Below are 144,179 nucleotides of genomic sequence, written 5' to 3' on the forward strand. Positions count from 1 at the left end.
CTTTGTTGAGAATGAATAAATAAATCCTGGCAATTAGTGGTTAGGGGAGAAACTCAAAAATCATGAGACAAGGCAGATTCTATTTCAGCTAGGTGTGACTGGAACTGGAATCTAAGTCACCCAAGAGCTGCTGAACACACGTGTATGCACAATCTGTGGAAAATAGAGGGGGTTTTGCAGTTCACTCTTGGTTTTCTCTTCTAGTATTTATACCTGAAGGTGGGGTAAAATTGTGTTCAGGCAATTATATGATCACTGGCTCCAAAGCTACAGCAGGAATTCAGCCAAAACAGAGTTATGCAATCCAAAGTTAGAAGAGGATCTAGAAAAGTCCAAAGACTTTTTGGTCATTAGCATGATGATTGGGTGTTCACACCATTGTGTGATATGTGCCTCCCTCTAAACTGTTAGGATGTCAGCACATAACCCGTCTGAGTAAAAAGGAAAAAAAAAAACCCAAAACACAAACTTGGAACTTACAGTCCTTCCTTTTGCCAGTCTAAAATTACCCATATTCATAAAATGTCAACTATCTGCGCAGTATTTTAATATCTTGTCTTTTTGTGCCCAATAGAGATAACCAGCTTGACATCTTCCTTCATGCATACCTTTAAATGCATTGATAAGTCATAAAAATTATCAAACTTTCATTTGCTTAATCTACCTCTAAGGATTTTGATATGAATTGCTACTTTCAATTTGAAAACAATGATAATGATTTTGTCTTTGGCAAGCACTGAGGCTAGACTTGCATTACCTGTCCAAACAACAGCTCAAGACTGCCATCTAGGGTAACCAGACTGCTGTGACAGTAATGCTGAACTGAATGAAGTTCATAATTCCCACGCTTGACTTTTCTGGGGGACTGTCATTTTTTATTTTTGCATGCTTCTGCATTATTTGAATATGGATTGAATACTTCTTTTATAAATAAAAACGGTTTGCATTTTAAGAAAAATATTAACTAGATCCTAAGTAATATATGACAGTGTCTTGCCTAAAATAAAATGAATTCAAATTTTAGGGCTCTGGTTCTTTACAGTCACACCCTCAAACTATTGAGCTAGTACTATGCAATAACACCTTTTGAGTTGAGGGAACACAAACATAATTAATATTTAGTCTCTGCCACTTAAGAAATCACAGCCTAGATGAGAAGACAGACATGTTAGGAAACTGTTGCACTATATGATGAAACTTGCATGAGTTAAACTGCATCACAGGAGAGAACATGAACATGTGAACATTTGTGTGGGTGTGTGTGGGGGGGTGCTGGGGACTGTGCAAGCCTTGTGCATGCTAGGCAAGCACTCTACCAACCAAGAACATTTTTATTTGGAGAAGTGTGGGAGGGAGGGCAAGAGAAGGACAAATTCAGGTATAATAAACTTTACTTAAAATTTGTAACTAGAAGTAGGCCAATTAACCCCAAATAACACCTTGAATTAATTAAATTACAATACATTTTAAGGTAAATAAAACTTAAAAAATAAAATTCAAGAGACCTAAAAAAAGAGGCTTAAGAGTTACCTAGTGTATAGATTACTGCTGCCTGGTTGAAATGAGATACATGTGCAATTAATAATTTTATAATGGTCTCCTTCATCAAAGAAAAAAGATGAAATTAATTTTAATAATATATTTGAGTTATATAAAAATATTGTTTATTTTATCAAAACTAAAGTGAGATGTCAAGGACCTAAAATCACCTAATAGCTATGAGAATGGATGGAACTGGGTAAATCTGAGTGACATTTAGATGCAAAATAGGCAGGAATGATGATTAATTGGATGTAAAATCAGCGGAGTGAAAGTGACTTTAAACCCAAATAGGTGCATATTTGAGATATCATTAAGTGATGCATTCATGAAAATAGGGAACATAGATAGAGAACAGGCCCGGGGCAAGTGTGAGACTTTGAATATGGACTCATGAATTGAAGGCTTGATCCATAGCTGGAAGCACTATTGGAGGTGGTAGAAACTTTAAGAAGTGGGTTCAGTTGGAGTTAGTAGGTCATTGGAAACATGTGCATGAGGGTATATTAGGACACCCCACCCACCCACTCTGTTCCTTTCTCTCTTTACTTCGCAGCCACCATAGAGTGAGAAGTTTATTCTGCCATATACTCCCCACTATAATGTCCTACCTCCCACAGGCCCAAAGTGACAGGGCCAAACAACCATGGCCTCAAACCTCTGAAATGGTGAGTTTAAAATAATAGTTTCCTCCCTCTGTTGCAGACATTTTGTCACAGTGATAGAAATCTGACCAATACAGCAAGGAATAAAAGCTTGCTTTTAAAAGATGAGTTTGAAATTCCATGAAACCTGCAACTGATAATATGTTCAAGGGACAGTTAATTTATGAGCCTCATGCTCATGAGAGATTCTACATCAGAGGGGTAGATGGGAGTCATCAATTCATATGTAGCTTACCCCACGGGAAATTTTGAGATTGATGAGAGAGAATGAAGAAAGTAAGACAAGTGCTGAGGCAGAGACCAGAAGAAAATTACTACTTAAGGTATAAGGATCCTAACCAAAGACCAAGAGGGAACAGAGAGGCACAAGGAAACCCAGAAGAATATAATTGTCAACAACCAAAGAAAGAACTTCAAGAAGAGGTCAACTAAGTCTAATGCTTCCAGAAAATCAAGCAAAAAAAAAAAATACAGTGATGTTTTCATAAAATTTGACAGTAAGGAGGTCATGACTGGCTTTGAAAAGAACAATCTCTACAGAGGGTAAGGACAGAAATCGTATTGCAGCAGACTTAAAATTGACAGGGTGGGCTAGGTTGTAATTCAGTGATAGAATGTCTGCCTAGATACAATTTTTCAATTCCCAGCACCAAAATGGAAAAAAAAAAAAAAAGAAAAAAGAAAAGATGGGTTAATGTAGATAAATCCTCAAGAAGTTGTTTTTTGTTTTGTTTTGCTTTGTATTTTTTTTTTTTTTTTTTGAGGGAAGATAGCTAAGGTGGTGTCTAGCATGAAAAGGATAATATCTATTGGTATGAGGAAAGGTTTTATGATGTCAGAAGCTATTGAAAAGGAGCCATAGAAATTCTTCAATAAACAATTTCATTGATCTGAAAAGATGTTAATTGTGTATTAACTAAAAAGAGACATGATTTAAAAAAAAGAGAGACATGATTGAAAAAAGTGTTTTATGTAGAAGTATGAACATGTGAACACATAGATAACAGTCCGGAAGAACATACACTAAGATATTAACCACATTTATCTCTGAGTAGGTAGACTAATAGAAATTCTTTTTGTTTCTTATTATTTTTATTACTTAGTATTTTTTATTGCAAGAGGCTGTGTTTTATGATACAAAAATGAAAAAAAAACTAGAAATTTCATTTTCAGGGAGTCCATCACTTCCACATACTATGGTCTCCAACACGTGTTGAAAATGACTTCATTCCAGTTTGATGAAACATTTGTAAAAATTCCTAATCATGATTTTTCCATGAGTCTACAAATGGGAAGAATCCAGGCATCCAGATATCCAGGCTGGAGTAGGAGGCAGCTACTGACTCAGTCAGCCATCCACTGGGCCAAAATGAATCATCTAGGCTTCTAACTTTCCCAATGTGTGGGTCATCTCTCCCCACATCTCTTAAGAAACAAAAGCAGATGAGCGAACTGTCCCCAGAATTGAAACTTGTTTGACAAAACTTCAAAGTACTCAAAGCCAAGGAAACTACTCTCCTATGCATGACTTATGCACAGAGAGGACCCCTCCTATCCTCCCAGTCAGTAGTGGCAATGGATAGGCAAAAGTCACTATATCGTAGCCTTCACTCATCTTTCATTATATGTATGAAAAAGCATAATAATGTGTTAAGAAGGTCACATGGACATATCAGTCCAGAAAGGATGCAGGTATAGTCTATATAGAAATCAAAATTATTCCAATCAAGGTAGTTGCTATTTTAGTTTTATTGCACTATTTTCCCCTTAAGACTTTCCCTTTTCTCTCCTCCTTCTATTGTCTATATAAAGATATCTTACAGTAGCAGTCAATTACAATACTAGTTTAAGTAGTATATGTGGGAGATTTTCTTCTTCACAAAATGGAAAACCTAGTTGCACATGGGCATTTGAAGATCCAAGATAGAGACAAAGAATAAACAAGCTAAGTATTAGAGTTCCAGTCCATTTTTTGTGAGGGGTGGGGAGAATGGTGATAGAATATAGTCTTAAAAAGTTAAAATCTAGAGTATAAAGCTGACCTCAAGTACTCAGTCTTCATCCATGTATTCAAAATTGTAACCTACCCACTAAGATCTCATCATTCACAGGCACATTACACACTAAGTCAGACCCACTTCTAAAGAGAAATGGAGGTCCTGTGTGAGGAGCATGAGTTCTGCCATCAAAGTAAATGAATGACTCAGGCCCTCACCTTGCCAACATAACTGGAAGCTACAGAACTTTTCTATACTGCAATTTCCTCAAGCAGAAAGTAAAGAGAAAATTTATCTGTGATAGTTAATATTTAGTGTCAAACTGACTGAATTGAAAAATACTCAAATTCGAGCAAAGCATTACTTCTGGGGGTATCCATGCAGATGTTCCTGAAAGACATTGGCATTTGAGCCACTAGAAGTGGGGAGGATCTACCCTCACTCAATTTGAGTAGACACCATCCAATTGTTTGAGGCTCAGATGAGCAAAAAGGCAAATATCCTCTTCTCCCTCCCTCCCCGCAATCTCACTGGGACAGTTCTCTTCTCAAGCCCTTGGACATTAAAACTCCATGTTCATCAGTCTTTGAACTCAAAGACCTACACCTGCACTGTCTTCAACAGCCACAGGAAAAAAAAAAAAAAAACAGCCACAGGTTCTCATGCCTTTGGTCTTGGAGTATGAAGTTAGACCAGCAGCTTCTCTGGTTCTGAGACCTTTGGACTTGGCCTGAGCCACACTACTGACTTCCTTAGTTCTCTGGCTAACAGACAGTCCATCATGACACTTCTCAGCCTCTATAATCATATGAGCCAATTCCCCAAATATATCTATCTCCTATAGTTCACTCTCTATATCCTTTGGGTCCTGCCTCTCTGCAGAACCCTGAATAACACAAGGTTCTACTTCAGGGTAGAAAGGATTATTTGAGGTAATATATTAAAGCATTCAGGATAATACTTGGCATGGTAATTACCAGTTCTTGTTAAATGAAGACCATTAGACATGCTTACATAATTACTTCTAAAAGGAAGTAAATCTAAAGAATCACACCAATGACTTTTATTTAAGATGAATTGCGAGGTTGTCATGAAAGAAGAGTTGGTAAAGATGTGTGGGTAGCTCTTTAAAAATCTTCATTTGCATTTTCAGAAATTACTTTATTCTATTAAAATACCTTTTATTCTTTTATTCCCATGAAAAGGCAAGAAAGCAGATTACTCTCAAGCAAGATGCCAGAAGCAGTTGGAGGGTGACTCAAGTCGTCTTGAGGAGCCCCATTCCAACCGCCCACCTCTGTCACTCAGCATCTGGGATACCCTTTTGCAGCTGCCATTCTGCCCTCCTGGAATGGTGAACTGGGCCCAAAATAACCAGTGGTGCCTGTCATCACAACATAAAAATAAAGAACTATTCCGGCCCTTTTTCAACCAGGGAGGCCATGGATACTTCTCGGGGTTCTTCCTTGGCTGAGCTCCTTCCTTCTTCCACCTTCTTTCGGGATCTTATCTCCATCCTCAGACACTCTCTCTCATTTCTTTCCTTTCTGCTCTCAGGTCCCTGAAAGAGAAGGGTCAGGAAAGGGGAGAGATGCACCAGAATCTCTGTGCCTCCCATTGCTCCCAACCACCAGACATGAGGAAAGCCCTGCCCTGTAGCCAATGTCTAGTTCTTAGTTTCTAGTAATAAATCAGCATAACCCCAAATCATCATATTGCCAAAGGTTTTAGTCATAAAGAGAAGGAATCCAGGGTCCTGGGCATCACTGCTGGTCTGAAAAGGATGCCAACCTGCACATGACCATGACTCCTGTGCTCTAACATACCAAAGCTAAAGAATGTACAGTACAGTTAAATTAAGTCTCCTGGCGTTTTTTGATAAGGAAAACAAGATCACATATGGAATGACTCTAACTTCCCTGTGTTCATTACCTTATATTATGTAATATTAGAGTTTGCACTAAATTTTAATGTGAGAACTGTGTGAAAAAATGAAGTGTTGAGAAATAACTTCCAACCATGTTAGCATTCCCCAGTAAGTTGCCCAAATGGGACAGGTGGAGGCCGGGGGCGGGTGGTCCACATTTATTCACTGATTTATTGAACACACAGTGTTGTTGTAAGATTAGGAGATAAAGTACTAAATGAAGAGACTTTACCTTCTAGATATTCCACCTAGGGGATGGGGGGAGATAGACCATCAGTAAATAAGGCTAAAAGGAAGTAAACAATGATGATAAATAAAATTGTAACTACAACAGGCGACGGTGATATATGGTAGGGAACTATGAAGAAGGGGAGATTCTTTTTTAAAAAAGTTTTAGTTGTAGATAGACAATACCTCTATTATTTTCTTCATTATTTTTATGTGGTGCTGAGGATTGAACCCAGTGCCCAACATGTGCTAGACAAGTGCTTTACCACTGAGCTACAACCCTAGCCCCAAGAAGGGGAGATTCTTCAGTGTTGATGGTCAGGGAGTTTCTTTGAAAGGAATTACTGTGCAAAAATAACATGCATAAACATGGTAATGGTATCTATGTATGCTTCTATTTTTTAAAAAATAAACAGATAAAATCCCTTCTCCTCCCCCTTATTTGAACTGTAAACATTAGGGATCCAGTGATGAGTGGTGGTCATGTGGCAGAACTCAGCCCTACAAGCTAAACATTGTGGAGGTGTCTTATTACCACAATAGTGTCTGCTACTCCATGGTGTAAATTGTTTCTTGATACCTAGATTGTCTCATTCCATCCATAACCATTCATTGATTGAAGTCAGAAAGCAAAACAAAGACGCTTAGATAGAAGTTAAAAGAAACTTTAAAAACTGTACTAGTTCTGTACATGTGCTGCCAGATGATTTTCATAGACCCATCACTTGTATTTATCTGATCAAAATTCATGTTTAGCAGTTATAAATGTTTCTAATGCTGGTCAGAACAGTACAAAAACAGTATAGTGAATATTGTTTCAAATTTGGTCTTTACCTTTTTAAGAATAAACACTATGCAAGATATACTTATTAATAATGATTTGAAATTTACTTCCTCATTTCTTCACTTAGAAAATCAGAAAATTATAAGAAAAATAAGTCAATTGAATTTCTAAATACTGAGGTGAAAGAATTAATATTGTTTGTCATGATTAGGCCACAAAAGCAGTTTCTGGCTCTTTCAATGTTCAAATATGTGAAATTTAAACCAACACATTAGTATTCATTTGTTAGTAACAAAAATTAGTAACAAAAAATGATATAGCCATTCTTCCCTACCTGTGGGGCTAATGTCTATGGATTCAACCAACTGAAGATGAAAAATAACCAGGAAACAAAATGGTGTCTGTATTGAATATATAATATACACCTTCTATTTCTTGTCATTATTCCCTAATCAATATACTATAATAACTATTTATCTATTGTTTACATTGTATAAAGTATTATAAGAAAATTAGAGATAATTTAAAAGTAAATGGGAAAATGTAAAATATATGAATGTAAAGTATATGGAGGTTATATGCAAATAATACTCTACGTTGTATAAGGGACTTTAACATTCATAAATTTTGGTACCCTTTGTGTGGGATGCTAGAGATAATACCTTAGGGAATACTTTATATACATTTTAAAATTTGCTGACAAACCCCACTGTTTATTGTAGCTAGCTTTAGAAAAGTGTGTAGATTGTTATAGTGGAAAAATTTTAAAAGAATCTACGTTTTGAATTTTTAATTTTACGTTACAAAAATTTTATAATATGCTCCTTAAAATTGACATAAAATAAAATATTTAATTTTAGATTAGTTGTAATAAACTCAGTGTTGTTTTCATTGATCTTATTACCAAGCTGTAAATGGAGAAGTTAAATTTGTGCTCCTCAAACTTGAGGATGACAAAACCTCTGGGTTTTCTTTCCCAAGGGGCTCAAATGTGTACTAGCTCAGTTACATACCAGAGAGACAGAGTGTTTGGTTTTAAAGCACAGTTGCTGTTCAAAGGACTCTGAAAACTCCTGAATTTTGGAATGAGAGCTTCCTTTTGATTCCAGTGACTCCTTGAGTGACCCATCCACTGAGCATTTCCTGTAATATCGCATGTGAGCACAGTTTCGGAATTCCTGATCCTCATGAGAATGCCTTCGAGGTTGGTGGTCACATGATGTCATTCTGGGAAGCATAGGAAACTGGGGATATAAAATTAAAATTTTTGTAACATAAAGAGAATGTACAATATTAGCACAGACACAAGATGCCCATAAACTACTAATAAACATTTCTAATATTTAACTGAAATTTTATCTTCTTGATCGAATTAGATGGCATTAGAGCAGATCATGCTAAGTGAAGCTAGCCAATCCCTAAAAAACAAATGCCAAATGTCTTCTTTGATATAAGGAGGGCAACTAAGAACAGAGCAGGGAGGAAGAGCATGAGAAGAAGATTAACATTAAACAGGGATGAGAGGTGGGAGGGAAAGGGAGAGAGAAGGGAAATTGCATGGAAATAGAAGGAGACCCTCATTGCTATACAAAATTATACATTGTTATATTAAATTACATATAAGAGGAAGTGAGGGGAAAGGGAAAAAACAAGAGAGAGAAAAATTACAGTAGACGGGGTAGAGAGAGAAGATGGGAGGGGAAGGGAGGGGAGGAGAGGGGGGATAGTAGAGGATAGGAAAGGCAGCAGAATACAACAGACACTAGTATGGCAGTATGTAAAAACGTAGATGTGTAACCGATGTGATTCTGCAATCTGTATACAGGGTATAAATGGGAGTTCATAGCCCACTTGAATCAATTGTATGAAATATGATATGTCAAGAGCTTTGTAATGTTTTGAATAACTAATAATAAAAAAAGAGTTTCAGAAAAAAAAGATTTTTCTCTACAATGAAGGAGCAGAATCCATTGGTTAAAATATTAAATAGAACATCCGAGGACCAGTTTAATTGCTTGCTACTCTACCAATGATTTTTAAACATTTCTAGTTAAACCATAAACATTTGAGAAATAGCATAAAGATTAATGTGTATGTAATTTCAAAGTAAAAGTATAATGGGAGAGTCATAAGAAAAATATAATTTATATTAAAAAGCTAATGTGCACCAAAAGCAATATAAAATTAAGCTTTAGACAAAAACTAAAAAACAATGGCTACATATTATTGTTTAATAAATATCTTGCACATAAGTACATCTCATTTACATACAGACATAGAGATATAATAACACAATAAAAACAATGTTAAAATCACAATTGGAAAAGCAGCAGAGCATTGAAAGTTCCTATGTAACTTTTGCACCAAGATATTGGTCTTCAAATTGCCATATGCTGTGCACTTTTTGGTCTTTATCTTAATTATTGACTGGTGTTCAACTTAGTTGCCTGCAGGGGTCGCTGGAAACACGTTTTCCTTGCTTTCTATCACTGCACCCTCTGGTTTTCCCTTTGATCTTTTTGCTACAGTGATTTAAACATTTTTGTTTACTTCTTCCTTCTCCAAGGATAAAAAATTTATACATTCAGGAATGAGTAAAAGGCTTTTAATATGGAATGCACAGCATGGCAAGCCAAAGGTGTAACCAAAGAGGAAAAGGTAAGAAAATATTTTACTGGCAAAAAGGGAAAAAATCATGTAAGCTGCTCAGATACAAAGTCTATTGGTCTTCTTTCTAGACCAGTGGCAGGAGCTGAAGTCTTATTGGTAGAGATACCATTGCGGAGAAAGCATCTTGTCTGAATTGTAGTCTTAGAGAATGTTAAAGATTAAACTCTGTTACAGAAATGTGTGTCTCTGTGTGAGCTATGTCAAGCATGTTGTGTATGGAGGTTTTCTAGTGTTTTGGTTTTTTGGTTTTTTTCCTGAAGAAGTCCTTGAAATAGTTATTATCTCAGACTGGCTGAGCGAGCATGAGCTCCCAACTTTCCCAGCTCTGAATTTTGTCCAGGTGTGACAGAGGAACTTCGTCTTGGATCAACAATTTTCATAGAGATTAGAAAGGTGAGGGGATGATGGTACACGAAGCTGCAGCAGGGAGGACTGCCCATGTTAGTGCCTGTGCTGGGCAGTAGAGTGGACGCACTGACTAAAGACCAGGGAGGCCATGCCATTGAAAGGGTGAGGTGGTGCAAAATGAGGTACAAAATGAAAAAGTGACCAGGTATGAGTCTGGGAGGAAGGCAAGCCATGGGTGCATTCAGACAAAAATAAGGAGGAAGTAAACAAGCGATCCAACCAGCTCTCTGGTCCTAGCTTCTGGTGCTTCTTCTTACAAGACCATCAATCCCAGCAGATCAGGACCCAACCCTCATAATTTCATCTAACCTTAATTATCTCCCAAAGGCCCCATCTCTAATACCATCCATTGAGGATTAAGCTTCAACATGTTAATCTGGGAATCATGTACCAAATGGCAACCTTCAATAGAAAATCACAAATTATCTTCCCATTGTAATATGAGAAACATTAAAGACAGCTAAGGCCATGAGGTTGGATAGGAGGAGTAACTTATAGTGTTTCAGTAGCACAGTAGGGTAACTATTTTTGACAACAATTAATTGTATATTTCAAAATAGCTGGTAGAGAGGATCTTTAATGTTCCTAACAATGAAATTATAAATGTTTGAGGGACTGTGTATGCCAATTAATCTTATATGATCATCATACATTGTATACATATATTAAAATATCACACTCTACTCCATAAATTCATACAAATTTTTCTTCATGGTACTACAAATTGAACCCAGGATCTCATACATGTTGATATACTGTACCACTGAACTATACTCCCAAATGGTACAATTATTAAGTCAATTAAAATAAAAAATTATTTTAAAAACAATAATAAGGGAAAGGTGAAATTAAAAACTCTAGAACTTATGGTAGTAATTAACTAAAAGCATCTAGAAAAAAAAAACTTTCCAAGTTTAAACATCACTGACTAATAATAATAATAGGTACTTACTAGGTAGCAGGCACTGACCTAAGCACTGAACATACATTACTCATTGGATCTTCACAACAATCTAAGGAGGTGCTTGCTATTATCATCAATCCCACTTAAATATGGTATATTTGAGGCAGAGAGAAGTTAAGCAATTTGCTCAGAGTCAGGGTACTAATACATGAAAAATGAAGGAGGAAGCTCCACAGTCCTGCTCTTAACTCCTTCATTGTTCTATGATAGCTCCTCCACATTAGCACCTTGTATAAAAAAAAAAAAAGTATACAGAACATTAAGCTAAATGTTCCCCCCAGAGAAATATCACTGAAATCCTATTGTTAATTAAGGATTCTGGTAGTGCTTTGTCAAAATTAAACACAAATATCCAGGTGCAGTGGTGCATGCCTGTAGTCCCAGATACTCAGGAGGCTGAGGTGAGAATACTTGAGCCAAGGAGTTCAAGGTTAGCCTAGGCAACATAGGAAGACTCTGTCTTTTAAAAGCAAAAAGTTAAATACAAATCTAATCTGGAATACAAGAAGCCATTTACTATCAATTATAAAATGCTATAGTATACCTTTTCTCTCCAGGTTTGTGAGAAAACCTTTAAAGGAGCCAAGCCCCAACTCATCCATATAGTAAATAACTGCAAGAGAACTACCCCTATAGTGACATACTGCTGTAGAAATGATAGTATGTAGCTGGCTTAGGTCAATCAGGGATAAACATTAAAATTATCTTTCACAGCTTTAAATTTAAATAAATGATATGGAAATTTTTACTTCAGTTTTATAATTCTGTGATAATGGTCAGGGAAAGCAGATATATTCAATAGCCAAGAAAGATTTCACTTTTTTTTTTTCCACCAAAGACAACAGGACAGAAAAAGCAAGATTTCTTTATTTGCTTTTAACGAATAATCACAGGTTATAATGGGTTTGGACAAAAAGCAATGTTCTATGAGAAGAACTAAACTTTAATTCCTTGTTATACTTCATCCTGCCAATCTGTATATTATACTAGACCAAAAATTTACACAGGCATGGGGATCATGTATGTCTTCTTTTACCCTGTCATCCGATTGTGTCTGGCACATAGTGAGGGCTCAATAAATATGTTATATGAATTAATGCTGATCATAAGACTGATAAGATGCATTAGAAAGCACATGCAAAACAGGAAAGAAAGGAGAAGCTCTTTGTTTCCTATAAATGTGATATTAATAGGTAAATATCAATAGATTAATATTTAGAAAGGAAATGGCCTTAGATTGGAGCAATTAAGAGAGAAGAAAAATAAGGGTAACAGTAACTCTTTTAGAGTTATTTTCATTGAGTTCAAAGTAAAACACAAAAAATTGAAAAACTGAATTTTTTCAGATCTCCAAAATAAGAAAAATTTTAGTACATTTAGAGGTATGAAAAGTTAGTATACAATACAGATTCAATTTACAAATGTATAGCATTATGTAGATAGGGAAAGAAGAATCAGATTCCCTGTTTTCCAGCACTTTGTGTATAACTCCTCTGCATTTTATTTATGTTTATGCTTCTATGGTCTCTTTTCTATTTAGTCAGATTATAATTTTTATTCCATATTTTGTCTCCATAAGTAAATGCATGTGTGTTAGACTGATCATTATAAAATTCATTGTTGACTCAGATGCTCTAAACCTATTAATTCAGGTACTCTTAACCTATTGATTCAGATAAATAATATTTAATGGATGCTTCAGAAACATTATACAAATAAAATCTGCTATTTCCCAAGAGCATAAAGGCAAATAATACTGCAAACTAAAAGTGAATTCTCTAAATAGGGTGTATTATCTAAGTTAAAATTTGAGAGGTGCTAAAGTTTACTCAAAAAACTATATTTTGTAAACCATATTTTTTCCTTTGTTTTCATTTTTCCTGTGGCTATAGGCACTGTTGTGATAAAGAGTAAAGCAAAATATTTCCCTTTACTTATGCCTGTTCTCACACTAGAAACCGAAGTATCTCCATACTCCTATTATCATACATTATGGACACCTTGTTAGGTGTGGAACATTAATTATATTTAGATTAAATGAGAGCATGATAAGCAGGTCTATTGTTTTTTTTTTTTAATATTTGTTTAGTTGTAGATGAAGGTCTATTGTTTAAAACAGAATGAGAGAAAGTTAAAGCTGGAAGGTTTCTCGATCGCACCCTGTTAAATATTCTTCACTTAAGGAAACAGAAGCACCAAGAAGTGCTGACAGCCCTTTGTCCTTTAATATGCATTTGGTAAGAGGCCTATTGTGAAATATTTGGTCTTAAAAAGGTCTCATTTTCCAAGTTGCTGACCAATGGCACTAAAAGAGGTTCCCATGCACATATTAATATAATTCACAGTCATTATGCATCTTGGAACCCTAAAACTAAAAATTAAGTCAAGTCAATTTACCCCTAAGCTTTCTGGTTTTGGAGTTGGCAGAAACAGGGGTTAGAGAGCAGTGTCTGGAGCTGAAATTCTAAGTGACTTGGAAAGAGAGAAGCCATTTTACTGCTGTGTGACAGTGAAGCAGAGGACATGTATGTCTACTGTGGAGTCTTCCAGCATCACAGTAGGCAGACAAAAACACTCTGTTACCTGTTTTGAGCCCACACCTGGCAAGGCCACCCACTTTCCTCACCACAGCTTTCTGCTAACCCTTCATTCACCAGACACCTGGTGCTCTGCCTAGCCCTGGGAAAACAGGGCTGAGGATTGGGGAGTTTGGGTTCCTGCTCTTGTCAGAGAACCAAATGGAAACACCAGAAAAAGTATATCACATATATCAATAGTAGTGATTTGTTACATGGAATGTAACAAATGTATATGATATGTATATGATATAAACAAGACCTCAGAGGTCTTGGCACCAATAGGGGAATTATTTTCAGTATTTCAAAGTGACTAGTAGAAATTACACATTGATTGACAGTGTTACACAGACTAATTATAACATCAAGTTTCTTTTCTTTTGCCTTGAATTCTGCCATGCTGTGGGATTATGCCAGGCTTATAGGAGCTCTGAAGAGCAGTGAAAGATATTTTAGATTACTAAGATTAAGGAAATCATTACCAATAGATAAAAATCAGGTCACTTAAAGAACAAGATGAAATGATAAAAAGGATTTTTGTAGGTATGAATAAAGATTCAAAAAATTCTCTAAGAGAAATCCCCTCCCCATTCCACCTCTCCCTTGGTTCTATGATAACAACTCACTGGGCAGGGCAGGGAGGTTTTCCTGTAACTGGCGTCTTGTGGTCGGTGGTGTTCCCGGGGTCCTCTCTCCTCCTCCTCTCTCCAGCTGTGACCCCAGAAGCTGCTCATCCATTTGGCAAAAGATACATCATCATCATCATCATCTTTGTGCTCCATTTAAAGGTGATTCAAAACATTGAAGTCCTGTTCCTAAGTCTAACAGAGAGAAATATCACCTAACAGGGCTGACTTGAAACCCAGGATTCTCCCCGAAAAGACAAAACGAAGCTGATATTTTTAAATGGTCTCTGATAATGGCATCCTTAAAGGAGAAAGGTTTACTAACAACCACTTCATCATGAGGCAGCCTTGGGCAATGTCTATTTATAAATTGTGCAGCCCACACTACCCTCCCCCTTTTTTTAATTGAGAGGCTTTTAATCCTCCCATTGCTGGGGCTTGTGCCTCACAGCCTAAGGGTAGAAAGCACAGTCCACTGCCTGGTTTTCCCTGTGCTTTGCTGCCAATGGCATGTGATGGCATCTCCAGCTGTCAATGATGATGAAGCATGACTCTCATAATATGTCAGGCCAGCACTGAAATAAGGCCACATTTAAAGGACAGACTGACAGCAGCTTGCAAGATAGCCAGCTGTTGGCAACCTGTTTCTAGATCTGGATACTCTCCTAATAAATCAAATACATATTAACAGGAAATCTAGCTCTTGTGTCAAGGCAAGCAGTTTGTACTGAAGTATTATATATGTGTGTGTACCAATATAAATAATATACATGTACAATGTACAAATCTGAAGTACACCACTTGGGTGAATTTTTACTATGTATACCCTGTATTACCAACCATGACACAGGTTAAGACAGAACATTCCCAGTTCCCCATTAGGCTCCCTTTGTCCCATTTCCAATCCACATTACCTTTAAAAGGTTACTACTCCTGACTTCCACTCCCTTAGATTAATCTGCCTATACTTGAACTTTCTTTCAGTGGCACTGTACATTATTATTTTTTGTGTGTCATCCAACATTATCAAATCTGTGAGATTTGTCCACATTTTTTCAGTAACAGTACTTCATGTGGCATAGTAATGAATTGCATGAATATCCCACATTTTTTTAACTCAATAATGTATGGTCATTTAGGGCTGTAACATGGGTCATTTCCAGTAAGGGCTATTATTTTTTAAAACCTTCTGTGAACTTATCTTCCCTGTTTTCAGTCATTTTTTTCAAGGTAAGGAGGATATTAAATTTATGGAGCCTCTACTGTGTTGCATATGGAGCAGAGTATCTTACAAATGCTGTGTTCTTTATAACAGCACTGAGAGATATTGAGGAGTAAACTGATCAAATTATGTTCTATGCATGTACAAATATGCCACAATGAAACCCACTATTCTGTACTAATATTTTGCACCAAAATAAAATAAAAAACCTGTCACTGAGAGATTTGTGTCACAGTTTATAGATGAAGAATTTGAGATTTAAGTAGTTTATCACTTGTCCAAGGTGAAATTGTTGCTAAGCAGCACAGTCAGGTTTGAAGCAAGTCTCTCTACCATTCTGCCAGTATTCCACAGACCTTGGAGAAATCTTGCATTTTCATAAGGAGATTCTTGGTGATTTGTCAAATAAAAATCCTTTCTGGAGCTGAAAAAGAAAAGATAAGCTTGATAACTATGCACTAGTCCTAGAGCCTGGTACCATAATTTATACTTACATAAAAAGTAAAATAATCAAAACCTAAAATGGCTTGCAAAATTTTTACTTCTTGATTTAAAAGAGATTCATGCTTGCTGTTTTGTAATATTTTTATAATAATTGGAGGAAGGCTGCTTCTCAATGACTCAGGAAAAATTATAACTGTATGCCATCGCTGTTGGCTGTCTTTGTTACTACAAAAAGACATAAGATAACTCCCCTTGGATTTTATTCCCCAGTTCTTCCCCTCTCCCTCCTGCCCTCCTTCCCCTTTTCTACCTCTCCTCTACTGATCTTCAAAGGCATACTGTATTAGTCAGAGTCTTTCAGAAAACCAGAATCAATAGGAGTCAGGGTTCTCCAGAGAAACTGAATCAATATATTGACTCCCTTTGGGCATTCCTTCTAAAAACAAGGATTCAAGTGAATTATTTGAACTGAAAAGGAAATTCTCAGGTCAGAGAGTTCCAACACACATACACATACACATATGAGGGACAAGGAATGAAAAAGAGGAATTGATTCATGCAATTATGGAATTTGAGATATCCCAAGATCTGCCACTTGCAACCTGAGGGACCAAAACAGGTGTTGATATAGTTCAATCTGAATCCAAAGCTATGTCAACCAGGGGAGCCAATGGTGTAAATCCAAATCAAATACCAGGAGAAAATGAGATTAAATGTCCCAACTCTAGCAATGAAGCAAACAATTTGTTCAATTCAAGCTCTCAGAGTAGGATGATGCTTACTCACACTGGAGACAGCAACCCATGTTTCTGAGTTCACCAATTCAACTGATGACCTCATCATCATCTTCCCAGACACACCCAGAAATGATGTTTAATTTAATCTGGACATCCCATGGCCACACTAACATATAACATTAACATTACAGCTACTAATCCATTCTTGAGAATTCTATCTCAATTTGTGTTTCTCTCAAGTTGGGGGAGAGCACATCCCAAGGATGTGAGGTCACTCCAATCACCTCTGATAGATGGGCCTCTTGACTCCTTCTCAGGGTTGTCTCATGAGTTTTAATTTGTGTTCAGTTTTCCAGATTATTTGATTTTCAACATTAGATTGAGAGCCTGACCAATTTGCTCACTCTCTTTAGTTAGGCAGTTGATTATTAAATGCAGCTGTCCCCAGACAGAGATTAATCTTTTCCAGGCAGTTTTCTGGATAAATAACCAGAAAAAAAAAGGGGTGGAGGTTTTCTAAGCACATTCTGAACATTTTTGAAAATTCAGAATTTTGTCCTAACAAACTCCTGAAGTGTATGTCTGTCTGTGTGTGTGTGTATGTGTGTGTGTGTGTATGTATGTATATATACATATATATATATATATATATATATGATATATACATGATATATGTGTGTGTGTGTGTGTGTAAATTGCTTTGTTCCCTTTGTACCCAACCCATTCTAATAAAAGATCAAGATGAGAATAAATAAAATGATTAAGAAAAAAATGTAAAAGATTGATTTCAAAATGAAACACACTGATTTTATAATAATAGGAAAAACTAAACAAACAAACAAACAACAACCAAAAAAAAAAAAACAGTGCCTGGGGACATACAGTGGAAGGAAGCATTCATGATGTACTTTTTGTTTTTTTAATATTTTTTAGATGTATGGACCTTTATTTTATTCATATGTGGTTCTGAGAATCGAACCCAGTGCTTCACACATACTAGGCAAGTGCTCCACCACTGAGCCACAGCCTCAGCCCATCATGATGTGCTTTTCATGACTACTCTTGAGATGCTGTGAGGTCTGGTCTCTCTGACGGTTGTGTCTGTGATCATACCTAACAGAGCTGACTATGAGACAGCAGGGGTGGCCCCTACACTTTCCCAGAATACTCCCAGATTTTGTTCACAGTCATGAGGCAAATAAAATGATGTCATAGACAAGCAAAATTTATAATAACTGACTGCCTTTGGATAGTCCTTCTAAAACCAAGGACTCAACTGGACTGCATGAACCATACAGGAAGCCCTCAGACAAAACGCCCCACAGTGGGAAGCCACATTGGGACCCTATTAACTTGCATTGTTAGACTAACATAGGTCCTCACAGGTGACTTAACTGCAAACTATTTCTAAGTAAACTGTCTGGGATTGTATCCTTCAGTGTGTACTTAGATTATCATGGACTGCCTGGGCCCTAAAAGGCATGCAGGTCAGCTTTAACTCACTAAACAAAGTTATGATGGGCTTGAATTGCTACCTTATCAGGTTAAAAAAGGTTAATACAAAAACTTCAGGAGAAACCCAGATAACATTCTAAAAGCTAGCAGGCTTGAGAACCAAGAAAAGCCAATGTTTCAGTTCAAGTCCAAAGCAGAAAAGATCAATGTTCTATCTCAAGACAGCCAGACTCAGGGAAAGGTCAGGCTTTGTCTTATTCAGGTCTTCAACTGATTGGATGAGAGCCAACCGCATTTGGGATGGTGATCTCCTTTACTCAAACCATCAACTGAAATATTAATCTCATCCAAAATACCCTGACAAATACAACCAAAATTATGTTTTACCAAATATCTGGGTACCCCATGACCCAGTAAAATGACACATAAAATTATCCATCATACCAAATATTTGCTAGACCTTGGGAGGACAAGATGAACAAAGTTTCTGACCTCATGGAGCTTATATTTTAACATAAGGAGAATCATAAGTAATTTCAAACACATCTTACTATTAATAATATGGATCAAAAAGATAAAGGACACGGGTGAGGGGAGATACAGGAGAACAGAGACATTTAACATTATAGTGGAAATGCAAAGGTTATAAATGTCTTTGAACTTCAGAATGAAATTTTAATTATGCTGTACAAAAAGTAATCTGGTATCTAAATGCATGGGTGACACATAGAAGAGAGATACTAGGGACAGGGAAGGCATCTGAGGGCAAATATGGGGTTCAGAAAAGACAAGGGAAATAGATAAATGAGAAAAAAGGAGGTGTTATTGATTAAATGTTTGTGCCCCTAACCCCAATTAATATGTTGAAATAATTATCCCAATGTGATGGTATTAAGATGCAGGAACCGTGCTTGCTTCGGCAGCACATATACTAAAATTGGAACGATACAGAGAAGATTAGCATGGCCCCTGTGCAAGGATGACATGCAAATTCGTGAAGCGTTCCATATTTTTGAGATCTGACGCCACCGAAACGCGGTGGAGGAGATAACTTCATTGAAACCAGCAGCGACAGGTGTGTAATCCCCTAGCCTTCCCTCTCCACACAGCAGGGAAATGTTGGGGGCCCCTCCCAGCTCTCCCATGAGCGCTATAGCCAGACCAAGGGAATCAGGAGTGGCGCAGGACTCCCGGCACGGAACTCCTGGCTGCCGCTCCCACCAGTGCTGACAACTGAGGTCTCTGGCACCAGCAACCGGGAGCGTGGCTGCCGGAGGGCAAGCAAATTCTCTGGGGGTTCTCAGCCCCAAGCTCTACAGACTTGGGGTCTGAAGGAGTGGCAAACAGGGAGAGTGTGCCCAGGCGTTCATGAAAACAGGGCTCCCAGGAGCAGAGGACCTGGCGTGTGGCCAGTGTTGAGGTGAGCGTCACCGGTGAGCGGGGCCTGGCTTGAGGAAAAGTGGGGAAATGACTAGACACAAGAGAAGGCCCTAGGTACTCAGGACTGGAGACCCGCCCAGTCGGGGAGGAAGAGCTGCTGCACAGGGATTGGTTCCCGCCTATTGAGAGGAGAAGCTTGGCCCAGTGGGCACAGCTCCACCTACTGGAAGAGAAGTTGATCAAACTCTAAGACTGAATTTATTAAATTTTTTTTTAATTTGATTTTTTTTCTTTTCATTTTCATTTTTTGTTGTTGTAGTTTTTTAACTTTTTTTAATTTTTAAATTTTTTTTAATTTTTTAATTTTATTATTTTTTTATTTTAATTTTCATTTTTTTAATTATTTTTTTTAATTTTTCTTCTTTTTTTATTTTCTATTTTTTTCTTTTGTCTTTTCATTTCTTTTCAATTTTCTTATTCCCCCTTCCTTGAATTCTACCTGCTTGCTCTCATTCTCTTTAGTGACTTCTTCCTTTCCCTACTAATATCTTTCCTCCCAAGCATCAAATAAATTTATAAGAATAAACAGTAATTCAGCAGTCAAACAGAACAAGAAGTAACATGAGCAGCATGAAAAATGAAGGAAGAAAAGGAGTACAAACAATGCAGGACAGCCTAAATAATCAGGAGGACCTAGAGGCATCAGAAAAATGGTCATATAAAGAACTCAAGGAATACCTTAGACAGATGGAATGGAACCTTAAAGAGGATACAAGACAGCAAATTCAAACAGTGAAAGAACTCATTGAAAATGAATTAAATAAACAGATAAAAGAAGAAGTTAAGCATTTTTATCAGGAGATAGAGATTATAAAAAAAAATCAAACAATAATTCTAGAAATGAAGGAAACTATAAACCAAATTAAAAACTCAAATGAGAGTATCACTAACAGAGTGGAGCAAGTAGAAGCTAGAACGTCAGATAATGAAGACAAAATATATCATCTTGAAAAGAGTCTAGCCAACTCAGAAAGGCTGGTAAAAAATCACGAGAAAAGCATCCAAGAGATATGGGATAACATAAAAAAACCAAACTTACGAGTCATCAGGATAGAGGAAGGTATAGAGATTCAAACCAAGGGAATGAGTAACCTGCTGAATGAAATAAATACAAAAAACTTTCCAGAAATAAAAAAGGAAACGGATATACAAATTATAGATGCATACAGGACACCAAGCACACAAAATCACAGTAGACCAACACCAAGACACATTGTTATGAAGATATCCAATATACAGAACAAAGAGAAAGGAGGCAGATTACATTCAGGGGTAAACCAATAAGGTTAACAACGGATTTTTCATCACAGACGCTGAAAGCGAGAAGATCCTGGAACAACGTATTTCAAATACTGAAAGACAATGGATGCCAACCAAGAATTCTGTATCCAGCAAAATAAAGCTTCAGGTACGACAACGAAATAAAAACCTTTCATGATAAACAAAAGCTAAAAGAATTTGCAGCCAGAAAACCAGCATTGCAAAGCGTCTTGAGCAAAACACTACACGAGGAAGAAATGAAAAACAATGACGAAAACCATCAGTGGGATGTGCCTCGGTAAAGACAGAGGGCAGGGGGAAAGGTAATCATGGAGAAACAAACTAAATTTAAAAAAAACGGTAAATAATCCAACATGGCTGGAAGTACAAAACATATATCAATAGTAACTCTAAACGTTAATGACTTAAACTCTCCAATAAAGCGACATAGGCTGGTAACATGGATTAAAAAAAAAACAAATCCAAGATTATGCTGCCTCCAGGAGACACATCTGATTGGAAAAGACATACACAGGCTGAAGGTGAAAGGTTGGGAAAAAAATATACCACGCACACAGTCCTCATAAGCAAGCAAGGGTGGCCATCCTCATATCGAATAAAATTGACTTCAAGACTAAGTTAATCAAAAGGGATAAGGAAGGACATTATATACTGTTAAAAGGAACCATTCACCAACAAGACATAACAATTATCAATATTTATGCACCAAATAATGGTGCTGCAACATTCATAAAACAAACTCTCCTCAAGTTCAAGAATCAAATAGACCACAACACAATAACTATGGGTGACTTCAACACTCCTCTCTCACCATTGGACAGATCCTCCAAACAAAAGTTGAATAAAGAAACTATAGAACTCAATATCACAATCAATAACCTAGACTTAACTGACATATATAGAATATATCAACCATCATCAAGTGGATATACTTTTTTATCAGCAGCACATGGATCCTTCTCAAAAATAGACCATATATTATGCCATAGGGCAAACCTCAGTAAATATAAAGGGGTAGAGATAATACCATGCATTTTATCTGATCGTATTGGAATGAAACTTGAAATCAATGATAGAAGAAGGAAGTAAAAATCCTACATCACATGGAAAATGAACAATATGTTACTGAATGATCAATGGGTTACAGAAGACATAAAGGAGGAAATCAAAAAATTCTTAGAGATAAATGAAAATACAGACACAACATATTGGAATCTATGGGACACAATGAAAGCAGTTTTAAGAGGGAAATTCATCGCCTGGAGGTCATTCCTCAAAAAAAGGAAAAACCAACAAATAAATGAGCTCACACTTCATCTCAAAGCCCTAGAAAAAGAAGAGCAAAACAACAGCAAATGTAGCAGAAGGCAAGAAATAATTAAAATCAGAGCGGAAATCAACAAAATTGAAACAAAAGAAACTATTGAAAAAATTAACAAAACTAAAAGTTGGTTCTTCGAAAAAATAAACAAGATCGACAGACCCTTAGCCATGCTAACAAAGAGAAGAAGAGAGAGAACTCAAATTACTAACATATGGGATGAAAAAGGCAATATCACAACAGATGCTACAGAAATACAGAAGACAATTAGAAATTATTTTGAAAACCTATATTCCAATAAAATAGAAGATAGTGAGGACATCGATAAATTTCTTAAGTCATATGATCTGCCCAGACTGAGTCAGGAGGATACACACAATTTGAACAGACCAATATCAATGGATGAAATAGAAGAAGCAATCAAAAGACTACCAACCAAGAAAAACCCAGGACCGGATGGGTATACAGTGGAGTTTTACAAAACCTTTAAAGAAGAATTAATACCAATACTTTTCAAGTTATTTCAGGAAATAGAAAAAGAGGGAGCTCTTCCAAATTCATTCTATGAGGCCAACATCACCCTGATTCTGACACCAGACAAAGACATCTCAAAGAAAGAAAACTACAGACCAATATCTCTGATGAACCTAGATGCAAAAATCCTCAATAAAATTCTGGCGAATCGGATACAAAGGTACAACAAAAAATTGTGCACCATGATCAAGTAGGATTCATCCCTGGGATGCAAGGATGGTTCAATATACGGAAATCAATAAATGTTATTCACCACATCAATAGACTTAAAGATAAGAACCATATGATCATCTCGATAGATGCAGAAAAAGCATTCGACAAAGTACAGCATCCCTTTATGTTCAAAACATTAGAAAAACTAGGGATAACAGGAACTTACCACAACATTGTAAAAGCTATCTATGCTAAGCCTCAGGCTAGCATCATTCTGAATGGAGAAAAATTGAAGGCATTCCCTCTAAAATCTGGAACAAGACAGGGATGCCCTCTATCACCACTTCTATTCAATATAGTTCTCGAAACACTGGCCAGAGCAATTAGACAGATGAAAGAAATTAAAGGCATAAAAATAGGAAAAGAAGAACTTAAATTATCACTATTTGCAGATGACATGATTCTATACCTAGAAGACCCAAAAGGGTCTATAAAAAACTACCAGAACTAATAAATGAATTCAGCAAAATGGCAGGATATAAAATCAACACGCATAAATCAAAGGCATTTCTGTACATCAGCGACAAAACTTCTGAAACGGAAATGAGGAAAAACACTCCATTCACAATATCCTCAAAAAAAATAAAATACTTGGGAATCAACCTAACAAAAGAGGTGAAAGATTTATAGAATGAAAACTACAGAACCCTAAAAAGAGAAGTAGAAGAAGATCTTAGAAGATGGAAAAATATACCCTGTTCATGGATAGGCAGAACTAACATCATCAAAATGGCGATATTACCAAAAGTTCTCTATAGGTTTAATGCAATGCCAATCAAAATCCCAACGGCATTTCTTGTAGAAATAGATAAAGCAATCATGAAATTCATATGGAAAAATAAAAGACCCAGAATAGCAAAAGCAATTCTAAGCAGGAAGTGTGAATCAGGCAGTATAGCGATACCAGATTTCAAACTATATTACAGAGCAATAGTAACAAAAACAGCATGGTACTGGTACCAAAACAGGCAGGTGGACCAATGGTACAGAATAGAGGACACAGAGACTAATCCACAAAGTTACAACTATCTTATATTCGATAAAGGGGCTAAAAGCATGCAATGGAGGAAGGATAGCATCTTCAACAAATGGTGTTGGGAAAACTGTAAATCCATATGCAACAAAATGAAACTGAATCCCCTCCTCTCGCCATGCACAAAAGTTAACTCAAAGTGGATCAAGGAGCTTGATATCAAATCAGAGACTCTGCATCTGATAGAAGAAAAAGTTGGCTCCGATCTACATATTGTGGGGTCGGGCTCCAAATTCCTTAATAGGACACCCATAGCACAAAAGTTAATAACAAGAATCAACAAATGGGACTTACTTAAACTGAAAAGTTTTTTCTCAGCAAAAGAAACAATAAGAGAGGTAAATAGGGAGCCTACATCATGGGAACAAATTTTTACTCCCAACACTTCAGATAGAGCCCTAATATCCAGAGTATACAAAGAACTCAAAAAATTAAACAATAAGATAACAAATAACCCAATCAACAAATGGGCCAAGGACCTGAACAGACACTTCTCAGAGGAGGACATACAATCAATCAACAAGTACATGAAAAAATGCTCACCATCTCTAGCAGTCAGAGAAATGTAAATCAAAACCGCCCCAAGATACCATCTCACTCCAGTAAGATTGGCAGCCATTATGAAGTCAAACAACAAGTGCTGGCGAGGATGTGGGGAAAAGGGTACTCTTGTACATTGCTGGTGGGACTGCAAATTGGTGCAGCCAATTTGGAAAGCAGTATGGAGATTCCTGGGAAAGCTGGGAATGGAACCACCATTTGACCCAGCTATTGCCCTTCTCGGACTATTCCCTGAAGACCTTAAAAGAGCGTACTACAGGGATACTGCCACATCAATGTTCATAGCAGCACAATTTACAATAGCCAGACTGTGGAACCAACCCAGATACCCTTCAATAGATGAATGGATAAAAAAAATGTGGCATTTATACACCATGGAGTATTACGCAGCACTAAAAAATGACAAAATCATGGAATTTGGGAAATGGATGGCACTAGAGCAGATTATGCTTAGTGAAGCTAGCCAATCCCTAAAAAACAAATACCAAATGTCTTCTTTGATATAATGAGAGCAACTAAGAACAGAGCAGGGAGGAAGAGCAGGAAGAAAAGATTAACATTAAACAGAGACATGAGGTGGGAAAGGAGAGAAAAGGGAAATTGCATGGAAATGGAGGGAGACCCTCATTGTTATACTAAATTACATATAAGAGGTTGTGAGGGGAATGGGAAAATAAACAAGTAGAGAAATGAATTACAGTAGATGGGGTAGAGAGAGAAGATGGGAGGGGAGGGGAGGGGAGGGGGGATAGTAGAGGATAGGAAAGGTAGCAGAATACAACAGTTACTAATAGGGCATTATGTAAAAATGTGGATGTGTAACCGATGTGATTCTGCAATCTGTATTTGGGGTAAAAATGGGAGTTCATAACCCAATTGAATCTAATGTATGAAATATGATATGTCAAGAACTTTGTAATGTTTTGAACAACCAATAAAAAAAAGATGTAGGAACCTTAGGAGGTGGTTAGATCTTCTAAAAGACACTGCATATAGATCTCTTGCTTGTATCTACCATGTGACTGTACTATAAAAACTCAAGAGTCTGTACCTAGAAAAGGACCCTCACCAGAATGTGATCATACTGGCATTTTGATTGTAAATCCACACTCCAGAAATGTGAAAACCAAATTTCTACTGCTTATCACCCAACAAATCTGTTTTGTTATAGCTACCTGAATTAAGACAATAAGAAATGTGTCATGTTTCTAAGCATATGTTATGTTACAGACAATTAAGTATTTCATATTTCAACTAGGAATGAAAAGCAGAAAAACATAAAAATGTTACAATAAAGTTGGTCTTGTTGAAGGCTTCACAGTTGATTTTCTGTTTTCATGTGAATATATGTGTATAATCACTTTTGTTTGGGTGGGTAGGGTTATAAAAGTCCTAAAAAGGTTTAAGGCTTCAAGTGGGGTCACTAGCAATGTAATAAAGGTAATATAAGAACAAAAGGATTACACAAAATGAAAGAATGGGGAGGGCAAATGATTTATTTATTGATGCTTCTTGTTGTTGACAAAATGAAGCATCCAAGCAAAGCTTCTCTGTAAGTAGTAGAAAATATAAAGCCAGAAATCAGGGCAAGAAACATTTAGATAATGTATAAAAATGGCACCTGAAGCAATGAGATGTGCTTTGCTTACACATTGAAGAGATTACAAAACAAGATAAATTCTTATGAATTCCTGTATTTCAGGAAGCTCTAGAGCTGTTTTGTCCAGTAGAGTAGCCATTAGTCACATGCAACTATTTACATTAATTCTAGAGAATGGTTAGAGAATAGAATCAGGAAAATCTAGTCTGAATATCTTCTCTGAAACACCTTCAGTCAACCAGGAAGAATCATACATTTTTTTTGGTGGTGGTCTGGAGGAGTACCAGGGATTGAACTCAGGGGCGCTTGACCACTGAGCCACATGCCCAGACCTATTTTGCATTTTATTGAGAGACAGGATCTCACTGAGTTGTTAAGAACCTCATCTTTGCTGAGACTGGCTTTGAACTCGCAATCCTTCTGCCTAGGCCTCTGGAGCCACTGGGATTACAGATGTGTGCCACTGCACCCACCTAGAATCATACATTTTAAAAACAATAAGGAGACTTATAAATCGATCGTCTAAGTCACCATTCACATTACAAAGAAAGCAAAGTTTCTTCACAGTGACACAGTTCAGTGATATTGACATCTAAAATAAGAACTCAAGGCTTCCAAATGCCAATCCATTATAGAGTTTTCTGCCTCATTCAATTGCCTCCAAAGATACAGATCAAAGAGAGAGAAAACAGTTTCTTTTGAGTTCTGTTCATCTATCAAGAAAATGTTCACATATACAAAATTTCCATTTCTTTTAGAATCATGGGTTTGTTTTTGACTTTTATTCTTTAATATTTAGAAAAACAGAGAGCTAAGCATTGAATACTGGTTTGGAACAAATCAAAAGGACTAAATATTATCTAATTAAATCCTTACCATAAGCTGAAAGGAGTGTGTTTTCACCATTTCGCAGCTTAGAAAATCATGCATTCAGTCAGTAAGGTAAAAAAGCCTGTAATTGTGAATTCAGCTCTACACTACATGAAATTAGGAAATGGAAAAAAAGAGATGAATAAGCAAGGAGTGGAATTAAAATGTTTTCTAAAAGTATAAAAGCAACAAGTATGAATTCATTTGCAAAAATGCCTATTCTAAAAATTGAATCAATCCTTTAGGGGGATATTAGTTGATAAAAAAATGATTCAAGAAACTCTTCAACATTCATTCCCTTTTAAGAGGGGAATTGTGTGGCTGGGGGAAGGGAATGAGGCAGACTTTTTTCTTTTAATACTCTTTCTTAGTTGTTGATGGATCTTTATTTTCTTCATTTATTTATATATGGTGCTGAGAATTGAACCCAGTGCCTCACATGAGAGGCAAGCGCTCTACCACTCCATAACCCCAACCCCAAGGGAGACTTTTTTTATTCTAATTTGTTATATAGGATAGCAGAATGTATTACAATTCATATTACACATATAGAGCACATTTTTTCACATCTCTGGTTGTACACAAAGTAGAGTCACACCATTAGTGTCTTCATACACATAGTTAGGGTAATGATGTCCATCTCATTCCACCGTTTTGCCTTTCCTACCCCCATGACCCCTTCCTTCCCCTCCTACTATCTGGAGTTCCATCTAATTCACCCATGCTCCCCACCCAACCCCATTATGAACTAACATTCTTATGTCAGAGAAAACATTCAGCATTTGGTTTTTGAGGACTGGCGAACTTAGCATTATATTCTCCAACTCCATCCACTTACCTGCAAATGCCATAATTTTATTCTTTTTTAATGATAAATAGTACTTCATTGTGTATATATACCACATTTTCTTTATCTCTTCATTAACTGATGGGCATCTAGGTTGGTTCCACAGTTTAGCAACTGTGAACCATGTTGCTATAAACATTGATGTGGCTATGTCCCTTTAGTCCCAAGGTAGACTTTTAACACTAAACCTTTATAAACTTTGGATCTTAACCATAACAATATATTATTGACTATTCCAATAAATAAGCAATCCTTTTTGAAACCTTTGAATTTCAATGTTTTAGTTCCAACCAACAGTTTATAAATGCTTGCATTACACAATGCTCCAAGATGCCACAGAAAAACTGAAATTTCGGGAATATTTTCTTAAAAGGCAAGGTCAAGATCACATCAAGAGACAAGAGATCTACCTTTTGGGTGATGAATGGGGGGGGGGGAAGAAAGCAGTTCACCTCTAACAATCACTATCTGATCAAATTGATTCCACTCCCATATGTTTAGCCTATTTTCTTAGTTTGTGGCTAAGAAAACCTATTGCTTAAAAGCAATGTCCTGATAGGAATCTACATGAAGCAAGAGAAAAGCAATGATCCTGAAACTCTTTCAGTTTAGGCCATTTGATTTTAAATCAATTCGAGTGCCACTTAATAATTTTCTTTCTCTTTCCTTTAGCACTTCTGTGATGTTGAAAATCCTCCTGTACTCAAAAGTCAAATGATCATTTATAAAGTTTCAATGTAAGGGTCGGCAAACCACTATACCTGAAATGGGGAGCCAGTTATGCATTCTCATTCTCTGTTCTACTTGTCTTTTTTTTTTTTTTTCCTTGAAAATAGTGTTAACTCTAAATACTTTGCAACAGTTTCATATTTAAGTGGTCACGCACACAGCAAAGGAAAAACACTTAAGCTTTTGGAGATATAAAAGCTATGAATTGAAATCACATTTTGGGCATGACGGGATAGCTGAAGATATTGCAAAACAAGCACGAGGGTGGGCAGATCAGAGCACTGGGGCAGGCACATGACTTCAGGGAGCCTGGAGTGGGTTGGGTTGTCAGATGGGATCCAGCTCAAGATACCACTACACAAGGAAGACTGGAAGCAGGTGGGAAGCCTGGGGCCTCGCATTTCTACCTAGTCACTTAGAGAGTCTCTTAACGGTGTACACATCATTGCTTTCCTAACTGGTTCAGAATAAGAGTCGCAGGAACCCCGACCAACCCCTTTGGACTGGAATCACCCTGCCTTTGTCGGTTTCAACCTAGTTTTTTTTTGTCCCCTGCTATTGCCCCCATAACCTCAAATTAGTCTAAACTAAAATCTGGCTATGAGAGATTAAAAGACGGGCGATACACTAAGCTATCTTCACCTCTTCCCTCGCTCACTTTTAAAGTCCTTCCAATCAGTTGGTTTCCTCTACTTGTAGGCAGCTGAGTTAAAGGGCTGCCCACGTTCAAGAAAAGCCAAGGCGCGGAAAGGGGAAAACGGGATCCAAAACCTACCAATCAGCTGAGCAGCTCGGCCTACGCCCCGCCCACCATCCCTGCCAGCCTATAACTCCCACACTTTTTCCGTCTGTCCCGCCCAATCAGAGTGCCCCCCCCGGAGCGTTCCCGGTGATCTAATTGCCCGCCCACCCTTGCGCGCTGAGCGCCCTCCTCCGCCCCGCTAGGCAAGAGGACCTTTCATCCTAAAGGTGGACTGCAGGATATCTGCTACCACAGAAGGCCCCAGAAGTGATACTCCCAAACAGCAGCGAGGCGAAAGGAAAGAGAAAGGGCTTCTCTAGGAACGCCCACCGCACACGGTTTCCTCCAACCCGGAAGTGATCTCCCCTACCGTTGAGAGAGGAGGAAACCTAAGGCTAGGTCTTCCCGGCATGCCCTGGGCTTCCGCCGACCCTGCCCCTTTCCTGCCGTCTGCTCTGGCTTCCTAGCGTGTGCTATTGCTCATTGCTTTCCTTTACTCGGTGGGGACTTCCTTTTCACAATACCTTGTATCTCGGAGGCGGTGGCACAGGACGCTCAACATGGCCGCCTCCAAGCCGGTAAAGGCAGCAATGGTCGCAGCTGCTGCTCCAGTCTCCGGGAGTGGAGTGGGTCTTGGCGGTGGGACTCGGCTCAGGCACTAGGCTAGTAGAAGCGTTCCTGCTTCTGGGCGCGGGTGCCCTGTACCTGTGAACTGTCAGCGGTGGCGCCGCAAGGCCAGCCTAGGCTCAGGGGCGAACGGAAGACCCTGGAGGGCAGGGTCAGTCCTCCCTGGGGCAGCAGAATTCCCGAAGGTTCCGGTGCCCACTTGGAAATAGTGAGAAGCTGCCCCGGGCCGTAGAGGTAGAACCGAATGAATGCATCTTTACCTTCAAGGGCTGTCCGGGTGAGGGAGAAACAGCAAGGGGCTGCTCCTGAATTTAAAAACTCATTTCTGGCTGCCTCTGTACGGAATGGAGTTACACCAGGGTGCAGGTTACCGACTTCTTTGACATTTTCCTTTGGCTTTCCAAAAAAAATCTCGCTTTCCCCAATGACTCGGCATTTATTCCTACTGTTACACATAAGGGAAATATTTGCGAATGTCATGATTGCGTTTAGCTAAGAATCTAAGGAAGCCAAATTTCATTAATGATTGGTACATTATGATATGAATTGCTTTTGTAATTTCCAAAGTCTAGAACTTAATCGATAAGAACATTTTAATGAGAAAAAGCTGAATAACTTTATATGTATACAATATAACTTTATATATGTTTAAAGAGTAAAATAGTGTTGGCATTTTTATTTATTTATTTATTTATTTATTTTTTGATATGTTGGATGGGAGTAATGTCTTAAACTCTTTGCCTGGAAGCATCTTAAATATTTGTTTCACTGGAAATATACATACCCTTATACACATGGGAGACATTGGCACTCTATTCAAGGTGAAGATGCATTTTTAGTAAGTAGTTATATTAGTCTAACTTCTATATATTACTGCCTACAATGTGTGAGGTATGATACTAACCCATGAAAGAGCAGTAGGAGAGTAAAACATGTATTTTTTTGTTGTTTGGTACCGGTGATAGCCAGAGGTTATCAGGTTAGCCGCTGAGCCACGTACATCCCCTGCCTTTTTTTATATTTTATTTAGAGACTGGGTCTCGCTGAATTGTTTGGGCCCTAGCTAAGTTTCTGAGTTTGACTTTGAACTCTGCGATCCTTCTGCCTCAGCCTCCAGGATTATAGGCTTGTGCCACAGCTCCCAGTTATGGCTTGTTTTTAATCAAAGAAAATGCATTACAATATGGAAAAGAACCTGTGAACTGTTGAGAACTAGAGAAATGTCACTTAATATTGAACTCTTCACCACTGTTAGTTTGGGAAAGTCATTTTATCTCCCTGATGTTACTATTATCATCCCTGTAGAATAGGAGGATTAAAATATTGGATCTCTCAGGTTCATCCAGCACTAAAAATTGATGATCCAGAGGGCTGCCAGTGAGAGTTGTTATCAAGAGGATTCTCTGAATTAGCTGTCACATGTTATTTTCATAAGTATGAAATTCCATGCTTAATTAATATAATTTTAATCATTGAATAACAGAAGAAATAAATGTACATTAAAGTTCTCAGATTTATAATCATTAAAAATAAAGATATTTCTATAAATAAAATTGTGTTTTTAACATTTTGTTGTAGCTTCAGCCACCATACTTCATCCTGGGGATTCCATGCCATTGGTATTTGATAGAGTTTAGCAAATTCCCTTTTGGTGTTTAGATTTAAGTCTCCTTTTCAGTTTTTCAGCACTGTGAATTAACCTTGATGATTTTTGAATTTTATGTTCTGTAGTTTTTTAAGTTTTACAAAGAATTTTTCCCCCTGACTGCTGTTAAAAATTAGACTTTTAAGATCAAATTCTTCATGTAACCTGTGCTACTTTGAAATGTTTATTATCTTTGATCCCAAAAAAAAGGGAGCAAAACACTTATATACCATTGTTCATCTTGTGGAAGCATGTGAGCTCCTGCATGAAATCTTGCTTTGAATTTACTGAAGGAAGCAATACCCTTTATGGCAGATGTCTGTCAGATAAATTTGTAAGTGTAGTCAGGCACTTATCCAAAAGAGGAAAACTTATGACTACTACAACAAAGTCAAGTATTTAAAAGGGAGTGATGTGATAATTCCTATATACAATACTTGAACTAATTAATTTATATTTTGCCTTTTAAAAAGAAGCCTATTGTGTTGGATTGGAATTGGATTCATCATAAGCTCATAAGATTCATATATATATATATATATATGTAAATTAAAGATTCAAGTGTATATAAATTTGTGTATGTTTATAATATATACCACGCGTTCACACATATATTCTCTAGCTCTAGCTACTAAGCACATCTATTAATTTATAAACAGTTTTCCACTAAAAGGACCTTGGATCCTTGGGGAAATGTCTAATTTCAGACTGCAGCAGAGAATGTTGAAGGTTGACCAGGAATATTTTAACTCGGAAAGCAAAAGTTGAGTATATAATGAATGGACACAGAATCTAGGTCAGAGAGACTCCTTGGGAGTAAATGAAAAATATGAGCATCAAAATATTTGTAATAAAATTTTATTGAGTAACTGCAAAATAAGTATTACAAATGATATGAGAAATTTTAATTTACTACATAATCAGGAAACTACTGAATCTGCAATTCTAGGGCTGAGGACCACAATCTGATCTAACAACTCTTCCAAGTGATTAAACTGCTGCTTTGGAGTGATTAATCCAGAGGTAATCCAATCTGTAGCATATGGCAAGAGATTAACTGGGCTTTTTATTAGTAGGACATTCCTATTTGATTATAGACATTTTCATTTCCTTAAAAATTACCAGATATGGGGCTGGATTTACTGTACCTCGCGATAGCATGTGTGAGGCACTGGATTCAATACTCAGCACCACATATAAATAAGTAAATAAAGGTTTATCAACAACTAAAAAATATTTTTTTAAAAAAAAATCACAAATTATTCAGATAAACCTGCTAAAATTTATCAGAAGCCTGTTTTCTGTCATTTGTGAAATCACTCATTTTATTCATTAATCAAGGTTTGTAATGATTGTATACTCACTAGAAATGTCAAGAATCTGTGAAATCACCTTTATTTCTCTACCACATGTGCTGTAACCCAGTGAGGAGTTAAGAACACACAAATCTACTCACTGTGCTTCCTACAGCATTGATGAAGACCAAGCTCAACTTTCCCACCTGTTACACCTTAGTCAAAAGTCTCTGAATTTCTCCATTAGAAATGGCCCAGTGACATTTGCAACTCTTTCACTGATAAAACTGAGCTACTATTAACCCTTAAAGTCACCTATTTGAATATCTAAACAACCCTATTATCCTGTGTTCCTATCTGATGGTCAAGGGAGGGCAGGGGAGTAGGATTCAAAAAACTTTTCTAGGCCAAAAAGTAGCCACCAGGCCACTGACTCCTCTTTTTTTTAGTTTCAAGTTAACCTCCTCAGTTACTGCCTTTATTCATTAATCTTTCCATTTTCACTTTTTTGTTTCTTCCCTTTTATGTTTCCAAAATATGAGCCGATTGGCACAGGTGTACAGTCAAGATATAAAAGTCAAGGAAATAGCCATAGTTAGGTTGAGAGGAATAGTATAGGAAATGGTTGATTTTTCTTCTTTTCCTTCTAGATGAAAAGCAAACCCAGAATTTATACTGAAACAAGATCTTCAGTAGTGAAGTTGTCCTATTTAAATACTAGTCCTTCTGAAAATAGTAGTAACCTAACCTAAGAAAAGATGAGTTGATATTTTCAATGTCCTGTGTAAACTAGTACTTTGATGAGATGATATTCTGGATCCTAAACCTTTTTTTGTAAAATATTTTAGTGAAATCTCTGGCATAAATATCACTTAACTATTACTGCATGACACATACCCTCAAAACTTAGTGACACCAGTTTTGTGACTAATTTGAGCAGGACTCCAGAGAGGGCCTCTCACCAATCTTTTTTAGCTGAGTCATCTGGAGTCCTCAGAAACTGGAGGATCTAAGCTGGTTTGTCTCAGCTAAGATGACTGAGAAAGCCAAATTGTCTGGATCTGTCTCTACCTCAGGTTTTTCTCTTTTCTGAAGTCTCTTCCTCTTTGAAGGACCCCCAACAAAACTTGCTTCTTCAGATGGAGGCTGAGGTCCAAAAAAGCAATAGTAGAAAATAAGACCGCCTAAGGTCTTAAGAGGTCTTATTTATTCAGGTAACTTCTACCACATTCTGCTGCTCAAAGAAAGTTACAAGGCCACCCTGATTCAACGTTGGAGGAGGATGCAAAAAGGCATAAATTCAGGGAGGCAGAATTCATTTGGGACTGTGATGGCTACTCTTATGTGTCAGTTTGGTTAGGTTATGGTACCCAGATATTTGGTCAAATATTATTCAAATATCTCTAGGAAGTTATTTTCCAGGTGAGAATACCATTACATATTTAAATCTGTAGCCTTTCAGAAAGCAAATGACTGAAAATGAATGGACCTCTTTTGAGACTAAAATGTCTCAAAGGAAAAAGAATGTTTGCTCTCAAAGATGAGGAAATTCGGCCAGCAGACTACATTAGACGTTTATCATCAATTCTACCCAGCCTGCCAAACTATCTACCCTGCAGGTTTATACTCGCCAGTCTCCAAAATTGTGTGAACAAATTCCTTAAAATCCTCACTTGCTCTCCATAGATAAATAAAATAAATACGTATTTGTGTGTATATATATCTCTACTTTTAGTTCTGTTTCTCTGGAAAACTACTAAACTACTCTTGGGGCCATTTCACAACAAACGGCATGCATTTTCCAAGACAGGAAAGCCCATAATCCCCAGAAATCTTAATAATTAGTATATGACACTCAATAATACTTAAGGAAATGTTCTCTAGCTAGAGAACAAGTGTGTAAAACTTTAGTTGATGCTAAAGATAGCAAGGCAGAAGTCACTCATTGACAAATTGTTTATGCTAGAAGTGTGAGCCCTGCCTACCTCAGGAATGCAGGAATGACAAAAAGACTTATTGAGAAAACTTGCCAACCTGATTAAACAACATAAGTGTATGACCAAGCCAAAGTTTCCAATAGGCTTTGCAACAAAGATAAAACAGTTTATGGTTGGTAATAAAATGTGGGAGATAATCATTTCCTCCCTGACTTGCCAAAGTGCCTTAAGCAAACCATTTCCTAACTCAAGAAGATGCCTTATTTTGAAGTCTAAAAGATTAAGCTCAAAATTAATATTAAAGTAATGGGACTGTATTAGTTTAATACAGCTGCTATAACAAAGTACCACAAATTTTGTGGCTTAACAGAATTATTTATCTTCTCACAATTCTGTAGGCTAGAAATTCAAGACCATATGTAGAGCTATATTCCCTCTGAAGGTACTAGAGAAAAATCTGTGCCTGTCTTCCAGTTTCTGGTGGTTTTCTGCCAAGGTTTGGTGTTTTTAGATTTGTAGACTGATCACACTGATTTTGGCCCAGATGTTGATGTAGTGTATTCTGTATGTGTATGTATGCACACAAATGTATGCTTGTGTGTCTCAATTTAAATTTCCCCTTTAAATAAGGAGACATGAGGGGCTGGGGTTGTGGCTCAGTGGCAGAGTGCTCGCCTAGCACGTGAGAGGCCCCGGGTTTGATCCTCAGACCTACATAAAAATAAATAAAATCAAGGTATTGTGTCCAACTACAACTAAAAAATATTTTTTTAAAAAAATTAATAAGGACACATGATATTGGATTGGGGTTTACCCCCTTCCAGTATGGCCTCAACCTTAACAGATTACACTGGTATGACCATATTTCCAAATAAGCTCACATTCTGAGTTGCTGGGAGTCAGAAATGAATTTGGAGAGTGGGGAACACAATTGGACACATAAAAATGGATTATATTTCTAATAAAATATACTATTTTCTTTCAATAATCCAAACTCTATACTTATTTTGGGGATCTGATTTGTCATTTTGGTTGAAAAAGCTTTTTTAGGATATGAGGGATTATTTGTTTCTGAGTTGGGTTTTCACACTCTGCCACTAGAGGATAACATCATTGCTATTATCTTTCCTTTGATTAAGCTTATTTTACATTATTTTTAGTTAGTCAATTCATCCATATGTAGGCATATCCAATATGGAATAAATTTAAGGCACATTTCTTGAGTGGTGGGAAGTGGAGAAGGTGACACATACTAAGATACACTCGTGTGTCCCAGCTATTCCTCTCCTGGATTTCTGACCAGAATCAAATCACCAGAGAACTTTGCACGAAGCTGTTGTATCTTTCTCCAAGCAAAACATTTTGTGTCAGGGGTTGAGTAGATGATACTTAAAATATGGCAGGTCTATTTAGAAAGAACTGAGCCATTCACTATGCAGTAATAATCTCTGAAGTGGAAAGAGCCCTCACATCTGGCATCCTCAGCTTCATGGGCTTGACCCATTGCAGGATCTTGGACAAGCCAATAACTCTGATCTCAGGTTCCTTTTCTGCAGACAACCTCTTAGGACTAATTTTATCTAAATGATCTCTTCCTTTGATTTCCCTGTCTTCTTTCTGTACCTATAGCTCACTCTTCAATACTGCATGTTGAAAGGGATTCTTAAGTGTCACCACAGACAAAAGCAGTGCAGTCCCCTAGGGGATCATATTGTAGTTAGAAGGAAGAATTGTTGCCTAAAGATAATTAGAAGGGCTGGGGATGTGGCTCAAGCAGTAGCGTGCTGGCCTGGCATGCGTGCAGCCCCGGTTTGATCCTCAGCACCACATACAAACAAAGAGGTTGTGTCCGCCAAATACTAAAAAATAAATATTAAAATTAAAAAAAAAATTTAAAAAATAAAGATAATTAGAGGACTGAAAAGTATATGATCCATGCTGTCTTGGGCTCCCTATTATAGGAATGTATTAACAGAAGAGGGCTGTATGAAATGGTTGAAAAGAAATTTTCAACTGATCTCTAAAAGCTTCAGAGTTAAGCTGACAGGTCAGTGAGAAGGAGAATGGTTAATACAACATAGATACGTCAAAAAAATGTTCTGAGAAAAAGAACACACAGGAATGAGCTCACCCAAGTAATTGAGGGTCTTAGCGATTTCAAATGGAATAATTTATCTTCTGCTCAGGAGCACAAGTCAAGGACTGTGTTAGAAGCATAATATGAAAGCATAACCACACTCTGAATTACAAACAATAGGAATTGTTTTGTTTAACAGTCAAAGTTCTGGGTATAATGTTAACTAACTTGTACTTGATCTCAGAAGCAAAGGGAACCTGGCTGTGCTCCTGAGCAGAAGATAAGTTATTCCATTCGAAATCGCTAAGACCCTCAATTACTTGGGCGAGCTCATTCCTGTGTGTATGTACTTTGGCTTCAGTCACTTATCTGCAAATGGTGGGTTATTTGGGCTCTACCTACAGCTTCTTACTTAAAATCTCTACCCCACCTAACTCCCTTTAGGATATTTGATACCAGGCAAAAAAGCCGAAGTTCATGAGGATCCAGACAAGAGGCTTCCATTGTTAACAATACCCTAGTCACAGAATTACTTCCTCCCACAACTAAAACACACTCAACAAGCCTATGTGGTCTCTGCTTCAGGACAGTACAGATTGACAACTACTGATGTGCAGTCTCAGAGCTCCTGGGCGAATTACCTGTACAAGAGAGTGCCCTGAAATTCATTAGGATATCACCTTAATAGCTGTAAAAAATTAAATAATCCTGCAAGTTAGGAAATAAATGTGGAGAAAGGCATGATTACTTCAGGTTTAGGCTTTTCACTTCAAAGAAGATATTCTTAAATTTCTTAGGCACTGAAGAAACCCATCAAGCAACATGATGGCCTGGTGTGAGTTGCAGATTATCATGTGTAGGCAGAAAAGACAGGTAATTACAGGTAATTATAAGTATGACTCCATATCCAGAAGGTACACACCTGAGCAAGGAAGGCTGGGATGCACCTGTGTGGAGGAGTTAATGCATAACTATCAATAGGATCCAGGGGTGTCCTTAGGTCAGCTTTTGAGAATCCTGTCCTGTTCTTGTCTCTGGGTCTAAATCTCACAAGCACTCTTGGACATAAAATAGTGAACATATTTTAACATGAAAAGAATTTGAATTAAACACAAGAAATGTTTAAGAGAATCAAAAACATATCATCCCATATTTCATGTTAAGGAATGATGTATGAATAGCATTTTAGAAATGTATAATTTTAACATGCTTTCTATTCAGATTAGTTTTAAAAGGTCTGTTTATAAACGTTAATTGACCAAGTTAGGGTGACTTTATGAAATCTCACTAAGTTGATGCAGTATTGGAATATTTAAGAAAATTTTAATTTCCACAAATTTATGTTAAGTTTAATAATTAGATTCATAAGACTAAATTAAGAATTTAGGGAAACTTGACCAGTTCGTTAAAATATTTAAGAGAGATCTTAAAAACATTAAACTCAAACACAATTGGAAATGTTTAAAGGGAAATCTAAGTTTAAAATTATGTTCCCAGAATTAAAGTCCCCTTAAAACTAAGTATTAATCATTTGACCCATTTTTCCCACTTCTCTATATGTACCCAAAAGACTTAAAATCAGCATACTATAGTGACACGGCCACATCAATCTTTATAGCTGTTCAATTCACAATAGCTAAGCTATAGAACCAAACTAAAGGCCCTTCAACAGATAAATGATAAAGAAAATGTGGTATATATATACAGCCATAAAAAAATAAATGACTTTATGACTTTTGCAGGTAAATGGATGATCTGGAGACTATCATGCTAAGTGAACTAAGCCGGTTCCATAACACCAAAGGTCAAATATTCTCTCTGATATGCAGATGCTTATACACAACAAGGGGAAGGGGAGAATAGAAGTTCAGTGGAATAGACAAAAGGGAATGAAGAGAAGGGGGATGGGAATAGGAAAGACAGTAGAATGAATCAGATATAACTTTCCTTGGTTCATATATGAATACAGTAAAACTCCACATCATGTACAACCACAAAAATGGGATTCTAATTAGAATATGTTATACTCTATGTGTGTATAATATGTCAAAATACACTCTACTATGATGTATATCTAAAAAGAAAAATTTTAAAAAAGAAAATTAGGTAAATTTTTAGACTTCCAACTAGACTAGAGCTGGTGATATAGCTCAGTGTGTTGCCTTGCATGTGCAAGGCCTGGGCTCAATCCCCAGCAGCACAAAAAATAAAATAAAATGATAATATTTGAAATTTTAATTTAAAATGATAGGAAAGAATAAATATTTTTAACTTTTTAGTTGTTTGTCCAGAAATCCAATTTTCCTATCCACTACATGCCTCTTAAGAATACCCCATTGGGGGCTGGGACTGTAGCTCAGTGGTAGCACACTTGTCTAGCATGTGTGAGGCATTGGGTTCAATTCTCAGCACCACATATAAATAAATTTTTTTAAAAAAAGTCTATCAACAACTAAAATTTTTTTTTAATTAAAAAAAAGAACACTCTATCCAGGTTTAAAGCAAAGCTCTACCTTCACTGACATTTATTTAAGGGAAATTATATTATTTCATGCCTGTCTTTTATTCTCTAATTTCTCTCCATATAAATTTCACATTAGACAGATAAAGAACTTCTGGGTCTAGTCTCTGTGTGTATTCACTTTTCTTTCATTCAATTTATCAATCATTTCCTTATATTTGGGATGATTTTCTAACTTCTTGTCCTTTTCTGCATTGTTCCCATATCATCTGGTAATTCCTTCTTCGCCTTATTAATCCACATTCAAGATACAATCAGTACATCATCCTATAGTGATGAAATGATAAGAGAATGCCACTATGGTCACGTCCCAGCGTCCCATTTCAACAATGAGCTGCATTCAGAGCTTGCCAAGCAGGCCAAGCAGAGGAGATGAGAGACTATAGAAAACCCTGGGGAATTGTTATCATGACAACAGCCAAGGCTGATATTGCTGTATAGTCACCTCCGCCCCTCACTGCCATGTGTCATGTCATCACAGTGACTTTCCATCTGCAGGGTTTCATCTGCCTTGTAAAATGTCTCCCAGTTTTGCTGCATTGACAACAGCACTAGAAATCATGCCCTGACTTGCAAGGATTTCTTCTTCTGGTTATGGCAATGAAGCATGAGAGTCCCCTGAAGGAAGTGTAGCAAAACCTCAGGAATGAGGCCCCCAGGAGATTGGAAGAGTTGAGACAAATTGCAAAGTACAGGAGGAAACTCCCACCTGCTCTCTGATGAGGGCTTCCCAGGCAGAGCCAAAGGCTCTGAAAATAGAATTTCAGATAATGATGGAGAGGAATAGGCTGGGATGCTACTTTCCCAAGGGTAGTCAGAGAAATGCCTCTGAGAAAGGACCAGCCAAGGAAAAGTGTCATTACCCCAACTCAATCATTCTTGTTCCTCCTTCTCAACTTTATTGATCTAAAATTATTGCCTTAAATTATAGATTTTCTGACTTTATATTTTGTGTTTCTCCAGTAGGAATGTAAGTCTGATGAGGACAGTGACTTTGGCCTGAGTATCACTATGTCCCTAGCTTCTTGCACACTGCTGGGCACACAGAAATTGCTTTGAATGATCCCATCGTACATATGAGTTGATAAGCATTGCCTGAAGATTATTTTCCCCATCCCATGATCTAAAGTTGAAGACCCTTATATTTTTGTTATAAAATATTTGTCATGATTTCTGAAAATATGCTGAAATATAATTCTTTATAGATAAGAACCTTTATAGATTGTCTTTATTGACCCATGACTTCATGGAACAATGTAAAGAAAATGCAGACTTTCCTATTTGGGCTAATCTTACTATTTGCTAATTTGTGTCATTCCATAAAAATGGTATTTGTAAAATACAAAGTTGATAATACAATGATAAAGATATGATAAATTTTCCAATTTATTGATCATTTCAAGGGCTAGAGACAGTGCCAGACTGTGGCCTTTGAATTAAATCCTAGAATTCACTGTGTTACATCTTTCTTATATTCTCTGTGTCAGAGACTTGAGAAATGGACAATTCTGCTCTATCATAAAGGCTCTAGAATATTTACACGTATCAATGATGAGATCCCAGGTGCTCACGGTCTCTTCTCCTCTCTCTCCCCCCCACCCCCAGGGATTGAACCAAGGTGAACTTAACCACTAAGCCACATCCCAGACCTTCTTATTTTTTATTTTGAGACAGGATCTCGCTAAGTTGCTCAGGGCGTCTCTAAGTGGTTGAGGTTGGTTTTGAACTAGGGATCCTCCTGCCTCAGCCTCCCAAGCCACTGGGATTACAGGTGTGAACTACCATACCCACTTCATCTTAATCATTGTAGTTATTCCTAGAGTCCCTGCTCAGGCCTAGATACCAGTGATGCCAATTTTAAGTAACTGTGGCTGGCTGCTCATTCATTCTTTTGCCAGTCATAGAATCTTGCTGGACTAGAAGAGCATCCTAAGATCTAGGACACACTAGGTCAGAACAGATGATCCCCAGAGAACTATGGCATGTGGGCATTTTCAAATGCCAGAGTGAACTAAGAAAACCTTTAGGTACCTGTTCTTTTCGAACCTTGTGTAACAAAATGAATGTGTCTAGCTCTTGAGCCTGAGGAATCTCCTCACCTCTGTCTTCAGCGCCACTGTGATATGTCCCAGACAGGGCAGCTTCTGCACTTTTCATGCTCTGGAATGCCAGGGGAGGCCTCAGGATTCAGTTTGCCCACGTTTAGCTCCAGCTGCTCACATGGCTGCCTCCTTTCCTTCACATTTGGGTCAGTCCTCTCCTGGGGACTCCTGCAGTCCTCTTCTCTTCTCTCATGGCAGAGACTGGGCTTTCTGACTGACATTGTGTTAAGTTAGCTGTCCACATGCTTCCACTTTGAGATTCACGCAATGTGACAGCCAGAAAAAGGCCCATGATGCAGTCAATTGCATTTCCTCACTTTAAAGAGGACATGGCTGCCGCAGTCTGGCTGGGCACAAAATCACGAGCCACTCACAGCCTTGTAGATTCAAACAGCAATTCTTTATTCCCGAACTCACACCGGCACTCTACAAACATGTTCTGGGGAAATCCACGTTCTCTCCAAATCCACCTCCTCTGCCTCCCAAATACTCTCTGAATCCCAGGAGAACTTAACAGGAACTACAGGAGCGGGCATGCCTGAGGCAGCAGGATACGCCCTATTCCCAGCAGGGTACACCTTAAACCTGGAACCGCCCTAAACCCAAGGAGAGCCCTAAACTCTGATCCGCCCTAAACCTGGATCCGCCCTGGTCCTTGAGCAAGATCACCTTACATGCAGTGTCACTGCAAATGTCCAAGGCCCATTTCCACGAGTCCTTCCTCTAAGCAACATGGGGTACGCTGGAAAGGAAATTGTCATACCTACTTGGCTAATGGCTCTCAGCACATGGCAATTACTAGATACCTGGAGGCAGGTTAATGATTGAGAGGTATGAAGCCCACAACTGGGAAAGGACCCTGACTTCTGACCCAGGTATTCTATGAAACCTTTTCCTTGCTTTAAGTCCTCACCTACTTTAATCCAGGGGGTGCAGGGTGGCCTTTCTATGGTGTAATGACTTTTTACTCTTACAGCCAACACCACAACTCTCCTTTCCCAGTCTCTGGTGGTCTTGCAACCACGTGTACTGGGGACCATAGCTTTCATCTTGGGAAGATCACACAACTCAACAGGACATCTGATCTACATTTCCCAGGGGAGGACTCAGGTACTCCGGAGAGAGCTGTGTCACCAAAAGGAATTTCTGTGTCATTCAGCTTCTTGTGCATCACCTAAGGGTGAAATGTAGCTCAATAACAAAAACAAGGATTTGAGGTAACTGCATTTATTTATTTCTCATTGCAGAAACAAAATAAACATTTATAGTTCTGTGTTCAACGAGTTAGAAATGGTAGCAAGGCCAGGAACCTTGAGCATATCCACAGGCAAATAAAGCCAGTATGTTTCATATTATTGACATCAAATGATACATGATGTGAGAAAAGTCACTCTAGTCCCTGAATACCATGATGTGCATGATGTACAAATGAACTTACTACCCAAAGAATTCAAAGTTAAAGTACTAAAACTCCCATACTTTAACTAAATCAGAAATACAAACCGCAGTCATCTTCTGCCTGTTGATCTCCAATAAAAAGTCAAGAAACAAAACCATGAGCAAAGACAATGCAAAAGTGAATAGGTTTATCTAGATAGACTAGATTCCCATCAAAATCACATCTCCTCTTCTGATTCTTGTTCTTGTTCAACATTTTTTAGGAGTCCAACTTCTGAAGGACACTGTTTTTTAAGTCTAGATTTCACCAACCTGAGGAAACAGAAAACCATCTCTGTTAGATGATGTTGAAAATAAAAACTGAGGGTAGCATATATCTGTAATGCAATAACCACCAGATTTTTTTGTGTGTAAATAGGGTAAGCAACCCAAAAAGGAAGATTGTTTTTATTTGGCTTTAGAGTTACATGAACATGTTTGTAGATTAAATCAGGTTATAAGTAAAAAATGTGACTTTAAAATGTGGTATGTGATTGTTTAATTGGGCATCAGAAGATAACTTTGATCATTTCTAAAACAAACAAAAGAGAATCCCTGGCTTGCAGCAAACCCAGATGAAACTGCGATCAGTGGCGCTTCTCCATCAGTGATTGTAAAAGCTATCAGTGATTGCAAAAGAGATGTCCACTCCTGTAAAGGAAAAGCAGGAAGACACCTCCTTCCCTAGGGCTGGCACCCAAGGCAAGCCCCATGCCAAGTCTAGCCTAGAATTCAGCCCCCATGTCCCTCTTCAGAGACATATTTCTGTGTAGGGCAAAGGCCACTCAACTGCATGTGATGGCCCTGTCCATGATGAATTAAGTTCAGAGAAGTTCTCTTCACCCTATGACCATGTTCATAGGTTAAGAGAATCTAAACTGGGTTTGGGAGAAGTAGTGATGACAATGTTTGACACTTGAAGATCTGAAGCTTCTTAGTGGCAAAAGCCCCACAGGCTCTTCAGTATTCTGATGTTAAAGCAAAAGACTACTAATAAGATTATGCCGAGCTTTTCAGGTGCATCAATAAAAGATAGCTTCCAAAAACACACAGAGTTATGCAAACAAATTTAACAAATCAAGTCATCAAAATCATTTTCCTTTTATGAAAAACTTCACTAGCCTACTCACATATTTATCCTTATTTTCTGCCTTTCTTCTTCTGATGAAATTCTGGTCTTTCCTATCAATATGACATGGTTTTACCTGTGCTCTGGATCCCACTAAAGCTTTATATTAGAAGAAATGTTATCGTGTTTGCTCCCTAACCCCAGGCAGAGTCTGGACCACTGACTGGTACATAAAAGTGCCATGATACACATCTGGCAAGGTAATGCCCTTTGGGGTAATCTGCCAGGAATTCACATCTCCCACATATTCACAGTGGTTGATTTTTCAGTCACTTCCAACTTAGCAGTGACTCCTCCAGCAAATAACAATAACTGAGCAGAATCATAGCATCTGTTTGTTGAATTGAGAGCTAAGAAAACCTGCTCAAAATCACTTGCCTTGGTGGACTACTGCTGTTGCTCACTGTCCTCAACTCTTTTAAGTCATGGCACTCATGAAAGGTTAATTGCTGTAACAAGTCAAAGGCATTATTTCCACATTGTACAACTTCAATACATGTGAAATGAAATGGATTAATCCAATAGTTTAGTTTCTGAAGACTCTCCTAGAAAATAAAATAATTCATGGCTGATTTTTACAAATTATGTCAAGGTAGAGAGACTAATGGCTCCTCCTATTACCTATTCCTCCTCTTTGAGTTGTACAGGATGTTGCTAAAAGCCAACAAGCTGAGGCTGTTAGACACCTTTATCAGGTGCCTGTAGCAGATTGAGAGATGTAGAATAAGGAAGAAGTAAAAAAAAAATTGCTGGCAAATGATGCAAATCCCAGGAACTCATGTCAGTATATGTCTACATTTTTCCTCCCATATATTCTCTTTATTTAATATGAGAAAGATTAGAGCTGAGACAATGGGTGCATTTCCAGGAAACTCTCATATGAATGCATTCCAGCATCTCTATTTTCTTCTTCAAAAAGGCTCATGTGAATCACTGCTTTAAAACCTGTCTATAAATGCCAATACTTCCTTAGCCATAGAGAGGGACTCTGAATTGAGAGATGTTTAAATGTGAGATGCAGTTAAAGTTAAGTACAGAATAGGATTCCCAAACACATAGATGTCATCTCTGAGCTATGATAAAATTACAGGCATGGGATTGGGTCAGGCAAACTTTGAACTATTGCTCTGGAAAACTGGGAAGTACAAGTTCATCTTTCAGAAATTTTGAGGATCAGTTCCATAACATAGTCATGCTTCCATGGCAATCTTGGTGCTGTGTCAAATAGATTTTGATAAAATGTTCTGACACTTCATCACTTGTGCACAAGTTCCAAATCACTCCATAGTCAATTCCAGACCAGTAGACTTGCAAGACTCCTTAGCCTGAAATTTAGGACTGGATTATCCAACCTCACTGAAAGGAAGCACTAAATATTCATCATATTTTAAGCAATTGCTTTAGTTTATATCACAATAGTTCAGAAAAACTGAACCCTCCTGGTCTTATTTTTCCAGGAGCAATATGAGAACAAAAACTGAAACGCATATAAAACATGATTTCTGAGAAAATGAAGCTTATATTTAAGTAGTTCTGAAACAGATCTATTAAAACAGTAACAAGTGTTTATTGAGCACCTACTCTATGTTTGACAATGTGTCAAGAAGTGTGGGAATATGAAAATAGTCTTTGTCACAAGGAGATACAATCTAGCTAGCTAATAAGACTAACACATTAGCTAGTAGTCAACATCACCAGATAGGTCACAACTGTTAAAATATCTGGTGGAGATTAAAGTGATATAAAAACTCAGGAAAGAGAGATGAGCAAGGGCTCATCACCCATAAAAGAGATGGGTGTTTAACGTGGATATGCCAGGTGGTGAGAACTGCCTGGTCAAAAGGATTGTAATAGCATGCAGCAGGGAAAGGGAGAGGTGGAAAACTAAGAATGGAGATTCTGGTTTCCTGAGAACAGTAAGTGGATAAGAAGTTCATTAGACATCTGAAGGTTTCTGAAACAGAGAGAGACAGTGGACTTGCTCTGAAGGGGAGCTGATATGAAGTAGAGAATTTCCTTGAATTCTGGCACTATTCCAGAAAACTGCCCTGCCCCTAAGGAAATGAGGGACAGGTGTCAGCCTAGAATAACAATAATGGAAGAAGTCAAGTTTCACTCAGTGGCAGAGCCCACCTTAACAAAGAGCTCATCATATCTGGGGTAGTAAAATAGTAGCAGTAGAAAGCAGACAATGAGAAAGCAGAATCTCTGGGCACCTAAAGCATCTCAGATCTCTCACTGTAGATGTCTTCTCCTGGAAGCCCATCAGAGACATCTTGGAGCTAGGCAAAGGAAGTTTCATGAATCAGAACCCTAGCGCCAGAGCCACTTCAGCAATAAAGCACAAAGAATAACAGAGCAGGAGGGGTGGCCTAGGACCCATGTCTAAAGAGAGTGAAAAGCTGGTTCCAGCAGAGGCTGAGACCCCACCAAGCCTATAGGCAGCGACTGCATTCTAGAAATCTGGAGAAACTGCTAGATGTGTAGTATCTCAAAAGGTAGCACTATCCACATATGGATAATTGGATTAACTAAAATTAAATGTGGACCTAGCCCCAATTCACATGCTCAGTAACTAGTGGCTACCATATTGAGCACTGCATATATAGAGCTCTGAAGGGATAGAAGATTTCAATCAGCACTAAAGTCTGAAGGATGAGGTGATAGATAGAGCCTTCATAGCTGGTAACTGGGATCAACCAATTGTGACTTGGCACTAACTACCTTATAAAGAGGAACCTTAAACACCCCATCCTTATTCCTACCTATTTTCAAGCTGCAACTTAACTTCCAATGGTGAGAAGCCTTCCCTGAGCTCCAGCGGTGTTTTATTCTTCCACTATTTCCATTTGTTGTATTGCATTTCAATTGTCTCTCTCTCTCTCTAATTTAGTCCTAACTAGCGCACTAAAAATTTCTCATAGGCATCATCTATACCTCATTCTTTGTATACCAAACAGGAAGGAGAAGAAAGAGCAGGAAGAGGTGAGCAAAAACAACAAGAAAACAATAACACTTATTGAGTTCTTATTATGCCTTAAGCAGCTTAAATACATGATCTCATTTAGGTTATTGTCATTATCCCAATTTTGCAAACAAGATGACAGACATATTGTGATTAAATAATTGATCTGAAAGTTACATGATTATATTGTATGCATGTACAAATATGTAATAGCAAATCCCACCATTATGTACAACTATAGTGCACCAATGAAAAAATATGGAAAAAATAATTGGCCTGACTAATGAACTAATAGGCAGCAGAAATAGGAATATATATTCTGTTATATTGCTCCTTACCTGTTCATGGAATGTTGTATCAGGATTCTTATAAAATAAGTGTATCATTCACTGTTTAGAAATATTACAGTCAATGCCAAGTTAACCAGGCATTCAAATATAATGGAACTCATATGAGTTGGTCAAAAAATGGCTCCAAGCTTAAGAAATGCTATAATTTAAGGGTGTATGCATAGGTAAATGGAGGAATCACTGCAGGTGGGAAAGACATGGAGACTCAGAACAGTGGGCATGACACTGGTGCCCATGGGTCAAAGGCACAGCAGAGATACTCTTGAGCTATTCCAACTGTTAAACCAACACATATTCTTTCTATTGGCAATTTATACTTACAGACAATTTTCTGCAATGCTACCCTGTCTTATGGGATTGTAAGGAATAAAATACCCTTTGAATTTTAAGTTCAACACTATCAAGTCTTGATGGTCATATATCAAGGAATGGAACTTTCATAAACAAAATTCATTAACTTACCAGGTGATAAAAGCATAATTTGCTCCAATGACAATGAAAGCCAATGCGTAAAGCCAACAAAAGCCTACAGAGAGAAGCATGATGTTGTCATGATCTAGCAGATCCCATGCAGTACGTCCACCAGGGGGAAAGAGGACAAAACCAATCTGTAATTTAAAATAAAAAGCACACATTAAAATAATGAACCATATTCCCAAAGATTGTGCGCTTCACAATGCCTGACAACTAAGATAACTCCCATTATCTCCAATGTCACAGAGAAAACATTAGATGTTTCTGCCTGTCTTAATAATACTGACAATATCTACCAAGTCACAGTTTTGAAAAAAATTAAAAGGATATTTAATGATCAATTTTAAGAATATGAACAGAGATCATCTTTGAGGATGGGTGGTCTTTCAGAATGTCCTAGGCTTCTATATTGTACAGTTTCATAATGCTATTTCAAGATTAGAGTGCAAAAAGGCTTTAAAATAAATAAATGCCCACAGATTATACTCAATGGTGAAAAACCAAATACTTTCCACCTAAGATCAGGAATAATACAAAGTTGTCTGCTTTCATCACTTCTAGTCATCATTTTACTAAAAAATTCCAATCTGAGCAATTAGATAAGAAAAATAAACAGAAGATTTTTTTGGAAATGAAGAAGTAAAACTATCCATATTTACAAATGACATACTATCATGTATAGGAAATCCCAAAGAACCTACCCCCCCAAAAAAAACTATTAAAGCTAATAAATGAGTTTTGCAAACACAAAATCAACATACAAAAATAGTTGTATTTTTACACACAATGAACAACCCCAAAATGAAATTAAGAAAACTATTACCCTTACAATAGCATTGAAAAAGAGTAGGATGCTTAGGAATAACTTTAATCAAGGAGTCACATGCCTGGGGAAGTAATTCGGTGGTAGAGCACTTGCCTAGCATGCAAGAGGCCTTGGGATCAATCCCATCACCTCAAAAAAAAAATCAAAGAGGTTCAGGACTTGTGCATCAAAAATTATACACATCATTGAAAGAAATCAAAGATCTAAAGTAATGAAAGTTATCTCATATTCATGAACTGGAAGGCTTCATATTATTGAGATTGAAATGCCACCTAAAGCAATCTACAGATTCAATGCAATCCCTATCAAAATTCCAATGGCCTTTTTTGCATAAATAAAAAAGTTGATCTGAAAATTCATAAGGAATTGCAAGGAATCCAGGATAACTGAAAACAAAAAGAAAAACCAATCAAAACAAAAACCTTGATAAAAGAAAACCAAAGGGGGAAGACTCACCATTTTGATTTCAAAACTTCCTATAAAGCTACAGTAATCAAAACTCTGGTATTGCCATAATGATAGACTTAAAAATCAATGAAACTGAACTGAAAGTCCACAATTAAGTCCATGTATCAATTGACTTTTAAAAAATATTTATCTTTTAGTTTTAGGTGGACACAATATCTTTATACTTTTTTTAATGTGGTGCTGAGAATCGAACCCAGTGCCTCACACATGCCAGGCCAGCGAGCTATCACTTGAGCCACATCCTGAGCCCCTCAATTGGTTTTTGACAAGGTGTCAAAGCCATTCAACTTTTGTCTTTCTTAAAGGCAAGGCAAGTCTGCGTTTTAGTTTGGACTCAGAATCTGGGCAGTCATGGGAATAATCTCTGAGGGGAAGTGGGGTTAGTAGAGCTAAGAGAAGCAAAGGAAACCATTGTCCCAAGTAGAGAGAAGAGAGAAGTGAGGACAAGAGATGCAGCTTCCTCATCCCCAGATTGTCCCCCACGCTGTCAGGAGGATGAGAAGCTTGGAAGTGACAAAGTACTAAATGAGCTATTGATATATCCTCCCACACAGACACTGGGAAAATGTGACTCATGGAATTAAGGGTCATGAAAGATTTTCTTTTTAGTTTTGAAATTGCATGATGTGACCAAGTTATTGAGAAAGCATTTTAAATGTAATGTGTGGTATGGGAAGGAAACCATTTTTTGTAGGCTGGGAAGAAAATTCCCCTGTTTGCAGATTATGCAATCGTTTAAATATGAGTTATTAAAAAAACTAGCCACTCTGAACACTGGTCTAATGCAGTTCACATCTACTTACATAGGGTTTCAAGATTCCAGGTGGGCACTTTCTCTGATCTGTCTATATATAGTTTATGTTTTAGTACTGACCATACTTAGAGAAAAAATATGGTGAAAAGCAAATCACAACATAATATTGTTAGCTTAAGTCTTGGCCATAAATATATACCACACATACCAACAAGACATGAAAGCATAATAACATTTACCTACATTTCTAGATACTTTTGTTTCAGAGGAATCCAAGAATGGGAGAGTTACATTACTTCCTATCATTGTGTGTGTTTTTGTTGTATTAAATATTCACTCTTCTTTAAAGCTGCAAAATCATTTGGCTGGTCACCAAACAGGAAACTTGTCTAGACCTATTACTTGGAGGTGGGAAAACCTCCAAGTAATCAAAAATTTATACTCAAAGACTTTAACATTGTAGCTCTTCCTTGGAAAAGCATTGGGGAAAATATGAAAATATCATTTCTCTACCAAAAGAGCCAAGATTAAGCTGACTTATTCTCAGTTGAGATATAACACAGCTTATTCCTTCAGATCCTAAACATAATTAATCATTAATTGTTAACCGAATATTAGTTACTTTTATTAATTCTATTATTATCTTTATAATTCTATTCTTCAAGACTCTGAGTTTTCTCTCTTGCTTTTACTATTTTTCTTATTTGAATATAAATATCTTTAAAGAAATTGATCTAGTAAATATATGTACCCTATAATTTGGATCTTAAATGCCCCCCAAAGGTCCATGTGGTAAAGGCTTGCTTCCAGGGTGGGGCTATTGGGAGATGGTGGAAGCTTTAGGATGTAGAACCTAGTAGGAGGTCTTTAGGTCACCAAGGGGCTTATCCTCAAGGGAGGTTGTTGAACCCCATTCCCTTCATTTGTCTCTTTTCCACTTCCCAACCATGAGATAACTGATCTTGCTCCATTACATGCTTCCATCATGATGTACTGCCTCACTACAGCCTAGAAGCAGCAGGGCCAAAACAAGTTGTAGACTTCAACTTCGGAAACCCCAGGTCAAAATAAACCTTTATCTTTACAGGTTGATCATCTCAGTCATTTGTTATAGCAATGTAAAATTGATTCATACAATATAGAATTCTGAACCCAACAAAGAATAGGTATATTTTCTTTTCAAATACATAAAGTATCCTCTACCACTGACATCAGACTATGTCCCAAAGGAAGTCTTAATGAGATTCAAAACATAATTTCTGACCCCGGAGAAATTAAATTAGAAATGAATAAAAAGAATGTGTTTGGAAACTTAAAAGTGCACTCCTAGGGCTGGGGGTATATCTTAGTGGTAGGGTGCATACCTAACAAACACAAAGCCCCGAGTTTGATACCACACACACACACACACACACACACACACACACAGCAATCCTAAATAACTCATAAGTTGTAAAGGAAAGTACGTGGAAATGGCGATATTCAAAATTGCCCAAACAGGAAGTTATAGTACTATACAGAGGGAAATTCATAGCTGTAAATGTGGTCTTTTTTTTAAATAGAAAAGATTAAAAATAAATGAGATGAGAAACATACTAAAAAAAAAACTAGGAAAAGAAAAGTAAAAGCTTATAACAAAGCAAAAACTGAAAATAAGAAATTGACAAATTCACAATTATAATATAAAACTTTAACAGCCACATCAATGTTTATAGCAGCATAATTCACATTAACTGAACTATGGAGCCAACCTAGATGCCCTTCAGTAGATGAATGGATAAAAAAAAAATGTGGCATATATACACAATGGAATTTTACTCAGCAATAAGAGAGAATAAAATCATGGCATTTGCAGGTAAATGCATGGCGTTGGAGAAGATAATGTTAAGTGAAGTTAGCCAATTCCAAAAAAACAAATGCCAAATGTTTTCTCTGATATAAGGAGACTGATTCAGAGATAAATCCGAAGGAAAACAATTAAGAATATAGACTCTACAAACAACACAACTTAAAGAGTTCCAAGAGCCTGACTTCATCCCAGAATAACTACTCACAACTGTTTGCTCTGAACCTGAACCCGGCAGACCTGGAGCTCATCGCTGTTCCTGATGTGCGTTCCTATTCTACGTCTGGCCCACAAGGATTCTTGCCCTGTTTTTGTTCATTTGACTCACCCGTAGTTAGATGTTTTTGGTTTTGTTTTGTTTTGTTTTTAATTTTCTTCTTCATTCATTATTTTTCTTTTTTTATTTTCTAGAAGTTTTTTAAAAAATATTTTATCTGTCATTGTTGTTTCTGTGCAGCAGATCAGATACTCTGAGTCATGAACTCACTGTGTCTTCTCAGGTACAAGTTATCTCTTTCTAAAACATTTCTTTTTAATTTATTTTTGAAACTATTACGCATGCACATAATAAAACATTCCAATCAAGAGGTGTAGAGTACATAACAGTGTTTTATGTGCAATTCTATTTACCCAGTTTACGTTCCCAGTAAATGATAAGTAATCTAACAAGACAAGTTCTGTATGTTAGCTGGTTAAAGTTACCAGTTATCAATTTTATCACATTATAGGGCATTTGTCATTTTTTTGATAAAAATTTTCTTCAAAAAAACCCATGAATCTAGACTCCTCCCTACCAGCCTCTGCTCCAATAGGCCTTCTACTCCCTCACATATTTAAATACCACAGCTGTCAGATCCTGTTTTGACCTTATTTTTCTTCCCCTCACCTACCAATGCTTCTTTACTGTGAACTGCAAATCCCTGAAACAACTTCATCATGTCATGCCCCTGCTCTCTGGCAACTTAACATCTCTTCTGAGAGGGCTTCCCTAATTAAAACACATTTTGCATCCACTCAATACTTTCTTTACATATACATATGTATATTGGATTATGGTTTATTAGTCTCTACAAAATATATATGCACTGATTTGAAATGATAAATTTCAACAATGCACTGAGATTAAGGAGTGAACATCATAAAATAGAAAGAGCCTGGGATTTGGGGTCAGACAAATCCAGATTTATATCTTAGCTCCAATACTGTGTGAACCTGAGAAAGTAACCAGGTCTCTCTGAATCTTCCTTTTGGTAAATTCGACACGATATCAGCTAACTTACAGATTGTTGTGCAAACAGAGTAAAATATAGAGTGTAAAAATTCAGTACAGTAGCCAATAGATAGTTGTTACTCAATAAATAATAGTTTCCTATTTCCTGCCTTCCATATGTTCCTAAGCTCACTAACCATTAGGCTGTGATTTGCTGTAGCATGGGGATCTGCTTTTGACTAACAGCATTTGCTCAGAGTTCCTACATAAAAGATATTTATGTGTGTGAGGAAGAGGTGCATACTCTACTTCCTGCCCAGCTGCTCTGACAATACCTCTACCAGAGCTGCTGTGCCAACCAAATAACTTGCCTTCTCAGAGACCCACATTTTCACTAGAGACCGCATAGTGGAGGGAAGTGTCTGGAGGTCTAGGAGAAAATGCCCCATTAAATGAAGACAGAAGTTATAGGCAGAGATGTCTGGTAGATTAGCTGGAGACCCTTACCCACCTGCCAGAACCAGCTCCCCTGGAGCAGGACGAAGCTTGACCGCAGGAGTTCCAGAAGTATATTTTTCTGTGTGAGGAACTCGATGAAGGCCATCAGGCCTGTCAAAAAGCTGACGAGGACCAGCAGCTGGTGCACAAAGATGTCCAGCATTTCCCGGCCATGAGTGTGGTTGTAGAAGATAAAAGCTAATAGAGGGAGGGGAACAGGAACAGTTTGTCTTTGTCAATGAAACCAGATGCTGCCCACTGTTTGTCTCACTCCCTCTCTCTGCCCATAGAAGTTTCTATACACACACAATTGTCCAAAAGAGCATGTCCCCACTGCTTCCCACAGGAATGCATTCTTGCATTTTTAGAGTCATTGTTGCCTTCTCAGAATGGAATATTTGAAATCTAATACTTTCCCTTCCCCAACCATTACTCTGTCCTCTAACATACCATGACATTCTCTACTAACTATATTTCAAAGCACTATCTACACAAGATGATGAATAATAAACATGATAGGGCAGAGAGCTGCAGTTAAGGTGACTACAGAGAAGAGTAGGCTGAAGCTGAAGACTTGCTCTGAGGAACCAGCCCAGGAAAGAAAGAAACACATCCATAAATCACAAGGGTGGACCTTCCAGGTATGACAAGTTCCCAAGACAGAGTAATTAAATGCATTTTTCATTCCATGGACAAATTCCAGCTTCATCTTAGTCATTTTCATCAGATGTTTGTTCCAAACATAGCAACACCTGGAAAGAACAAGAACCATGCTTCTGGTTGTTGGCACCCATCTTTCATCCAGTCCTGTTCTTGTAGAGGATTAAGCAGAAGTCCTCATCTTCAGATGTGGGAGGCAAGGGCAGCAGTTAGGGTGTAACCAACTTCTAATCATTTGGGACTTTGGTTGTTCTGTAATCAGTCTATTTCTTACATGTGCAATAAAAAAATCCCTGAACATTTGCTTTCTCCTTTTTCCACATAGTAAACTGGGAAAACAACTGAATAAAACATATTGTTTTTCAATAACCACTCAAAATTAGGACCTCATGTTTTTATGTGACTGAATTTTTGGACCTACTTATCACATAATTGCAGAGTTTTATTTCATTAATATTTTTAAAGGTAGTTAGTAGACAGTGAAAGCTGTTCTGTGGTGAGTTGCTGCCCCATCTCAGGATATCTATGCTCCTCTATGCTGAGTTCCGTTTTCATTCATAAAAGTAGAAATAATAATTTCCAGGACAACCAAGAGATAATGAAACACTGTAGGTGGTTCTTTAAGACAGATGTGAAATATGAATAAAGCACATTTGAATGACTATGCTTGCCCAGTTCTAAGTGAGTCAGTAAGGAAGGTCCTGGGCAACCTACGTAGGACACCAAAATACATTACGAACAATCACATCAAGATACCTATCAATCACAGTTGCACCAAGACAGCAAAGATGTATTATTACAAAAGGTTACACTAATTATTACCATAAATGACCAATAATAGAGAAAGATTTAGAAAAAATACTCATTCTTACACTCCACAAAGAAGGCATTTGACATCATTAACTTGATTAAGGAGACTGGAAATGAACTGACGGTGGAACATAAGATGCTGGCCACACCCATCAGTCCAAAGAAGAAATATAGGGTCAAGTGTTGCAAACGCAGCACTCGTTCCCATGGGCTTTCGTTGTGTATGATCAGGTGGGGCCCTCCAGCAAAAAACTGTAGACCAATTATACCTGTAGAGAAATATATTACAGTTTTAGCAACCCTCTCTGTAGCTTTGTCTAGCATGCATGAAGATGCGGAAGGATTTTCCCATTGACTATTGCAATCTGATATCCTGTTATGACAGTGATTCCTCTCTCTAGACTGTTGCCTAAAAGTTTAGCACTGGAGCTTTACCCTTGTTTTAAAACTTCAAATGCTGGTTTGGATCAATTTTAGTCACAGACAATTATATGAATCAAACAACTATTTCAGTTCTACAATGCTGATGATTTGAGTTCAACTATCTATTCTTATCTAACAATTAAAGTAAATCCTGAATGATTTAGGGTTTCGGATTTACCAGATCAGTCTTATAAAGGCTGATTACTTTCTTCCTAGATACTACATCTTTGGGTAGCTGCCACAAAGTAGGGAGTTATCCTTGGTTCCCAATAAAAATGCTCAAGAGTTCAGTTTTTCTCTAACTAAGGATAACTGAGAAGACCCAGACAGAGCATATAGTTAGTTCAGTTATTCAAACATTTACATTAGAGACGCTACCTTATTTGTTAATCTATAGAATTTGGCAAGGAAATCTCTCTATTTGGAAATAGTTACTCTGTAATTTGATAGTCATAGTAAAGCCTTGTATCATGAATAAACTGTGAAAAAAAAATCTAATGGGAAAATGGGAGGTTTTACCTTTTATGGAGGAGAGACTGCAGTGAACTCCAGAAACACAGAACACTTCATGGAATCCTCATGGGCAATGGGAAGTTCTTAGAAGCTATCTGCCCTAACCTCCTCCAATTCAGGAAAACAAACAAACAAACAAACAAAAAAAGGACGAATGCATGAAGCAAGGTCTTTCTCAGCCCTGAACTCTCTCTACAGCTGATCAGCGACAATTTATCATTGAAACTTTCTCATGAATGCTTGATTATTTTGGTGTCACATCCAAAATGGTTTCTGATTGGGCTTGTTCGTTCAAGGCTTTTAACAATTGATTTAAAAGTATTTCAGAGGCTCCAATCCATTCTATAAAGGAGATTCACTTTGGCTGAGTAGGCAAATGAACTACCATGATGAATTCATTAAGAAATACGCTTTTGTATTAACACAAATTATCACCTAGCAAATTATATCAGGTAGAATACATTTAGAATATATATTGAGAGATGTTTTGAATACAAAATTCATTTTAGCAATTTCTTAACTTTTTATTGAATATTCTCTTGGCACATGAAAATATCCAGAAGGAGAAACAGAACACAGAAATGATCCACTCACCAATCAATGCCATGGTAACTACTGCAATTCCCTCCAAAAATTCTAATCGCTGGAATAATGCTTTGGATCCAAGGTAGCAGGTCTGCTTATGTTTTTTGCAGACATACTTCAAAATACTCTTTGTACTCCACCAAAGACCGAGGACAAAGAAGAAGACTCCAGGGAGGGCATGACCTGGGAAATCCCCGATGACCTATAAAGTGAAGAACAAACAGAAGAAGACATTTCATTTTAGGAACTTGGACCAAACATCTCCTTTTCCTATAGAATATACTGACTTCTGATGATCATGGGTACATAGCAGATCCCACTAGACTATCCACAATACCAATAAAAGATAATAAAAATTTGCATTAACACACCGTGTACTAGGCATTAGGTCAAGTGTTTTACATGCCATTTCTAATTTAATTTTTGAAACACTCTGAGTGAGGAATTATTATTCCATTTTCAATTGAAATACAAGTTTAGAGAAGTTAAATGACTTGCCCAGATCTCACAACTATTAAGTAAATGCTTTGCTGTTTTTAACATAGAGTTCAAGACGGTTTCTTAAAAAGTTAGTACGAACTTCACTATACAGTTGCCTTTGTGCATATTTAAAGAAAAGTAATATAAAACTATGCCCTTTTGTTTAAAATTTGAAATGTGAAATTGCCTACAAACTTTTTAAAGAATCCAGTGTGTGAAAGAGACCACCAATGTTCATCAGATATGTGTGTGCTTCTCCCTACACTTTCCCAGCCTCTTCTCCAATTGGATTAAAACTTTAGTTTTAGTTCTGGCTACAGCATTAAATGTGAAATTGGTGTATGTCGCTTGGAGGCTGTGTCGATAAAATCTATGTGATTCCTCCCCCCATCCCCTCCCCTCTCCCCGTCTTCACACCCTCACTCATCCCTTACCCTGGCAGCCTTGGGTACATAGCAGATCCCACTAAAATATGCACAATACTAATAAAAGAAACAACCAGTCTACTTCCAGTTTTCCAAGAAACAACCCTTTATTACCCTAAGTCATTGAAACTTTGAGGTTTATTTTTTAAATAGCTTAGCTCCACTCAGCCAGATATATACCAACCCAAATCATATTGTAAATATTTGTTTACACTATTGTCACATGATAAAGTTATCTCTGACTAATAACCAGAAATACGCCCCATTTTTATCAGTGCTACAGAAAATCCAATCTTGATTTCTATGCATTTTTAATCATAGAAATAGTAATTGATTCAAACAAACAAATGTATTATACCATCAACAAAATAATGAAGTGACAGGCCAGAACCATCCTTGTGGATCTAATACTAGGCTAGGCATAAGAAAACTCATGAAAGGAGGTGTTTAGGATTCCGCCTGGTCCAGCAGACTTCCTTATCTCCTTGAGTGAGAACTGGGCACACCCCTGTGGTCTATTTCCATACCAGTTGATATAAAGGGAACCTTCTAGGAATACTGTGAAATTGACCCTAACACTACAAGTCTCAAATTTCCAACCGAGACCCCAGATATTCATTGCAGTGCACCCTTGAATCATCCAAGCCATCCAAGAGAGTGAGACTCTATACAACATGGTGCTAGGGACAGGTTCTTTTCCTAACTCTGACTCATTGTGTGGTTTGAAGCATGTTCCTTAACCTCTCTGAGACTTGGTTCTTAATCAATAAAAAGAAAAAGAGCACTCATACACTATTAAGAGAAATGCAAATTTTCTTTGGCAAGCAATTTGACCGTAAGTAAGACCGTGGAGAGTACATATACCCAGCAACTCAGCAATCCAACTTGTAGTACATACCCCAGAAAACTCTTACAGGTGTTCTTTTGTATATGCCCAAAACTTTTTTCACTGCTGCATTAATTGTAGTAACACAAAATTGAAAATAATTTAAACATTAATTTATAGAGAAATTGATAAATAATGTGTTATACATTAGAATGTGGTACAACGGCTGAAACATTTTAAAATTTAAAGATTAGTTCTATGTTTAACAACATGAAGAGATATTTAAAGCATTCAACTGGGTGGATAATGCTTAATGTGAAATACTGCTGTATTTTGTTGCAATCATATACTGTTGTTAAACACTTGAATGTGATTAATTGCTCATATACATATATGAATGTAAAAGTATAAAAGAGAAACTGAAATGATGCACACAAATAATAATGGTTTCCTTTGGGGAGAGAGTAGAGAAATAGAAATGGGAGGGGACAAGGGATACATAAACTGTAATATTTTATTTCTTTTACTTAAAAAAGTTATTCTTGCTCCACATTCTCTCCAGTATTTTATGTTGTATTTTGAGTCATATAATTTTTAATGGGTGTATGCTGATATCCCTTATAATTTTAATTTGTAATTCCCTTATGACATAAGATGTTCTTCCTATATGCTGATTTACCATCAGTACACCTGGAAGCAAATTATACAAAACGCCATGTCTACATAGTTAAAATGAGTGTATATCATATTTTTTATTCACAGTTTTCATAGTTCTTTACACTATATTTTTAAAGCAATGGGCTTTATTTTTTTCAGAGTAGTTTTACATTTGCAGAAAATTGAACAGATATTACACACTATTCCCACCCCTCAGTTTCCCATTTATTAATTCTTGCTAATAGTACAGTATATTTGTTATAATTGATGAACCAATATTGATACATGATTATTAACTGATGTCCATGATTTTTGTTATAATCACTCTGTGTTTAATATTTCTATGAGTTTGGTACACTGGTAATATCATATATCCAGAATGATAATATTTCATAAATAATATCCTTTAAAATCTGTGCTTCACCTATTTATTCCTTCCTCCCTCATCCTGAGCTCCTGACAACCACTGATCTTTCTACTATCTCTATAGTTTTGCCTTTTCCAAAATGTCACATAATTAGAACCATATAGTATGCAACATTTTCAAACTGGCTCCTTTCACTTAGCCATATATATTTGTTTCCTGCATATCTTCTTGTGCCTTGAGAGTGCTTTTCTTTTTAATCACTGAATCATATCCCATTATATCAATGCACCAGTTTTTATTTTTAATCCATTTCTCTTTCAAAGGACACACTTCCAAATTTTGGCAATCATGAATAAAACTATTAATAACATTCATGTGCAGGGTTCTGTATACATATAAGTTCTTAACTCATTTGAGTACATATCAAGGAGAACAAATTTGTAAGAAACTGCCAAAATGTCTTCCAAACTAGTCATATTAGATTTCCCCCAGCAATGAATGAGGGTTCTTGTTGCTCCACATTCTCACCACTATTTTATGATGTATTTTGAGTCATATCATTTTTAATAGGCGTATGCTGGTATCCCTTATAATTTTAATTTGTAATTCCCTAATGACATAAAATGTTAAACCATGACGCAAAGAAAAGACCACCGACTCCAATTTAAATCAAATTAAAATCAGATTAAAGCAAGCTTGTTATTACGACCAGCTGGGACTGTCCCTCTCCCCAAATCTATGGGAATAGAAGATAATACCCCAGCTCTCTAGGAGCACAGTTTTATAGAACAAAAAGTTGCAAAAGGGGGTTGTCTTGAGAACTTACAGATAACAAGATTTTGACAAGCATAATACAAAGGCAGGTAGTAGGTTAATGGTCTAAATTGTTCAGCACTTAGGGAGTAAATTTGGATTCCAACATCAGAATTTATGAGGTGCCACTAAGGTTTCGGAGAGGGTTGTTATCTGGTCAGGAAAAACCAGGCATGGGTGAGTTCAAGGCATGGGCAGGCGATCCAAGCAAGTTTAGAAATCGCAGTAATTTATAGTAAAGCAGAAATTAATTTTTCATGCCTTTGTGACAAGATGGTTCCCGATCTGAAGAGGGAATTAGGCTGGGTTTATCAAAGATGTTCTTCCTATATGCTGATTTAACATCAATACACCTTGTTTGGAGAGGTGTCTTATCAGAATCTTTTGCTCAATTTTTATCGGGTTGTTTTTCTTATTGGTGAGTTTTAGGAGTTGTATTTAATGTTCTAAATGTATATTTTTTATTATATATGTATATGTATATATATATATATGTTTTGCAAATACTTTCCTCATCTTTTTGCTTTTTTTTTACTTGGCCTGTCTTTTTGCTTTCTTGACACTGTCCTCCACAGAGAAAAAGGTTTAAATTTTAACAATGTTTAACATATACATTTTTCTTTTATATTTTGTGCTCTTAATATTATATTTTAAAAACTCATTGCCATACCCAAGATCACCTGGAACTTCTTCTGTTGTCTTCTAGAAGTTTTATAGTTTTGCATTTAATATTCAGTTCAATAATCAATTTTGAGTTAATTTTGTGAAATATATAAGGTCTGTGTAGATTTCTTTCTTTCTTTCTTTCTTTCTTTCTTTTTTTACATGTGGGGGTGATTGTTAATTTTATCTGTCAACTTGACTAAGCTAATAGATGCCCAGATTGCTGGTAAAACACTATTTGGGCCTTTATCAATGAGGGTTTTCCAATAAAGATTAGCATTTGAAACAATAGACTAAAGAAGATAGGATTGATGGTCATCATTCTGTGATGAGACAGAAGTCTTGACTATAGTGACTCCATTTTGTGAAACAGCCATGTCAACTAGAAAGGTCATGACTGGGGCAAGTTGTTTCTCCTTTTGTTATGGAAACCCTTGAGAACACAGAACTGTCTAACTGGGCTCTGTTTCTGTTCCTGGGGTAACTGGGCTTATGATTGGCTAAGCCTCCCGCCACCTGACTGCAATCTCCCGCTTCTGTAACTTGGCTTGCTTGCATTGACTAAACCCCCAAATGTCCCTTTTGTGTTTTTTTGGCTTAAATATGAGGCCAAACTGAAGGGGGTGCGCCACTCTGACCATCTCACTTTTAGAGAGTAGAGTGTCCGCCACTGGCCAGCAATAAAGGCTTAATTGGAATGGCAATGTGTGGGCTGAGAGTTATTTGAGGGTCTCGGATCGGTATAACAATTCAATCCCTTCTTTAAGGCCAAAATGGAACAAAAAGAGATGAATTTGCTCTCTCTTTCTGAGCTGGAACATCTATCTTCCCCTGCCTTCAAAGACCAGAAGTCCTGCTTCTCAGGAGTTAGACTCTGAGGCTCACATCAGCAGGCCCCTGGTTCTCAGTCTTTCAGACTCAGGCTGAACTACATCACCAGGTTTCCTGGTTCTCTAGCTTGCAGACACCATATATCAGGGAACTTCTTCCACTTCATAATTGCATACAAATTACCACATTAAATCTGCTCCTGTATACCTACAAATATCCTGTTGGTTCTGTTTCTCTAGAGAACGTTAACTAATAGAGCGGGTGTACAATGTTCAAACTTCATCTGTTGAAAAGACTGTCTTTTCACTCGGGATTTGCTTTTGTACCTTTGTCAAAGATCAACTGACTGTATTCATGTGTGTCCATCTCTGGGCTCTCTATTCTGCTCCACTGATCTTTCATTACTTTTTCACCAATACCACATTGATCATGACAACTTTAAACTAAGCTTTAAACCTTGGTAATGTTAATGCTCTGACTCTGTTCTTTTTCAATCGATCAGGCTATTCTGTGTCTTTTGCCTTTCCATATAAGCTTACAATATCCACAGAGTAATTTGCTGGGATTTGGGGATTACATTAAATTCATAGATTGAGTTGTGAAGAATAGATATCTTAACAATATAGATTCTTTCTATCCAAAAATATGGACTATCTCTCCATTTATTTAGATCTTTGATTTCTTGAAAAAGAGGTTTATAGTTTTGCTTATATTTATATATGTGTGTATTGTTTGTCTAAGTATTTCTTTTCTTTTTTGGTATTAATGTAAATGGTGTGTGCTTTTAATTTCAAACTCTAATTTTTTATTCTATATTAGAAAACATTTGACTAATATATATTAATCTTGTATCCTGAAGCTTTGCTATAATAATTTATTAATTCCAGTTTTGTCGTTGTGGATTCTTTGGGATTTTCCACACAGATAATTTGTCACCTATAATCAAAGACAGTTTTAGTTTGTCCTTTCTAGTCTGTTTATTTTCTATTTCCTTGCCTTGTCTTTTTGCATAAACTAAGAATTCTAGTAAGATGTTGAATTGGAATGATGATAGGGGGCTTCCTTCCTTAAGTCTCTATCTTAAGGGAAAAGCATCTATTTTCTGACCATTAAGTACAATGTTATCCCAGGTTTTTGTGTGGATACCCTGCATTGAGAATGCTCCCCTTAGGACCTAGTCTGTTTTTCGTTAGTCTTGAATTGTTTTTTGATTTCTCTTTTTAAAAGTGGTGTAGAGCCAGATAATGGCATGTTAAGAAGTTTCAACTTAATTATATGAACAACAAGAAGTAACTGAATGTTTTTGAGCAAAGAATAGATATAAGAGAGATGTACGGGAGCCCTTAAACCATCCAAAAATTAAAAATAAAAAAATCTATTAAAAAATATTTAAAGATATCCAGAAAGGAGAACTGCTCCAAGTGCTTCAGCAACCCATTATAGGGACATACAAATCTCACTCTCAGTTAATGTCATTTTATAGCCAACCTGAATCGGTTTTAGGTACCAGTAAAAACACAAAACATTCATTAATCTTGATGAAATGTGGAGACATGATTCCTAAATGCATTGTTAATCTACCCACTCCCAATCCAGGGAAGAAAGCTACTGCCTTCAGATTCAGAGCAGTCATAGGCATTCAGGAGTGTCAACTAGCTTATTTAAAAAATGTACCCAGAAACAGCCACACCTGAATCAACAGTGTTGTCACATTCATTCCCACCACTTCTAACAAGGGAGTTGCTGTTCTCAACAGCCGTCTTAACAAGGACACCTGAATCAACTTTGGCTATCCTTGTCCTCCATCCGGTAGCCTGTTCTCAGGGCCTTACCTGCCTTGACTCTTCTTTACCCACCTCCCTGTCATCCTGCTCTTCTCTCCCCTTTCTCTTCTGCCTGCCACAATTGTTAGAGTCTGTAAACAAGTCTGGATGGCACCTGGCAAAATGCCAGAGGGAGTGGTTTGTGAAGTAACAAAAGCGAGCCATTAAGTGTGGAGATTCCTTATTGGTTGACTGCTGTATCTATTTTATGCTAATTAGATAAGCTGTGTAAAATGTTTAAATACCACTCCTATCCTACAATAAACGGCTTCCATTCCTGCTGCATCAATGTACACAAGTTATTCGTCACACCCCCCCCCCCCCCCCCGTTATTCTGCTGCAGCCGGACTGCGGCAGATGGTGGCCCGTACGGGGACCGGAGGAAACTTCCACTGAGAACCCGATGAGACTTCGGAGCTGTTGCTGTTTCTGCTGCTACAACTTAAGCTAGCTGCCTGCAGAATTTACCTGGACTGTGATTTACCTGGACTGTGTGTTAATCTATTGAGACACTGTTTTACCTGGACTGAGATAACAAACTGTAATCTACAACAAATTGTAACCCGGTATCTTTGCTAATGGTGTCATTGCTGGTATAATTTTTCCAAGGGCTTCTTGCATGGAGCCATCAATTGGATTAATATTGTAACATTTTGTATCCTCCCTTTCTGTTTCTAGCAGGTTATTTATGGTGTTTCTGTAAAAAACACTATGGTCGTTATTTAAATTAAACAAAAGGGGGATATGTTAGAGTCTGTAAACAAGTCTGGATGGCGCCTGGCAAAATGCCAGAGGGAGTGGTTTGTGAAGTAACAAAAGTGAGCCATTAAGTGTGGAGATTCCTTATTGGTTGACTGCTGTATCTATTTTATGCTAATTAGATAAGCTGTGTAAAATGTTTAAATACCACTCCTATCCTACAATAAATGGCTTCCATTCCTGCTGCATCAACGTACACAAGTTATTCGTCACCCCCCCATTATTCTGCTGCAGCTGGACTGCGGCACACAATGAATTTCCAGAAGGACAGCAGAGAGGTTAAGGGTTCTAAGCAAATTCCCTTCAAGAGCAAGGGGCCACCTAAGGGAAGGAAAGGCACTCCTCGGTCAGATTTTAAAACTTGGCCTGGTTTTGGATTTCTGTTGGTCTGTAGGATGGGGATTGACAGAAGATAATCAATGGAGCCCAGAAAGCCAAAAGTGAGAAGTAAATGGTTCTGCCGGATAGGGTAGATCAAACTCTGAGTTCCTGAACTCATAGGCATAAAAGCCACCCAAGTGTCCGGTCCTCCCCTCCCCCTGCTTCCTGTTGGTTTCATTAAATTTCATTAATGACACTCAGCTTTGCAAACTCCCATGCTCTGGAAAAGCCTCTTGGCACATTTCTGACTTTGTTGAAAGAATTCTGATTTCTTTAGAAGTGCCTTTACGGTTCTTCAGAGGTATGTGTGGGAGTATTAGTGATCTTGCCTGCCTGCTTATGCATGCATTCATTCCTCATTCCTCCATCTACTCATCCAATAAAATGAATATTTATTAAACAACTATGATGTGCCAGGTCCAGTTCTAGCCACTGGGGCCATGAAACAGTATTCCTGCTCTTATGCTATTTCTCTTGTAGAGTTAGAAGATAAACAAATAGGAATTCGAGAACACTGAAAATGTGGTCCTAGCTCTACATCAAATGAGGGCTTGTTGAAAATATGGCATCTCAGGCCCCACCTTAGGCTGATCAAATTAGTATTCTTATTTTAACTGGCTCTCTAATGTGTGGAAGGATGTTTAGCAGCTTCTCAGGCATCTGCCTACTATATGCTAGCACCTCCACCCCAGATATTGTGTGTCCTGGAGGGAAAAATCACATTCTCTTTCCCATTGAAGAAATCCTGGCCTAGGAGTCTCTTGGTTAAATCCCCTTAACATCAAAACACTATTTTTTTCTTCTTTCTGAGGAAAAAGAAAAATGCAACAAATTTGGTTATTAGCTGTTACAGTAAAGTCCAACCAAGATTATGTGCACTTTTTCAGAAAGTTTTGCAACTAACAGAACAACCCAAAACTTGAAAAAGAAAAGTTTGTACAATTCTCATGCAAAAACTTTCACACAAAAAAATTACTCAAGTTTGTGATTTAATGTTACTACTAAGGATAAAGAGGGACCTGAAATTTACTATAGCTTCCATGAGACCAAGGATTTAGGACTGGATGTCATCACTACCAATGATATTTGCCCTAAGTACCATCATGTAAAGGTTTAGAACACCTCCTGTTTTGAAATAGCTGGCAAATAGGGCATCAAGCTCTGTGTCTACACTCAAATAGTGAAAGTGCATTTACCTTCAAATACTGACTTTAAAAAAAGTCATAAATAACATAAGCATAATCTGAAGTCAGTATGGTGATATCTGAGCATTGTGCAATTTTGATCAGAGAAAAGGAGAAAAAAATCGATAACATAACTCTGGTCTCTCAGTCTCTTTGTGTCAGGAAATTTATATTCCATTGTTTGTTTTTAGTTAATTAAAAAAAATAGACTCAGTCTAGGCATTAGGACTCCTGATTTTGGCAGATGTCTATGGCAAGTACACTTAAAAAAAGTATTCCAGTTAGTGACAAAATGATGTAATAGCTCAGGTTCAGCTGGACGGAGTAGAAACCACAGCGCTGCTCTCTCAGTGCTGAGCTGAGTGGAAGAATGGAAGCCAGGCAAAGAGTGCACTTGTCAGGTGGAGGTCGCCTCCCAGTTCTGCTTTCAAGTGCTATACATACACTTTTGCAGGCTCTATTTCCCAGAAGAGGCAGCTGAGCTTGAGACTTTTGATGATTTGCCTGAGAATGCACAGACCATAAATGGTAGAGGAAAAGAAATCTAACTTTCTGGGGTACTGGAGAACAGTGAACTTTCTACAGCACCAAAGATCCCTGGTTTCATTTCATGTTGCTGGCTTAACAAATTACAGCTCACATGTTGCAGTTCTGGAAATCAGGAGTCTGAATGGGCCCCAGAGGCAGAATTCAGGGTTGAAAAGATCAGCCTCCTCTAATGGATCTCAGGAAGAATTGTCTTTTCTCTGCTTCAGAGGCCTCCTGCGTTCCTTGATTCCTGGGCCTTTCTACGTCTTTAAGAAAGTGACATAGCATCTTCAAGCCTCTCTAATTCCCACTTTTCTGTGCCTACATCTTCTGATTCCAATCCTCTTACCTCTGCCTTATGGATCTTGTAATGATTGAGCCTACCTACATAATTCAAGTAGTCTCCTCATACCAAAATCCTTAGTTTAATCACAAATGCAAAATCTTTTTTCTTACATAAAGTAACATATTCCTCATTTCCAAAAATTAGGACATGACATCTTTGTGACCCATTATTCAGCTCACCACAACTCCCTTAGGAATGTCACTCAAAGGGAGGACCTTTAACAATCATAATTTTTAAAAAAATTTTAAATAGTCAAAAGATAGGGGAGAACAGAACAGAAATAAAGGGAATTCTTTAAAGGAGATTTGCGCTTAGAATCAGTGTGGCAGGAAGAGGCACAATGTTACCTGGTTCTTAAGACTAATACTCCTTGAGGATCCTTTGAGGAGCTCACTAAAAACTGCGGAAGAGCAGCATTAGGAGCAGAGTTACAGGACTCCTCTTGCTGGAATACATATAAACAGATTAGTCTGAAGAAATGAGAAAGGTTGGGGCTGCAAGCAGAAAAGATGTGATTTGCTAGGTGATCTGATAGCTATCAAGGCTTAGGTTTCTGCTAGATCAGTGATTCTCAGCCTGTTGCCTATGCAAACATCTGGGTAGCCATAAAAAAATATATGTGGTGTCTGATCTCCACCCTAGACCTATTCAATCAGAATCTCTGGGAACCATTTTCTTTTTTAAATTTTGAAAGTCTTCTAATTCTAACCAACTAGAACTGAAACTATCAGGCCCTTCTCTTATGCTTGTACTTAAGCTTTGTTAGTTTAGTCGTGTAGCCAACTACACCATTCAGTGATGCAGGGAAGGGAATGGAATGAAGGGCGGATAATCACTGGGTTCTGGGACACTTCACATACACCAATTAATTTAATCTTCGTAATTATTATCTCCACATGAAACATAATGATAAAGAGCTGTCTTTACAGGGATTACATACAAAGCAACTTGCAATAGTGTTGTGACAGAACCAAGATTCAACCCCAAGTCTATGTCCATAAGGAACAAGGAAGAAAAATGACATTTATTGAACACCCTTCTCTGCAGGAACAACACAGAAATCCTCTGGATTCCATGAGGTGGTGTTTTCCCCATTTTACATCTGATGGTATGAATTTGACTTAAGCTAAATAACTAGCTCAAATCAAAGAGCTTGTAAATGACAGAGCTGGGATTCTAATTCAGAGCTGCCTGTCTCTAAACCCTCAACTTTACCACCATTTCTACCCTTCCTCATGCCGCAAAAACAAATAGCAACAACCATAACAAAAACAATGAATAATTAGCAAATGCTGATTCTGTATCATTTTAGTGAGAACTTTCTATGTGTTACCTGACGGGAAATCAAGTAAAGTGATTGTGGCATAGAGACAAAGCAATGCGTTGTTTGGACTCAGGTCACTCAGTGTTATGTTGTGTGGGCCAGCAGTGTCACCTGAGAGAAACACAGATCCTCAAGAGACTGACAAGCACAAAAATGTTGAGGAAATCTATTGTACATGATTTTGTTTTGTATATTTTTGTGGTAGGGAGTTGTTCATTAGTTTGGGGAAGAGGGTGGTTGTGCTTTTAGTTTTTATTTTTCCAAAGAGTTGGTTTGTTCATGTGTAGGATTCTCCATTTACCATACTCACAAGGCACTAGGGAGAACTACAAGAGGCAGTTCCTCACATTCTGTGGTCTGAGATGATGAACTCAGGACAGGAGGTCCCTGAATATAACACTTTTTGAGTACTGTGGGAAGTGTCTCTAGGCACACACCATTAGACACAAAATGCCCTGAGCAGGGGGCCACTCCTCAACAAGACAAATGATGCTGAATGGGGCTGAGAAACTACAACAGCAGGAACGGGGATGAAGCAGCATTTCTCAAACTTGAATCATGGGCAGACCTTTTAAAAAGGAGAAATAAATTCACACCAGTATATTCACTTAAGTTGCCTTTGTTATAAACTTCTTTAAATACAAAAACACTTATTTGGACAAATTTACAAGTTAAACAAAACTGCAAAACCAACATAAATCAATAAACTAATGTGAATCAAATTAACTAATATAAATCAATTATAACAATCTCACTCCAGTCAGAATGGCAGCTAATATGAAGACAAACAACAATAAGCGTTGGCGAGGATGTGGGGGAAAAGGTACACTCATATACTGCTGGTGAGACTGCAAATTGGTGCAGCCAATATGGAAAGCAGTATGGAGATTCCTTGGAAAACCGGGAATGGAACCACCATTTGACTCAGCCATCCCTCTTCTTGGTCTATACCCAAAGGGCTTAAAAACAGCATACTACAGGGACACAGCCACATCAATGTTTATAGCAGCACAATTCATAATAGCTAAACTGTGGAGCCAACCTAGATATCCTTCAGTGGATGAATGGATAAAAGAAATGTGGCATATATACACAATGGAATTTTATTCAGCAATAAAAGAAAATAAAATCATGGCATTTGCAGGTAAATGAATGGTGTTGGAGAAGATGATGCTAAGTGAAGTTAGCCAATCCCCAAAAAACAAATGCTGAATGTTTTCTCCGATATAAGGAGGCTGACTCATAGTAGGGTAGGGAGGGGAAGCATGGGAGGAATAGACAAACTCTAGAAAGGGAAGAGGGGTGGGAGGGAAAAGGAGAGGGCAGGGGATTGGCAAGGACAGAGGAATGCGACAGACATCATTATCCAAAAACATGTATGAAGACACGAATTGGTGTCAACATACTTTACATACAACCAGAGATATGAAAAATTGTGCTGTATACGTGAAATAAGAATTGTAATACATTCCACTGTCGTTTGGTTTTTTTAATCAATAAAAAATTAAATAATAAATCAATTATAACAAGATTTATAGAATATGCTAAAATAAATCCCCTTTCATAACATGACTATGACATTAACTTAGTCCATTTTGTGTTTTTAAAACAAACTAGCTAATATTGGGTGAATCATAAGCAACAAAAGTTTATTGGACTCATGGTTCTGAGCTACACAGTCCTAAAACAGGGGTGGATTCTTGAGAGCGCATCATGCTGTGTCATATGTGGCAGGAGGGCAAATAGGCACTCACAAGAGGCCAGGGGGACTTATAACATATGGTGGGTATAACATACCCACCTTCAGAGTTCTTAACCCTCTCCCACAATAACAACATTAATCATTCATGAAGGTATAGCCTAATTACCTATTAAAGGTTCAACCTCTCCATGCTGTTACACAGGCAATTAAATTTCAGTGTTTTGGAGCAAACATTCAAACCATAGCAGGCACTGACCTCTATGTCTATTTTCTTTCTGGTCCAGAATATGTATATTATTGTGTGCCCCACTTGAGTTTTCTCTATTCAAACTAAAACCCTCTGAAAGATAATCAGGCATCTGAAGTTCATCTTCTTTATTCAATAACCTTGAAAATTAAAGCACTGCCTCTTGCCACCATCACGATCCCAATAGGAACGCAAATTCCAGGATTGAGATAATTGGTTGAACTCCAAGAATATAAGAGGTCATCTAGATGATGTAGATGTGCTTATAATGTTGCTTAATCACCATTGAGATGAAAATACAGAGGTGGGTTATTATAATAGGAAACTTGCAGACATCACTCCTCACAACAGAACATATCAGCAGACTCTCAGAGGTTTGAGAAACTGTGGGGTAAATAATTAGGAAGAACTACTTTGAAAAAGTGTACCCAAATGACCAGTGAAGGGAAATTTCTTTTTAAAGAAATATTTAAATTTGGGGCTGAGGTTGTGGCTCAGTGGTAGAGCACTTGCCTAGCATGTCTAAGGAACTGGGTTCAATTCTCAATAACCACATAAAAATGAATAAATGAAGTAAAAGTATTATGTCTATTTATAACTAAAAACAAATTTTGAAAAAGAAATATGTAAACCAATAAATGCAAGAAAAAATGATAGAATTTATAATTTTACAAATGAATGAATAAATTCAGGCAATGTTAGTCAAAAACTGTTAACATATCAAAGAGAGACAGTCCAGCAAGATGTGCCTAAAGTATTCTTGCAAAAATAAAATTGAACCTGGGTTCCATCTAACCAACTTATATAATTACCAATTTATAGGAAATACAGAGGCAGAGAAACATGAAAAAAATGATATCATGGGAATGTAACCAGTAAAATCCCAGTGATGTGAAAATTCTACAAGACATACACTGGGTTCTGCAGCAGATAAATTACAATAAATATCAAAAAAAGAGATAAAGGGGTAAACTATAGACCCAAAGAGATGACTAAGTTACATCTATAGTTGCAATGCCTGTGCTTTATTTCGATCCTAACTCAAAAATTTTAAATTTCATAGGATTTAAAATTTCATAGGAATTATAATAATATGAACTATGTCTAAGTTTTCTTAAGAATATTTATTTTGTATTGCTATATACATTACTGAAATATTGTAGAGGAAAAGATGAGATGACATGGATTAACTTCAAAATTGTGATGGTTAATTCAGTGTGTCAACTTGACTAAATCATGATCCAGTTCTTGGTTAAAGACCAGTCTAGGCATTGCTATGAATGTATTTTTTAGATGTGATTAAATTTAAATCAGTAGATCTTAAGTAAAACAGATCACTCTCCATACTGGTAGGAGAGTGGTGGTAGCAGGAGAAATCATCCAATCAGCTCAAGACCTTAAAAGAAAAAACTGGGTCCCCTTGAGGATGATAAACTCTCCCTGTAGACTGCCTTTGTTCAAGACTGCCACATCAACTTTTCCCTGGGTCCTGCCCTGCAGATTTCAGGCTTTCCAGCCTCCATAAAATAAATTAAAATAAATATCCCTATATAGATATTGATAGGTAATAGATAGGTTCATACCTTCCCCCCCCTTGTGTGTGTGTGTGTGTGTGTGTGTGTGTGCGTAAATAGATATTCATTAACTCATGACTCCCCCAAAACATTGTAAGTTAAAACTATCAGAAGTCAAAAATGCATGTAACACATTTGTATTAATCTATTATCCATTGCTATGACAAACTACCTGGAGCTAAGCAAAGTTAAAAAAAAAAGTTAATTAGCCCACAGTTTTGGAAGCTAAAAGTCCAAGCTGGGATAGTCCCCCCATTTGATCAGTCTCTGGTGAGGGCCACGTGGCAAATGGCATCATGGTGAGAGTGCATGAAATAGGGAAAGATCACATGGAGAAACAGGAAACCGGAGAGTGAGAGGAGTCAGTATTACTCTTTTATAATAACTCTGTCTCAGGAACTAACTGGAACCCCATGAGAATTATGTTAATCCCTTCCAAGGGACAGCACTCCCAATGACCTAAGGACCTTGCACCGGGCTCCTCCTCATGAAGGTCCCAACCTCCCAACATCACCATAGAGAACCAAACTTCCAACATGTGGGATCCAAACTACATTCAAACCATGGAATTCTGCTTCTATCTCCCAATGTTCATGTCCTTGTCCCAGTGCACAATAAAATCATTCCATGCCCAATAGTTCCAAAGTTTTACCTCATTGCAACTTCACCCAAAAGTCCAAGTTCAAAGTCTCATATAAGACTTAAGAAAAATTCCATGCAAGTGTGAGCTTTTAAATATTAAAAAAAAGTTATCTACTTATAAAATATAATGGTAGCACAGGGATGTGATAAATATTCATATTCCAAAAGAAAGAAATAAGGAAGTAGAAAGGAGTAAAAACACCCATCCTCCCAAAAAAGCCAGCAGTGCAGACATTAAATCTGAAAGCTCCAAGTCCAACACCCCGAATTTACTGCACTCTGAGTCCCCAAGGCTTCAGGAAGCCCCTCCCACACCTCCGGTGATCACAGCTCTCTCATGGTGACTGTCTTAGGCCAAGTGCTGATGTCTGCACCTTTCCGAGACTGGCACTGCACACTGCTGATTGCTCTACTTTCTGAGGTCCCAGCTGCAGCTCCACTCCCATGGTTCCCCTATGCTTTGCCACACTGGGGCTCTCTCTGTCCACTCTGCCCCTGCAGCAAACCTCTGCCTGGCCTCAGGCTTTCCTTTGAAATTTCAGTGAAAGTTGACATGACCCCGTAACTCATTTCACACTCCTGCAACATCAGTACCACACAGATGCCACCAAGGTCTGTCACCAATATAAGCCATACCCGGACGAACTTGAAGCATAGCATTAGACACAGAGTGCTACTCCTCCTGAAATCAGGGAACAGAATCCTAAGGTGATCCTGAGCTGCAAACACATTCAGAATGCCCTAGGATTGGGCTTGCTCCCTGAAACAAATTTGCTATTTTGGGCCTTTGGGCCTGTGATGGGAGGGGTGGGTGACCTTGAAGATCTCTGAGGTGCCCTCAAGGCCTCTTATTGCCTTAACAAGTAGCATCTGCGTTCTTCTCTGCAGTAAGAAACCAATACACTGAGAAACTGATGTGATTCCATTTTTGAAAACCCAGCTTCTACCTCAAGTCCTGTCCAAAGGGAGGGGGGCATGACCCTTGTCCTTGGAAAAACCCACAAAGCACTCCTAGGCACATAGCCATCTTGCTGAGTTGTTTGTCTGTAAATAACAGGAGAGATCTGAGGAGCCAGGTGTCCCTGACTCAGTTAAGGTAGGTGAGGACCCATAGAAGCCCCCTAGCAACCACCAATCAGCATGAAACAGGGAAAATACCTGGGATGCCAGATGACCCCCCAGTAGTCTCGGTGATTGTTAACATGTGAGGAAACCATGTAGTTTAGCACATACACCCCTCACAGATTAAACCAATCAGCTCAAACAAATCCCTCTCTTGTACTAACCAATCACCCTTACCCAACTTGTTCCCGCCAGTGAATGTGCTAATAATGTTAAGAGTTGTTGTTTGATTTTCCCGCAGTATGAAATGATTTGCTGTGGGATGTTGTGACTCATGGAGTATCCCAAAAACCTATAAAATCTCACTGAACAAAGGAACGGGGCTCACTCCCTGGGACTGCTACATCAAAAATGGTTGTGAGTCCAGGCTCCAGCTTACAATAAAGACTCTTGTGTGATTGCTTCAGATTGGGCTCCTGGAGTTCTATTGGGGTCCCACGAATCTGGCATTACATCACCACACCAGCATTTGCTTTTTCTTTGTTCCTTCCCCAATCAGACTATGCATTTTCTAAATCTTTTCAGTCCCTTTCTTTGCAGTCTCATTGCAAATTTCACTAAAGATAGCCAGTAATAATCATGTCACAGCCTGAAAGTATTGCTGTTCAGAAATTTCTTTTACCAGATAAAACAGTCCATCATTTCTAAACTAAGCCTTCCCTAAAGCTCTAAGACGTGCACACTCTATAGACAAGTTCTTTGCTATGATGTAATTAATGTCACTTTTTTTTCAAGATTCCAATAGAATCCTCATTTCCATCTGAGACTACTTTCCTAGGCTCTTCATCCTCTGAGTGCTCCCCAGAATCACCCACAATGATCCACTTTCAGCATTCTAGGCTTTTTCTGGCCTGTTCCTCCAAATTCTTCCAACCTCTGCCTGCAACCCAGTCCCAAGTTCCTTCTACATTTTCAGGTATGTTTGTAGCAACAATCTCACTCCCCACTCACAGTTTTCTGAATTAGTTTTCCATTGCTCTAAGAAGCTATGTGAGGCTATTAAAAAAGAGGTTTCTCCACTGTTGTGGAGGCTGAATATTCAAGATAATGCAGCCCCATTTATTTAGGCTCTGGTGGGGAGTTTCATAACAGATGGCTTCATGGTAGGAATGCATGCAATAGAGAGAGATCTGATGGGGTGTGGTGGCCCACATCTGTAATCCCAGCAATTCCGGAGGCTGAGGCAAGAGGATGCAAATTCAAAGTCAGACCCAGCAACTCAGGGAGATCCTGTCTCAAAATAAAGAACAAAAAAGGCTGGAGATGTAGCTCAGTGGCAAAGCACCCCTGGGTTCAACCCCTAGTACCAACCAACCAACCAACAAACAAAACAAGAATTAACTCTAAACCAGACACCAAGGAGAATGCTTGTAATCCCAGCAACACAGGAGGCTGAGGAAGGAGGATTGCAAGTTGGAGATTGGCCTCAGCAATTTAACAATAGGAAGAGATCACATGGAGAGACAGGCTAGTCTTATTCTTATTCACCCTCCCTCAAGAAATAATAGGATCCCATGAGAACCATATTAATTTCTTTCAAAGGTGCACTCTCAATGAGCTAACATCCTCACACCAGGTTTCTCTTTAAAACTTCCCATTCACTACCAAGATTATGGCACTGAGCAAAAGACTTTTGACACATGAAGGCTTGGGAAACAAATCACATTCAAACCATAATAATACCTAAATCTCAGAACTACACAGATTAACAACATAGTATTCAATAGAGTATCAATTGTTTACCCTTGAGATTTCCTGGCAGCCAGGGAAGTTGGCTCACTGTTGCTGGCCACCATAAAGAGAGATCATACTGCATGTTGCTAACCCAGGGGGGAAAAGTCAAAATTCAAAGTATGGTTTTTACTGAATGCCTACCACTTTTGGAGCCAGAATTAGACAGGCAGATAGACAAGAGTCAGATCCAGAGAATGGACAAATTTGAAATGTTCATGCCTTCAGAGCCTTTCCTCTACCCTTATCAAGAGCCCGGTGCAAGGTCCTTAGGTCACTGGGAGTGCTGTCCCTTGGAAGGGATTAACATAATTCTCATGGGGTTCCAGTTAGTTCCTGAGACAGAGTTATTATAAAAGAGTAATACTGCTCCAACTTGTTGCTAAGGTAACCTGTCTCAGGGATTGTCCCTCCTTCAGGGAGATGTTAATTACGCCCCCTTCCTGCCCAGATCACTCCAACTTGGCCACTCCAGCCCATCTGCTTCTCATCTTTGGTCATCCCACCTGAGCATCTCCTGGGCCTAATCATGTAGGCAGGAAGGAGAGAGATGAGGAGGAAAGAGCAGGAGAACAAAAGAAGCCCAGGACATAGAAAAAGGCAAAAACACCTTTGTTTCTTGGGATACCAGCTATCACTCTGTTCTCCCTCCTGGGAGTGGTCTATGGGACTCCTTTTTAATAAACCCTGTTTTATATGCCTTGCCTCAGTGTGCTTCTCTAATGTTCAAACTTCAACATGTGAGGAAGCAGAACTCAGCACCAATAACTGGCAGTATCACCATCACACCATCATAAAATCAAAAAATCATGGCAAACAATCATAAATTGAGGACCATCTGTGTACATATTCTCCCTCTCTCTCTCTTTCTCTCTCTCTCTCTCTCTCACACACACACACACACACACACACACACACACACAAAATTACTCTTGGTTATGTCTCTCATAAGAATCCTGACTTAAATATAAATTATCTGGGGAGGAGAAATGAATGGGAGGACAGATAAAACAAAATTGGTGATTCTGACTAAAACAGGGCAATGGACACACTATAGCATTCTATTTTTATAATCTGCTTGAAATAGTCCTTCGGAAAAGTAGGAAGAAGAAAACAGAAATGGAAGAACTAATAAACTGAGATTTTGTTTCTGCACAAGCTCTGATGATAGAAAAGCCTATCAGAAATCAAGGATGTTGTGAGAAATCCAAGGCTGTGATCCCAGCACTCACAGGGAGTGTCTACAGCTGAAAGGCCTAGTCCTGGAGGTCACTCATCCCTTGGCCTTGAACTCCCAGTCTGCTTTAGATGGTACTCCCTCTGCCTCCACGGCACCTGCATATCCCTGTGTGGTAGTATTTCCCCACATTCCATGTTAGATAACTTCTTTTACTCCGGGTTTCTTACCATTATTGAGGAGCTCCTTACTCCATCCAGCACCAAGCCTGCACTCAAAAATATTTGATGAATGAATTAAACAATGTCAAATGGTACTAGCTAAGAGTTCTGCATGCAGAAGCAAGAATGGGATTAAGCAGTATTTCTCAAACTCATATGCAACTGCTTTCTAGCCCTTATTTTCCCCTGTTGGAGACTATAACTAATTGCTCCACTTTTAATATCCTATTCCATATTCCTTATTCTCTCAGTCCAAATATACTCCCTATCACCAAACATTTAAGATCATAAGGGTCTGAGAAATATGGATATACTGGCATTTACTACCATATAACTTTACTAAGTAACCTTCAAAATCTGTTCTGGGTAGCAAAGAAAATTTCATGCAACAAATGGGAGCTTAATTTTTTTTTAAATTAATTTTTATTGTTGGTTGTTCAAAACATTACATAGTTCTTGATATATCATATTTCACACTTTGATTCAAGTGGGATATGAACTCCCATTTTTACCCTGTATACAGATTGCAGAATCACATCAGTTGCACAACCATTGATTTACATATTGCCATTCTGGTGTCTGTTGTATTCTGCTGCCTTTCCTATCCTCTACTATCCCCCTCCCCCCTCCCCTCCCCTCTTCTCTCTCTACCCCCTCTACTGTAATTCATTTCTCCCCCTTATATTTTTCCCCCTTTCCCCTCACTTCTTCTTGTATGTAATTTTGTATACCCCTGAGGGTCTCCTTCCATTTACATGCAATTTTTTTTAAATTAATTTTTATTGTTGGTTAAGCTTAATTATCAGTGCTTTCTTTCCAATCTTTTATGAAAAAAAAAAAAAAAACAACTCTCTGGCCTTTAGGACCTGTTATGAAAGCCATTTTACAAGGGTCTTCCCTGGTAAAGAGAACTTTAATTCATTGAAACAATCTATATTTTTGGCTTTGTTGTAGCATTCTGCATGATTTTGGAATAAACACATTGATTTTATAGTCTTTTGAATCTATATGACAGAGAAACTGTGTGGGGAAAAGAGAGAGAGAGACACCTAAATTCAAGCCTCCTTAAAATTCCTGGGTTCATCCCCAGAACTTCCACAAAAGCAAACTTTCACCCCTTTCCCAACTACAAAGGTTCCTAAAGGGCAAATACTGAAACTCGGGGCTCTGGACTTTTACCCTTTCCCATTGCCAATGAGTCCTGGAAGGAGAAAAGCAAATAGTGAAGCTCTAGGTAACAATGTGTCCCAGAGGAAGAAAGATAAGTGAGCCTATCTGAGCTTTTCCCAGTGACAATGAGTTTCCAATATTAAATTTTAACCTGCACAACTAGGTTTCTGACTATTCAAACAGCTCCTCTGCTGTCTCCAATGATTAATTTACCCTCATTGTGAACTATAAAACAGACTCTTTCTGTAACCCTCAGGCCATTTCCATACCAGAAAATGAGCCCTCCTATGCCTGATTGATTGACTCCACTGCACAATAAAGGAGAGCTTGCTGATCCGTTTGAGGTCTGCTTCCATCCAAGTTATTTGTATTTATTTTCATATCGGTGCTGAAACCGGGTTGGTTAATTTTGCTTACACCAGTGACATCTGAATTTCACATAAGCAACAAGCAAGTTTTTAGCCTATATGTGTGTCATATATTGCATGTGTTGTTTGACACTCAAATTTCACTAAGCATTCTGTATTTTGTCTGGAAACTCAAGAAAGGGTTTTCATGGAGTAATGAACATTGCAACAGCTCAGGGTGGAGACTGCTCAAACAATACCCAGTGTCTCTTACTCAGGGTCCTGAGTGACTTGATTGTGACTTCTCCATATTTCCAAATCTCTTTTTGAAATCCTGTGCTTTGATGATTCATACCCAGGATATTTCTTAACCAAAAGTATTGCTGTGCCTCATTTATGCAATTAGAAATTTAGTGTAAATCGTTATTGTCCCATCAAGTGAGTTGAGGATCCCTGGGCTACTGTTTCATTACAATAGGCCTAGTGAATTGGTATGAATATGTCTTTTTTGCTCAATCAATGCATACTAAAAGGATAGTCAGAATCAAATTTCAGGAGGGGATGGAAGGAATCTGGAGATCGGATGTTAAAATGGGTCTATCTCATATTTTTTTAAAAAAATGTTTATTTTTTAGTTTTAGGTGAACACAATATCTTTATTTTATTTTTATGTGATACTGAGGATCGAACCCAGTGCCTCCTGCATGCCAGGCCAGCATGCCACCACTTGAGCCACATCCCAAACCCCTATCTCATATTTCATAAGGCTGGTACCATGATTTCCTGTGTCTCTTCTAACACTCAGAGAGGCCTTCCTCAGCACCATGACAAACTTATTAGTTTATCACTGGTTAGAACAAATACAATCGACACCAAACTCTTGATGTGAGGAGTTAGGAGAACTGTCAAGAGGGTGATCAAGAGTGATGGGCACTGTATTTGCCTTGTTCTTTCCAGCAGATTTAAGAAATATAGATTGAGGACTGAGTATGCATGATATCTTCTGAATTTCTGTTGGTGTTTTATTTCTTTTCTAGGCACCAAAACTAGAGGAATTCAGACACTTCAGTTGTCACAAAGTAGTTATTGGAATTAATTTTTATCAATCTTAGTTTAGTCTTACCTTACAAAAATGTACTGTTCACTAACTATAGACCAGGGCTTATATTCTTCTCTTGCCAAATAAGTGCTACACACCACCTCCTTCAAGAAGATACACAGAAAAGAAGATGAAGGCCCTTGTTCAGTGGTTTCTGATATAGATGATGCTTCCCAAGTGGAGTGTAGTTTTAAAGTATATTTATGCACCTTAAGTATTTATTTTAAGATACTGACTTGAATAGATAATATACTATTCTATGTATTATTCTAAAGAAGTTGAGAACAGTTATTCTGACCACATTAACTCACTTCCTGAATATAACTAAAGATATAAGTCAACCTTGAATTAAAGCTTTCCTTCCTCTAATGCTTCACAGTTTAAAAAAGACTCTGCATAATTCTTATGGGCTCAAGTAATTATGTAATTAATTAATTAAGTAAGTAAGTAATTTGTTGTGACACCTCTGTTGCCATCTAAAGCTAATGGATTTTTTTAAATTCTAGATTTTTTGGCAAATTATGTTTTTATATTTTTCCTGTTTAAAATAACAGAGTTATTCATACCTCACTTGCCTTAAGTCTACCTGCAGTACTGTACTATCTAAAAGAATATTTCCTAGGAGAAGAGCAAAAAAATAATCAGCAAAAAAATAATCATAATAAGTCAGGAAAGGCTGACTAATAATAGCATCTGAAATTTGTGTGAGCCTTTTAATATTTTCAAGTCTGTGACACATTTAATCCCATGATGGACTGTTCAATGGAAAAGAAGCTGAGGTGTGACTAGACTCCCAGTCTCTTGTATCTCCAGTTTCAAGCTTTTTACTGTTCCTCATTGATAGAAGTAAAACAAAAGTGATATTTAATTAGGAGAGACCAAAGGCAAGTGAAAAACCAGCAACTACAGGACTTTGCAAAGAACAGGCGCACCAACTAGAGATTGTTGTGCACATGAAATAACAGAAGCTCTTCAACTAACTCCCTTAGACCTGTCTGGACATCCTGAGGGATTCTACACCAAATCTCAGGGATTCTACACAGGATGGTCTCTGGAAGTTCCAGCCAGGTCCAAGACAACACCATTTAGTGTCCCTATCCAGTGTTTGCGGACACCATCACAAAAACTGCACAACAGCCCATTTCCTATTATAAGAAGTTTGCTAACTGGTGCTAGAGATGCAAAAAAAAGTAGGGTCAAAGTACCAGAGGCAGGGGTGCTGAGGTTGTGACTCAGTGGTAGAGTGCTGCCCTAGCATGCACAAGGCACTGGGTTCGATCCTCAGCACCACATAAATATGAAATAAAGACATTGTGTCCACCTAAAACTTAAAAATAAATATTAAAAAAATTCCCCAGAGGCAACTTTTTAAATTGATTTTTTTAAAAAATAAATAAATGACAGCAGAATGCATTACAATTCTCATTACACATATATACCACAATTTTTCATATCTCTGTTTGCATTTAAAGCATGTTGACACCCAATTCGTGTCTTCATTCATGTACTTTAGATAATGATGTCTATCACATTCCACCATCCTTACTAATCCCTTGTCCCCTCCCCTTCCCTCCCACCCCACTTCCCTATCTAGAATTCATCTATTCCCCAGAGGCAACTCTTATTCATTGCTTGCCATTGATTTTAAACAAGGGATATGGATTAAGGATTCACTATGGACTTGGCACTTATGAAATATTTACATACAGTGTCTCATCACGGAACTTTAAGGGTACAAATTATGATTAGCCTTCTGATATTAACAGATAGGAAAATTAAGAATCAGGAAAGATAAATAACTTACTGAAAGAGTTCCCACAGCTAATTTAATGGCAGAGCTGGGATTCAAATTTGGTCTCACAACTCCAGAAACAGCTCTTGCCAATGTGATCTTGCCCTTCCCTGGGAGACAGCACCCCTCAGTGTTGACAGGAGTGGCGGGGATCGCAGCATGCCTGGCCCAAGAGGCAATGCAGGGCAGGAGCAGAAATATGGCAAGATGGTTACTGGTAAAGCTTGAAAGCCTCATCAATCTCAGCTAAAGAGGTTAACTGCAGGCCATGCTTCTATGCAAACTGTAGAAAGAAAATGTAAAGGATGAAAAGTGACATAGATCCAGCATCTCCCAAAAAACTGATCTTCTGCTAGCAACGCACTAGTTAAATCTCAGGAGAAAGGAAGTCACATGATCTAAATGGTATTTAAGTACAATTAACTTGGCAGCCAGGCACAGATATATGACAGGGAGAAAGAGGCTTCAGGCAAGGAAACCAGTTAGAAGACAATCACAGACGCTCATTACCTAGATGATGAGTCTGAGTCACAGCAGGCGATGAGAACAGGGAATAGAGGAGCAACTGTGCATCTTACTGGAAGGAAAAACAGATACACCCTAGGGACCCGCTTGGTCAAGACTACGGTTGACGATGACTCTGAGATGGAAACAAGACAGGGCAAAGGGCACTCCAGGGCCAAGTACCAGCCACATCCCTGCACCCTCAGGTGCCTGTCTTCTCACCAGAGCACAAGCCCTGAGCAGTCAGGGGCGCTCCTTGGCTCTGTCACTCCACAGGTTTTCACACTGCTGACCACAGGCCTGGTGTTAGATGGACTCAATGAGTATTCCCTGCAGGCTCTTTCCTCTGCCTGAAATGTCCTGTACCCACTGTCATCTAGAAAGTCCACATAGGAAGAGCTCCGTCAAGGTCCAGCACCAGTCCCTTCCTCAGAGAGGACTTCCTCGGCCACATGGTCTAAATTACATTCTCCTGTTTTCTCTCCATAGAAACTTATCTTCACAGTATGTATTTTTAATGTGTATTTTTCTAATTACAATTTGTATTTTTTATTTATTTTTAAATTTTCTTATGTTTTTGTTTTTCTACCTACCCCCACTAGACTGACTAACAAGCTCCAAAAGTCTGTTTTCCTTTTCATCAGTGAATTCCCGGCAACCAGCACTGTACTGTCCAACAGAAATAAAATGTAAATTACATAAGTCATCTTAAATTTTCAGTAGTCACTTTTGTAAAAGTGAGAAGAAATTGGTGAAATATGGCTTAATAATATATTCTATTTTACCAAATATATACAAACGCTATCATTGAAATGTGAACAATAGAAAAAGATATTTAAACATGTGGTCAATTGAAAATTATTAATAAAAGGGCTTTTTATTTTTTTGTTTGTTTGTAGCAAGTCAAAATTTGCAAAATACTGGAAAAATAAGTACACAGGCTAGGAATTTAAAAGCAAGGCTTAGTCCTTCATAAGAATGTCACTGCAGGAAAGAGAGTTCACTTGAAGACCACCTCAGAAACTCATCAAAAGTTGGTATGTTGGGCTGGGGTTGTGGCTCAGAGGTAGAGCGCTTGCCTAGCATGCATGAAGCACTGGGTTCAATCCTCAGCACCACGTAGAGTAAAATAAAGACATTGTCAAAAAAAAAAAAAAAAGTTGATGTGCACTAGACATGGTGGCTCAAACCCATAATCCCAGTGGCTTGGGAGGCTGAGGCAGGAGGACCAAGAGTTTAAAGCCAGCCTCGACAAAAATAAAGTACTAAACAACTCAGTGAGAGCCTGTCTCTAAATAAAATACAAAATAGGGCTGTGGAATGTGGCTCAGTTGTTGAGTGCCCCTGAGTTCAATCCCTGGTGAACCTCACCCCCCAAGAAAAAATTGCTGGTGTTCTACTGGAAAAACCTCCACAGGCTCCAAAGTCTCTGGCTTCCTGATCTCATAAAGCAAGCCCTGGGAACAGTGGTTTGGGGACAAGGAATAGTGTTAACTACACAACTTCTGCGTGTGTTTCACGCAGATAGCACAACTCAGTTGAGACTTGCACACTTCAAGTGTTCCATAACCCCATGTGGCTGGTGTCCAACATATAGGACAATGTAGATCTTGTGGGATGCCTGACATATATTACTTAGCTAATAAAGAGTTGGATAAAAAAGGGAGATAGGAAGAGAAGAAAGAATGAGAAAAGAAAGTCAACAGAAAGGAAACAAAACTTACATTTGTTGACTAGATACTATGTTAGATTGTTTCATATCAATAAATTGTGTTAAAAATATTGAAAGAACTGGGGAAGTAGCTAAGTGGTAAAGCACACCTGGGCTCAATCTCTAGTACAAAAATAAATAAATAAATTCATTTAATGCTCACATCAACCCTGATGAAGTAGGTATGATTAGAACCACCTCGATCAATAGACACCCATTTGGAGATGTTATTGAACTTGCCTTAGATCATATTGTCTTTTGAACTAAAGAAAGAGGATTCAGAACATAATCTCCTCCTCCTTCCTCCTGCACTCCATTGCAAGTCTAGCCAAAACAACTGCAAATCTAGGCCTCTCTCTCCTCCAGGTGACACAGTCCAGGGTTCCTATAAGATACTGTTTTGAATGCCATAGACGCACTCCTTCAAAAAGTACAGTCTGATCACTGCAGGATAATGGGGGCAGGGGGCTCTCTCCCCCTTCTGGAGGGATCCTCCTCTCATTTTCTGCTAACCCCTTGCTAAGACCAAATTAAATAGTGGCACTGGACAATACCCAAATATGCCAAGCCTAGCAGAATCATGGTCACACCAAAAGACGACCTCCTAGCAGGGTCCGTGCCTCTAAGGCCATAAACACAGATGTGCTGGGAGCATCTCCCTTAGGACAAGGGTTTGGTCACATTTCTATCATCAGACAGAAAGTCAAGTAGTCACCCTGGACCTGAGAGAAATGAGGACAAACACATCTGTGAGAACACCCCATCTTTTTTTTCCCCCATCTTGATTACTTGTTAGGCCATTCCAAGAAAATTTAAATTTGCTAACAAAGACAAATAGACTTAGCAACATAAAATAAGGTAAATGAGAAGAATGGGAAACAAAGGCACGTGAGTATTCTAAAATGGGGACAGAAGAAAATTGGCAGCAAGTTAATGATCTCTGCCTTCACCTTGCCCCACCTCATTCTTTACTGGTCATACATGATCCTCTCTCTCTTGGAAAAGCCACCAAAGTCTGACCCCACCCTATTGCTAAATTAAGCGGCCAATTCTGCCCTCATCTTACTTGAGCCACTGGCAGAATTCCACAGTGCTCCCCACAGCCTCCTCTCTGAAAAATATTCTTCCCTTGTTTTTGCCCATTCATGGCACTCTCCTTTGTTTCCAGAATCTCCTAAACTCCAAGCTCTTATGATTGGGAGTCCTGGGGACCTGTTTTTAAAACTTTTTTCTCTCTACCCTCAGCTCTGGGGGATCTCATCCTGTTCACAGCTTGGAATGCTGTGCCACATGCCTGTGTTTCCCAAATATTTAACTTTAGTCTCAGCTACTCCCCAAACTATAGAGTCCTGCAATCAACTGTACATTCAGCTTCTCCACTCAGATGTCTATTACACCCTTCAAACTACAGACTGTCCAAAACAAAGCTCCCAACATCCCCAACTAGATACGCTCTACCACAGTCCTCCCCAACTATGACAACTCCATCTTCCCTGTTACACCAAAAATTTGAATCATCCTTGACTCACACATCCAACCCATTAGAAAACTCCATTGGCAGACCTCCAAACGATGTCACAAATATGCCACTTCACCACTTCTTCTGCTACCACTCTGAGCCAGACCTGAACTATCATGACCATCCCCCAAGGGGACTCTGCCTCTGCCCTTGCCCCTTTCAGACTTTCTCAACACAGGAGCCAGGTTGTCCTGTTGAGGTGAGTTGGGCCCAAGTCCTCACAGGGCCCACATGGTCTGCAGGAGTTAGCCCCATCACTTCTCCCACCTCCCCTCTCGGACTCTCCTCTCTATTGGCTACCCTGGCCTTCCTGCTCCTTCTTCAACACACCAGCCTCACTTCCATCTGAGGGCCTCTGTACTTGCTGCTGCTTCTGCTTGAACACAGCCTTTCCTCTAAGGACATGTCTAATGTTACTTTGTCAATGAGGTCTTCTCACACCATCTCATTTTAAACTCCCTCAATGCCCCATTCCCTTTTCCTGCTTTATCTTCCCAATAGTACACCCCCTTTAATACCCGACATAACTCACTGACTGCTATGTTCATTGCATCCTCTCTCCCATGGATGGTATAAATGTTCTATGATTTGTTTCTGTTTTTCCTTATCATTTAATTCCTAGCTTTTAGAACTACATCTTGCATATAGTAAGTTTCCAGTACAAAAATATTGGATAAATAAATGAATGGATATTTAGATAGATAGATAGATGGGTGGTTGGATAAAATTCAGAATAAATAGCAAGCTTTATGAATAAACTGCCAGATTCTTAAAGGCTCCAGAAGAGGAAAATGTCACAGAAATCAACTGAAATAATTCATCATTAAAGAAACATATTTGCCACATCTACTCTGCCTTTCCAACCATAATGCTGGGTTCCAGCATAAAATGAAGTGAAATGTGCACAGAACAATTAGAATTGGGCTAGTCTTAAATTTGCCTCAACCAGTCACAACACCCAATAAGCAGACTGGGGAGACATTGGTGACGTGCAGGAGTCAAGACTTGTAAGCCATGGCTCCAACATTGGGGAAGCAGGGTGGAAGAAGAGTTGACAACTTAAAGGAATGAACTTTTATAGTGTTCCAGCCATGAGCCAATCACTCCACCAGACTCCTTGCTAACATTACCTCATAAAAAATTTTTTACCACCTTGGGAAGCTGATATTACATCCATTTTACAAGAAAAGATACTGGAGATCAGAGAGATTTAGTTACTTGCACAATGTTACAAATATATAGGAGAGTTCAGATTCAAATTAGGTTTATATGAATGGAAAGCTTTTTCTCTTTCTGTATTATTATACTGAAAGTTACTCCCCAAATGGCAAACTAACCTCTGAGTGTTTCGGTCCAATTTTATCTTCTGAGCCATTCATTCTGGTTGGTGTCAGTAGATCAAGCACTTTAGGACTGAGGTAGCAGGAATAACACAGAAGCAGCTAATGTTAGCCTTTGTTTCTTAGTTAATGCCGAAAATATTCTGTAATAAAAAAAACAATAGTTTGAAAGTTGACAGCCTATGTTCAGTTTTACAAACACACAGGCACGCACACACATGCACACATGTCTGTGTGTGTGCCAAAAGCAACTAGTAAGGAAACATAGTACTATACTAAAACTTACCACACTTTTATCTTTTTGCCCATGTCCTCCACAGATCAAGAGCAGATGTGCAGCTCAGAGGCTCCCAATCCTGGCAAGTGCTGCTTAATGCTCAAGAAAATCCTATTTCACCAGCATCAGCATTGCCACAGCCCAGGGAAATCCCTTTTCTTCCTCCTACTCACATGTTTTTTCTTGAGTGTTGTATTCAATGCCAGTGGCCTGCACCTCCACCCAACCTACAGAAACCTGGCCTGTAGAACCCTGCAATTAATATTGTCAGACACACAAGTCTGTCAACCCACCAGTCAAGCTCCCAGCTCACTAGAAGATACTAAGAAGTCTTTATTAGCAGGATTTCTCACATAACTGTAGTAATTACACTCATTTATTTCCACTCTCACCATGACTGTCTCCTAATTAATCATTTTTTTAAAATTGTTCAACTATTCACCTTAAGTGTCCAGGGTGCAAACAGGAAGTAGAAGGCTCCCACATGGAATGGCGACCCCACCCCCATGACTTTGCTTCTCTTACCAGCATCAACCTACCAAGCCAACCAGCTCACATTCATTCCAACACATAGGGGAGCACATAATACCCTGGACTGCACCCCTGACCTGAGCCGCACGTATGAAGATTGAGAAATCTCAGGAATGAATATTCATAGAATTGCTGTTCCTTTCAGTGTTTGGACCCACCAGCCAATAAATTTCTTAGTTCTTCACTAAGAAATGAGACCAATTAAGGTGAGTGTAGACTGCACCTATGAAACGTGAGGTTGTAACGTGTCTGTCACCTTACCAAAAAAAAAAAAAGTTAACCCAAAATATTTCAAAAACTTCTTTTATTCAAAGGACAGAAGTAATACATGTTTTCAAAACCTGAGTCACACCTTTTTAAAATTTTTTTTTACTTGTTGATTGACCTTTATCTATTTTCTTATATGTGGTGCTGAGAATCGAACCCAGTGCCTCACACATGCTAGGCAAACACTCTACCAACTGAGCCATAGCCCCAGCTCCTGAATCACCTTTTTAATTCTAGGTTCTAAATCAGTATACAAATTATTCTAGGCAAGGAAGAAATCTCAGAAAATATTCTATTAAAGGAAATTAAACATTAACTCAATTAAAATTTTTTTAAAAAGGGCATCAGTTTCATTAGAGGCTCATCTGGATACATAAACTTAACGGAAAGTGATAAAATAGGCCCTTAACCATATTTTCTCACTTACGTTATACTTGAGAGACCTGAACACCTAGGTGCAGAACCCACCACATAATTTGTGGGCCTAGAGCAAAATTATTCTTCTAGTATATTTCTAACAAGGTTTTCAAAAAGATTGGCATGATTGTTTCTTCATTCTTCTTTCTGTTTCTTAACCTGCATTCATTCCCTTTCAAGTGGCTTAGGCACTCAATGGATCCAACCAGCAGAACTGACCATCACTACTACCATCCCTATGTCAGTCAGTCAAAATCCACTTCTCTGGGCATTCTTTTTTTTGTTTTGTTTTACTGAGTTACACATTACAGTACAGTGACCTTGACATATCATACATTTGAATCAGATGGGATATAATTTCTCATTTTTCTGAGTATACAGGTTGCAGAATCTGGGCATTCTTAAGATAATGAAATAGACTTAAACAGCACTAATTTGCTCCTCCATGGAATGGAAACAAAGCCATTGGTATTTGCTCCTGGATGGGAGGGGCTGTGGGTTAGAACTGGAAATTCACAACAAAGAAAATAAAACCTGGTGGATTCCAGAGACTAGGGAGAAAAACAAAAGAAGTTGAGTACCCCAGTTTCAGGCACTCAGCACCTCAGTTACAGGAGAGGGACTCTCCCCTCAGAGCAGGTAAAGGTGAAAGAGAAAGGGTCACAGCTTTGTGCAGAAGGCTACCAGGAGCATCCAAATGCCTTAAATAAATAAGTGACATGGAGTCTACATTACAACTTAACTTTAGAGAAGCCACACACTGCACCTGCTAACCAACCCTCAGAGTGCCATGGCCAGGAGCCATCCTCAGAAGGTTCCTATTATTAGGACTAAACTGTTCTGGGGATCAGAAAACACAGCATAATCACATTTCAGAATTCCTCTGGACACCCTGCCACACTGAACGGGAAGGCAGCAGCCACACGAGACAGCTGTGGTTTGGAAGAGTGTCTCTGTCACAAATTCACTGAAAGGTACATTCTGTGGGAAGCACAGGCTGCAATGGTGTGGGAAGTAGAGGGCCCCGAAGTTCAGTGATCCTGCTTTCTGTGACATGAAGCAACATCAGTTCTGTATTGACTAGTGTGGGGGCCAGGTATGAAGAGACTACTAGGAACTGATTGGCAAATCTCCTAGTTCTTCCCACAACCCTCCTCCAGAATGGAACTTGATGGTTCAACTGCTCCCCCAACCCTTGGAGGAATTTTGGGTATTCACCACAGCGTGGATATGGGCCACATCCCTGGAGGCACAGTCTAAATCCTTCCAGAGAGAACACACCTCCAATATGGCCAAAAGTCCCTTAACCTGTTTAGTGACAAAGACAGGGAACAGCCTGCTTTTGCCACAACTCCTTTGGCAAGACTTGAGAGGAATTTCAACATACTGCTGCTAGTAACAACTACCCCAACCCCATACCTGGCAGATTGTAATCATATCCAGAGAGGAGTGTTTCCAAGCAACTTGGCTAGGGGAAATTTTTGACTCATAATTTTTAAAAATTTTGTTCTATTATTCTATTATTTCCTTTTATTTCTCATTTTTTCCCTACTGTTATTCTATATTTTAATTCTTTAAATGGGTTTTTTTCACTCTCCTTTCTTCTCTCTCAATCTCCCCCTGGCCCCAATTTTTATTTCTGGGTTGGGGAGTGAGTCCTAGGAATTGAACACAGGGCCTCAAGCATGCTAGGCAAGTGCTCTTCCTCAGAATCACAACCCAGCCCTCCATTTTTATTTATATTTATATTGTTTGTCCCTTCTTCATTATACTTTTTATTTTTTATTTGACCACTTTAACCCATTACTGTTGTTGTTGTTGTTGTTGTTTTGAGTATTATTCTCTCTTCCTCTCTCTTTTCCTGGTGCTTGGAATCAAATACAGGACCACACACACATTGGGCAGGTGCTGTGCCTCTGAGCTATACTCCCAGCACAGCTGAGAAGAATTCTGACCTACTTGAACCCTGACAGATGCTTCTAAGACATTTGCATAAAGAAAACAAGGGACATAAACTCCTAGCTGTTTCAGACCATTCACTATGATTGAAACAGCCAATATCAGATTCCCTTTCAAGTAACAGAATCAATTCTAATAGTGCCCATGGAAATCCCCTTCACCTGATAGGGGCTTCTACTCCCATTGTTGGGTTGACCTAGGGGGTGCACCCTATATACCCTCAGTCTATACCACACCAAACTAAATTACCAGAGGGACACCATTCTGTCAAGACCTACATAGAAAACAGATTGCTCACACTCTAATAAAGTACACATTGTGTCAAACCCTGCAAATCACAGTGAAAGAATAATCTCCACAGGGAGATTATATGACAAAGATCAATTGAAATTAAACTCAACACTACAGGAAACACTGATATCTCAAGAAACATCATAAGAGAAGGCTGCTTTTTTTTTTTTTTTTTTTTTTAGTTGTAGATGGACACATTACCTTTATTTTATTTATTTATTTTTATGTGGTTCTGAGGATCGAACCCAGTACCTCACACATGCTGGGCAAGCTCTCTACCACTGAGCTACAACCCCAACCTGAAGGATGCTTATTAAGAGGCTCTCACATAAAAGTGGAAGAGATATCTGCTCCAGCAGAGGCTCAAATTAGCATAGAAACACAGAAATGTTTTTTTAAAAGATGCTATCACACTTCCTAAGCTTCATAATTCCATTGTAACAAATCTCAAATATATTGAAGTGGATGAAATGACAGATACAGAATTCTAAATAATTATTTCTGAAATGATCAATGCCAAGAGAACACAGAAAACAATTGAATGTATTAAGGAAGTTAATGCAGGATGTGAATAAGAAATTCAGTGAAGAGAGATGTTTGAAAAAGAATCAAACAGAAACCTTGGAAATAAAAGCTTAATGAAACTGGTTTTTAAAAGTTTTGTTTTTTTTTTAAAAAATCCAGGATCAGGAACCTTCTTTGCACTAGTGATGAAAGAACGAATTAAAAATGGGTGATGCTGAGAAAGGCAAGAAGATTTTTGTTCAAAAGTGTGCCCAGTGCCACACCGTGGAAAAGGGAGGCAAGCACAAGACTGGGCCAAATCTCCATGGACTCTTTGGGTGGAAGACAGGTCAGGCTGCTGGATTCTCTCATACAGATGCCAACAAGGACAAAGGCATCACCTGGGGAGAGGATACACTGATGGAGTATTTGGAGAATCCCAAAAAGTACATCCCTGGAACAAAAATGATCTTCTCCGGCATTAAGAAGAAGGGAGAAAGGGCAGACCTAATAGCTTACCTCAAAAAAGCCACTAATGAGTAATAGCTACTGTCTTATTTATTACCAAACAGAAATGCCTCTTGGCTTTTTTATGTGCACCATAATTTAATTGATGTGATACACCAGAAATCAGATCATGAATGACTGACAAAATTATTTTTGTTGGACAATCCTGATTTAGGTAAAACTTACTTGTAGTTAAATTAATATTTTGGTTATATTCCCACTTTAGTAAATTCTATCACTGTTTCCCCTTTTTAAAGTTATGGTTGGACTTAATTAGTAATGTTCAGTATTTCATAAGAATGGTGAATGACATCTGAAAACTGGTTTTATATTTAGTTTTACAGAACTGATTATGTGAATATGTTTAAATATGGGGGAAATCCCTTCCATCTCTCAGAACCAAGCATGATTCACATTTGTTTCAATTTGTGTTCATTAGCCTATTAAAGGCAGTGGTTGAAGATAAGGAAGCAGTGTCGGTATTTTTGTTGACCATGCCAATTTAATTAGAATTCCCTGTATCTAAAATGCTGTTCTTTCCTTATGGAAAGGCATTTTAGTGTGGTTTATGTATGATATTAAATAAAGAATATTTAACACTTCTAAAAAAAAAGAAAAAGAAATCCAGTTGAAAGCTTCACTGATAGACCAGATTAGGCAGAGGAAATTATGAGGCTGATGAATTATCACTGACAGTGATAAAGAAAATTAGAAAGAATGAAACAGAAAAAAGATACATGGAATACCATTAAAAGACCGTACTTACAAATAATCAGACTATACGGGCTAAAAGTATAGAAAAATCTATTCAGTGAAACAATAGCATCAAATTTTGCAAATCTTGAAAGACAAGAACCTTCAGGCATTTAGAACCCCAAATAGACATGACAAGAAAAGAACCTCTTCACAAATATTATAGTTAAACTGCACAAAGTACATAACAAAGAAAGAATATTAAAAAGTTGCAAGAAGGGCCAAATCATATTTAAAGGCAATTCCATCAGAATAATAGCAGATTTCTCAACAGAAACTCTAAAGGCCAGGAAAGCATGCAATGATGAATTTCAAGCTCTGAAAGAAAATAATTGTCAATCTAGTTTACTATACCAACTAAAGTTATTCTTCAATATCAGAATTAAATAAAGACCTTCCATGATAAGCATAAAATAAGGAAATCCATGATCACTAGACAAACATTACAGAAGATGCTTAAGGGAATCCTAATCCTAGAAGAGGAAGTATAAGCACAATTATGAGAGCATGGAAGAGAATAAAATTCACTAGAGCAATAAATAAGAAAATGAGAATTGGGAAAAACAATAAGCCTAACAGAAAACCATCTAATTTCTAATATGAATAAGAATGCAGAAAAATGAACTTAAGATGATTCAAAATAACCCAAGAAAACTTGGAAAATGACAGGAACAAGAACATGCCTGTCAGTAATAACCCTGAATGAAAATGATCTTAATTCTCCAATTAAAATATGTAGAAAGATTAGGTGGATTAGAAAACCAGATACAACAATCTGCTGCCTGCAAGAAACTCATCTCAACAGCCAAGACACACGCCACTGAAAGAGAAAGGATGGAGAATGATATGCCAAGCAAATAGAATACAAAAGCAAGCATGAGTATTTATGTTCATATCTGACAACAGAGTTTAAATCAGTTAAAAGAGACAAAGAAAATCACTACATACTAATAAAGAAAAAAATATCAAGAAGTATAATGATTATAAATATATATGTACTCAAAATCAGGGAAACACTACTGAAAATAAAGGGAGAGAGGGGCCCCAATACAATAATAGTGGGAAATTTCAATATCACACATCTCAATAGATCACCCAGATCAAAAAAAAATTTTAAATTGGAGTTAAATTACATTATAGATCAAATGGACTTAATAAACATCTACAGAATACCACTTAAGAGTTGAAGAATACATATTCTTTTCCTCAGCAGATAAAATTTTTTTCAAAGTATTTCTTTTATTAGGCCACATAGCAAGTCTTAACAAATTCCCAAAAATGAAATAATTTCTTGCATCTTATCAGAGCATAATGGAATAAAACTAGAAATCAACAACATGCAAAATTACAGAAATTCATACAAATACATGGAGATTGAACAATACATTTTTAAACAAATGGTGAATCATTGAGGAAGTCATAAGACAAATTTTAAAATCCCTAGACTCAAAGGAAAATGAAGACACATTATGTGAGAACCTATGGGATACAGAAAAAGAATTATAAGAGGTAAGCTTAAACTGATAAATGCCAAAATTAAAAGAACAGAGATATCACAAATAAATAATCTAATAACACATCTCTAGGTATTAGAAAAACAAGAATTAACAAAACTCAACATCAGTGGAAGGAAAGAAATAACTAAAGACAGGGCAAAAATAAATAAAATAAATACTAAAAGAACAGTACAAAGGATTGAGAGACCAAGACTTGATTCTTTTAAAAGATAAACAAAATTGAAAAGCTCTGTTATAGATTGGACCTGGAACATCCCCAAGAGGCTCTTTGTTGAAGGTTTGGTCCCCATCTAGTGGCACTATTTGGAGGCAATAGAAACTTTAGGACATGGGACCTAGCTGGAGGAAGGAGATCACATCACTGAGGGTGTGTCCTTAAAGAGTGCATCTCTCTCTCTCTCTCTCTCTCTCTCTCTCTCTCTCTCTCTCTCTCTCTGCTTCCAGTTGCCAGGAGGTGAGTGGTTTTTCTCCCCAGGCTCTCTCTACCATGATATTCTGCCTTACTGCAGGCCCAGAAACAACAACGCCAAGTGACCATGAACTGAAATCTTTAAAAACTGTGAGTCAAAATAAACCTTCCTTTGAAATTGTTTTTCTCAGATATATTTCAATCTTAGTAAGATTGAAAGCTTACTAACATAGAAAATTGGTATCAGAAGTGGAGTTGTTGCTATGACTATACCTGATCATATGTATCAGAATTCTTTGCTACTAGTCTGCAGAAGGAGCTTAGAATTGTTTGCAGAATCACGCTGGAAAAAAAATCTGGAAATGCAGTAAGCAGAACTTACTGGGATGATTCTGGTGGGAGCTCAGAAACCCAGAATGCTGATATGAATGTGAATAGTAAAAGCTGTGCTCATAATGTTTCCTATGAAAATGAAGACTCTGTTGGAAATTGGACCAGAAGCTATTCATTTTATATTCTTTTTTTTTTTTAAGAGAGAATGAGAGAGGGGGAGAGAGAGAGAGAATTTTAATATTTATTTTTTAGTTATTGGTGGACACAGCATCTTTGTTTTTTTGTATGTGGTGCTGAGGATCGAACCCGGGCCGCACGCATGCCAGGTGAGCGCGCTACCGCTTGAGCCACATCCCCAGCCCTCATTTTATATTCTTATTGCAAAGAACTTGTCCACATTTTTTCCATGCCTTGAGACTTTGCATGAGGGCTAATTTTAAAGGTGATGGACCAGATAATCTGATAGAGGAAATGCAAGGTAGCACAGCATCTAGGTTATGGCAGGGGTATTGTTGGCCGCTTTTAACCAGATTTACAGTTTTGCAGATTTGAAAAATTCACAATTTTGCCAGAAAAGGAGCATGTTTAAAGTTGCTGCCAAAGAGAGTATGCTTACTGAAGAGATTAAGATTAGCGCTATTAAAAAGAAGCCAACTATTTTGCACTAGGGCAATAAGAAAGAAGCCTTGAGGACATCTCAGGAATCAGTGAGATCTACCCTCTCCCAAACTTAAAATTATAAAAGTGTAAACCTTTCACTTGAGAAGAAAGCCCCTGACACCCTGTTGCACTGGATGACATAAAATGTCATTTCTCCAGGATTTGTTTCATCATGTTCCATCATTGATATCCTCAGAGGCTGTTGCAGCTGTGATCCAAATGGGCCTACCCACTGATGAATAGCATCATCCATAGGATGCTGGTTTCACAGGCATGCAAAATATAATAATTGTGAGATCATGAAGGCTTCCACTTAAATTTCAAAAGAATGTCTGGAAGGCCTAGGAATGTGTGACAAGGTCAAAATCCATACAGGAAGCCCCTAAAGGATAATGCATGAAGCTGAGAGTGAAGTCACAGCTACAATGGAGACCCCAGTAACTTAGACATGCCAGGACTATAGTCTATCTCCAAGGAAAGTCACAAGAATTGATTAAAGCCAGCCCAAGAGAGTGTCCTTGTGCACTGTAGACAATAACAAGACTACAGCATCAGGGCTGCCCAATCCCTTTGGGGGTCCTCATCCTGCCATCACATGCCTCAAATGCTGGACATGAGGCTCTTGGATTTAATGTTTTCTCTACTGGGTTTTGGTCTTGCTTTAGTCCAATCCTTCCTTAGTATTCACCTATTCCTCCCTTTTTGAATTGTAATATATCCCCTGTGCCATGGAATGTTAAATATAACTTGCAAGTATATAACTTGCTTTTTATTTTTACAGAGACTCGTAGTTCAGAGTTCTCCTTGCTACTCAGAGGACATTTGTATTTTGACTTTTGAGCTATGCTGAAACTGTTAAGGCTATGGAGACTCTTGGAGATGGACTGAAAGCATTTTGCATTATGAGATGGTCATAACTTTTGGGGGTCAGGAGCATATTATACTTTGTATCTGGAATGTCCCCCAAAGGCTCATGTGTTGAAGCTTGATTTCCAGCTCGTGGCACTACTGGGAGGTAGTGGTGGTGGAAATTTTAGGAGGTGGGGCCTAGCGGGAGGAAGTCGGTCACTGAAGACATGTCTTTGAAAGGTATTCCTTATTGTCTTTCGCTCTCTCCCCTGTAAGGGTCCGGCGAAGGTCAGAGGAAGAGACCACTAAGAGACTAACTTTATGCAATATGCAAGAGGAGTTTATTGGATCCGATTCAGCGCGCTGAGTCCCCAGGCCGGCTCGCATGAAAAGGAAGAGCAGCCCAGGGCCCAGATCTGAGGTTAAGCTGAGCTTAAGTACGCCTTTTGGGGGGGGGGGGGCTTTGCATACATCAGAACAAATCAACAGGAGATGCGGGAAAATTGAACAACAACTCTGAGTCATGATTAGCACATTTACTGGCGGGAACAGATTGGACGGGGGTGATTGGTTACTTTTAAGTGGGGGGGGGGGAATATTTAAACTGATTGGTTCTGGGCCCGAGGTGCCTACATGCCTATGTGCCGGGCTACTCAAAGTCCCAAGTTATCAGACCACCAGAGGAGTCAGTGAGAATGTTTACTGGGGCAGTTCCAGTATTGTCCTAACAGCTACAGAAATCAAAGGCTCCAGGGTAGCCGAGGAATTTAGCAATAATAAACATAACAATGGTCTCTTACTTTACAACCCAAGCCTTGCAGTTTAGAAACTTCACAATGTCTGATCTTTTACACTTTTACTCAGGCTCTGGGCTTAGAATCAGCTTAAAAATTTCACCTTTACACCCCCACCCTCCATTTCCAGCTGCCATGAGATGAGCAGCTTTCTTCCCCCATGCCCTCTCCTCTACACCATGATGCTTTGCCTCACTGCAAACCCAGAAACAAAGGAGTCAAATGATCAGGGACTGAAACCTCTGAAAATGTTAGGCAAAGTAAACCTTTCCTCTTTTAAAATTGTTTTTTCAGGAATTTACTCTCTCTGCTCCCAGCTGCCATGAGGTGAGCAGCTTTCCTTCCCCATGCTCTCTCCACCGTGATGTTCTGTCTCACTAAAGGCCCAGAAACACTGAATCCAAGTGATCTTGGACTGATAATTCTGAAATTGTGAGCCAAAATAAACCTTTCCTTCTTTTAAATTTATTTCTCAGGTATTTCATGGCAATGGCAGAAAGTTGACTAACACAAACCCTTAGTTAAACTAACTAAAGAAAGAGAGTAAAGGCCCAAATAAATAAAACTAGAAATTTAAAAAAGGATATTACAATTGAGGCCCCTGAAATTCATAGGGTCATTAGGGAACATTTTGAAAAACTTTATTCCAATTAATTAGAAAATCTAGAAGAAATGGACAAATTTCTGGACAGATATGACCTTCAAAAATTGAACCAAGAGTATATAAAAAACATAAATAAATCAATAACGAGCAAACAATTATAAAAAGTGTCCCCAAAATAGTTTAGATCACCTCACTGCTGAATTTTATCAGACTTTTAAAGAACTAATATCAATGCTCCTCAAATTATACCATAAATAAGAAGGGAGGGAATTTCTTCCAAATCCTGTCTATAAAGCCAGTATTGCTCTGCTACCAAAACCTAGTAAGGAGGACACACACACACACACACACACACACACACACACACACTATCCTTGATGAACATAGATGTAAAAATCCTCAATAAAATACTAGCAAACCAAATTTAACACAATATTTAAAAGTCATACACCATTAACAAGTTGGTATAATTCCAGGGATGCAAGGATGGTTCAACACGCACAAATCAATAAATATAATATGCCATGTAAGTAGAATCAAATATAAAAAAATACATGTCATCTCAATAAATTTAGAAAAAAACTTCAACAAAATTCAACATTCCTTAATGATAAAAAGCCTTGAATAAATTAGGTACAAAATAATCAGACCTCAACATCCTAGACTGTGTTTGACAATCCATAAATATCATACTAAATGGGGGTGGAGGCAGCAAAAGCATTTCAGCTACAGTCTGGCTGGGCACAAATCACGAGCCACTGAAGCAGGGACAAACTTTATTTTTGAACTGCAAGAAAACATTTCACACATGCTCCCGGGGAATTCTCCCAAACGCCACGCAGCTTGTCCAGGAACCCCCAGCCGGAAATATCTCTCCCGGAAATCCCTCCTCCTGCACTTCCCCAACCAATGGGAACTCTCGGGTAATCCCCGGGAATCCCCACGAGAACTCCAAAGTAGCAGCCGAGGCATTACTGCCTCTCCTGTCAACCAACACTGTTGGCAAAATGCCAGGGGCCATACAGACTCGGCAGTGGCTCTCAGCACATTTCCTCTAAAATCAGAAATAAGACAAGGATGTCCTCTCTCACCACTTTTATTCAGTATAGTACTTGAAATTTTAGCCAAAGCAATTAAGCAAGAGAAGAAAAAAAAAAGTGATATAAATAGAAAAGGGGAAACTAAAATTATCCCTGTTTACAGATGATATTATTCTCTACTTAGAAAAATCTAATGATTCCACCAAAAGATTCTTAGAACTAATAAATTCAACAAACTAGTGGCATAAAATTGCATATGAAAATCACTAGTTTTTCTACATTCCAATAATGAACTTACAGAGAAGGAATTCAAGAAAGAAATACCATTCACAATATCCACTCAAAAAATTATCTAGGAATAAGGCTAACTAAAGATCTGAAAGATCTCAATGATGAAAATTACAAAACACTGAGAAAATAAATTGAAAAAGACACTGGAAGGTGGGAATATCCCCCAATTCTTAGATTAGGAAAATTAACATGGTGAAAATGTCTATACTATCCAAAGAAATCTACGAACCCAAGGCAATTCCCATCAAAATACCAATGACATTCTTCACAAAACTAGAAAAAATAATCCTAAAATTGAAAAAACTTCATGTGGAACCACAAAAGACCCTGAGCAGCTAAAGCAATCCTGAACTAAAAGAACAGTAGTACAGGAATTATAACAACTGATTTCAACACATACTACAGCACTATATAGTAAAAACAGAATGGAATTGATATAAAAACACACAGAGAGACCAGTGGAACAGAGCAGACAACCCAGAAACAAAGCCATGCAGCTAAGCCAACTGATTCTTGCCAAAGGTGCCCAAAAACATACATGAAAGAAAAGACATCTTATCAAAAAAAAAAAAAAAATCATCCTGAGAAAACTGGATATCCACATGTAGAATATGGAAAATAAACACCTATTTATCACTCCTAACAAAAATGACTCAAAATGGATGGAATAGCACAATGTAAGACTTGAACCTTGGCAACTACTTAAAGAAAACATAGGGGAATTACTGAGAGCCACAGCCCAGAATGACACCTGGCATATTGCCAGAGGGAATGGTTGAAAGGTGACTCCAGCGAACCATTGAGATGATGATTTGAGTTAAGCTGTATATAATTGCTGTGATGCTGGATTGATTGAGTTGTATATGGACCCTGCTCCAGGAATAGGGCGGCTCTGGTGGAGTTCCCGTGCAGTTCCGCAGGGGTTTGGGAAGATTAGGCGCTGCGGAGCCAGGTGGAAAGTGTGTGTTCCCGTGTAGTGTGTGTGCAGTGCCGGTGAGAGTTGGGGAATAAAGAGTTGCTGTTTGAACCTACAAGGCTTTGTGGCAGCTCAGTTATTTGTGCCCAGCCAGACTGCGGCAGGAAATGCATTGAGATATTGGCACAGGCAACAATTTCCTGCATATAACTCCAATAGCTCAGGAAACAAAAGCAAGAATTGACAAATGGAATCATGACACATTAAAAATCTTCTTCACAGAAAAGGAAACAATCAACAGGGTGTAGAAACAACCTACATAATGAGAGAAAATCTTTGTCAGCTATTCATTTGACAGAGTATTAATATACAGAATATAAAAGGAACACAATAATCTTGATAAAAATACAAATAATTCAATTTAAAAATGGATCAATTATCTGAATACACCTTTCTCAAAAGAAGAAATACAAATAATTAATAGGTCATAAAAAAAGGCTGGATATCATTGCAAATCAAAACTACAATGAAAAGCTTTTACACTCTAATCAGAATGGCTATCACCACCCCCTCCCCAAAAGCTGACAAGAGTCAAGTAAAAGGAACTCTTCCTTGTACACTGTTAGTGGAAATGTAAATTAGTATAGCCACTGTAATAAACAATATGAAGATTCCTCAAAAAATGGAAACTAGAACTATATATATATATATATATATATATATATATATATATATATATATACCCAGAGGAAATAAAGTCTGCACACAAAAATGATACCTGGGTGGCCATGTTTATTGTGGCACTATTTGCAATAGCAGTATTCTATTGTATATATATGCCCATCAACAGGTGACTGGATGAAGAAAATATGGGATATATACACAATAGAAATATTCTCAGCTGCAAAGAAGAATGAAATAAGCCAGAGACAAAAAATAGAAGTATTGCATGTTCTCCCTCATATGTGGAAACTAAAAAAAGATGACTTGAAAGTAGAAAAGGGATTACTAGGGACTTGGAACAGTGCCAAGAGGGAAGGGTGGAGGAGAGGAGGGAAAGAGTAGGAGGAAGAATAGATTGATATATGAATGTATAAAAACATTACAGTGAATCCCCTTAACTTACACAATTAATATGTTTATAATAATAATAACAATAACAACTACAACAACAATAATAATTTTAAAATAAATTCAGATTTTCCGACTATATAACTTTGTAAGGGTCCGGCGAACGTCGGAGGAAGAGACCACCAAGAGACCAACTCATGCAATTTGCAGAAGGGGGTTTATTGAGAATCCAGCGAGTTGGGGCTCCATGCTCACTCAACAAGAGAGAGCGGCCCAGAGCTCCAAGCAGGGGTTGAGCAGTGCTTAAGTACACTTTTTGGGGAGGGCAGGAGCTTTGCATACATCAGAGCAAATCATCGAGGCGCAGGAAAATCAAACGACAATTCCTGAACATGATTAGTACATTCATTGGCGGGAACAGGTCGGGCTGGAGTGATAGGTCAGCCCTAAGGAGGGGGGTACATTCAAACTGATTGGTTCGGGCCCTGAATGCCTACGTGCCAAGCTGCACAGGGTCCAGGTTATTTAATAACTAAATGGTCAGTACCGGGCATTGTCTTAACTGCCTCAGGAATTTCAGGTTCTGTGTGCAGTTCAGAAACTTTACAATACCTAGTCTTTTGCATTTTAACTCAGGCTTTGCAGCTTAGAAACTTTACCCTTTCACTTAGGATAAGTTACTTAACCTCCTGGGCTTCAGTATACCTTATTTACAAAATGGGAAAAACTAGTATCCATTACCCTATAAGGTGTTTGTGAGACAAAATGAGAAGAATCCAGAGAATAGGCTGACAGCTAATAAAGTCACTCAGTCATTTGTTGTTCATGCATTATTCTGCCAAGGAAGAACTTGGTAACAAGCTGGGCTCCAGTAGATGCCCAGTAGGCTATTTCCTGTAGAATTTTTGCACATCAGGCTAGTAATGGTGATCTGAGTCCATCTGTACTCAGTTATCACGGGTTAAGGGAGGTGCTCATCCCCACCAACCCAGGAAGCTAGAAGGGAGTCACCTACTGGGTGCCACAGAGGTCTCTGGAGTGACTGGAGCTGAAGCCTCTGGAGCAGCAGTGACTGAAGCAGTGGTTGTCATGGCAACTAAAACAGGATGGTGTTTGCTGTGGCAGCAGATGTAGTCACAGAGAAAGCAGAGTGTCCTGAACAGATTTTTTTTGGGGGGTGGGGGTGGCTTCTAGAGCATCTGTAGCTAAAGTGGTAATTGCCATCACAATTTATGAAGCTTCATCTCCTGGAGTGGTGGCTGGTGGCTGGAGTGGGCTTCCTGTGCAGGAATACTGAAGAGGAAGCCTCTAGCCAGAGTAGATGATGTGATAGTTGCCAATCATGACAGCCCTTCCAGTGCAGAGACAGCAGCAGTGTACTGGATCACTTCTACACCTTGTTCCATGGCCCAGCATAGCCTCCTGGCTGCACCCTGGGGCAGTGGCTGTGGCTGATTGTCAGCCAAGGGAAGTGGCTGGGTACAATGGTGCCTGGTCCCACAGCTCCAGGCAGCTTCAGCCATCTGAAATAGCAACCTATGTACAAACACACACACAAAGCACATTTTTTTAAAAGGCAGAAAAACACATTTTGGGGAGGGTTGCTCCTTTCTAGTGTGTTTCATTGTCCTTGCTGTCTTCCTCCAAAAGTTTCAAGTTTCTGTTCTAAATATCCTCCCAGTTGTTATCTGTCTCTAATTATTTTCCTATCCTCCCAAAATTTCTAGAATGAATGATCTAAAATCGTTAGCCACATGTCTTTTCTATCTTCTCATCACTCAATTTCATTAAATCTGGTTTTCATTACAATTTCATCTAAATACCACCTACCAAATTTAGTTGGAAGTCTCTGAAGGTTTTAACACTTTAATACTAATTTTCATACTGAAAAGTCTCCTCCTTACCTTTTAAACTGTGTCAATTTCTCAGTGCCCATGTTACTTTGATAACCTTTCATGCCTATTGCCTGTATATCCACTCTCTGCCCCCTTAAAAATAGATAATTTCTTAAGGTTTATCTCTAACCTATTTTAATTCCTAAATTGTCCTTAGTGATCTAAACTCTGGATCTCCTGTTGTAAGGGTCCGGTGAAGCGTCGGAGGAAGAGACCACCAAGAGACTAACTTTATGCAATGTGCAAGAGGAGTTTATTGGATCCGGTTCAGCGCGCTGAGTCCCCAGGCCAGCTCGCACAAAAAGGAAGAGCAGCCCAGGGCCCAGAGCAGAGGTTAAGCTGAGCTTAAGTACACCTTTTGGAGAGGGCGGCGGTGGGGGGGGTGGGGGGGGTGGGCTTTGCATACATCAGAACAAATCAACAGGAGATGCGGGAAAATTGAACAACAACTCTGAGTCAAGATTAGCACATTTACTGGCGGGAACAGATTGGATGGGGGTGATTGGTTACTTTTAAGTGGGGGGGAATATTTAAACTGATTGGTTCTGGGCCCGTGGTGCCTAGTGCCAGGCGACTCAAAGTCCCAAGTTATCAGACCACCAGAGGAGTCAGTGAGAATGTTTACTGGGGCAGCTCCGGTATTGTCCTAACAGCTACAGAGATCAAAGGCTCCGGGGTAGCCAAGGAATTTAACATAACAATGGTCTCTTACTTTACAACCCAAGCCTTGCAGTTTAGAAACTTCACAATGTCTGATCTTTTACACTTTTACTCAGGCTCTGGGCTTAGAATCAGCTTAAAAATTTCACCTTTACACTGTCATGTGGATAAATCATCTGTAACCTTTCTTAAATTTTAGAGATTTTTTGTAACAATATGCTGGCAACTCGTACTTTAAGTGTTCATCCCAATAGAACTCATAGGTTTTTATGTCCCACATACTCAAAACTAACTTCACTCATTTCTTTAAGCAGAACTATCACTCTCATTTACTCTTAATCCTAAAACCTTCATATTATTTTTAATTACTTCAATTCTTTCCTTCATCTCAAACCCACAAGTAAATAACTGCAAAGTCCTACAGATTTCCCAGCTGCAAAACTTCTTGCATTCATCCCTTCTTTTCATTTCTACAAACCCACATGCTATTTGAGGACCTTAATACCTCTAGCTTTCTTCTTCTAAATTGGCTTACTTACCTTAATTTCCGCTATTTTCATCTCTTACAATTTCCCTACACATGCCTATAATCTCTAACTTAGTGGCTCTTGCCTGGTTGGGCTTTAAAAAGCATCAGGGACATTTCTGAAATGAAAGGCTGGGACTTCTCCCAGAGATTCCAAACTAGCTGACTGGGGAAGTGGGGTCTAGGCACAGGCCTCTGTTCATTGTTGTTGGTGACACAACATACAGTGTAATTTAGGCTGATAAACACAGTTAAACTAGAACTGATTTTTCTCAGACATACACCAGGGTTTCTTACATCATATTTCCTCAGTTCTTTTTGTCTGCTATATTTGGGTCCACTGTGGACAACTATTAAGCCATTTTGCTCCAGCAAATGTGTTCAATCTCTGCACTCCCCAGTTCTCACCCTTCTTCCTTCTAGCCATTTCCCACCTGTAATAGGTATCAAATAATTACTTATAAGGTTTACTTTATTTTGGTGACTAAATCTTGACTATAAATAAGTAACTTCTCTGAACCTGGATTTCTTTTTCTTTTTCTTTTTTTCTTTTTTTGTCCCTAAAATAAAAAGAGTAGGTTACATAGCCTCTTGATTCATGGTTATTTTATCAAAATTAATTCTCAGACTATTGGTGAATGATGCTTTAATTATACTTTGCCTAAATACCCAGTTTAAAACAGTTCTAAACTGGGCACCATGCTGTAATCCCAGCAACTTCGCAGGCTGAGGCAGGAGGATTGTAAATTCAAGACCAGCCTCAACAACTTAGCAAGGCCATAAACAACTTAGCAAGACCCTGTCTCAAGAAAGGGCTGAGGAAGTAGCTCAGTGGTAAAGTGCTCCTGGGTTCAATCCCCATTACCAAAAAACAAACAAACAATAAAAAACCATTCTAACTTCTCTGATAGTTTTTGAAACTAGAATTATCACCACATCTAGTGTATTACAACTCAACTGTGAAGATATCCACATGCACCAAAAGATAAGATCACTATCTTTCTGCCTTACTATGCATGTATGGCTTCTCTTTGATTTTTCCTCCACCTTCATCATAGCACATTTGTTTTGGTTATACTTCCCAGCCAGGTGTTTAATGCTGAGTAAATGGCCCCTATTTTAGCCCAAAATCAACCTTTTTCCTTCCTATTGTCAGTCAGGGCTCCTCCAGGGTTACTTTTTAGGGTCTTGAAAGGAGCCTGTGATTTCTTCAATCTCCCCATAATCCCACTGCTCAGGAGGTTGAGTGACTCACCAGAGTCATTTTGTCCCCTAAGCATTGACTGACTTTAGAGGTGAAGGCCAACATATTTGCTGTCTTCTTAGTCCTTGTGTTCTCCCTGGCTTTGGCCTTCAAGTCTCTGTTGCTAAACACCAGGAAGACCAGTTCCACCAGTCTGAAGTCATTGTCAACTCAGTCCTATCTGTCCTATAGGTGATGGTTAGCATCTAATCCTTTGCAGTAACACCAGTTTCTAATTTTTACCAAAGATGTTCAAAGAAAACCAAATTTGTCTATAAAATTAGTCTAGCTTTATCAAAAATCTGCATCTAAGAGTACTTGTTAGAATCCTTTCCAGGAAAAGAAAGATGGTGGTGGAGAGCAATCACATGAAAAACAAAAGGAGGTCAGTAGAATAAAGGAATGGAGCAGGGGGAAGGGGTGGAAGAGGGAGGGGGAAACACTGGGGAAGGATACTGGCCAAATTGTATTTTTATATTGGTGCATGTATATAACATTCTACCATTGCGTACTGCTATAATGCACCAATAAAAACAGGAAAAAAACCTAAAAAAAAAATAATTATTTTCAGGAATCTGATTACAAATGGAAAAAAAACAGGACTGTGGGTAACAAAAGACTTAAAAGAGACATAACTGAAATTATGATGGTAGTTTAGCAATTGACAAAACAATTTAGTTGTTTCAGTGTTTTAGGATAACAATTATCACTGAGAGTATCAAACCAGACCACCAGACTTTCAGTGGGTTATTTTTTTTTATTTTAGAATACCCTGTAGATGTTTTCTTAATTATAGCCATCACACATATAAATTACACATATAAATTAATTACACATATAAATTTCCTTTCATAAGACTTATTCTTCACAAACCTTTTGCAACTTGCTTAGACCCTCTAAATAACATTCTATTAATGGAGGCAAAAGTTATGTTAATTCTGAATAAGCCAGGTAATTTTCTAAAACTTTCATCAAAACAGAAAGTGGAGGATGGATAAAGATTTCAGGCTTTGCAAAGGAACATTATAATGTTCTCACAGAAAGAAACTGATATATCAATACATTCCAACTTTGGAGTTAAAAAAGGCCTACAACAAAATACCAGTCAATTTTTTGTTCCCAGGAAATTCTGCAATAGCATACCCCCAAAACTACTTCAAAGAGCAAACCAAAAAATTTAAATATTAGGGGAAAAGAAGTGAAGGAAAGTGAATGACTGTGCAGTTTGTGCCAGCAAGTGATATTTTTTTTCTCCTTAATTAAGAGAGGGCTGGTGAGAATATAGCATAAAGACCGGACAGAGATCACAGGAGGAGAAATATGATAACCAGCACATAGTCAAAACTTACCCAGCTTGGTCTGTTTACTCAACATTTAATTTTAACCACTTTGCCAGTTTAAAATCAGATAGCAGCTGGGCTTTTGATGTTGCTGTTTCTGTTCCTTTGATCCCAGAGCCCCATGAGAATTAAACTACGTGGATGGGATCTGGCCTGGTCTGGGGAGAGAAAGTTCTAATCTCAGGGCCCTGGTTGCTTTTTGAGGGGAATGAATAAATAATAAGTGGCTCCAGGAGGTGACCTCCGCACAGCCTCTCAACACAGCTGAGCAGATGCGCTTCATCTGGTTTGCCCGTGGGGCATCAGCCTGGGTGACGCGACTGGCAAAGCCTCTGCTCATTGGTGGCCCAGGCTCCTCACTTGCCGCCTATTAGCTGAACGGCTTGTCACTCCCATGGCCTTGGGCCGCCCCAGCCTGCCAACTCTCTGAATCCCAGTGTCTGTCACCTTAGAGTCTGTCACTTTAGAGTCTGTCTGCCACAACTGGGTAGTTTCTATGAAACTGGCTACAATGTTATCATAATTCACAAGTCCCCCCAAAATTCAGGTGCCTGCTTAATAAGTAAAGCAGAACTTTGTAACTGGAATCCCAGCACTTAATCCCTCTGACAGGGAATCCACAAGAAGAACCATTGAGAGAGGCTTTTCAAAGTAATCTGTGTCTTGTGCTCACCTTTTTAAAAGTGTAATCTCACAATGGTGCACCTTTTATCATATAAGCCACTCAACAATGAATTGACAGTTCAGGTATTTATCAACCATTCACACTTATTACTATCAATAGGCATCTGATATTATTGACTATTGGAATGGCCTTCTCAATTATTTGCTAAAAAAAGAAGAAGAGGAGGAGGGGGAGGGAGAGGAGGAGGAGGAGGAAGAGGAGGAGGAGGAGGAGGAGGAGGAGGAGGGAAAAAGAAAAAAGAAGAAAGAAAAGAGTTATTCTGCTTGCAGGAAGATGGAGTAGACATAAATTACCCCATTTCTCCTATTATGTACAACTAAAAATCCTGGACTTATATAAGAAGCAATGTAAGAAGAATCTGAAAGGTTGCCAGAAGAAAGTAGACCAACTAGAAATCTCAGAACTCAAGGACTGACATTATGGTGAGTTTCTGGGTTTGTTTTTGTTTCATAATCCCAGACTTAAAGCTGAAAATACCAGCGACTTCAGCTGTAGACTATTGTTTGAATACAGTACTATAATTCTACAAAATGTTAACAAAAGGAAGCATGATATCTCTTTATATTATTTCTATCAACTACTTGTGCTTTTTCTAAAATTACCTCAAAATAAAAATTTTTATTTAAAAATATGGTTCTAACTCTGTCTCCCTCACCTTCTTTCTCCCAGTCCACACAACTTTATAAAGCAATTTTGTCATTGAATGGAGCCCCCCTAGGGAGAGATCATCTCCTGCTGCTTCCTATATAATGTTCTGGATGAAGGAGGCGAAAGATTATCCAGAAGTATTTTCAAAATTCATGACTCTGTCCTGAGCATTCTTAGGCATGAGGTGTCACTCATTCCCTTAATGACAACACTGGCCAGCTGGGATGGCACACTTTCCAGGTGACAGCATGACCTGGTACATTGACATGGTAATAGATCACACTGAACACTTGAATGAACACTTGACAGAGTACTCTGCTCACCGATTCCACGCACAGTAGCCTGTGCTGACCCAACTGGGGGACACAAGGGATCTCTGTGTATTAAGATGTGCTGTCCCTCTTGCACCTGACCTTCTGGACAAAAGGGATTAGTGTGAAGAGGAGATGACTGGAATAAAGGTAAAGTTATGGACACACTGGGTTTTTTTTTAAGTACTTTTCAGTTGTCAATGAACCTTTATTTTATTAATTTATGTGTGGTGGTAAGAATCTAACCCGGTGCCTCACACATTCTAGGCAAGAGCTCTACCACTAAGCTACCACCCCAGCTCCAACACACTGGTTTTCTAGAAATGAAAGGAGAGCAGTAACTTGGCACCTGAAGAGAGAAAATCTTAGACCCTGAAGTGAGGCACATTAATGATACTTTGTTCTTCATAATCACCTGGAAATTTCCTCTGCAAGGAAAATGCCTCCACACCATTTTCCTAAATTGTTTCAAACATCTTAACTGTAACTGACTATAGTTCTGTCAGACAGCTCCAACCATGATTTGATAGCCATCCCCCTTAACCTTTCCAAGAAGTCTTCTGGAAACAGCATGGGGCAGCCTTGCTCCTGTACTTCCAACAGAAGACACCTGCTGTCACCTGTAGATGTCTTCTTCACTCTGTTTTTTCAGTCCCTCTTGGAGTAAAAATGTCATTCAGCTAGTGGCATGGACAAACAGAACATGTTGGGCTGGATACACCATAGGAAGTCTTTCCAAAAATAAGAACTAGCCTCAATTACTCAAACTTAACTGGAAACCAACTAGCTAGCCAGAAGGCCACATTGAAAATACTGTCATTTGGACCCATATCCCCCAATGATGTAAGTTTCTTTGAGGGCCCCAACAATTATCAACAACCCTGGTCTTTCTATGGGTACCCTGTGCAATCCCAAGGCCGCACCACTTAAGTAGAAGCAAGCATTAACGTCCTTCTCTCCCAGAAACATGGTGAGTTGTCTCCTAGGAGTAGTCACGAGAGACCTGTAACTGTTCAAACAAACACAACCAGCAGATCATGTATGACTCAGACCATGGTGGAGATCTGTTTTAAAAAGGAGACTATCTTTGGTTACTTGGAGAAGCTTCCCAGAGACATAAGTGATTCATTACTTATATACACCCTGCCAAAAGTTTTTCCTACAGTGCCACTCACCCAATTAGAAAAGATGTTGCAAGATTTACCCCTACTTTTAATAAAGTCATAAATGATACCTCCTTGGTCCTCAAAAGCATTCAGGTCAGACTTAGCTCACTGGCCAGAATTGTTATGGATGAAGAACTTTCTCTTTTCAGATCAAGGAAGAGTCTGTACAATCACTAATAAATACATTCTGCCAAATCTAGATTAACATCATGTGCAAAATGGAAAGGTGAATATAGAAACCCAAAGAGAAAGTCACTTGACTTTATAAGGTAGATTCTAATGGTTTGTGACATTTGTGCAACTACTTTGAGCCAGGAGCCTGGACAGGGAGGCAGATGGTTTTGAGGCCAGTAGTGTAAGATTCCTGTTGCTTGAAGACATGTTGATGGTAGCCTCAATCAGATTAGCTTATGGAATTTTATACTCAATAATAAAATTTGCCCCAAGTAAAGATGGTATGAAGAAAAAGGATGAAAGTTATTAGGAAGCAATTCTCCAGGATGACTCAGTTTCTGCCCATCTTATTAACAGAAGCACTGATGGCCTTTGTTCCATACTATCTTCTCACAATTGTTTGTAGAGCAAACAACCTTGGAAAATAGAAACAATGTCTATTTCCTGAGTAGAGGGACTTTTGTCTAATAATAAAGACAATGCCTCCTTCTAGAACAGAGGTTGAAAAGTTTTCTGGTAACCATTATGAAATATTGGGATTTTCTTAAACTTAACAGCCCACTTATATGTTCACACATCATCTGGCCCTTACTATGACATCCTATAGGATTCAACATTTCCTGATTATGAGGAAATGCTGATATTATGGCTACTACTATTACTGTGAATGATAAATTTTCCTTCATCTCTAACTAAAGAGTCTTGTGCCCTTTTTTTATATTTATTTTTTAGTTTTAGGTGGACACAATATCTTTATTTTATTTTTAAATCTTAGGACACTCACCCTGGTCTGTTAGCCATTCCCACATAGCCTTTCTTTCATGACCTAGATTTTTTTTTCAAGTACCCAGGCCAGCTTCTTTGTATAATGTATAACATTAGACAAACCCAGTTGAGGTTTGTCTAATGTTTCCTTGTCATTTATACAAATGTTGTATGCTTTCTTCAGTACATCATATCAGAAGACATATAACATTATTGGGAATGTCAGCTTTTTCCCTCAGTAAGATGTCTGCCAGGTTTTCTACAATGAGGTAAACTACACCAATATGTATAATCAATATATTTCTTAAGTAATTAATAAGTATTCTGTGAGAGAATACTTTTAAAATATGTCTACACTTGTTAATTAATATTCTATTAAAGATAAGCTTTTCCTTCACCACCATTCATTTGCTTATTTATTTATTTAATCTGTATTGATTCCTGCATTCCTATTTTATAATTGGTAACATTGTGAAATTATATATGTTGATTCTCAAATTGTCCCAGACTTGGCAAGTGGCTCAGTATGGCTCATTGTGTCCTTTTGATGTGAACCCATCATTCTTTGTTGCACTGTCTTACTTGCTGGCACAGGAAGGTATTCCAGTTTCAACTGGCATTTCCCTTCCCCAGCCATAGTGTCAGACATTTCTACAAGTATCCCTGGTTGCTTTTGATGGAACCTAATATTTAGAAACCAAGATCTGGGAGCTAGGTAAGCTCATTGCTATTGAGATGTCACCACTTCTAGTCCCTTTCAGTAGAGAAAGAGAGAGCATATTTCATCAATGTTAATTTATTGATTTTGATAGATACACTATGGTTATGTCAGAAAAGCGTCATAATTTTTTTCACTGTACATTGAAATCTTGTGTATCAGGCATCCTGTCTGCAGCTTATTCTCAAATCAATTTTTTAAAAATCAATGTTAATTTCACATAAAAAGAAAAATTATAGAGATATGCACTTATGTGTATACACACATATATACTTATTTGTTTATAATTTAATAGTGTTTCAGTCCAACACTAAAGGACCTATTCAGCATTGTTGCACACACAAACACACCATCGCACTTTCCATGTAACTTTTTTTTCAGACAGTAAAAAACCTAGTTGAAATGAACCTCAATATGTTTATCCACATAAATATATTACCAACAAGTTTGAATGTAATCGATCTTCCAGATGCACCTAACTGAATCCTTAGCCCTGAAACATGCCTGAAAAAGAAAGGCTAGAAAAATATTACCAAAATATTAACCAAATTTATGTCTAGGTAGTTGGATTTTGGTGATTTTTGTCTGCTTCTTGATCAACTTTTCAGCAATGAATATGTACAATATTGTGAGTTTTTTAAAAAATTTATTACATTTTCAAGTAAAATAATTGAACAGGTCTATTTAATATAATAACAGAATAGATTCACATATACATGTTCAATTGATTTCAACAAAGGTGCAAAGAAAATTCAATAGATAAAGGATAGAGTTTTCAACAAATTGTTAGAAGAGCTGGGTATCCATGTACAAAAATTTTTTTAAATCCCCATCTCAATCCATACTTTAAAACATACACACACACAAAAACTGAAAAACGATCACAAATCTAAGTGTAAATCTGAAGACTATAAAAGTCTTAGAATATGAGGAGAAAATCTTTGTAGGGAAATACTTTTTAATTACACCAAAAGCATATTCACAAAATAACCAAAATAGAAAAAGAATATTTTCAAATTGTATATCATTTATATCTTAATAAACTGTTTTAAATGGTGTTTTCAAATTAAATAAGCTGTAAAAAATTGCTATACAAAAATCTTTGATCTCCCAATTATTAGATTCCTATAAAGGAAATTTACTAGGTCAAATAGTAATAATATTTTTAATGCTCTTTAGTCATAAATTGCTTTCAAGAAGGGCTGTACAAATGTTCAAACTACTAAGTTCTGAGAATTGATTTTTAGAACATTTGCCAATTTGATCATTTAAAACAGCCTCTTTGACTTTCCGACTTTCTCTGGATCCTTCCAGGCCTTGCCTGAGGAGGGAATGGGGCGCGCCAGGTCAGAGAGCAGGTGGCTGCCAGGCCAAGCCGACTTGGTTGGCCAACTCCGCTAGGAGGCGGTGCTGCCCAGGAAAGGCTGCCGTGGGGGGAGCAGACTCCTTCAAGTTCAAGGCGGTCTGCCTAGGGAAGGCTGCGCAGGGAAGACCTCCCTCTGGCGCTGTGCCACTGCGAGAACAACCTCGAGGACAAACACATCCTCACCCTGCAGGCATCTTTCTTAATAAGTTAAATATTGATGGGAAAAGAGTAAGCCTTGCCATATGGGATACAGCGAGTCACCAGCGATTTCGTGCATTGGTTTTCATTTCCTACAGGGATCCAAATGGAGTTGTTTTAGTTTCAGATATAACAGCCGAAGATTCTTTTCAAAAATAAAATAAAATAAACTTGGTCAAAGAATTATGGAAAATGTTGGGAAATGAAATCCGTTTATGTGTAGTAATAAAATAGACTTGGAAAAAGAGACACTGTTTCCATTCAAGTAGGAGCAAGACTTTGTCATACTTCATCCAAAGAAACTGAGGAACTCTTTCTTCACCTTGGAGAAAGGATGACAGAAAGAGTACAAGAGGTTTAGAGAGCAAAAGGGAGCCAACCTAGATGTCCTTCATTGGATGAATGGATCAAAAAAAAATGTGGCATATATACACAATGGAATTTTTCTCAGCAATAAAAGAGAATAAAATCATGGCATTTGCAGATAAATGGATGGCTTTCGAGAAGAGAATGCTAAGTGAAGTTAGCTAACCACCCCCCCCAAAAAAAAACAAATGCAGAATGTTTTCTCTGATATAAGGAGGCTGACTCATAGTGGGGTAGGGAGGGGGAGCATGGGAGGAATAGATGAATTCTAGATAGGGAAGAGGAGTGGGAGGGAAAGGGAAGAGACAGGGGGGTAGCAAGGATGGTGGAATGCGATAGACATCATTATCCAAAGTACATGTATGAAGACACGAATTGGGTGTCAACATACTTTATATACAACCAGAGATATGAAAAATGGCGCTGTATACGTGTAATAAGAATTGTAATGCATTCCGCTGTTGTTTATTTAGTTTTTAAATCAATTTTTTAAAAAAAGGCAATGGCTTCAGCCAACCAAGAGCTGCAAGGTGAGGTGTTACAGATTGCCCATGATAAGCCTCAACCCCAATATAGCAGTAGTGGAGGATGCTATTCTTCTGGATAACCATTCACGACTAAGAAATTTAGAAAAACAAAACTGGATCATGGCCCTCAACATGAAGACTGCCATATCCCAAGTCAAAATATTTTACCAATGGAGATATAGAATTTACAGTATTTTAAATCACATTTATAATGCTGCAGAGATTTTAAGTGCCAAACTTAGTGGAGTTTGTGAACAAAAAATTAATAATTTCTACCAGTATTTAAAAAGCAATGGCCTTTTTACACATTTTTCCTTAATGAAGAATAATATGCATATAGAAAGGACTTACTTAAAAGCTTCATTTATATTCTTTTAAATCAATATTTATTTAGTAGCTCATATATGTTGTTGGAATGATATACATTTTTGCAGACCTTTGCATTTTGTGGTAATTTGAATTGTGTTATTTCTAAACAGAAAACTGTTTTGGGCTTTATTTTTACTTACCAGATACCTTAAGTTCTATTTTTGCAGGGTTTGCACATGATTTGTCCACTACTTTGATATAATCTATATATATTATGTATGGTGAACTGGTATAACATTGTATATTATATATTTTATCTGCTTTTACAAGCACACGGTACAAAAATATATACTATAGTCTCATTGATGACTGTAAAGTACATTAACATTTGGTGATAATACTTATTTTTTTGTCTCTAATATAAAACTCATCACTCTCCACTTTTGTCTTAACTTGAAAGTGGCATGTTTAAATTTTCACATATTTTACTTGAATTATTGCTGTTCTCACAGTTTTGTCTAAATCCATCTGATGATTGAATAGCAATATATGGCTTTTGGTTTGGATTTGGAGTTTGGGTGTGTGTGTGTGTGTGTACATTGTTGTTATAGTTCTTCTATAAAAAGAGATGTCATCTGCTGATTTTGCTTCAGAATGGTTACATTAGAAGAATTTGAGAGTGCATGCTGAGTTTCACTTCTGCAACAGCTTTAGTTTTCTCTTAGGCTTTATATGAGATGGGTTCACTGAGAAGTGAGAAAGAAGTCCCAAATAGGATAGTAGCCACTCACCACAACTCCAGGAACTATAGTGACATCACTTGAGGGGATGGGGGAGACCTAATTCAAAGTGGATACAGCACTTCAAAGATGATTTCAACTCAAGATGAGAAAGAACCTCTGAGGGGAGGAGGTCAGGATAGCAACAATATCAACTACTAGCAATGGAGAAAAAGCTGGAACACACAAGGCAGACATACTACAGGGGAGTTCCTGCCTGAAAGAGCATTCACACTGAGCAGTCTTGAATCAAATGATCTTTAAAAATCCTCTGATTTTTATTTCTCTCATGCCCTTTCCTTCTCACGATCTTTCTATTTTCTCCCGTACTTCTCTGGGAATCATGACTTACCATATTACTGTGTTTCTGAGTCAAGGGGTGAGAAGAAGAGCCACTTGATTATGAGAACACAGTGAGCAGTAAACACAAATTAACTAATCACAGATGACAGAAGTGCTTCAGAGATGAAAGAGATCCTGAAGAGTCCTGGTTGGCTCCTTCATCATGTAAAAGGGGCTCATCCATGTACAGTATTATTATTACCCTGTAATGAGTGGCTAGCCAGTGCCCATCCCAACTGGAGAGCCCAAACAAACAGAAAAAAAAATAGTAATTTTGAAGTTTTCATTTTGAACTTATCTCTCCACCAAAACACTTGAAGGAAATTTACACAATAGCAATGCTGTGAAGGAAGGTAGACACCTCGAGAAAGAAGGACAGTGGAAAGGAAGTAAGGAGTCTGAAGCAATATCTTCATTAAGAGCTGAAAACTAGTTAGACAGGGTGTTTGATGCCATGCTAGTAGGATGTTGAAGTGGAGGTTCAGAAATTGAGAAACAGATTCAGGGTCCCAGCAGGTAGAAGAAGATGCAAGATGCAGTTGGGATAGTAAACATTCTTTATTCAGAGGTGGCAGCAGCCCGCAACTTTCAGCTCCAGCCCCATTAACCTCCTGAATCTTTCTATAGGCCTTTTTTATATGCAGGCCAGACAAAGAAGGCACATTGCCATCAGGTTACATAAGTGGGCATATGCTCACAAGCAAATGTTTATGACCTTGAGTACATACACTGAATCAGGGTGTGTGTGACCTTGGCTACCTACTAAAAACAAAGCCTGTAGAAAGCCTAGGCGAGGGAGCCTAACTAACCATTTTGGACCTGTCCTTCACCAAGTTCTTCCATACTTGAGAGTGGCACAATCTTTTTTGCAGTGAGTTATCTCTGAGTTATTTCTGTGATGTGTGGAGTGCAATGAGGTAGGAAACAACAAATGACAAAAAGGAGAGCTGAGAGGCAATAGTTGTGACAGACAATAATATTAACTCATGTGGAACTGGTTTTTGTTTTTGTTTGTGGGGGGGTGCCAGGGATTGAACTCAGGGGCACTCTACCACTGAGCCTCATTCCCAGCCTTCATTTGTATTTTTATTTAGAGACAGGGTCTCACTGAGTTGCTCAGCACACTATTTTTGCTGAGTTTGGCTTTGAATTCACTATCCTCCTGCCTCAGCCTCCCAAGCCACTGGGATTACAGGCGTGGACCACCATGCCAGGCTTCATGTGACACTTGTGACAATCGCCAGAATGCTTTAAAACTTCAAGCTTGAATCATTTCACAGTTGTTAAAGCATTACCTTGGAGTCCCTCATCTTCCCTTAATACCTTTTCTACCCTGGTCCATACTGCTCTCATTTAAGGTTATATAGAAAGATGAATAAATTGCATCTACCAGAACTTCCCTTGGGGGATAAAATATCATATAAATTATATGCATTCCTCAAGTTGTACATTATCTCTCTAAACTTCTTCATCCTATAAATCTGCTACTTTATATCCTCTGACTTACTTCTCTCCATTGACTCCCAGATCTCTCCACCCCTGGTAACCAATATCTCTGATATTTCACTTCTCTCCCCATTTCACTACCACCACCCCAGATGTCCCACATAAATGAGATCCTTTCTTGGACTTATTTCACTTTGCATAGTGTCCTTCAGTTTCATCCACATTGTGGCAAATGGAAAGATCTTTTTGAGCCTGAACAATATTCCATTGTACATATTTGCTACAGTTTCTTGATTTGTTTATGTCAATGGACGCTTAAGATTGTAACATACTTTGGTGATTGTGAATTATGCTGCAAGGAACATGGGAATGCACATATCTTTATAAGGTGCTGCTTTCATTTCCTTTGGCTGTGTGTCCAGAATAGGAATGTTGTGACATAAGATAGTTCTATTTTTAATTTCTTTAGGAACATTCATCTGTTTTCCCTAATGCCTACAGCAATCTATATTCTCATCAGCAATGTACTAGGGTTCCCTCTTCTCCATGCCCCTTTTGATGGTGTTTGTTTGTTTGTTTTGTTACTGGGGATTGAACCTGGAGGTGGTTTACCACTAAGTCACATCCCCATAATCAGCTTCTTATAGCTCCCCTGGCATTTTAGAATAATAGCCAACTACACCACAGATGATCTGGTCTTGGCTCTTTCCAACCTCATTTCCCACTATACCACTGTTGTTCACTCCTTTCCTACATGATCTTACTATTTGTAAATGGAAGCCATATAGCTCTCACCACAGTGCCTTTACACTGCTGTACCTCTGCCTGGGATTCTCTCCCCTCCTTTCATTCATACCTCAGTTCAAAAGTCCTCTCATCAAATAGGCTTCTTTTTTAAACCCCATATAGAAGACCATTCCCATCATCTCTATTCTAAATGGTTTTTATTCTTTATGAAATTATGCAGTAAATTTCTTTAATTGTATGCTTCTTGAAGATGGGTTGCTTATTATATTGTTCATTGTTGTATTCATAGCATGTTACCAATAGTATTAAAAAAATCTATCTTTGTTGAGAATGAAAGAAATCCTGGCAATTAGTAAATCAAGGAAGAGACTCAGAAATCATGCGCTAAGGCAGATTCTATTCCAGCTAGGTGTGACTGACCCTGGGATCCAAGCCACCCAAGAGTTGCTGGGTACAGCACAAGCTGGGAGAAATAGAGGGGTTTGCAATTCACCATTAGTTCTTTCCTCACATATTCATACCTGAAGATGGGTATTAACATGTGACCACAGTTATGAAGCTATGAAGAATTCAGTCAAAACAGAATTACATAATCCAAGGTTAGGTTAAGGTCTTACAAAGTCCAAACACAGGGCCAGGCACGGTGGCGCAGCCTTGTAATCCCAGCAGCTCAGGAGGCTGAGGCAGGAAGATTGCAAGTTCAAAGCCAGCCTCAGCAACTTAGCAAGGCACTTAGCAACTCAGCAAGACCCTCTCTCTAAATAAAATATATAAAAGGGCTGGGGATGTGGCTCAGTGGTTGAGCACCCCTGGGTTCAATCCTCAGTAACAAAAAAGAAAAAAAGTCCAAACACAGAAAATCAGAATTACTATCCCCTCCCTTTTTCAGTTTTAAATTTCCCACTATACCAAATATCACTCATTGACACACTATTTTAAGCTCTCTTTGTCCTCATAGAGATAACCAGCTTGTCAGTTTCCTTCATGGGTACTTTTAAATGCATTGAAAAATCATAAAAATTACCAAACATTTCATTTGCTTAATATAACCTCTGAAGGTTTTGATAGGAAATGCTATAGTACTCTCCTTTTTATGTGAAAGTAATGATAGTGATTTTTGCCATTGACCAAATTCAGATTGGTCCCGCATTACCTATAAAAATGTCAGCTCAAGATTGCCCCCTAGAGTACATTAACCAGAGTGCTGTGACAGTAATGCTGAACTATAAAGTTCACTATTTCCGCATTGGGCTTTTCTGGGGAAATGTCACTTTCTATATTATATGCTTCTGCATTATTTTAAAATTTGTGTCAAATCAATCTCTCTCTCTCTCTCTCTCTCTCTCTCTCTCTCTCTCCCCCCTCTCTCTCTCTTTTGCAGTACTGGGTATTGAACCCAGAGTCTCGCACATGTAAGGCAAGTGCTGTGTTATTTCGAGACAAGGTCTTAGTTTCTGTTTTAGTTGACTTTTTCACCTCTGTGAACAAAAGGCCTGACAATTACAATTTTAGAGAAGGAATTTTATTTGGTACTCATGATTTTAGAGGTCTCAGCCCATAATAACTGACTCGGTGGCTCTGGGCCTGAAGTGAGGCAGAACACCATGGCAGAAAGATGTGGAGAAAGAAAGCAAGTGAGGACATAGCCATCAAAGACCAGAGAGCTTTGCTCACCAGGGATAAAATATATACCCGAAAGGCACACCCCTAATCACCTACCTCCTCAGTCACACCCTACAAACCTACAATTACCACCCAGCTAATCCTCATTAGTGCATTAATGCACTGATTAGGTTTAGGCTCTCATAACCCAATCATTTCACAACTGAACTTTCCTGCATTAGATCATATATGAGCTTTTGAAGAACACCTCCTATCTAAAACATAACGTTTGCCTATGTTCTCCTCATATTTGCAATCCTGCTTCAGCCTCCCAAGTAACTGGAATTACAGGCATGTGCCATGGTACCCAGCTAAGTACATCTTTTAAAACAAACAAACAACAAAAAAAATACCATTTTTAAGTGGGAAATGTTAACTGGAAATACAATTTTTCATTCAGAGAGTAAAATATGACAGCATCTTGCCTAAAATAGGCAGAATTAATTCAAGTTTTAGAGCTTGGTTTGTTTATAGTCACACCCTCAAACTATGTATCGATCCACTATTAATATAATAAGCACCTTTTGGGTAAGTACAAAATGATTAAGATTTGGTCCCTGCCACTAAGATTTCACAGCCTAGATGGGAAGACAGACATTTTAGGAAATCATTACACTATATGATAAAACCTACATGACGTACATTGTAATCCAGGAGAGAACTTAAACATACAAGAACATTTTTATTCAGATAAGAAAAGATGAAGGGAAGAAAGACAGGAGGAAAGGTTCAGGTAAAATAAACTTTACTTAAAATGCTCTAACTAGGGCTGGGATTGTGGCTCAGCATTAGAGTGCTTATCTAGCATGGGCAGGATCCGGTTCCATCCTCAGCACCACATAAAAATAAAGGCATTGTGTTGTGTCCATCTACACCTAAAAAATAAATATTAAAAAATGCCTAACTAGTATTAGACCAATTAACCCAAAATAATACCTTGGATTAATTAAATTCCAATACATTTTAGGCTGAACAAAACTTTTAAAAATTCAAGGGTATAAATCAGTGCTGCCTAGTAGAAATATAATATGAAGTACATACACCATTCTTAATCTTATACTAGCCACCTATATTTAAAAGACTAAAGTAATTTTAAAAATATGTTTGAGTTAACTAAATATACCTAAAATATTATTGTTTCTTTTGCCAGAAACAAGGTGGACTAGAAAGTGTCTAAAATTGCACAATAGCTATGAGAATGGAAGGAACTGAGTAAATCCAAGTGATAAAGACAAAATAGGCAGAAGTTGATGACTTATTGGTTAGAGAATGAGAGAGTACAAGAGGCTTCAAACTCAAGCAGGTCTTTGCTTGAGCAACTGGTAAGTGAAGCTACCACCCATTGAAATAGGAAAAACAGGAGGAGGGGCAAACTGAAGGAAGACATAGCAAGGATTAATAGTTCACTTTTAAAAGATGAGTTCAAGATGCCATGAAACCTACAACTAATTACATATCCAAGGGAGATTTGAACCCATGTGTCTGCAACACAAGGATAGATTTGGGAGCCATGGGAAAGTCTGAGATTGCCCAGAGTAAGACAAGGAGAATAAGACAAGTGCAGAGACAGAGACCAACATTTAAGATATAAGGATCCAATACTAAAAACTGGCCAGGAGTGATCAGAGAGGCACAAGGAAACCCCAAAAAATATAAGCCTTAATAGCCAAAGAAAGAGTTTCCAGGGGGACAAAGTGGCAACATATGTCAGATGTGTCCAGAAAGTCAAGCAAAGTAAACAGAGATATTCTCTTTTTTATTGGTTGTTCAAAACATTACAAAGCTCTTGACATATCACATTTCATTCATTTGATTCAAGTGGGTTATGAACTCCCATTTTTACCCTGTATACAGACTGCAGAATCACATCAGTTACACATCCACGTTTTTACATAGCGCCATACTAGTGACTGTTGTATTGAGATATTCTCATTTCATTTGACAGTAAAGGAGGTCATGAGTGACTTTGAAGGAAACAGTTTTTACAGCGGGAGGCTAGAAGTCACATTGCACAGACTTAAAATTGAGAGGGTAATGTAGATAACTCCTCAAGAAATTTTCTATTAAAGGAATGTAGCTAAGGTGGTACCTATTCAATATCAAGGATGGTACCTATTGATACCTTGAGGAAAGACTTTTATGATGCAAGAGACTTGACACATTTAAGGGCTGTTGGAAAGGAACCATTAAAATTCTAAAATAAACTAATTTATTGATCTTAAAAGATGCTAATCAAATGTTATTAAATGAAAAGAGTGAAAAAAGTGTTTGATATAGAGGTAGGTACACATAAACACATAGATGACATTCTGGAAAGGCATATACCATGGTATTTATTATGTTTATCTCTGAATAACTAGACTAACAAAATTTAAATTTTATTCTTTTTCTTAAAATTTTTTTTTATTTCAAGAGGTATTGTTTTGTGATACAAAAAAAATTCATTTTCAGGGAATCCTCTCACCTCTACATATTATGGTCTTGAACATGTGTTGAAAATGACTTCATTCCAGTTTGATGAGACATAATTATAAAATTCCTGAGCATGATTGTTTTCATGTACTTCCATCAAGAGTTTACAAAAAGGAAAAGGCCACAGTATCCAGGCTGAAGTAGGAGGTGGCTACTGACTCAGTTGTCCACTAGACCAAACTAGACTTCTAACTTTCCCAATGGGTGGGCCACCTCTCCAGGCCTTTATAAGGATCAAGTAGAAGAGCAAACTGTCCCCATATTTCAAACTTGACTGGCAAGACTGGAAAGTACCCTGCAAGGCAGGAAAACAACTCTCCTACCCATGATTTCTGCACAGAGAGGGCAGGCAATTGATGGTGGCAATGGGCAAGCAAAAGTCACCATATCATAGCCTGCACTCATTTTTCATTATGTGTATGAAAAAGAATACTACTGTGTTTAAAAAGTCACATGGAAATATCAGTTCAGAATGAATGCAGGTACAGGTTTTGTCAAAATAAAAATGATGCCAGTCAAGATGATTGATATTTTACTTTTCTTGCACTGTTTATTCTCTTATGTTTCTTCTATTGTCTGTGTAAAAGTTGGTATCTTGCAGTAGCAATCAGTTACAATACTAGTTTTGAGTAGTATTGAAGATTTTCTTCTTCACAAAATGGAGAACCTAGTTACCCATGGGCATTTGAAGATCCAAGACAGAGGCAAGAGTAAATGGAAAAAGTATTAGAGTTTCAATCCCCATTTTTCTAGAGAAAAAGTAGTGATAGAATATGATCTCATATGATAGAATAAGAAAGAGATCAGCATAAAGCTGACCTCAAGTGATCAGTCTTCACCATGTATTCAAAATGGTAACCTACCTCACTTTGATTTCCTCACTAACATCCCACCATTCACATGAACATCATGCACTTATCATGCATCATGGCCTGTTTCTAACAAGAAACGGAGGTTTTGCCTCAAGTGAGGAGCAAGAGCTCCAGCAACACAGTGAGTGGCTCTGACCCTAACTTTGCCACCTTCCCAGCAAGCTATAGAACTTTTCTAGACTGCAGTTTCCTCAAGCAGAAAAATAGGTCTGTGATGGTTAACATTTGGTGTCCACCTGACTAGATGAAGTGATACCCAGATAGCTGATAAAGAATTACTTCTGGGGGTACCTGTGCATGTGTTTCTGGAAGACATTTGAGTCACTGGACAGAGTGAGGAGGATCTGCCCTTATCTAATGTGAGTAGGCACCATCCAATTGGCTTAAGGCCCAGAGAGAACAAAAGGCAAAGGATAAGCAATCTCTCTCTCTCTCTCTCTCTCTCTCTCTCTCTCTCTCTCTCTCTTTCTCTCTCTTGCGCCTGTGCACTGGGACATCCTCCTTCTCAAGCCCTTTGACATCAGAACTCTAAGTTCTCCAGCTCATGGCATCAAGGACCTGCACAAATCCCCTGTGTTCAGATTCTCATGACTTCAGCCTTGGAACAAAAAGTGAGAAGTTGCACCAGCAGCTTCCCAGGTTCTGAGGCCTTTGGACTTGGCCTGAGCCACACTACTGACTTCCCTGGTTCTCCAACTAGGAGACAGTCCTTCATGACACTTCTCAGCCACTATAGCCATGTGAGCCAATTCCCCAAAGATATCCATCTTATATAGTTCACTCTGTATATCCTTTTGGTCCTGGATTTCTGGAGAACACTGACTAACACAAGGTTCTACTTCAAGGTAGAAAGCATTATTTTAGGTAATACATTAAAGCATTAAGGATAAAACTTGGCATGGTAATTATCAGTTCTTGTTAAATGATGGCCATTAGACATACTTACATAATTACTTCTAAAAGGAAGTAAATCTAAAGAGTCACACCAATGACTTTTATTTAAGATGAATTGCAAGGTTGTCATGAAAAAAGAGTTGGTGAAGATGTGTGGGTAGCTCTTTAAAAATCTTCGTTTGCATTTTCAGAAATTACTTTATTCTATTAAAATACCTTTTATTCTTTTATTCCCATGAAAAGGCAAGAAAGCAGATTACACTCAAGCAAGATGCCAGAAGCAGTTGGAGGGTGACTCAAGTCGTCTTGAGGAGCCTCATTCCAACCGCCCACCTCTGTCACTCAGCATCTGGGATGCCCTTTTGCAGCTGCCATCCTGCCCTCCTGAAATGGTGAACTGGGCTCAAAATAACCAATGGCACCTGACATCATGACATAGAAATAAAGAACTATTCAGGCCCCTTTTTAACCAAGGGGACCATAGATGCCTCTCAAACTAGGCTTCTAACTTTCTTTTTTGGCTGAGCTCCTTCCCTCCTCCACCTTCTTGCAGGATCTTATCTCCATCCTCAGGTACTCTCTCTCATTTCTTTCCTTTTTGCTCTCAGGTCCCTGGAAGAGAAGGGTCAGGAAAGGGAAAAGATAAACCAGTTGCTCACAACCACCAGACATGAGGAAAGCCCTGACCCTATAGCCAATGTCCAGTTCTTAGTTTCTAGTAATAAATCAGCATAACCCCAAATCATCATATTGCCAAAGGTTTCAGTCATAAAGAGAAGGAATCCAGGGTCCTGGGCATCACTGTTGGTCTGAGAAGAATGCCAACCTGCACATGACCATGACTCTTGTGCTCAGTCATACCAAAGCTAAAGAATGTACAGTACAGTGAAATTAATAGTCTCTTGGAGCTTTTCAATAAGGAAAATTAGATCACACATGGAATGATTCTAATCTCCCTGTGCTCACATTAATAGTAGAATTTGTACTATTTTTTGGGGGGGTGGGGGGTGGGGGGGAGTAGAGTACTAGGGATTGGATCCAGGAGCATTTTACCATGAGCTATATCCCCAGTCATTTTTCATTTTTGTTTTGAGACAGGGTCTCACTAAGTTTCTGAGAGTTCTGTTAAATTTCCAAGGCTGGCATCAAACTTGCAATCCTCCTGACTTAGCCTCCTGTGTCACTAAGATTATAGGTAGTGTAATCTGGCTTCTACTAAATTTTAATGGGAGGACCATGTAAAGATTGAAGTGTTGAGCTATGATATCCAAAAAGGGTTGCATTCTCCTATAAGTTGCCCAGGTTCAGCAGACATAAAAGGTAGTGGTGAGGGATCCACATTTACTCAATGATTGAAAATATGTTGTTTTTCTAGAATCAGAAGATACAGCACTAAATGAAGAAACTTTGCCTTCTAGATATTCTACCTAGATGGAGGGTAAAAGACTATCAATAAATAAATCTAAAAGGAAATAAGAAAATAAATGATGGTGATATGTAAAATTTTATGTTATGATTTGAATATGAGGTGTCCCTCAAAAGCTCATGAACAGATGATAAGAGCTATAACCTCATCAGTGAATTAATCCACTTGAAAGACTAATAATTTAAAAGAAACACTGTGATAACTATAGGCAAGTAGGGTGTGGCGGGAAGCAGTAGGACACTGGATGCACTTTTGTTCCTGGCACCTCTCTTTCTTTCTGCTTCATGGCAGTCTTGAGCTTTCCTCCTCCAGGCCCTTCCCCCATCATGTTCTACCTCACCACTTGAGCCCAGAAGAATACAGCTGGCCATCTACAAACAAAACCTCTAAAACCGTAAGTCCAAAATAAATTTTCATCCTGGAAGTTATTCTTGTCAGATATTTTTGTCACAGAATTATAATACACTATGATAAGATGATATGAAAGAGAACTATGAGGAGGGGGACTTCTTTAGTTTCAATGGTCAAGAAGTGTCTTTCAAAGGAGTTACTGGGCAAAAATGACATAGATAAGTGGTAATGACATCTGCATATGCTTCTATTTTAAAAAAATAAACAGGTAAGGGAGGCAAGGTAGAACATACCTATAACCCCAGCTACTCCAACAGCTGAGTTAGGAGGATCCCAAATTCAAGGTCAGCTTGAACAACTTCATAAGACCTTGTCTCAGAAAATTAAAAAGGGCTGCAGATATGGCTCAGTGGTAGAGTGCCCCTGAGCATAATATACAATACTACAAAATAAATAAGTAGGTAAAAGTCCAACTCCTCCCTGCTACTTGAACTGTAAACATTGGGGATCTTTGGATGCCTATGTGAACCTATGCAGTGGCAAGTGGCGGTCACATGACAGGACTCAGCCCTGCAAATTGAACATTGTGGAGGTGTCCTTTTACCACGGTGGTGTCTGCTACTCCATGGTATAAACTGTTTCTTATACTTAGATTTTTCACTCTATCCTTAACCATTCATTGGCCAAAGACAGAAAACAAAACAAAGAAGCTTGGGTACAAGTTAAGAGAAACTTAAAAATTGTTCTAGCTCACACATATGCTGCCAGATGATTTTCATAGACCCATCACTTGTATTAATCTGCCCCAAATTCATATTTAATGCTCATGAATGTCTCTAATATTGATCATAATAGTGTGAAAAGAAAAAATATTCTGATAATTATTTCCAATTTGGTTTTTCCCTTATTAAGAATAAAGATTATCCAAGAAACATTCATAATATACTGAAATATACTTCCCGATTTCACCATTTGGAGCGAAAATGTAAAAATTTTCAAAATATTATCAAAAATTGAGGTTTTTAATATCAAAGTGAAACAATTTAATATTGTTGGTCATGACCAGGTCACAAAAATAGTTTCTGGCTACTTTTGATGCTCAAATATGTGAAATTTAAAATTACATATAAGTATGCATTTGGTCACCAAACAAAAGATAATACAATCAACCCTCCCTACCTGTAGGTTTAGTATCTGTGGATTCAACCAAGTGAGGATCAAAAATATTCAGAAAACAAAATGGTGTCCTTACGAAAAATGTACCATTTTTTTCTTGTCATTTGTTCTCTAATCAATACACTATAATACTACTTATTTATCACTTATATTGTATTAAGTACTATAAATATTCTAGGTATAATTTAAAGTACCAGGGAGGATGTGATATAAAATATATGCAAATATAATACCATGTCACGTAAGGGACTTTAGTATCCACAGATTTTGGCATTCTTGTCCTGGGGTACTAGAGATAATACCTTGGGTATATTGTATGTACATTTTTTAATATGCTAACAAATCCCACTGTTTATTGTAGCTAGCTTGAGAAATTCTATAGACTGTTAAAGAGTAAAAAGTTTGAAGGAATTTGTCTATGTTCTAAATTTTTAATTTTGCATTAAGGTAAATTTTATAATATAACCTTTAAAAACTTATAAAATATTTATTTTCAAATTAGTTACCATAACAAACTGAGTGTGATTTCCAAAAATCTCATTGGTAAGCTATAAATGAAGGAGGAGTTCAATCTGTGCTCCTCAAACTTAAAGATGACAAAACCTCTGGGTTTCCTCTCCTGAAATGGCTTAAATAAGCACTAGCTCTGTTACGTAACAAAGAGAAAGATTGTTTGGTTTTAAGTATAGTTGCTATTCAAAGGATTCTGAAAACTCTTGAATTTTAAAATGAGAGCATCCTTCTTATTCCACTAGCTCCCTCTATAAGCTATCTACTGAGCATTTCCTACAACGTCACATGTGAGCATGGTTTTGGAAATTCTGATCCTTATGAGAATGCCTTGGAGGGTGGCAGTCACATGGTGTAATTCTGGGAAGCACAGGAAACTAAGAATATAGAATTAAAAATTTGTATAATATAAAGAGAATATACAATATTAGCACAAAGTCAGAAAGTCAACAAACTACGAATTAAACAAATCTCATGTTTAACTGAAATTTTATCTTCTTATTCATTAAGAGCTCTCTCTGACAATGAGGCAACAAAGTCAGTTGGTTAAAATATTAACTAGAACATCCAAAGACTAGCTTTATTGTTTACTATTCCATCAATTTCACAGTAAAACAAAGCACCCCAAACCTTAAACGTACATGTCCAAAGAAATACTAAAATTATTTTTAAATTTTCAGTAATACCATAAATGTTTAAGAAATAATATAAAAAAGAAAGAATATAAAGATAAATATGTAATTTCTAAGTAAAAGTGCTTTGGAAGAGTCATGAGGAAAAAAATAACTATATAAAAATAAAGCTAATGTGTACCAAAAGCTACATAAGATTGAATAGTAGATAAAAACTTTTTAAATGACTCCATAGTACTGTTTAACAAATAATCTCAACATACATAGAGATCACATAAAACAATGAAATCAATGTAAAAATCACAATTGGAAAATCAGCAAAGCACAGACAGTTCAGAGGAAGCAAACTTCTTGAAAGAATTATGATGTTCTTTCAATTTTTCTCATGCTCCAAGTTTGTCAGGTTTTGTTGCTATGACAAAATACCTGAGAAAAACAACTTATGTAACACAGAGCATGAAGTCAGGTGGATTCTTTGTCTTGCGTATTCAAAGAATGAGATTCACAGACAGAAAGGATTCACAGACAGAAAGGGGTGAAAACAAAGTATAATAATTTATTAAAGCAAAAACAGGTACAGTGGCATACGCCTATAATCCCAGCAGCTCGGGAGACTGAGACCGTAGGAATTACAAATTCAAGGCCAGCCTCAGCAACTTTGCAAGGCCCTAAGCAACTTAGTGAGACCCTGTCTTAAAATAAAAACTTTAAATGGCTGGGGATATAGCTCAGAGTAAAGTGCCTCTGGATTAAATCCCCAGTATCCAAAAAAAAAAAAAAAAAAAAAAAAGGAATTTATTAAAGCAAAGTGAAGCAAAGTTTTCATGCTTGGGAAGGGACCTCAGAGGGTTTTCAGTCAATGGCTAGGGTATTGTCTAGGGTTGATAAGGATCTATATATTTAAGAAAGTAAGCTTCTTACCCAATCCTGGGTCAAATACTCTGTGTCCATGAGGCATTCATGCAGCCTCCAGTCCAATCAAAATATTGATCATGCATTTTTCCTTCTTTGGAGAGGCTGTGGACTCCAGGTCATGTATGTCCCAATTTTAAAATAACCTTTTTCAAATTTCTCAGCAAAAGCCTGCAGCTGCTATTTGTGCTCTGCTTCTTAGGAAGTCATCCAGGGTCCATTTCCCTATTTCCCTAGCTTTATCTCTTCCTCTTGACCTCACTTTGAGGAGAAATAATTTATTTTAGTGCATTGTTTCAGACATTTCAGTTCAAGGACTATTGGCTCCATTACCCTGAGCCTGAGGTGAGGCAGAACAACATGGCAGAAGGATGTGGTAGAGGAAAGCTGCTCAGCTCATGGTAGCCCAGAAAGGGTAAATGGGGGGAGGAATATATATATATGTTATACATATTATATATTTTTATTATATGTATATATTTGCCAAGGACAAAATATACTCTTCCAGGGATACCCCCAGTGACAAACTCCTACTAGGCCCCACCTTTTCCAGTTTGCACCACTTCCCATTAGTCCATTCAATTATGGCACCACCAGTGGATTAATCCATTTATGAGATTAGAGTCCTCATGATCCAATCACTTATCAAAAGCTTCATTTCTGAATACTGCTGCACTGAGAACCAAGTCTTCAACATATCAGCCTTTGGAGGATATTCAGATATAGACTATAAGGCTCCCTTACCCATTCCTATATAGTTTTTGCACTGGAACACTGGTCTTCATGTTGCCAATGTTTTGTACTTTTTGTTCTTAGTCTTAACATTGAGTGATCCTTTGGTTGCCTGGAGGGCCCTCTTGGAAACACTCTTTTCTCTCGCCTTCTACCACTATACCCTCTTGCTTTCTCTTTGTTCTTTCTGCCACTGTAATTTATAGATTTTTGCTTACTTCTTCCAACAGCTCATAACTGTTGAAGTTACCACCAAGGTTCTACACTAACCTTCCTCCCCTTCCTTTCCTTTCTTAATTTATTTCCCTAAATATCTCATTCTTGAGTTTTAATTTTTGGCTGTAACCTAATTTTCTAATTTCTGTCATTAACATTAACCCAGACCTCTCCCCTGTATAAATGCTTATTCAACTTGTCTTGGTACTCCAGAGGTACCTAGCCAGATTTGCCCAAATCTGAACTGGTAAATAAAATGTACAAGAAGCTACTGTTTTGGACTAAGATCCTACACTGGGTCCTACCAGACCAGATTAAAAATCAAAATGTTGTTACCCATACTAAAGTTCCAAGTCATCAAACAAAAACTATTTTTTTATCAGACCTCCAAAGATATGAAGAGCCATAAAAGATAGCCAAATCTCCCAAATAAGCTAGCTTCAGTTAGCCTGATAATAAAGTTCCCTAAGCTTTAATCCTTACACAAGAGAAGTGATCAAAAGTAACACTAAGTTACTTAGTGTTAAAAAATCACTTATTTTTCTATTGTTCTATCTTCCCATTCATGCTTTAAAAGAAAATTAACTTTGAAGTGACCAATCTTTATTTTGTTCTGTTTCTGCTTTTTTCAGCTTTTCTGTCTTTAAAAATCAACCTCCTTGGCTCATCCCATGTGAATACCAATTCCATTTTATTGAATAGAAAAATAGAGCAAGATGGTGGCTAAGATCCACCAGTGATCATCTCTCTGAAAACACACTAATTTGAACAGCTTTTCACATATCAGACTACCTTAATAAGAGCTAAGGAAGTTAGGTGGGAGACCATAGTGCCTGGTTTAAGTATAATAATATGGAAATCAACATTAAAGAAGACAGGAAGAGAAGAGTTGCCTGCATCACCTCTAACCCAACTCCAAGCAACATGCAACATGGAGAGAAAGATACCTCTCACTTGGGGGTCTTAGATTTAAAACATAGTACTAGGAAAAATCCCACAAAACCTTTCCCCAGGCCAGTACTCAAGGGTTAAACCTCTGGGTCCATGTTAGCCAGGCAGCCACCCATCACGCAACAGAGGGTGAAGCAAGATTCTGCCATCTGGGGAACAAGACAAGAAAGTCAGTACAGGACTGTTCCCTGGAGCTCAGTGCCAGGTCCCATCACAGTGAGACTCAGCACCCAGGCAGAAACCAAAGGCTCCTATACCTAGGCCAGAGCTTGTAGAGTGAATATTTAGACTTGTCCCAGCATCAGGTGGAGACCTGAACCTAAGTAGGACAGATACTTGTTTTGAATCACCATTGTCAGCTGCAACATGGACAAGAAGCCCTGGTACACCCCTGAGACTATACAGGGCCTAGTTATGAGTCTTTTAGACAGCTGTTATATCACAGTGACCAAAACACCAGTCAAAAACAATGTAGATGAGGAAAAGTTTATTTGGGGCTCACAGTTTCAAAGGTCTTAGTCCATATATGTCTGATATCATTGCTTTGGGCCCAATGTGAGGCAGCACATCATGGGGGAAGGGCCCAGTGGAGAAAAGCTGCTCATCCCTTGGTGGGGTTAGGAAGCAGATATATCTATATCTCTCTCTCTCTCTATATATATATATATATATAGAGAGAGAGAGAGAGAGAGAGAGAAGGGGGGCTGCAGAGCAGATGCACCCTTCCAGAACTTGCCTCCAGTGACCTACCTCCTCTAGCCACACCCCACCTGCCTACAATTATCACCCAGTTGGTCCACTTGAACTAGGATGGGCTGATTAGTTTATAGCTCTCACAATTTAATCCTTTTACTTCTGAATATTTATGCATTAACAGTGTTGAGGGGAACACCTCATGTCCAAACCATACAATGAGATTCAGTACAACCCATCTTAGTGTCAAAATTGGAAGTCAATGGACCATCTTCACCAACCTTTCAGGTTAACCGATTCACTAGTAGTAGGAAGGGTAGTAACTACAGACTTTGACTTGGAAATCACTGCCAAGCTAGTAAAATCTTACAACGGGCTAATCATGATGGCCTCCAGGCCAGTGCCCATAGACAAGGGCCTCTGGAATAGCCCCAATCTACCAGACTTCAATTTCAGTCAGTGTGACCTGTTGTTAGTTGCATCCATCCTGGGCCATGAGTCCAGCTCAGCAGTAGGCAGCCCTCAGTAGTGTGAGCCTTGATCCCTCAATCATGCTACACTGGTTTCACGGGGTTGAAGACTCATAAGTTGACCCAGCATTATAGCTATGGTGGCCATGAGACTGCCTGCTTGATTTCTCCCCAAATTCTAGCAGCACAACATAGAAAGACTAAATTTCCACTTGGGGAAAGAAAAGGGAGGCAAGCAACAAGTTGCAGCATAGGAGCCTGAGGCTGGTCCCTCCAAACTACCTGACCTTAGACCAGTGCCTGTGGGTGAAAATTCTGGGTCTTCCCTCAGTCCAGGGAGGAGCTTGGAAAGACAGACCTTTTCACATGCTCACTTGATTCATGCTTTACAATATGTCAACTGTGGATTAGGGGCACATCAAGGTTTGGATCACTCTTTAGTGCTGGAACAGTAATGATACACCAACATTGGACTGGTGGTAAACCTGATTTAGGGTAAGGCCAAAATAATGAAAGTGATTATGGGTTCAGACAAAATAAGCAGTTTGCTTAGTTTCAAGAAAGAAAAGCACAAATAAAATGAACTTATAAAATTGAAATAAATACCTAATCCTTTAATGTGCAGAAAATGTTGCATACCAGTAAGAACCAAACTGTCAGAGAACCATGAATGACCTGGACTAACAGTCAAAATGACGTGCTAGAAATTGACCATATAGTAACCAATATGGACAGATGGAAAACTTAAAACAACTGTTTTAAAGAAACTTGATGAGTTTGAAGAGAACACAGTGGATAAAAGTAGAGAGGTTTTAAGGTGGCAGAATAGAGGAGGTCACTTTTCTGGATGCTCAGTGTCATGAAACCAAGAAAGCAGATAGGCAGCTTCTCAGCAAACTGGGTGGGGGAAAAAAAGGTGAGGAATACTTTACTGGGAGGGATACTTTACTAGGAATTAGTTCTGGAATTCAAAGCAGACCAAGAACTCAAGAGGTTGGATATAATAAAATAAATAAGAAATCACCCATGCCACCACTGCTGCCACCACTGCTGCCACCACTGGCAGCACCAGCCAGAGGAACCCCCATGAACAAAGTAGAGGGATGCAGGGTTTCAAGATGGCAGAATAGAGAAGGTAAGTTTCCTGGCTGCTCTGTAGCATGAAACCAAGAAGGCAGGCAAGCAACTTTTAAGGAAGGTGAGTGAAAGAAAAAAAAGGGGGAGACTCTACTGGAATTTTATACTGGACACTTAAAGTGGACTAGGAACTCAGTAGGTTAGATGTAGTAAAGAAGAAATACCCAGGGCCATTGCTGCTGCCACAGCCAGAAGCACCAGTCAGAGCACAGTAGAGGGATAATGGAATTAAAGCAACCCACATTTTTTGGGAGGACTAAAGCCTATCTGGTAAGGAGAAGTTTAGAGATCAAAAACACTGCCTGACTAAACTGAAAAGTGCACTGCACAATATCCTTGTAGGGGAAAGAAACCACATCTCTCCCAGTGATGTGTAGCTGAGGGAGCTGATTCCTGGCAAACCCAAATCTAGTCTGAAATACAGGCCTGAAAAAACCACACTGAATGACATAGTGTGTGCCTAAGTAACAGAAGAAAATTAAACATGGAGTGAGGTTTACACAGGGATAACTGGTCATGGAAATCCACCTAGCTCTCCACTCCCCCTTTCCCTCTAATACGGCTACTTGCAGGACTGAGTAGAAGAGATATGCCTGGCCAGAAATTCAAAAGGATGGGGATGGGAGAGATTGAGATTGGAGACTGAACCTGAAACCAGGAAATGTGCAGTTTTTTCCCACCCAGTTTGCTGAGAAGCTGCCTAAGAATTAGCTCCTCTACCATATAAGTGGAACCCAGGGGAGATCCCTGGGGTATAGTCTTTCAGCATGGACTGGTCATTGCTGGGCCCTGGAGGTATGCTGATTTTATATCTCCAGACCAATTGGCATTCAGCAAAGATCCTGGAGCCTACCTAAGTTTAAACCCTGCCTCCAGGAGTTCCACCTACAGGATTACCTCTCTCACCATAGCAACCTCATCCTGAGGGTGGAACAAGCATCATACTCCAGATGACTCAAAATAACACTAATGAGAAGGGAAGCTGAGAATCTTTTAAACTCCAATGGAAACAATTCTTTAACTTTCATCCAGATCTTTTTTTTTTCCTTTTTTCTTTTCTCTGCTTAATTGTGACCTTAATAGTTATGAACATTTATACATATTCATATTTGTTTTTGTTCTAATTTCTAGCACTTTTGAAACCAGTTATTTTTCATGGATCAGTTTTTTAAGGATTAATATTTGATTAGTATATTTCAGCTTTGTTTTGTATTCTTTTATTTTTTAAATTTTTACTTTACATATATTTTTTCTCTCAATTATCTGTTTCCCTTTGTTCTCTTTCTTTGCTTCTGCTAACAGCCAATCTCCATTGTTCTCTCTTTCACTCTTCCTTTATTTTTTTTACTTCAATCTTCTGTCCTCATCTCTCATAATCAGCACATCCTATATTATGTCTGTTCGTTCTCTCCCTGTCTACTATTAAAAATTGTAAATACTTTTGCAAACTTACTGTTTTTATTGTAGACAATAATTGATCATATCATTTTTATTGTGACAACATTGTAGATATTTTAACAGGAACTATTTGGTTTAATGCTTTATGTTTAATTTTTACATTAGTTGTTATTATTTATCTCCCCCTAAACAGTGAGGTACTGAAAGTCTTCAGGGACACTCTAAGTCAACAGGATAGAAATTTTACTGCCTCAGATCCATACTGTTAGATGGGTAGACACACAAACAACATGAAAATCAAGGAAACAAATCATCCTAAACACACCAAGATACTTCAATAACACAATCCATCAACACCACAGTGGAAGAAATGCCAGAGAAACAGTTTAGAATGTACATAGTTGTAATGGTTAATTTGAACTGTCAACTTGATTGGAATAAGAGATGTCAAGGATTAGGAGGATTGTGGGTGTGTCAATGACAGTGTTTCTAGGAATGATTGACATGTGGAATAGCCAACTTAAATGGAGACCCTCCCTAAGCATGAGCAGCACCGATCAATAGGATGATGGCTTGGATGGAATAAAAGAACAAAGAAGCAAGATGGCTTGGAAGAACAAAGAAGCAAGAGCAGATGTAAGCTCCATTCTTCTTGAATGGGTTCTTGATTACTGCTGTGATTGTCTGAGGACAGCAGACTCTCACTTGTTCACTCTTCCAAAGTGGATTCCCCAGAAGCCTTTGGTCTTGGACTCAGGTAGCACCATTGATCCCTCTTGTTCTGGGGCTTCAGCTTCTTGGACTGTACATCTACTGGTTCTTCCAGCTTTCAAGTCTGCAGACAGCCATAGTGAACCATCCAGCTTCTGATTATGTAAGCTAACCTAATAAGTCCACCTTTTATAATTATACTTCCTGTTGATTCTGTTCCTTTAGAGAACCTTGACTAATACAATAGTTAAACTGATCTCTGAGGTAAAGGATGATGTAAGGAATGAAATAAGAGAAAATACAGGAAACAAAATGTCACTTAAATAAAGAGATAGAGGTTCTGAAAAAATGATTAAGCAGAAATCCTCAAAATGAAGGAATCACTAAACCCAACTTAAAATTTTAATGGAAAACATCACCAATAGACTAGACCACTTGGAAGACAGAGCTTCAGACAATGAAGACAAAATACAAAATCTTGAAAATAAACTTTACCATGGAGGAAAGATGTTAAGAAACCATGAACAGAACTTCTAAGAAATATGGGATAACCTGAAATGAACAAATTTAAGATTTATTGGGATAAAGGCTCAGAGATACAAACCAAAGGAATGCACACTCTTTTCAATGAAATAATATCAGAAAATTTCCAAAACCTAAAGAATGAAATAGAAAATCAGATACAGGGGGTATAGGACCCCAAATATACATAATTACAACAGATCCCCACCAAGGCACATGCCCTACAGAATAATGATAGAATTTTGAAGGCTGCCATACAGAAAAATGACAAGTTACATTTAGACAGAAACCAATCTGGATCTCAGCTAATTTCTCAACTCAGACCCTCAAAACTAAGAGGACTTGGAATAAATATATCAAGCTCTGAAATAAAATGGAGGCCAGCCAATAATACTATTCCTAGCAAAATTAAACTTCAGAATTGATGTTGAAATAAAAATTTTCCATGATAAGTAAAAGAATTCACAACTAGATGGGCCAGGATTGTGACTCAGCAGTACAGCACTTGCCTAGCATGCGTGAAACACTGGGATCGATATCCAGAAGCACATAAAAATAGAAAAATAAAATATATAAAATAAAGATAAAAGTGAAAACCAACAAAGGGATGAAACTAGAAAAATAGTCATCCAAAGGAGAAACTAATTCAAATTAAAACCAGGAATAAATCAAAATAACACAGAATAAAAAATCATTTCTCAATAATAACATTGAATGTAAATGGCCTAAACTCTTCAATCAAAAGACATAGACTTGCAGATTGGATTTAAAAACAAGATTCAACAATATGATGTCTCCAAAAGACTCACCTCAAAGGCAAAGATATCCAAAGATTAAAAGTAAAAGGATGGGGGAAAACATCATTCACATGGATCTCATAAATAAGCAGGATTTTTATCCTCATATCAGATAAAGTGGATTTAGTCAAAGTTAATCAGAAGAGACAAAAAAGGACATTTCATACTGCTTGATGGAATTATATATCAACAAGACATAACAATCATAAATATTTATGCCCCAAACAATGGAGCATTTACATACATCAAACAAACCCTTCTCAATTTCAAGAATCACATAGACCATAATACAATAATACTGGATAATTTTAACACATATCTCTTATCATTGGATATATCCTGCAAACAAAAAATAAATAAAGAAGCTATAGAACTAAAAAATACAATTAATAAGTTAGATATAACAGACATATATAGAATATGTCATTCATCAATATCTAAATATACTTTCTTATCAGCAGCACATGAATCCTTCGCTAAAACAGACCATATCTTAAGCCACAAAGCAACTCTTAGCAAATACAAAAAAAAATTAGAGATAATATATTACATTCTATTAATCATAATGCAATAAAATTAGAAACCAATGATAAAATAAAAATAGAGCCAGGTGCAGTGACACACACTTGTAATCCCAGTGGTTCAGGAGGCTAAGACAGAAGAATCCTAAATTCAAAGCCAGCCTCAGCAAAAGTGAGGTGCTAAGCAACTCAGTGAGACCCTGTCTCTAAATAAAATACAAAAAGGGCTAGGTTGTGGCTCAGTGGTTGAGTGCCCCTGAGTTCAATCTCCAGTACCAAAACTAAATAAATAAAATGGAAGTTACTCTAATGTTGGAGGCCATGACCAAGTCAAGATGGCGCCTGGCAGTTTGCCAGGAGGAGTGGTTTGTGAGGCAATGCCACGGAGCCAACAAGATGGTGGGGATTCCTTATTGGCTGATTGCTGTATCTGGATAATGCTAATTGAGTCAAGCTGTGTGTAATCAGTTAGATATATATACCTCTGCTGCTCCACAATAAAGCAGTTCCCGCTTCAACCTTCAAGTTGCTTGTCACCTCCTGGTTATTTTGCCCAGCCGTACTGCAGCACTCTAACATCTGGAGACTAAACAATAAGCTACTAAATGACCAATGTATAGCAGAATGAATCAGGATGAAATAAAAAAAATACTTAGAGGTAAATGAGAATAGTAATATAACATATCAAAATCTCTGGGACACTATGAGAGCAGTTCTAAAAGGAATGACCAATGCATTGGGCTCACTCATTAAAAGGACAGAAAGTTACCAAATAAATAACCTAACATTACATCTCAAAGCTATAGAAAAAGAAGAAAAAAAATACCAAAAGCAGTAGAAGAAAGGAAATAATTAAAATCAGAGCTAAAATAAATGAAAAACAAAAAAATCAAAAAATTGACCAAAAGTTTGATTCTTTGAAAAAAAAATCCAATTGATAAACCCTTATCCAAGGTAATGAAGTGAAAGAGAGAAACTTCAAATAACTAAAATTTGTGATGAAATAGAAAGTATGATGGACACCATTGAAATACAGATGATAATCAGAAATTATTTTGAAAATTTATACTCTAATATAATAGAAAATCTTGAAGATCAACAAATTTTTAGAGACATATGACCTACCCAAATTGAATCCAGAGGATATAGAAAATTTAAACACATCAATTTCAAGCAATGAAATTAAAGCCTACCATCAAAAGCCTACCAACAAAGAAAAGCCTAGGATCAAACAGATTCTCAGCCAAGTTCTACAAGACCTTCAAAGAAGAACTAACACCAATCCTCCTCAAATTATTCCATGAAATAAAAAAAGGAACTAATTCTATCAATCCAGGATCACCCTGATACTAAAACCGGACAAAGACACACTAAGGAAAGAAAACTTCAGACCAATATCCCTGATGAACATAGATGCAAAAGTTCTTAATGAAATACTGGCAAATCACATAAAAAACATTAAAATGATAGTGCACCATGATCAAGTCAGGGATTCAATGTTGGTTCAACATACATAAATTAATAAATGTAAATTCATCACATCAATGGACTTAAAGACAAGAATCACATGATCATCTCAATAGAAAAAGCATTTGATAAAATTGAGCATCAATTCATGTTCAAAACACTAGAAAAACTAGGGATAGTAGGAACATATCTCAACATTGTAAAAGCCACCGTATGTTATACCCAAGGCGAACATCATTCTAAATGGAGGATAATTGAAAGCATTTCCTCTAAAAACTGAAACAAGACAAGGATGCCCTCTACAGTCTATTCAACACAGTCCTGGACACTACAGCTAGAACAATTTGACAGAAGAAAGAAATTAAAGGGATACGAATAGGAAAAGAAAAATTCACACTATCCCTATTTGCCAACAACATGATTCTATTTTTAGAAGACCCAACTAGAGAACTTCTAGAACTCATAAATGAATTCAGGAAAGTAGCAGGATATAAAATTAATGTCCATAAATAAATTGTATTTCTATACATCAGTGATAAATCAACTCAAAGAGAAATTAGGAAAACTATCCCATTCACATAGCTCTAAAAACATATGTGGGACTCAATCTAACAAAAGAAGAGAAAGACCTCTACAGTGAAAACTACATAACTCTAAAGAAAGAAATGGAAGAAGACCTTAGAAAATGGAAAGAGGGGCTGGGGTTGTGACTCAGCAGTAAAGTGTTCGCCCCGCACATGCGAGACCCTAGGTTCAATCCTCAGAACCACATAAAAAAAAATAAGTGAAATAAAGGTATTGTGTCCAACTACAACCAAAAAATTAAAGAAAAAAAAGAAAATGGAAAGATGTTCTTGGATAGGCAGAATTAATATAGTCAAAATAGCCATACTGCCTAGCATGTGTGAGGCCCTGGGTTTGATCCTCAGCACCACATAAAAATAAATAAATAAAGATTATTTTGAAAATTTATACTCTTATATAATAGAACTACAACTACAACTAAAAAAATAAATATTAAAAAATAGCCATACTATCAAAAGTGCTATACAAACTCAATTCAATTCCTATCAAGCTTCAGATGGTGTTCTTCATAGAAATAGAAAAAGAAGTTATTAAAATCATTTGGAAAAATAAGAGGCCCAGAATAGTCAAAGCAATCATCATGAAGAAAAGTGAAATAGGAGGAATACCAGACCTTAAATTACACTACAGAGCTATAGTAACAAAAACATCATGGTATTGGCACCAAAGTAGACATGAAGACCAATGGAACAGAATAGAAGATACATAAATACAGTTATCTCATGCTAGACAAAGGTGGCATAAACATACATTGGAGAAAAGATAGACCATTCAACAAATGGTGCATAGAAAACTAGAAATCTGTATGTAACAAAGTGGAATTAGACCCCTATCTCTCACTCTTCACAAAACTCAACTCAAAGTGGATTAAGGACTTAGACATTAGACCAGAGACCCTGAGCCTACTAGAAAAAAATGTAGGCCCAACTTTCCATCATGTCAGCTTATGAACCCACTTGTTCACCAAGAGTCCTAAAGCGCAAGAAGTAAAATCAAGAATCAATAAATGGGCTGGTATCAAACTAAGAAGCTTCTTCACAGCAAAGGAAACAATCAAGAGCCTGAAGAAAGAACCTACAGAATGGGAGAAAATCTTTGCCACCTGCATCTCAGATAGAGCTTTAATCTCCATGATATACAAAGAATTCAAAAAACATAACACCAGAAAAAACAAATAATCCATCAATAAATGGACAAAGGAACTAGACAGGCATGTCACAGGAGAAGAAATACAATGAAAAATTGTTAAATACCTCTAGCAATTAGAAAACTATATATTAAAACTACACTGAGATTCCACCTCACTCCAGTTAGAATTACAATATCAAGAATAAAGGTAATGATAAATGTTGGTGAGGATGTGGGAGGAAAGTTCCACTCATACATTGCTGGTGGACTGCAAATTGGTGCAACCCTCTGGAAAGCAGTATGGGTATTCCTCAGAAAACTTGGAATGAACCACCATTTGACCCAGTTATTTCACTCCTCAGCACATACCCAAAGGACTTAAAATCAGCATTCTGTAGTGTTGCAGCCATACCAATGTTTATTGCTGCTCAATTCACAATATCTAATCTATGGAACCAACCTAGGTGCCCTTCAACAGATGAATGAATAAAGAAAATGTGGTGCATATACACAATAGAATATTACTCAGTCAAAAAATAGAATGACTTTATGACTTTTGCCGGTAAATGGATGAATCTGGAGGCTAACTTACTCAATGAAATAAGCCAGTTCCAAAAAACCAAAGGTCAAATGTTCTTCCTGATATGTGAATGCTAGCTAACACACAATGTGGGGAGGGGACAAAAATTGAAGTTCAGTAGATTAGATAAAGGGGAACAGAGGAAAGGTAGAGGAATGGGAATAGGAAAGATGTAGATTGAATCAAACATAACTTTCCTATGTTCATATATGAATACACCCCCAATGAAACTCCACGTCATGTACAGCCACAAGAATTGGATCCCAAATAGATCCGACTATGTATGATAGTCAAAATATACTCTACTGTCATGTACATCTAAAAAGAATGAATAAAAAGAGAGAAAACATAGAAGTGATTCAATTCTAATAATTAAGCTTAACAGAGAGATAGAAACAATTTTTTAAAGTCAAGCAGGAATCCTTAGCTAAAAATTACACTAAGCAAATTTTAAAATGCTGTAGGAGCCATCAATTTCAGAATAGATCTAAACCATGAAATAATAAGTGAGTTTGAAAACAGGCTATTTGAAAATATACAGTTGAAGTATATTTTACTGAAGAAAAAAGAAAGAATGAAGAAAGCTTATGTGAACATTGGGACATTAACTGAGCAAATATTCAAGTTATCAGGTTCAAGAAGGACTTGAGAATGCCAAAGGGATGGCAAGCTTAATAATAGGAAACTTCCAAAATGCAGAGAATGATACAAATATCCAGGTATAGGAAGGTTAGAGGTCACCGATCAGATTCAACTCAACTAAGTCTACCCCATGACAAAATTAAGCTCTCAAAGTTTAAAGAGAAAAAGAAAATTCTCAAGTAAGCAAGAGAAAATAAAAAATGACATATAAGGGTATTCTAATTCACCCAAGAGCCGACTTCTTACAGGTTAGGATAGGTGGCATAAGATTTTCACAGTACCAAGAGAAAAATCCTGCCAACCCTAACCAGCAAAACATTCCTTTATAAATGAAAGAGAGATGAAGACATTTCCAGATAAACAAAAGCTGAGAGAATAAATCTCCTTAAAACCCAAAGAAAGAGGTCTTAATGAGTAAGAAGGAAACATTGGAAGGTATAAAACTCAGGAAAAAGTAACTATACAAATTCAGAATGTTCTAATATTCTAAAGATGATGTGTAAACCATTGATATCTTTAGTATGAAAATTTAAAGACAGAATTGACATAATAACAGCTGTACCATGCTGAGAGATAAGCAATATAGAAAGATGTCAAATAGGACATCAAAAATTCAGAATTGGGGAGGGATGGAGTAAAAGTGTAGAGCTTTCATTAGTATATTTTCTCTTTCTTCTTTTGCTTCCTTTTCTTATCTTTACGATGATGTTAAATTGCTATCATTTCAAAATAGTTTATTTTGTGGATTGAAGTGTTGCCAAATTCTAGAATTGAAAACAAAGCCAATTAAGATCTTTAAGCTGAACTTTGTAATTTTGTCTTTCGACAGATCTTAGATCTCCTCCCCAGTCCTGATCTACCAGTCTCCCTCTAATTTGGAGTATAGAATCATCCAGTTGCTACGTCAGTAATTTCACCTCTTAAAACTAGTTACTTCTTTATTCCAAGTCACCACTATCTTTTACTCATATTATTATAGTAGCCTCCTAATAATGGGCACCCATCTAAGAGTGGCTATCACAACTGTAATTAATAATTTGGATAATTCTGTTCAGTGTTTCTCTATTCCTTTAGACTATATGCTTCATAACATCAAGAGCCGTGTTGACTCTGCTGGTTACCAGCACCTTGCCTTGTTCACAGCATGAATGAATAAATATATATTGAATAAATGAATGTTAAAAATGAAAAAGGTAAATAACAAATGGTACAAATGTTTATTCTTATTAGTAGTCAAAGGTTATATAAAATAAAATAACATACAATTTGACCTTTCGTGCTTCCCTTTTTAAAAGTTGTTTTTTGTTTATTTTTATTTTGTTTTATGAGGGGTGTGTGTGTGTGTGTGTGTGTGTTGTTTCAGATGGGTCTTGCTATGTTGGTTGAGTTGGACTTGAACACCTGGACTTAAGTGATCCCCCTGCCTCAACCTCCTGAGTAGTTGGGACTACAGGTATGCCCCACTGGCTTAAAGGTTTTTTAATGGTTCCAACACTGACAACCATCACCCCTTACTAGTGGGATTATAAATGTACATAGCCTTCCTAGAAAGCCTTTAGCAATGTATGTAAATCAGCTTAAATTATTCACCTGCTTAGAATCAGCCATTGGACATTATTATGGGCTAAATTGCAATCTCCCAAAATTCATATTCTGAAGTTGAGAATTTGATTGTGTTTGGCCTGTAAAGAGGTGTTTGAGTTAAAATGAGGCCCATTAGAGTGAGTCTTAATCCAATCTAATCGATGTCTTAAAGAAGCTAGAAAATGCAGATATATGGAAAGATACTAGGTGCTTGCTCACAAAGGAAAGACCATATGAAGACTCAGTAAGAGGCAGTTACGTGCAATCAAAATAGAGAGGCCTCTATTTTGAAACCTTGATCTTAGATTTCCCAGCCTCGAGAACTTGAAGAAAATTTCTGTTAAGTCACCCATTCTGTGATATTTTGTTATGGCAGCCCTAGTAAGCTAATTCACATGTCTAAAAACTTATTCTCAAACAATCTGACTAGAGATTTGTAAAGCTGGTACTTACCTGAGGTAAACCTGTGTTAGTATACTTGCTATAATCAGTCATGGTACTAGGTGCTGTGGATAATGGGGAGAGCAAAATGGGCTCAGTGTCCCCCTCCTGGAGGTGGCATTCATTTGAGAGACTGGCATTTAACAAACAGGTCATATTCTTACATCCTTGGCTAAACAAAAAGAGAGTTCAAGGTATAATAATAAGACAGAACAGGTAAAACTATGTGCACTTGGATAGGTATTGGGAGTCTGGGAGACTCAAGGGAGAATTCTGTGAATATGTGATGATTGAGTTACAATCTGCAGGATGAACAAGGGTTAACAGAGGAAATTCCTGACATGGAAGGAAGCTCTGGTAAGGCCAGGAGTTCAGTAGGCCTAAGAGGGAGAGGAAAGAAGCCTGGAATAGAGAAACACTGAGGAATTTCAAGTAGTACAGTAAGATAAGATTGGCAATGTTAAAGCATACCAAACCATCAAAGGTTTTCTCTGTGATTTGGGATTGTTTCCTTCCATCTTTTTAGTTTTTCCTAGTTTTTTACAGTAATTTTTTATTATCAGGAAAAAAGTTACCTTCAGTATTTGATACTGGGAGTGAAATATAGATGTTTGTTTAAATATCTTCTTCCAATGAGAAGCCCCAAAAGAAAGCCAAGAGTTCTTCCTCACAATCTAAGATATACTTAATATCTCCTTATATCAGAATGGCTTTTCAATCTATCTCTGCTTTGGTATGTGACTTCATGGAAAATGTGCTAAATAGAGAACTTTAATTGGTGACAGGGAGATGTTCCTATTTTTTAAAATATTTACTTGCTATGCAAGCACTTTTTTGCAATTTTGATGAATTTCAAATATAATTTCCCTCAGAAAGGCATAAAATGATGTCTTAAATAGCTTAAAATAGCCTCACCCATCTTTCCCCCATGCTACTGGGCTCCCAGGCTGCAGTATGCAATGGCCACTGCCTGTGGGCACAATGACTGCCAAGCACACCAAATCTCAAGTCAAAAAAAGTGCTCTAAGAAGCACTTTTTTGTTTCCTTTGTGTTCTCAGAACAACAATCACTATCAGAGAAAAGCTCTATGCACTACACAAAGTCACAGGTTCTCATGTAAACAGAAATCATCTTCCAGAAAGAGAATCCATTCTGTATGCTACTCTAATGGTAGATGTATGTTATACATTTGTCCAAACCCACAGAATGTACAAAACCAAGAGTGAATCCTAATGTGAAATATAAACTCTGGGTGATAATGATGTGTGGATGGTTCATCAATTATTATCAAATACACTACTATGGTGGGGGATGTTGATAAAAGGGAAGAATGTGCATGTGTGGAGTACTGGGTAAACAGGAAATCTCTGTATCTTCTACTTACTACTGCGGTGAAACTAAAACTGCTCTTCAAAAAAAAATTCTTTTTAAAACATGTCAATAACATGAAAAGGAATGGGGGAAAATTGGTTATAAATATTTCCATCTCAAGAGCTCAATTTCTTGATGTACTTTATTCTGGCTTTAATTGTAATCACTCTTCAGTTGTCTCCCTCTTGTCCTTCAGTAAATAATTAAGAGTGAGGTGAGACACAATGATGGAAAAGATCCAAGTGCTGGGATCATAAGACTCATATTGAGTTTTGGTGCACAGGGGTGTTTCAGACACTCTGGGGATCATGTCCTTGACCTCTAACTTCAGAATAAATTCTACAAAGGAAGGAGTCTTTCTTCCCATTTGAAAATAAGAAAAATGAATCTTAGGGAGGCTGAGTAACAAATAACTTTTTAGAGAGATAAAGTGACATGCCTAAGCATATGACATTTTATTTCTGTAATAGCAATCCTAAATTTTTCATCTTTAAAAGCAACAACAACTTCATTCTATTCCTATGTTAAACTGCCGATGTGACTCTTAACAAGGTGCCAATTTTAATAAAATTCCATTTAAAAATATAATCATAATTTGTAGGTCTTTAAGAATTGGTCTTAAAAAGTTTATGTGAGGAGTACTTTATAGTTGAAATCTATCATTAAATAAAGGACTATAAATGAGTCAACTAGCTATATATAGAAACAGCATTAGGAAAACAGATTCAAGTATCCAACTGGTTAGACAGCTGCTCTTTCAGATATAATAAAGAAAAGCTTAACACCAAGCAATGAATATATCCTACTTAAAACAAAAGGATGTCTGAAATTAATCAGTAAAATAATATTTTCTAACATGAGAAATGAACAGACCCTGCTCAGACAACAATTCAATGCAAAACTGTCACCAAGATTCTATCATAAACAACAAGAACAAGAACAATAACAACAACAACAAAAACAAGCCAAACAAAGTAGAGGAGAGCTATAAGAAGAAACTCCTTGGGGTTTCTGAGTGCCATTCTTCAGGTACTTGGAATCTTCTCTTATCCATTATCCAGTGATCATCATTCTAAGGTACGGTTAGAAAAAAATACTAGAACATAAGCATGTAGTAGTCAGCTGAGGATGCCATGACATAATACCACACACTGGATGGTCAACCAACAGAAATTTACTCTTACAGTTCTGGAGATAAGGAAGTCCAGGATCAAGGTTCTTGCTGACTGAGGTCCTGATGAGCACTCCTTACTT

The 144,179-nt window shown here is 37.9% G+C and overlaps 2 protein-coding genes, 2 non-coding genes and 1 pseudogene across 6 annotated transcripts; 3 read left to right on the top strand and 2 right to left on the bottom strand.

Annotated features, from left to right (window-relative positions):
• Positions 1-336: 336 nt before the first annotated feature.
• On the top strand, positions 337-437 carry LOC143409065 (small nucleolar RNA U13). The gene has a single exon (XR_013092577.2). It is a non-coding gene; the product is annotated as a small nucleolar RNA U13 (small nucleolar RNA).
• A 4,858-nt stretch (positions 438-5,295) lies between these two features.
• Positions 5,296-29,752, bottom strand: Lnp1 (leukemia NUP98 fusion partner 1). 3 transcript variants are annotated; one of them, XM_076868490.2, is made up of 5 exons: positions 29,627-29,752; positions 15,963-16,030; positions 14,385-14,579; positions 8,154-8,384; positions 5,296-5,762 (listed from the first exon to the last, which is right to left on the bottom strand). In XM_076868490.2, the coding sequence occupies exons 3-5, from the start codon at positions 14,538-14,540 to the stop codon at positions 5,613-5,615; spliced, it is 537 nt and encodes a 178-aa protein (XP_076724605.2). In that variant the 5' UTR covers positions 14,541-14,579; positions 15,963-16,030; positions 29,627-29,752; the 3' UTR covers positions 5,296-5,612. The 3 variants fall into 3 exon arrangements, with proteins under 3 accessions (XP_076724605.2, XP_076724607.2, XP_076724606.2); XM_076868492.2 differs by lacking the exon at positions 29,627-29,752 and adding an exon at positions 29,330-29,407; XM_076868491.2 differs by lacking the exon at positions 29,627-29,752 and adding an exon at positions 29,314-29,361.
• On the top strand, positions 19,150-19,256 carry LOC143409076 (U6 spliceosomal RNA). Its single transcript, XR_013092587.2, has one exon. It is a non-coding gene; the product is annotated as a U6 spliceosomal RNA (small nuclear RNA).
• A 13,481-nt stretch (positions 29,753-43,233) lies between the features above and the next one.
• Positions 43,234-85,951, bottom strand: LOC143408815 (transmembrane protein 45A-like). The gene is made up of 6 exons (XM_076868713.1): positions 85,868-85,951; positions 56,575-56,767; positions 55,107-55,313; positions 53,588-53,772; positions 47,961-48,106; positions 43,234-43,327 (listed from the first exon to the last, which is right to left on the bottom strand). The coding sequence occupies exons 1-6, from the start codon at positions 85,907-85,909 to the stop codon at positions 43,234-43,236; spliced, it is 867 nt and encodes a 288-aa protein (XP_076724828.1). The 5' UTR covers positions 85,910-85,951.
• Positions 85,952-90,341: 4,390 nt separating this feature from the next.
• Positions 90,342-90,659, top strand: LOC143407749 (cytochrome c, somatic pseudogene; annotated as a pseudogene).
• Positions 90,660-144,179: the final 53,520 nt, after the last annotated feature.

Source organism: Callospermophilus lateralis, chromosome 10, assembly GCF_048772815.1.
Source record: "Callospermophilus lateralis isolate mCalLat2 chromosome 10, mCalLat2.hap1, whole genome shotgun sequence".
Lineage (NCBI taxonomy): Eukaryota > Metazoa > Chordata > Mammalia > Rodentia > Sciuridae > Callospermophilus > Callospermophilus lateralis.

Excerpts from the sequence above, each read along its gene's own strand:
- Lnp1 (XM_076868490.2), bottom strand. The coding sequence starts at position 14,540 with ATGGAGCACAAAGATGATGATGATGATGATGTATCTTTTGCCAAATGG. Across the intron at positions 8,385-14,384 it reads AAACCTCCCTGCCCTGCCCA|TTTCCTATGCTTCCCAGAAT; the intron begins GTGAGTTGTTAT and ends TTATATCCCCAG. Across the intron at positions 5,763-8,153 it reads CCAAACACTCTGTCTCTCTG|GGACCTGAGAGCAGAAAGGA; the intron begins GTATGTAACTGA and ends CTTCTCTTTCAG.
- LOC143408815 (XM_076868713.1), bottom strand. The coding sequence starts at position 85,909 with ATGAATGGCTCAGAAGATAAAATTGGACCGAAACACTCAGAG. Across the intron at positions 53,773-55,106 it reads AAATGCCTTCTTTGTGGAGT|CTTTTATCTTCTACAACCAC; the intron begins GTAAGAATGAGT and ends TCCCTCTATTAG. Across the intron at positions 43,328-47,960 it reads AATTATGCTTTTATCACCTG|GTTGGTGAAATCTAGACTTA; the intron begins GTAAGTTAATGA and ends CTGTTTCCTCAG.